This window comes from Chlorocebus sabaeus, chromosome 29 (genome assembly GCF_047675955.1).
Source record: "Chlorocebus sabaeus isolate Y175 chromosome 29, mChlSab1.0.hap1, whole genome shotgun sequence".
Lineage (NCBI taxonomy): Eukaryota > Metazoa > Chordata > Mammalia > Primates > Cercopithecidae > Chlorocebus > Chlorocebus sabaeus.
Window position 1 is genome coordinate 16,265,641 of NC_132932.1, and position 141,576 is coordinate 16,407,216.

The 141,576-nt window shown below is 49.4% G+C and overlaps 2 protein-coding genes and 1 non-coding gene across 8 annotated transcripts; 1 reads left to right on the forward strand and 2 right to left on the reverse strand.

Annotated features, from left to right (window-relative positions):
* Positions 1–6,154: 6,154 nt before the first annotated feature.
* Positions 6,155–23,517, forward strand: IDH2 (isocitrate dehydrogenase (NADP(+)) 2). Of its 2 annotated transcripts, XM_007990395.3 has the most exons (11): positions 6,155–6,387; positions 15,970–16,061; positions 16,958–17,123; positions 18,822–18,982; positions 19,067–19,210; positions 19,957–20,093; positions 20,271–20,422; positions 22,139–22,251; positions 22,421–22,518; positions 22,612–22,704; positions 23,144–23,517. In XM_007990395.3, exons 1-11 carry the CDS (start codon positions 6,273–6,275, stop codon positions 23,229–23,231), a joined length of 1,359 nt encoding a protein of 452 aa, XP_007988586.1. In that variant the 5' UTR covers positions 6,155–6,272; the 3' UTR covers positions 23,232–23,517. The 2 variants fall into 2 exon arrangements, with proteins under 2 accessions (XP_007988586.1, XP_007988587.1); XM_007990396.3 differs by lacking the exons at positions 15,970–16,061; positions 16,958–17,123 and having other exon boundaries at positions 6,160–6,387.
* Positions 23,518–25,246: 1,729 nt separating this feature from the next.
* On the reverse strand, positions 25,247–105,682 carry ZNF710 (zinc finger protein 710). 5 transcript variants are annotated; one of them, XM_007990389.3, is made up of 5 exons: positions 104,885–105,682; positions 38,183–39,668; positions 33,497–33,688; positions 32,497–32,671; positions 25,247–27,779 (listed from the first exon to the last, which is right to left on the reverse strand). In XM_007990389.3, the coding sequence occupies exons 2-5, from the start codon at positions 39,638–39,640 to the stop codon at positions 27,610–27,612; spliced, it is 1,995 nt and encodes a 664-aa protein (XP_007988580.1). In that variant the 5' UTR covers positions 39,641–39,668; positions 104,885–105,682; the 3' UTR covers positions 25,247–27,609. The 5 variants fall into 5 exon arrangements, with proteins under 5 accessions (XP_007988580.1, XP_007988581.1, XP_007988582.1 ...); XM_007990390.3 differs by lacking the exon at positions 104,885–105,682 and adding an exon at positions 103,805–104,060; XM_007990391.3 differs by lacking the exon at positions 104,885–105,682 and adding an exon at positions 102,969–103,784.
* LOC119620436 (U7 small nuclear RNA) lies at positions 30,291–30,353 on the reverse strand. The gene has a single exon (XR_005236959.1). It is a non-coding gene; the product is annotated as a U7 small nuclear RNA (small nuclear RNA).
* Positions 105,683–141,576: the final 35,894 nt, after the last annotated feature.

The window sequence follows — 141,576 nt, forward strand, 5'->3', positions numbered from 1 at the left end:
CTGCAATATGATAATGTTGCAACTGGTTCTTTTTTTTTTTTTTTTTGAGATGGAGTCTTGCTCCGTCGACAGGCTGGATGGAGTGCAGTGAAGCAATCTCAGCTCACTGCAACCTCCGCCTCCCAGGTTCAAGTGATTCTCCTGCCTTAGCCTCCCAAGTAGCTGGGACTATAGGCACTCACCACCACACCCGGCTAATTTTTTTTTTTTTTTAAGTACAGATAGGGTTTTACCATGTTGGCCAGGATGGTCTTGATCTCTTGACCTCGTGATCCACCCTTCTCGGCCTCCTAAAGTGCTGGGATTACAGGCATGAGCCACCACTCCTGGCCAGCACCTGGTTCTTTTTAATGGCTTTTAATCATTTCCTGTGGCCCCAACTCTGGCTCTCTGGTTTTTAACTCGATGAAGCTATGTTGCTTAGGCTGGCCTCAAACTCCCGGGCTCAAGCAATCCTCCTGCCTCAGCCTCCCCAGTAGCTGGGATTACAGGTGCATGCCACTGCAAATGGCTCATGGCTCCCTAGTTTTATTAATATTAGGAATTTTTAAGAATATTAGTATTTTTTAGGATTAATTTAAGTGATGAGAGAAAATTTCAAGAAATTAAATAGTATTTTAAAATCTTTCAGATTTGCTTCTCAACCCCATTGATGTCCACTTTCCAAAGCTAAAATCAGAATAGATTTTGTGCTCTTTTATTGGAGGGGTCTGGGGGGTTGGATACCCTACATGATGACTCAGGTAAATGAATGCTATTGTCCCTGCAGCACCCTACCCTCAGTGCAGGCTTGTGAAGGTGGGCTTGGACTTGGCCATTGTCTTAGTTCAGGATGCTATAACGAAAATATCACAGATTGGGTGGTTTAAAAAACAGAATTGACTGGGCACGGTGGCTCACGCCTGTAATCTCAGCACTTTGGGAGGTAGAGGCGGCCAGATCATCTGAGATCAGGAGTTCGAAACCAGCCTGATCAACATGGTGAAACCCCATCTCTACTAAAAATACAAAAATTAGCTGGGTGTGGTGGCAGGTGCCTGTAGTCCCAGCTACTCAGGAGGCTGAGGCAGGAGAATCACTTGAAGCTGGGGGTGGAGGTTGCAGTGAGTCGAGATCATGCCACTGCACTCCAACCTGGTGACAGAGCAAGACTCCATCTCAAAAAAACAAAAACAAAAACTACCTGGGCATGGTAGTGCACACCTGTAATCTCAGATACTCAGGAGGCTGAGGCAGGAGAATTGCTTGAACCTGGGAGGTGGAGGTCACAGTGAGCTGAGATCATGTCACTGCACTCCAGACTGGGTGACACAGACTCTATCTAAAAAAAAAAAAAAAAAAAAAAAAAGAGAAAAAAAAACTTCAGTCCATAGCAGCCACCAAGTGTGGGTTGGGTCCGGCTGTGGGCAGTAGAGAACCTGTTTGGTGGAGGGAGGGGACAACGCAAGGGTACAGAGGCAGTGACAATTCAGGAGAATGCTACATTTAGGGATCCTTGGGAGGGGGAAATAGCAGAAGAGAAGAGAGGAGAGGGAGGTGGAGGCCATGGACTGTTAGAAGCTGTTCAGAGTTGATTGTGTATGGCGTGGGAAGCTCCTGTGGGTATCTGAGCTGTGGAGTAGCTGCTCAGGATTGGGCTTTAGGAGGACAGTGCTGGAAGCAGCAGGTAGGGCAGATTGGGTGGGGGAGGGGACACAGACAGCTGGCAGGGAAATAAGTTTGGAGATGACCATAAATAGCTCTGCTGTCAACGCCTCTCCCACAACTCTCTCCTCCTCCTATTCTCCGATTTCTAATAATGGCTGTGCCATTCTTCCAGTCCCAGGGATGGAAGTCTGAGTCACTCTTGACTCCTCCCCCCGCCATGCCCCATGTCCAACCAGCTACAATTCCTGCTGATTCTCTCTCTTCTACGCCACCTCTGGAGTCCTGCCCCTCTTTGGGATTCTGCCAGCACCCTGTGTCAGGCCTGTCCCTGGCTCAGGAACTCTTGTCTCCCTTCCCCAGGCTCGATCCCAATACCCTCTCACCACTGTTGCCAGATGTTACCGTCTGCCTATTGCACACCCCAAAATGAATGCCCTGGAGTGTTGGCTGGATGAAATGTGAGCACCTGCGGGATTCATTCCTGTAATGCCAGCACTTTGGGAGGCCAAGGTGGGAGGATCACTTGAGCCTAGGAGTTCCAGAACAGCCTGGGAAACATGCTGAAACCCTATCTCTACATAAAATACAAAAATTAGCCAGGCATGCACCTGTAGTCCCAGCTACTCACGAAATTGAGGTGGGAGAATCACTTGAGCCCGGGAGGTCGAGGCTGCAGTGAGCTGAGATTGCACCACTGCACCATTGCATTCCAGCCTGGGCAACAGAGTGAGACCCTGTATCAAAAAAAAAAAAAAGAAAAGAAAGAAAGAAAAGAAAGAAAAAGGCTGGTGCAGTGGCTTGTGCCTGTAATTCCAGCTACTTGGGAGACTGAAGCAAGAGAATCACTTGAACCTGGGAGGCGGAGGTTGCAATAAGCTGAGATCATACTGCTGCACTCCAGCCTATCTCAAAAAAAAAAAAAAAAGGAGGCTGGGCACGGTGGCTCATGCCTGTAATCTCAGCACTTTGGGAGGTTGAAGCGGGCTGATCACCTGAAGTCAGGAGTTCAAGACCAGCCTGGCCAACATGGTGAAACCCCTGTCTCTACTCAAAATACAAAAATTAGCTGGGCATGGTGGCGCATACCTGTAATCCTAGCTACTTGAGAGGCTGAGACAGGAGAATTGCTTGAACCTGGGAGGCAGAGTTTGCAATGAGCCGAGATCCCGCCACTGCACGCCAGCCTGGGCAACAGAGCAAGACTCTGTCTCCAAAGAAAAAAGAAAAAGAAATGTGAGTCCCTGACCACTCCTAGCTGTCCTGTCCAGCCTCCCCCGAGACCTTAGAGCTCTTTGAAGAGGCAACTAGATGGATGCTCCTTCCCCAGGCTCTCCAGGGTCTCCTGCACCCGAGGTGCTTTTCTCCTTGCCAGATGCTTCAAGTGTCATCTACACTCCTCTTGGGACACCTTCTTTCTCTCTCTCTCTCTCTTTTTTTTTTTTTAATAGAGATTATGGTCTCACTCTGCTGCCCAAGCTGGTCTCAAACTCCTGAGCTCAAGGGATCCTCCTGCCTTGGCCTCCCAAAGTGCTGGGATTACAGGTGTGAACCACCACACCCAGCAGACACTTTCCTCTTGTGCCTGCGTTTATGGTGATTGTATACATGTGTGTCTGGCTCCCAGAGGGTAGGGACAGAGTAATACAAAATTTTGTGCCTCCACAGGGAACTTGCACGTGACCTAAATTCAATGACAAATTAGGGTTTGATTGAAAATGTGGAGGGGTGGAAATTTTCAATTCCACTGACCCCAAACGGGAGGATCTGAGCCCCTTTCCTTTAAACACCATCTTTCTCTGGAGCAGCTCTCAGGGCCAATAGTTACCATCACCAGGAATTCCAGACCAGCACAATAAATAGGGGCTGTGGTTTCTCCCTCTTTCTCCTTAAAAAAGTAATAGAAAAAAAATTAGCCAGGCATGGTGGCATGTTCTTGTAGTCCAAGCTACTCAGGAGGCTAAGGTAGGAGGATCACTTGAACCTGGGAGGTTGAGGCTGCAGGGAGCCGTGATCATGCCATCGCACTCCTGCCCAGGCAACAGAGTAAGACCCTGTCTTGGAAACAACAACAACAACAACAACAACAGGATTGGAATTGATTTGAACTGGAGTTTTACTACTTCCCAGCAGTACGCCATTGAGCAAGTGTGGAAACCTCTACGAGCCTATGGAGCTGGCATCAGCTGCCTCACCAAACAGGGATTGTATGGGAAAGGCTGGCATGGAGCTGGGGGCTTGGGAGGCAGGCAGTTAGAGGCAGTTTAAAGATTTTGCTTCAATTGCCTCCAGCTGCTGCTGTGCTTACAAGGAACACAAGTGCTCCCTCTCTGATCCCTCAGCAGGCAAAGGCCAGACTCTGGAACACACCTACAGTGCTGCCTCTGGCCAGGCCTCTGAGATACCAGTCCACCATGCAGAGGAAGGGGCGAGTCCTTGGTAGGGGGAGGGGGGCAGCAATTTCATTACCACCATTTCAGAGGTGGTGGTGTGGGTGGTTGACATACATAAGTCTCATTGTTTGAGCCAGAAGGATCTTCAGGGGTCCAGTCTTCCAGTTTACAGGTGTGGACATTGAGATCCAGGCACCTGATAATACCAGGTTGGCAGGAAGGTCAAATGCCAGAGGCTTCCATGGTCTCTACTTGTGTTTGGAGCAACAGAATTCTGAACAGAGTCAAAGGGATAAGGGGTCTTTTCTGGCACAAGCTGGCCCAAGACCAGGCCTTTGACAGAGGTCTCAGACTCTGAGGGGCCCAAAAGCAGCCCTCCCTTGGGCTCAGCCTTCTGGATCCTAGGGCCAGAGCAGTAGCTCTGCCGGCTAGGACTCGGTGAGGGGAGCTTTGAAGTCACTAGTTGAAGGTCACCTTCCTGGCCTAGCTCCACCTGGCAATGTTGACTGTGAGGCAGTGGAGGGGAGGGCTGAGAACACAGCACATAGGTTGCTCCTATTTGGAGTGAATTAGTGTGACTGGGAAAGCGGAGAAGGGAAAGAGGTCAGGTTTTTCCAAAGAAAACCCAGCCCTCAGCTAGTGTCTTAGTTTAAGAAAACAGATGAAGAGAGAAACTTTGTTTGTGGCAGAACTAATTATAACCGTCTTTTGTGGCCAGATGCAATGGCTCACACCAGTAATCCCAGTGCTTTGGGAGGCCTAAGGCGGGAGGATCATTTGAGCTTAACAGCTGGAGACCAGCCTGGGCAACATAGTGAGACCCTCCCATCTCTATTTTTAATTAAAAAAAAAATCTTTTCTATGCAAACAGGAAAAAATGGAACTGTTTTCTACTGTGGCTGCTCGATTACTCTAGGGTCTCAGAAAACAATACCCCAAAAACGCAGGCCTCAGGAGCAGCTCTCTCTGACCCTCTCCCTCCCTCCTGTCTTCGGCCCCTCACTCTCCTCGGAGGCCAGCCATAGAAACTAGAATCCTTCTTCCTCAATGCAGGTCATAGAAACCAGAGCCCTTCTCCCCCAAAGCCAGACATCGAACCCCAAAATATTACTCTAACCTTCTCCCACACGTTTCTGGGTAAAAACTGGCCATAAATAAATTATCTGACCTACCTTGTTTGCTTGCAGGTCCTAAGACCTCTCCATCCCAGAGAGAGTCCTGCCCCATACTCAGAAGGAAGGACTGCTGCAGAGAGAGGCCAAGAAGAATCTACATGGACAGGCCTTGCTGGGTTTCCCCACTCAGGTTATGGGCCTTCTGGTCCAATCATATTTCTTTCTTCGGTTTTTTTTTTTTGTTTTTGTTTTTGTTTTGTTTTGTTTTTTTGAGACTGAGTCTCGCTCTGTTGCCCAGGCTGGAGTGCAGTGGCATGATCTCAGCTAACTGCAACCTCTGCCTCCCAGGTTCAAGTGATTCTCCTGCCTCAGCCTCCAGAGTAGCTGGGATTGCAGGCGCACCACCATGCCCGGCTAATTTTTGTATTTGTAGTAGAGACGGGGTTTTCATTATGTTAGCCAGGCTGGTCTCGAACTCCCGACCTCAAGTGATCCGCCTGCCTCGACCTCCCAAAAGTTCTAGGATTACAGCCTTGAGCCACCGCGCCCGTCCCAAAGTGGGATTTCAACTCTCTACACCAGCTGGACGCGACAGCGGACTCGCCGGTGGTCTTGGCTCAAGAATGCAGCAGCCGCGCTGGGCTAATGCGCCTTGGAGTTCCGCCCTGCAGGCGAGGGAAGCAAGGGTTCGCTCAGATTGACCTTTGGGTTTAAGCTAAAGCGCCAGTAACTGACATCCAGGTTTACATGGGGCATCCTGGAGAGGGTCAGCCTCGCAAGCGGCTCTGCTAATCACCCAGCCCCGATTCCGCTAGCGGGTGCCGGTAGGTCTCACGCCTGTAGCTCCTGCAGAGCTGGGCTTTCAGCAGCGCCCACAGAAGCACCGGCCGGGCCCGGCCTCTGGGTCCCGGCTCCCGCGGGACCCTGGAGGCGTCGGAGGCCCTGGCCCCGCCTCCTCCCCGGCAAGGCCCAATGGGGCGGCGGGCCCGGCAGCCCCGCCCCGGTGGTGTCCGCTCGGCCCGCGCCAGCCAGGCCCAGCGTTAGCCCGCGGCAAGGCAGCTGGGAGGAGCGGCGCGCGCTCTGACCTCTCCCGCCCTGCTCTTTCGCTCTCCTGCTTGGGATGGCCGGCTACCTGCGGGTCGTGCGCTCGCTCTGCAGAGCCTCAGGCTCGCGGCCGGCCTGGGCGCCGGCGGCCCTGACAGCCCCCACCTCGCAAGAGCAGACGCGGCGCCACTGTGAGTGCCGCGCGGAGGGTCCAGGCGGGCGCGCGCCCCCAGCTGCGACGTGGCGGCTTCCCAGGCTGGGGCCGGGGAGCGCGTCCAGCCAGCCCGCAGCCAGGGGACGGCGGGGCCGGGCGCACAAAGGGCCGGGGGGCAGCTTCGCTCCGCACTCCCCCGCCTGGAGCTTCCCGGCCGGGCCAGGCGGTGGGGTGGGGACTTGAGGGACGGTGGCAACTGGTGGCCCGGGCGATGGCCAGTTCTGCGCGGGCGGGGGCTCGGGGCTGCCGCGCGCCCCTAGGTATTTCGGGAGGGGGTCCTGAGAGTGTCCGGGACCCGAAGGGTGGCCTGCCCGCCCTGCGCACCTGGAACGAGACTAGCACCCGCTGGGGGCTGGAGCACCCCGCGCGCTCCCCTGGCGAGAAGGAGGGTCGTGGCGCGGCCCCTGCTCAGACAAAGGCTGGGAGGCGGGAGGCATGCACTTCCCCTTCCTTTTCAGCCAGGCGCACGCTGATACCAGGCCCACGTCAGCTATTTTTGGAGCCTTTTACACACAGCTGGAGGAGCGTCCTTTTTAATTTTCCCCTTTTGTTTGGCCGCCCCCACCCCCACCCCTTCGCCTTCATCGCTGCACTTGAGGCTCCATCCTAGGGCCTCTCCTTGACTTGACCTGCCTTGGCAGGCACATGCCCTCCCTGCCTGGCTCACTCGCCGCAGAGATCTGGCAGCCCGCGCAAAATGTCACTTTGCGGAATTGTTCCCACGGCTTCTGGGTGCCCTTAGCTCCCTGCTTAGGAGAGAAGACAGTAGTTGGGTCGTAATAAGCAAGACTTAACCCGAGCCTCCGTTACCAACGCAGGCTGCCTTGCCTGGCGTGTGGGCATCGGCCTGCCCCCTCACCCTGGCTACCCAACACAGCTACAAAAGGCAGGGAACAATGTAGGTCCCTTGGCCCTGTCTGATGCCTGTTGTCATGGAAACCCCTATCCTAATCTGGCCAGGAGCCCCCTGCAGTGAGCCAGGAGAGTGAGGAAGAGGGGGTGGGGCCCGCTGGCCCTGGCCTGGCCAGAGGAGGTAATGGTTAACCGGATTGTGGGAGCAGCTGACTAGAGCTGGGGGGTAGGGAGGCTTGGGCCCCAGTCCTGCCTCCCCTGCCAAGGAGAAAGGGGCATGTCTGCTTTTGTACCTCTGGGAATCTGTCTCAGGGATCAGCCCAGCAACTCCCAGGTTCCAAGTGCCCCAGGCCCCTAAGATTCCCATATAGCACACCACCTTTAGCAAAAATACGGTGGAAGTGAGCTACAATCTTTAATTCTCCCTTCTTTTCTGCCTTGATGGTAAAAAAAGAAACAAAACAACACAAAAAACACAAAACAGGAACACAAAGCCCCTTTTAAGGGTCCTGAATTTGGATGCAGAAAAAGCAGTCAGTTGCGGGTCCTTCTAGAAGTCCCCATGTGGGTTGGTTATGAATGGGGAAATTGCTTGGTTTTTGAGTTGGACATCAGACTATATACAGTTGCGACTCTGCCAACTTGTTACCTGGCAACGCAGCTGGAGACAGAATACTTGGCATTCCCCTTGATGACAAGGAAAGAGTATTTTTGGGCTAAAAGAGCCCCGTGTCTTTGCTGCCTGGTAATTCCTGCACGCATCTTTTCCTATTTTGCAACACCATAGGCTTAGCGACTGCTGGTGATGTTTCTGGTAAGTTAGAGCTTGGGGCAGTGGGGGCCAGTTCTGTGAACCGCCTGGTGGGAGAATTACTTATCTAACCTTCCTTTACTCCACTCCTAACCCAGAAATTTCTTAGTTCTTGCCCCTTAAGTGTGCAGATCTTTCTGCCATGTCAGATAAGGCCCTAGCTGCCCTGCCAGAGCTGATTTGGGTGGTTGTGTTTAGGCCTAGTAGGTACTGAGGAAAAGCCTCTTTGGAATGGCTGAGGCCTGCTCCCAGGTCTTCTGTGTGAAGTTGAGGGCTCTTGGGCTGGTTCCATTCAGGGTATGAGGTGCTGGAAACTGCTCTTGGATTACTGGAAGCTGGAGTCTATGGCCTTCTCTGGGGTTTATACTCTGTAAACCCATGTTAAAAATACCAGCAGATTACAAATATTAGTACACTGTAGGTTGTAAGCTTCTGCAGGGCATGGGGCCCAGCGCTGGTGAGAGATGCCACCTGTGTACATCTGGTGCAGGCTGCTGGTAAGAACTCACTGGCCCCTGTGTGGCAATGCATACCAGATGAGTGAGAGGGGAGGAAGCACATTCAGTGAAACAGAAGATGAGGGCAGGGAAGCCCTGACCACAGATGGCATTGACTTCAACTTGACCTTTATTTATGTCTTTGACAAAAGTAGTGTACTACTTTGTGCCAGACACCATGCCGGGTGCTGGGGATAGAGCTGGAAATGAAACCAGCAGAGACTCTTTCAAAATCCTTAGGAGCTCGAATTCTGATGTGGGAGGGGGCAGACAGTAAACAAGATAGATGTTGACTAGTGTGATATATGGGTACAAAAGCTAAGGAAGGCCAGGCACTGTGGCTCACACCTGTAATCCCAGCACTTTGGGAGGCTGAGGTGGGAGGATTGCTTGAGGCTGGGAACTCCAGACCAGCCTGGACAATATAGTGAGACCCTGTCTCTACAAAAATAAAAAATAAAATTAGCCAGGCACAATGGTGCGTGTCTGTAGTCTTAGCTACTCAGGAGGATCACTTGAGCCCAGGAGGTCAAGGCTGCAGTGAGGTATGATTGTGCCACTGCACTCTAACCTGGGTGACAAAGCAAGACCCTGCCTCCGCTCCCCGCAAAAAAGAGAAGAGCTAAGGAGAAAAAGACAAGAAAGGTGTGCACAAAAGTTTGGATAGGGCAGCCAGAAAAGTCCTCACTGAAGGAATCACTGAGGAGGGGAGGAAGCAGGCCATTTTCTGGAAGCAGGGGAAGAGGGACTTGCAGGTGTCAAGGGCATGATGGAGGAGCAGAGAGGATGGTGTGAAGGCTGGCTCAGCAGGCACCAGGTTGAGTGACGGGATGAGGTTTGGCAGTGGGGTCTGTAGAGGGCTCACAGGCCATTTTTGAGAACGTTGGCTTTTACTTTGCAGGGTTTTGAGAGAAGTGCCGTGATCTGATTTCCATCTTATCAGGAGCATTCTAGCTTCAGGACCTGGCAAGAAGCTAGGTCCTGGATGGTGGCACTGGGGATGGTGAAGAAGTGGTTGGATTCTGGATATATTTTAAAGGAAGTGCCAGTAGTGGGGAAAGGTTCCAGTTCAGGAGATTTTACATAACAATCTAGATACGCAGCAGGCACTCACTCATGGCAAGGATGGGCTTGTCTGAGGGTGGCTTCTGGTTTTGGTGGTTTGGATATGGATATGAGAGAAGGGAAGGAATGAAGGATGACACCAAGGAAACTACTAGAGTTTGTTCCAAAATGGCTGTTCTGGCCCGGTGGGGTGGCTCCCAGGACTTTGGGAGGCTGAGGCGGGCGGATCACTTGGGGCCAGCAGTTCGAGACCTTCTTGGCCACCATGGTGAAACCCCGTCTCTACTAAAGATACAAAAATTAGCTGGGTGTGGTGGCGGGTGCCTGTAATCCCAGCTACTCAGGAGGCTGAGGCAGGAGAATTGCTTGAACTCGGGAGGTGGAGGTTGCAGTGAGCCAAGATCACACCACTGCACTCCAGCGTGGGCGATGAGTGAGACTCTGTCTCAATAAATACATACATACATAAAATAAATTATACAAAATTGCTGTCCAGCCTTCTTGAGCCCCCAGGAATTGGAACCTTTCCCCACTCTCTGATCCTTTGCTGGGAGGTGCTGACTGAACAGCCTCTCTGCTGAGAGCATGGGTCGGAATGTGGAGGGAGCAGTTATGCCTGGGGCTGGCTACCTGTGACTGGACCTCTAGCCTCCTGCTGGGAGCAGCAGGAAGCTAGGGATGGGTTTTGAAATCCTTACTTGGTATTGGGTGCTAGGAGCCCCAGACTCGGCCTAAAGGGCCTCTGGTGAGTGGTGTAATTCCATCTTGCCCTCTCGCCAAGAGACCAGTGTTTGTGCAATGCATCAGCTGAAGATTCATGGTGGCTGTCACTTCGGAGGTTTTCAGGGAGGCCTAGCTGCTGCTCCATGCATTTCAGGTAGCTTGTCACCACTTGTCTCCCAGAGAAGGACAGACCATGGCTGTATCTCCACCATACAGGCTGAACAGCAGACAGGGGTCTCAAACTCCAGTGCCCTGGGCCACACTGGAGGGCACTTAGCGGTCATGGAATGAAGGGAGAGGCCCCCCTCAGCCCAGCCCGTCCTTGCCATGAGTGAGTGCCTGCTGCATATCTAGATTTTTATATAAAATCTCCTGATTTTATTTTGACTGCTTGAAATTTTTATTATTTTGGAAAAAAAGTATAAAACTTACCATGTTAATCATTTTTCAGTGTACAGTATTGTTGAGTACATTCACACTGTTGTGCGACCATTGCCACCATCCATCACCAGAACTTTGTCACCTTGCAAAACTGAAACTCTCTACCCATTAAACAGCACCTCCCTATTTCCGGCCCCCAGTCCCTGGCAACCACCATTTTACTTTCTGTTTCTATGAATTTGACTATTCTGGGTACCTCATGTAAGTAGAATCATATGGTATTTGACTTTTGTGACTGGTTTATTTTACGTAGCATAATGCCCCCCAGGTTCATCCACTTTGTAGCAGGTGTCAGAATCTCCCACCTTTTCAAGGCTGAATCATATTCCATTGTAGATACAGTAGTCCCCCTTATCCTTGGAGGATGCATTTCAAGACCCCCAGTGGATACCTGAAACTGCAGAGCCTGTAGATACTGTGTTTTTTCCTATGCATACAGATCTATGATAAAGTTTAATTTATGAATTAGGGACAGTAAGAGATTAGCAATAATACTAGTAATAAAATAGAACAATTATAACAATATACTATAATGAAAGTTACATGAATGTAGTCTCTCTTAAAATATCTTATTGTACTGTACTCACCTATTTTTGGACTATGGTTGACTGTGGGTAACTGGCACCACAGGTAACTGACGTCATGGAAATAAAACCTTGGATAAGGGGGGACTGTATCACATTGTCTTTATCCATTCATCTGTGATGGACACGTGGGTTGCTTCTCCCTTTTGCTATTGTGAACATTGCTGCTATGAATGTGGGCATACATGTATCTCTTTCAGACCCCGCTTTCAGTTTTTTTTGAATGTATATCCAGAAGCAGAATTGCTGGATCATAATAGTAATTCTTTTTCTTTTAGCTGAGGAACACCCATACTGTTTTCCACAGCAGCTGCACCATTTCACATTCCTACCAACAGGGCACAATATTTCCAATTTCTCCACATCCTTGCCAGCACTTTATTTTCTGTTTTTTTGTTTTTTTTTTTGTTTTTTTTCCCCCCAATAGTAGCTATTTTAGTGGTTGTGAGGGGATAGTGGGGTGGTATCTCATTATGGTTTTGATTTGCATTTCCCTAATGATTAGTGATGTTGAGCATCTTTTCATGTGCTTGTTGGCCATTTGTGTATCATCTTTGGACTTGAAATGTCTGTTTAAGTCTTTTGTCCATTATATTTATTTATTTCCTGTTACCCAGGCTAGAGTGCAGTGGCGTGATCTCTGTTCACTGCAACCTCCACCTCCTGGGTTCAAGCAGTTCTCCTGCCTCAGTCTCCCAAATAGCTGGGACTACGGATGTGTGTCACCACACCAGGCTAATTTTTTTTCTATTTTTAGTAGAGACAGAGTTTCACCATTGTGGCCAGGCTGGTCTTGAACTCCTGACCTCAAGTGATCTGCCCACCTCGGCCTCCCAAAGTGTTGGGATTACAGGAGCGAGCCACAGTGCCCAGCCAGTCTTTCGTCCATGTTAACAAGGAGTTATTTGTTTTATTGTTGAGATTTACTGATTTTTAAAACTTGGCCACCAGGTAAGATTTTTTTTTAAAAACCACTACCTGGAACAAGCAGAACAAGTCTCTGCTGGCCTCGGCTCGTGTGTTTTAGGCATTCAGTATCCCAGTGGGGTACTGGATAAGTGCTTAGTTAGCACTTACCGGTGAGTAAATAAGCAGGTCCCATGGTCCCTGAGGGTTGACACACCAGGTCTTTGATCTTGACCTTGAACTCTCCTAGCCATGCCTGCCTGAAGGCCAACCGTGGAGCCCAGGCTGAGGCTGAAACCTGTAAAACTGGCCCCAAGTGAGTCTCTTCTTAGGGCTCCAGATTATGATAGTTCATTTTTTTTTGTTTTAAAACAAATTTGATTAGCTGTCCTCAAATGAACTCATAGGAGATGCTCCCCAGAACTAAACTAGCTCTACAACAGCTCAGCGGAGTTTCTGCAGGTTCTGCAGCTCTTTCCACTCAAGCTTTAGAGAAAAGTGAAAGAATATTGTAGATTGGGTTCAAAATCCCCATCGCATCTTGGGAAAGGCGGCAGAGCCAGCAGCAGCCAGCCACCTTTTGTTCTCTAGGGAATGAAACAGTTCAAGGCTGTGTTTGTGTTCTGCTTCCCTACATCTGACCCACAGGTCTTCTAGAGACTGCATTTGGGTCAGGGACCTGGGTTCTATCTTGCCTCTGATGCAGACCACACTCTCTGAGTCTCATTATTCCCCCTAAATGATCTCTAAGATTATTTTTAGATTAAAAACAAAACAAAACAAAACACCTCTTTGCATGTCTTTGAAAAGTGAGTTGTTTGAGGTCTGTTAGGCTTTAGTCACTTTTGTTTTAAATGTGCCATGGTGGTTTCTAGGCCTGCTTTTCACAGGTATTCTGTCCCTTGTCAACTTAGCAGTTGTCAGTTCTTCCAACTTCTTTTCTTTCCTTTCCTTTACCTTCCCTTCCCTTCCCTTCCCTCCCCTTCTCCCCTCCCCTTCTCCCCTCCCCTTCTCCCCTCCCCTTCTCCCCTCCCCTTCTCCCCTCCCCTTCTCCCCTCCCCTTCTCCCCTCCCCTTCTCCCCTCCCCTTCTCCCCTTCCCTCCCCTTCTCTTCTCTTTCTTTTCTTTTTGATGGAATCTCGCTCTGTTGCCCAGGCTGGAGTGCAGTGGCGTGATCTCGGCTCACTGCAACCTCCGCCTCCCTGGTTCAAGCGATTCTCCTGCCTCAGCCTCCCCCGTAGCTGGGATTACAGGCACATGCCACCACGCCCGACTAATTTTTGTATTTTTAGTACAGATGGAGTTTCACCATGTTGGCCAGGCTGGTCTTGAACTCCTTACCTTCAGTGATCCACCTGCCTCAGCCTCCCAAAGTGCTAGGATTACAGGCGTGAGCCATTGCACCCAGCCCCAACGCAGTGTTTTCAGATAAGCATTCTCTTCCCTTCATCTGATTTGCTGTGTCTAATCTAGAGTGGAGCTGGAAGACACATCACTACGTTTCTAAGGACTGTGTGTAACACAAGAGTAAGCAGGTTGTAAGTGAGGCTGAGGAGTGCTGCTTTGGGGGAAGGGCACAGCTCTCAGCCATCCTGTTCCGAGCTGGTGAGATTTCCCTGTGACTGAAGTTTTAGTAGATCTTGTTCCCTGCTCTGCAGTTGCTGCTTCTTCCCAGGCTGTGGGCAGAGGAGCAGGCTGGTGCTCTGGTGCCCCTGTCTGCTGCAGGCTGAGGTTCAACAAACCTTGTCCAAGGCAGCTGTACTGATTCATTGTTAGGTGGCTAGTTCCTGAGCTTTCTTTGAAATGCACTTACCATTCTGTTGGGTTTTCCTGCAAGTCAGACTCTCCTTCAGTAGCATCTCCTGCTCCCTACCCTCCATTGTCTCCTTGGACCTCTGATCAGCCCCTCATTGAGTCCTTTGATGCTTCTCTGGTAGGACTGACTGACCTGCGTCGACTGGGATCAAGGGTTCAGAGTTCCATTCGCAGGTGCTGTAAGCCTGTCCTTCCTGTTGAATAAGATCAGAGTCCTCGTGGCTCTGCTGTTTTCAAGCTCTGTAACCTTGGGCAGTAAGCTATTAACCTCTCTGAGCCTCAGTTTCCCACATTTAAAATGGAGATAACGGCCAGGTGTGGTGGCTCATGCCTGTAATCCCAGCACTTTGGGAGGCCAAGGCAGGAGGATCACCTGAGGTTAGGAGTTCCAGACCAGCCTGGCCAACATGGCAAAACCCCGTCTCTACTAAAAATACAAAAATTAGCCAGAGCTGTTGGCATGTGCCTGTAATCCCAGCTACTCGGGAAGCTGAGACAGGAGAATCGCTTAAACGTGGGAGGCGGGCAGAGGTTGCAGTGAGCCGAGATCGCGCCATTGCATTCCAGCCTGGGCGACAGAGCAAAGACTCTGTCACAAAAAATAAAAATAAAAATAAAAAAATAAATAAAATGGAGGTAATGATATCTCCTTGGGGTTATTTTTGGGATTAAATGGAATCACATTATATACCATTGGTACCCTGTAAGGCACATAGTAGGCACTCAATACCTATCTATATACCATTTCCTTTATCACTACAAGTTAGTTAAGGGCTCTTGGGTTGCAAGCAACAGACAAAGTGACTGGTTAACTTGGAGAGGATTTTATTATGAGCTACACAGGGTAGCTCTTAGAATTGCAGGGAAAACTGTAAAGAACTAAGTCTTGGACAAAAGAAATATCTAGGCATGGGCGTGTAGCTCCAGCTGCTAGGGAGGCTGAGGTGCAAAAAATAGCTGGGTGTGGTGGCATGCGCCTGTAGTCCCAGCTATGTGGGAGGTTGTGGTCGGAGCATCACTTGAGGCCAGGAGGTCGCTGCTGCAGTAAGCTATGATGGCATCAGTGCATTCCAGCTGGATCAACAGAACAGGACCCTGCCAAGAAAGAGAGAGAGAGAGAGAGAAAGGGAGGACTGAAGGACAGGAAGGAAGGAAGGAAAGAAAGGAAAGGAAGTAAGTGAGGATGGATCCAGGTGCTCTAAACCAGCAGTTACCAAACTTTTTGGCACCAGGGGCCAGTTTCATGGAAGACAATTTTTCCATGGGTGGCAGGGTGGTGGGCAGCGGGGATGGTTTTGGGATGATGCAGGTGCATTACGTTTATTGTGCACTTTATTTCTATTATTATTACATTGTAATATATAATGAAAAAATTATATAGCTCACCATAATGTACAATCGGGGGGAGCCCTGAGCTTGTTTTCCTGCAACTAGACAGTCCCATCGGGAGGTGCTGGGAGACAGTGACATCATCACGCATTAGATTCTCATAAGGAGCACGCAACCTAGATCCCTTGTGTGCGCAGTTCCCAGGCATGAGCTCAGGTGGTAGTGCTCACTCGCCTGCTGCTCTCCTCCTGCTGTGTGGCCCAGTTCCTAACAGTCCATGTACCTGCATTAAAGGCTGTGGCCTGGTCTGCTGACCTCTCTCCAGAGCCCACGGTACTAGTCCATGGCCTGGGAGTTGGGGGCCCCTGCTCTAAGCAGTCAGGGAGCTGATTTGCAGACGGGGGAGTGGACGCTGGGCCATTGGAGCCCTGGCTTTCTGCCACCGTCTCCTGGTGAAGGGCGGGCCTGGCCGGGAGGAGAGGGCGCCCCACTCCAGCCTCCCCAGGGGCATGATGCACTGTGTGTCCCCACTTCTAGATGCTGACAAAAGGATCAAGGTGGCAAAGCCTGTGGTGGAGATGGATGGTGATGAGATGACCCGTATTATTTGGCAGTTCATCAAGGAGAAGGTAGTGCCCCGTCCCGAAGTGGGTGGCTCTCCAGGCGGGCTGGCCAGGGAGTGTTCTGTCCCACAGGGTCTCCTGGACTGCAGGTCCCTAGGACTCCCCCGTTGTCCTGGTTGGGCAGCAGCAGCAGTTTCTCCCCCTCTGTCTACCCTTCTTTCACATCTGTTCCGCTAATTGTTCGGAAGTCGTCAGGCGGGGGCCTGTCCCCAGCAGTCTTGTGTTGTGCTGGTGCCAAATCCCACACGTTGTGTCAACTTTGAGCAGCTTCAAGGTTAATCCTGTATCATTTCCGTCTTGATCCCCTGCATTTTACCTCACTTCTTGAAAAGGAGTGAAAGGGAAAGAGGGCTGGTGTGCAGGGCAGTGCCCGGCCTGCAGCTGTGGTGAGCCGCCCTGGCAAAGGGGTCCCAGTGTGGCTACTTGGCGTCTCCAAAGTTGCCGTGGTCTGTGTATGTCCAGGAGAGCATGCAGTCCTTATGAAGGCGCCACACTGTGCATTCATGGGACACAGGTTGAGAACGGCCACTTCTGATTGTCAGATCTCAAAGCACTTGAGGAGAGGAGGAGACCAGTTGTATGGAGAAATCTAGATGTACTTGGGGTTGGGGTTTGGCTGAGTTGGTGGGCTGTGTGAGGTGGGCGGGCAGATAGGCACAATGGGGGAAGAACCCTCCAAAAGGCTGCGGCCTGGCCTGCCGACCTCTGTCCAGAGCCCCAGCCTCTGCCAGCTCTGGCCAGGCCCCACTGAGAAATGGCTGGCTCCAGCTTTCTGCTGCGCCCCTCCACTCATCCCTGTTCTGACTGTCTCCTGCTGTGGCCTGCAGACTTCCTGTGCTGCCCTTTGTTGTCGTGTCCCTGAATCGCTGGGGTGACGCCTTGCTCTGGCCCTCTGTCCCCAGCTCATCCTGCCCCACGTGGACATCCAGCTAAAGTATTTTGACCTCGGGCTCCCAAACCGTGACCAGACCGATGACCAGGTCACCATTGACTCTGCATTGGCCACCCAGAAGTACAGTGTGGCTGTCAAGTGTGCCACCATCACCCCTGATGAGGCCCGTGTGGAAGGTGCGAGGGTGTGGAGGTGGGCGGGCCGGGGAGGGTCACAGGCTTCTCCCACCTGCCTCTCCAGACTTGGGGTGGGGCAGTTGGCCATGTCACTCATCTCGGGACTGGGAGGTTGGGAGGCTCCGGAGCTGGGGCTTTCCTGAGGCCAACTGCACCTGAGGCTAGTCTCCCTGTGTGTGCCTGGTGGACAGTGGGGCCTCAGAGGTCACTGTTGATGAGGCTGGGGCAGGCATGGGAAAGGGGCTGGCCTCAGGTTCCACAGTTAGGGCACAGCAGAGCTGAGGACAGAATCCACGTCTTCCATCTCCCAGGACAGTGGTGTTTCTGTTGCACTCTATGGCTCTGACAGTGGTAGGTGTCATTGGTGACAGGGCTGAGGAGGAGGAAGGTAATGCTGATGTGGTCACAGTAATGATGGCTTCTTTGGGCAGCAGTCCATTCTGGCGTGGACAATCTTGCAGGCAGGTTTGCAGAGAGATTGTGCAGAGGAGGTCTGTGTGTAAGGCCTGTGTCCTTCAGAGCCTCAGCAGCCTCTGGGGCATCGCTATTGCCCTCCTGCCGCTGGCTTGGCCTTGCAGGTCTGCCCCTGTCCCCATGGTCATGCAGGATCACTGAGAGGTGCCCCCACCAGGCCTGGACTGGCTTCTGGTCCTTGGCTGTTGTGGCCGCTCTCAAGGGTTCCATGAAGTGACAGCAGTGTGTGGGCAGAGAGGCCAGGTTTGGATAATTCGAGAAAGGATGGTTGAGGAGTTTTCTGAGCTCTCTCTTCCCACTTTCCACAGTCGGAGGGAGCGGGCGGGAAGCACTCAAGATACATCTGCAAACTCCCCAGGCCTGCCCCTGTCCTGCAGCTCATGCCTGACCCACAGCACTGGGATCATTTGAGTGCTGAGCTCTTCATTTCACCTGAACCCTGGGAGTTATGCATCCCTGTTTATGGACAAGGCAGGAGAGGGTCACAGCCTTAGGAACTGGGGCGGCGTTGGGGCCAGGACCGGAGCATGTGGGGTGGGCAGTGTGTTGTCAGGCTTCGTCAGACAAGCCCTTCTCCCGGACTGTACTCCCTCCATGTGTGACGTGGGAATCATAATGGCCAACAGAGCACTTAGCATGGACTGGGCACCGTTCTAGGCCCTTTACACACGAGCTCATTTAGTCCTTACGACAACACTTAGGGTAGGTATTTTTCCAGTAATTTTCTTTTACAGCTTCAGTTGAATCACTTTTGTAAACCTCACCATTAAAATTGGCAGACTTGGCTCACGCCCGTAATCCCAGCACTTTGGGAGGCTGAGGCAGGCAGATCACCTGAGGTTGGGAGGTCGAGACCAGCCTGACCAACGTGGAGAAACCCCGTCTCCACTAAAAATACAAAATTAGCTGGGTGTGGTGGCTCATGCCTGTAATCCCAGCTACTCGGGAGGCTGAGGCAGGAGAACTGCTTGAACCCGGGAGGCGAAGGTTGTGTTTTGAGCCGAGATCGCGCCATTGCGCTCCAGCGTGGGCAATAAGAGCAAAACTCCGTCTTAAAAAAAAAAAATTGGCAGACTCCAGAGCCCACACATTTGCACTCTAGACTCCACTGCCTCCCTCGTGAAGAATTTTAGGACCACCGTCTGGCTGTGTTGTTGCTTGGGGTTCAAATTCTGGTTGAAAGGTGGTGGCTGCAGTGGGACCACTTTATCTCTGTCCTCACAGAGTTCAAGCTGAAGAAGATGTGGAAAAGTCCCAATGGAACTATCCGGAACATCCTGGGGGGGACTGTCTTCCGGGAGCCCATCATCTGCAAAAACATCCCACGCCTCGTCCCTGGCTGGACCAAGCCCATCACCATTGGCAGGCACGCCCATGGCGACCAGGTAGGCCAGGGTGGGAGAGGGGATCCACTGACCTAGGTACCCCCGACTGGAGCTCCTGGCCTAGCCATTCTCTTGTCTCTGCAGTACAAGGCCACAGACTTTGTGGCAGACCGGGCTGGCACGTTCAAAATGGTCTTCACCCCGAAAGATGGCAGCGGTGTCAAGGAGTGGGAAGTGTACAACTTCCCCGCAGGCGGTGTGGGCATGGGCATGTACAACACCGATGAGGTGAGGCTGGCTCCAGCATCCTGGGCCCCTCCTCTCCCAGCTTGTCTCTTCATCTCTGTCTCGTGGTTTTCCTTTCTTCTGTGATGGCCTCATTCTTAGGCCACAAAGAGGCAGAAATGGCCAACAGGGCTGGGCATGGTGGCTCACACTTGTAATCCCAGCACTTTGGGAGGCCGAGGCAGGAGGATTGCTTGAGGCCAGAAGCTTGAGACCAGCCTGGGCAACAGTGAGACCCCATCTCTTGGGAAAAAAAAAAAAAAAGAAGAAAGAAAAGAAGTGGCCACAAACAGCTCCAGGCGTACTCCTGCCTGCTTGGCTACCCTATCAGAAGAGAATGCCTCTTTACCCTCAGTTCCAGCTCAAATGCCAGGTTGAGTCACATGACCACCTCTGAGCCAATCCAGAGGCCCGGGGGAGAAGGGCTTCTGATTGGATAAGCCAGGGACACACTGTCAACCCCAGCGCTAGGCCTGGGAATTAGCCCTGCCCAACCACTAGTCTAAGAACTGGGGAAAAGGCGGTGCTTTCCAAAGCAAAGTTGAGGGACCTCTTGCTCCTGGGAAGTTGAGAGGGAGAGGCTGGGCCAGCAGAAACATCCTGTTCACTGCACGGAGGCTGGTGTTAAACAGTTGTGTGGGCCACAGGGCACCGTTCCTGGAGGTCTGGGCCTTGCCCTGGGAGGTGGGAGGTTGCTGGCAATCTCCAGGCTAGGGCACCACGCCAGGGCCTTGTCTCTCCCACTGCAGTCCATCTCGGGTTTCGCGCACAGCTGCTTCCAGTATGCTATCCAGAAGAAATGGCCGCTGTACATGAGCACCAAGAACACCATACTGAAAGCCTACGATGGGCGTTTCAAGGACATCTTCCAGGAGATCTTTGACAAGTAAAGCCTCATCCATGTACTCCGTGGCCTTTCTTCCCTTCACCCCATGCTGTTCCCATCCTATACCCTGGGGAGGTCACTATTAGAATGCATTTGGCTCAGCTCCGAGGCTCAGGGAGGGATCCCCAGCCTGTCAGCCTTCTGCCCTCTCCCCATAACAGACCTTTTTACTCCCAGGCACTATAAGACCGACTTCGACAAGAATAAGATCTGGTATGAGCACCGGCTCATTGATGACATGGTGGCTCAGGTCCTCAAGTCTTCGGGCGGCTTTGTGTGGGCCTGCAAGAACTATGACGGAGATGTGCAGTCAGACATCCTGGCCCAGGGTATGCTGGGAGGATGCTGCTCTCTGTGGGGGTGGACTGTTGGTCTTCTCTGGCTGGAGGGATTTTCAGACCCTTTTGGTAGAAAACTCTAGTGGAGCAGCAGGACTCATTGCAGGGTCCTCTGTGGACAGCAGGGGGCAAGAGCTCCCTGGCATCTGAGTGAGAGAGGATCACAAATTAGGTTTGGACTGGTGTATTACTGAGGCTGCTCTTAGAGAGAAAAGAGGGCACAGGAATTCCAGGGCTAGGTTGTCAGCCCTAGGTTGCTCCAGTCCATGATGGAGCCTCATGACTCTGATTCCAGTGGGAAAATGGGATCAAGCAGGACTGGAGGTTCTTTAAACTACAGCGAATGCTTTTTGCATAGTGAACCTAATGGATGGAAGAGAATGTCGGGGAAGCCTGCAAACCCCCAAGCCCTAGGGTGTCCTAAAAGACAAATCAGATTGCACTAAAAAGTATAGGTGATGAGGTCAGGAGTTTGAGACCAGCGTGGCCAACATGGCGAAACCCCGTCTCTACTAAAAATGCAAAAAAGTCAGCCAGGTGTGGAGGTGGGCGTGGTGGCAGGCACCTGTAATCCCAGCTACTTGAGAGGCTGAGGCAGGAGAATCTCTTGAATCCCAGAGGCAGAGGTTGCAGTGAGCCGAGATTGCGCCATTGCACTCCAGCCTGGGCAACAAGGGTGAAACTCCGTCTTCAAAAAAAAAAAAAAAAAAAAAATAGGTGAGACCGTTAGAGAAGAACAGCGAGAAATGGGCCAATTGTGTTGGGAACAAGAGCAGGAAAGGTGGTAGGCATGGGAAACAGGCACGACAGAGAGAGTGAAAGAGAAACCTAAGTTTGCCAGGGCAGCTCCTGGTAAGGGGAAAAGGGAAGCCCAGGACGGTTCTGATGAAAAGCAGAGTCTTGTTACTTTGTGTAAACCTTTAGCTTTACTTTGGAAAGTTCAGTGGGGATCCTCTCACCAGCACAATTCCCATGTAGGATAGAAGGATGAAACACCGTGACAGATGAGGCAGAGGCGTGAAAATTAACCTTAAGTGTCTAAGGAATGGTGTGAAGGTGCAGGTAAAATGGAGAAGGGATTGCACACAGCCAAAATTCTTAGAATTCATAGACAAAGCATTTTCCTGTAGATGTTGTCCATGTTTTCTTTCTTCAATCCTTATTTTGGTGTCATGGGGGTGCCTTTGAAGCCCTGGAGCCCTTGACAATAGAAAAGTTTGCTGGAGTTGACATGTGGATTTGGGAACATTCGGAAATTAATCAAAAAGCTTGAAAGTGGCCTAAGAGAGCAGCTGCAAAAGTGATTGTCGGGAAATAGCTAACCACAGCTTTATTGTTTTGCTTGAATGTGCCTCCAGGTCACGAGCCAGGCTGGATGGCAGGCTGTGGGGGACCACAGGACTCTGTGGGGTCTTGGGCCCTATGGGCCACAGGCTGTGGGGTGCCTGGAGCTGGTGACACAGATGGATGTTAATGTGCTGCTGATAGCCACCCTCTAGTGCCCTTCAGCCCTGTGCTGGGCCCTGGAGACCCACAGCAGGGTGGAGAGGCCTGGAACAGTCCTTGTCCTCCCAGTTGCAGTTGGGGGAGGCTGAGTAGAGCCACAAACTGTGCCAGCTACAATATTGGGTTATAGAGGGCAGCAGGGCTCAGCTGGGTGGCCCCAGGAGAGGCAAGGCCCTGAGAGAAAGGCTTTCTACCCTCCAGGCTTTGGCTCTCTTGGCCTGATGACGTCTGTCCTGGTCTGCCCTGATGGGAAGACGATTGAGGCTGAGGCTGCTCATGGGACTGTCACCCGCCACTATCGGGAGCACCAGAAGGTGAGTGCAGGGCATGGGGCCTCACAATGCCCCTCTACCTCTAGCCCACTGGGCTAAGGGCTGGAAGGACGAGCCTGACCCGCCAGTCCCCAGGGGTGGGCAGCTGTATCTGGGCAGCCTCCTTGATAGCTGGCTCGGCTCTTGATCCCCCTGCGACCCCCGTCCCCAGGGCCGGCCCACCAGCACCAACCCCATCGCCAGCATCTTTGCCTGGACACGTGGCCTGGAGCACCGAGGGAAACTGGATGGGAACCAGGACCTCATCAGGTGAGCATGGAGGGAAAGGCCGGAGCTGCTCAGGACAGGCTCTGGGTCCTGCCCTTGCACAGATGGGGTCTCATTCTGCCCCATCCCCCGTAGGTTTGCCCAGACGCTGGAGAAGGTGTGCGTGGAGACGGTGGAGAGCGGAGCCATGACCAAGGACCTGGCGGGCTGCATTCATGGCCTCAGCAAGTGCGTGGCCTGGGGTGGTAGGCAGACCCTGGGGCCAGATGGGAGGAAGCCAGGGAACCCTTCCTAAAGTTCCCCTCATGAGTCAGCTTAGCTGCCACGGGGCCTGGGGCAGGACATATCCATAGCCCCAAGAGATTGCTCAGGCCAGCCTCTGCAGACCCGGCCTAGTGAGTTCCTCCCCATCCCTGAGGCTGGCTGTTCAGAGCTCCTTCTGACCCTGCCCACGCCCCTCTCCCAGCTTCTCTCAGGAGAGCAGTTACCTGGAAAGACAGACCCTACTGGTGCCTGCCAAATCGCTGTGGCCTCATGGCAGTGGCCTATAGCTGGCCTCTGGCCTATAGCCTGGGTGGCAGGAGATGGCTGTTCTGATGCCCAAGCTCAGGCTGTTCCCTGGAAGAGCCTGGAGCCGCCCCTGATGTGAGTGGTGCTCTCTCTGCAGTGTGAAGCTGAACGAGCACTTCCTGAACACCACGGACTTCCTCGACACCATCAAGAGCAACCTGGACAGAGCCCTGGGCAGGCAGTAGAGGGAGGCGCCACCCATGGCTGCAGTGGATGGGCCAGGGCCGAGCCAGCGGGTCCTCCTGAGCACGGCAGAGGGTGAGCCTCACAGCCCCTCTCTGGAGGCCTTTCTAGGGGATTTTTTTGTAAGCGAGATGTTTTTAAAAGCATATGTGTGTTTCCCCTCATGGTGACGTGAGGCAGGAGCAGTGTGTTTTACCTCAGCCAGTCAGTATGTTTTGCATACTGTAATTTATATTGCCCTTGGAACACATGGTGCCATATTTAGCTACTAAAAAGCTCTTCACAAAACTGTCTGCTGTGTTTGTCCCTGAGGGGAGGAGGTAGTGGGACCCTGAGGCAGAGGCCCTGCTAGAGCTGGCAGGTTCCCCTGGGGCAGACCAGAGCACCTCAGGAAGGGGCTGCCACTGCGGGGAGGGGGCAAGGCAGCCCTGGGATCCCGCATTCCACAGGGGCCCCCTGCGGAGCTCTCGGACACTCAGGGCACAGGCCTGTGGGTTCCCTGGAAATTTCTAGCATGATCCAGTTTCCGTGTCCAGTTCTGCATTCTGAGAGTCAATCAGTCCCTGATAGGTTGTCATTGTTTTCTTCGTTGGTTTTAACCTTCTAAACATCTCCAGACCACTTTCTTAGCCTTTCTCTAGGTACTAAAAACAGGTCCTACCCACACCTGCCTCACACTTCTCCTTTCCAAGGCTGGCTGAGTTTGGCGGGGCTTGGGTGTGGGTGAACGAGGGCCCCGCATTGTCTAGGCCAGCGGTTCCCAGGCTTGGGGTCACTTCACCATGCATTGGCAAAACTAGAAAAGTAAGCTTGTGAAAAATTGCTCTCAGCCAGGCATAGTGGTGCACGCCTATAATCCCAGTACTTTGGGAGACTGAGGTGAGTGGATCACTTGAGGCCAGGAGTTCGAGACCAGCCTGGCCAACATGGTGAAACCCCATCTCTACTCAAAATACAAAAATTAGCTGGGCATGGTGATGCGCACCTGTAGTCCCAGCTACTCGGGAGGCTGAGGCAGGAAAATGGCTTGAACCTGGGAGGCAGAAGTTGCAGTGAGGCGAGATTGCACCACTGCACTCCAGCCTGGGTGACAGAGCAAGACTGTCTCAAAAAGAAACAAAAATTGCTCTATGTGCAAGTTCTTTAGCCCCATGTAAAAAGGAAAAATAAAAGTTGCTCTGAAGCTACATATAATTAAAAGGACTGTCTGCTACATAGTAAGTTCTGCAAAGCTTCTACTTTTTGGTGTTAAAATGTCCTGGAGAAGAGTTGTATAATCTTTATAAAGTCCTGGCCAGGTGTGGTGGCTCATGCCTACAGTCCCAGCACTTTGGGAGGCCGGGAGTTTGAGGCTGTAGTGAGCTATGATTGCACCTGAGTAATAGAGTGAGACCCCATCTCTCAAAATCCCATCTTACAAAGTCCCTTTCCTAAATACTGGGGGGACTCCTATGGCTCCTGAAACCTGACCATTGCTGTAGACTGAGTGGCCTTGGAAGGGCTCTAGCCCTCCACCCACACTGGTGACCCCCCGCTTCCTCTTCCTGAGTAATGCCCTGAAACTCTCAGGGCTGTAAGAAGAAATGTGGACTGCTGGCTCCAGCAGGCCCAGCCCCTGGGAAGACGCTCAAGGTTCCCTGCCTCTTCTTGCCTGTCATCAGCACAGGGCTGGCAGCTCTGCTGAATGCAGCCTCGGAAGCCCAGCCTGGCATGGGGAGCTGGCTTCTTTCCTGAAGCCATGTGGGTGGGTAGGGAGGGGAAGCAGCTTTTCTCTGCAAGTGCTGGGAATGCAGGGGCCTTGGCCGGCTTGACTCTTTTGGGCCTGGAGCAGTGGCTGTAGGCGCCTGGCCCTGCAGGTGGCCATTCCAGTGCAGAGGATGGTCTCAGCCTCCCCTGGGCCGCCCCTGGAGAGTGCAGCCCTGCTGTGTGGGGCTGGGAAGTTTTGCTGAGAGTTCCTACTAGGGGTGAGGGCCAGGTCCCCAAGAGCTGGGGAAAGAAGCATTTGCAGTCACCTCACTAAAGAATATTCATTTATTTATAATTATTGCTAAGTAAACTTCTCTTTTAAACAGGAACATAAAAACACAGTAGGGCTTTGCACAAGTGGAATCTCTAAACAGTTGGTTTGTATACATGTCAAAATAAGTTAGAATGGAATTTGTCCAGGAGTTTCCAAGTCACCCGAGAGGCTGTGCACCTCTTTTGAGAAGTGTAGGGAGGGGTGCAGACAGGAGCCTTGCCGAGACCACCCCCCAGCTCAAACTGTGAGTTGTGCTGTTTCCTCCTCCTAGCTTTGCCCAGGTCCAAGGCACAGGGCAGGGGGCGTTCAAGTATCGAACCTCACAGAGGGCCAGTGCTGACAGTGGGGCTGGGGGAGGGAAAGGAGAGCCCCACCCCGGGGGCCAGACCTTCTCCCTTCAGTTTCCAAGACCAAGGCCACTGCACTGGCAGGTGGGAGGAGGAGGAGGAGGTACAGGGTTCTTTTTGGTACCAGGGGAGAAAGACGTTGTAGGAAGAGGTAGTTGCAGGGGGTGATGCCTTCTGCTCAGCAGGAGAAAATGTCTTGTGCAGTGACGGGGTCACTGCCACCTGAGGGTCATCATGGCGGGCACCTGGGAGGTCGTGGGGCCTTGGGGTCTGGGAGCCACACTTGGGCCACCTTGTCCATCCTCAGTCCTGATCACAGTCACCCTGAGGCCTGGCTTGGTCCTTCACTTAAGGATCCAGCCTTGGGGGTGGCTGCGCTGCAGATTGGTTCCTCCCACCCCAGGCTGTTCCCCTCTCCGGGTTTCTAGGCTGAAGTTAGTGGCTTCATCTGTGCCTTTGGGGACGACTCCTGCTTGCCACTCCCCACTGAGGCCTCAGGAGGCAAGTGGGTGGGGGTCCGGGTGCCCTAGAGTTCCTGAATGTGATATTTCACTGCCCTGGGCCTGTTATCTCTGGTTCCAGGGGCAGGAGCTGGCGTGGGAACAGAGGGGAAGAGAGCAAGCGAGCGAGAGAGCTAGCTCTTGGCTGAGCGGAGTCAGCAGCCCCGACAGCCGAGGATGGGACATGGGATGGAGCAAATCAGCAACTGCAGGAGCCAGGCAGGGGTGGAGGGCTTTCCAGCTCTGCTTTCTCCTGCCTCCCACCCCAGCCTGCTGAGGCTGCTGCCAGCGGCTGCACCTCCAGGGCCAGTGTGACAGTCCCCATGGAGCCCCGGTCCTGCCCGGCCAGGCTGCTCGGGGTGGGTGGGTAGGAAGGAAGCACGCACAGCACACGAGGAAGCTTATGCTTGGAAAAAGAAAATGCATCTCCATCAGAAAAGGTCATAGGTGACACACAGTTGGAAAGAAAAAAATAAGTTACCTTCAGAAGACCCCCTTTGCTCAAAAAAACCCTTGATTTCCCTCTGTGGGCTTCACTTTCCTTTTGTAAATACGTTGCTCTTTCCGGGGAGCTGCTGACTTGTGGTTATCCCCGTCGCAAGGTGGACACTGAGGAATAAGAAATGACTGTGGTCCCCCTCCCCCGCAGGTGGTCCTGGGCCTTCCCCAAGGACAACCCTTCTTGGTCCCCCGTGGTGCCCTCATTCCGCCCTGCTCTGCCCCATGCTTCTGGTTTTTGTTAGTGTGTGCCCGACGCAGGGCCTGTCCCGGCTTTGTTCCCAGTGGGGGCCCCCTGGTGAGGCGTTCTAGCTAGGGCCGAAGTGGATGACGTGTTGCAATCCACTTTAGGGACACCCGCTTCCAGGAAGGGATGTAGGACAGGGGTCTTCTGGGGGCTGGGCTCCCCCCAGCTGTCCTGCAGGCCAGGGCCAGGGCCACGTGCATGCCTGGCTTGAAGAGCACGTGGGAGACCCCGGGAGGTAGAAGGCAGAGTGCCCTGCCTGGCAGAGTCCGTCGACAGGGCAGGGAAGGGGGCCTGGACAAGGGAGGGGTGGGCAGTACTGGCCAGAAGGGAGCTCAGACATCTTTAGAGGCAGGAGTTGGCCGTGAAAAAGACATGGCTCAAGTGGTCTCTTCTTCCAGTGTCAGGACCCCTGAAGAGCTCTGCTGGGCCTGGAGAGACCCCGAGGGCCTGTGCCCTTGTGACCTGTCCCCAGTGGCCCCACTTCTCCCACCCCCCATGGAAGCAGGCCAGGGAGACTCAGATCTGGGCCTCGTGTTCTCCTTCCCTTGCTGGGATGCCTGGGCCTGTGCTGGCTCACAGCCGGGGCCAGTAGTACAGTCTCCATTTGGTCTAAAGGTCCCTAGTGGTGCAAATGACTTGGGGAGGGAGGGCTCAGAACAGTGGGGCAGTAGCTTGTTTCTTGGCTGCAGGAGGTGCAGCCTGCAGCCCATGGGTCTCACCCCCATTCCCTGGCCCCCCTGGTCCCCGCTGGGGGTGGCCCAGCTTGTGCTATAGCACATTGTAGTAGGCCATCTCTTTCATGGCCTGTTCAGTGAGGACACTGGCCTCGGCGCTGCTGTCCACGCTCGCATAGCTGTAGGCGTTCTCCTCAAAGTCTTCCATCTCCTGCTGGCCGTCGAGCTCAGAAGGGTCAGTGCCTGTCAGCTCCATCATGGGGTCTGTAAGAGAGGGGCACAGTCAGACCTGGCTACTGTCTCATGGGAGGAGCCAGTCACCCCCATGCAGGAAGCTGATGGCCTTTCTAAAGAGAGGGCTTCCCAGTCACAGCCTCCAGGAGCCTCAGCTGCCTCTCAGCCTTCCCACCCTCGGACGCCTCAGGGTCCTGTGGCTTCTAGCTGGGTCACCAGACCTAGGCCGTAAAGCTGAGTGTGGGGGAGTGGGTGCTATCAGTGAGGGCCCTTGTGAGAACTGCAGGCCTGGCCTTGAAGTCTTCTTTGGGTCATTCCTCTATTGATCCGTCAGAGTCACTAAGCCCTACTTATTCCTTCTCTGCAATGTTTCTCGTTGGCCATGGGAAGCTGCCTGCACATCACCTTTGCAACACTTATTAGCACCTGCTGCATGCCAGCCACTTCACAGGCCTCGCCTCATCCAACAGTCACAACAACCCCATTTAGCAGCTCAACAGGCTGAGGTTTAGAGAGGTGAATCAACTTGCCAAAGGTCAGCCAGCACATGCTGTTGTTCTGAGCCACTGTGCTGCTCTGCCTCAAAATGCTGGAGGGTGCTGTTCCTCCTTTTGCCTCCTGCCAGCATCTGTGCTTTTCTATCGGTTCTAGCCATTGGTATCCTTGGGCCTGGCTCTCCAAGGGACAGACAAACACTCAGGGTAGGTACATAAAGATATGTCAGGCAAAAACTCTGAAGAGGCCCCTTGTAATTTTGTAATTATAAAGCTCTTACAGGGGAAGCCCAGGGTACGATCTGGGGGAACTGGGAGGCTGGCAGGGGCTGTGGCTGGCCCCCAAAGTACATCTGGCCCTGTCTGCTGAGATGTGTGTGTGTGTGGGAAACAGACCCCAGGCTGGGGGCAGCCCTAGCAGGTCTAAGGCAGGCTTTATCAGCCTTGGCACTTAGGGCCATAATTCTTTGTTGTGGGGATGTCCTGTGCGTTGTAGGATGTTTAACAGCATCCCTGGCCTCTACCCATGAGGTGCCAGTAGCATCACCCCAGTTGTGACAACCATAAATGTCTCCAAACACGGCCAGATGTCACCTGGAAGACATACTCATGCTCAGTTGAGAACCACTGGTCTAAGGGCAATCCCATCCCTTGCCAATTAGTGGTTCAGGAATAGGCATGTGACCCAATCCTGGTGAGCAGGTCATGAGGAAAGGTCTGCTAGTAAGTTCTTAGCACCTTCTCATTGATGTCAGAGAGCTAAGGGGAGCAGGCTGTTACTCTTCCACTGGATGTGAACAAGGAAGCACACACCCTGACAGCCACTGGCAGCCATCTTGTGACCATGAGGATATTTGCAGCTAATGCTATGGACAGAGGAAGCCTTACCCTGCTGTCACTGTTGGCGAGCTGAATCAGCCAGCTCTGAAGAGGGCCTAGACTTTGAGACATTTCTTTCTACTTTTGACAAGGTCTTGCTCTTTTGCCAAGGCTGGAGTGTGGTGGTGCAATCACAGCTCACTGCAGCCTCACCTCAAAGCAATCCTCCCAACTCAGCCTTCCAAGTAGCTGGGATGATAGGTGTGTGCTACCACACCTGGCCTTGAGCCATTTCTTATTTCCTTATTGTTTAGGCCAGTCTGACGGGGCATCTGTTATGTGTGCCTGTAGCATCTAACGCACTGTGAGTCTGCCGGACTTTACAAAACATGGTCACCTGTCCCATATCTTATAGATTTGGGCTGTTTCTTCCCTCAGTCCTAGTGCCACACCCTCATGTTACATAGCTGGTTTTAAAAACAAGCTAAATAAAGCACCTTGGGAAAATTTCTACCTGTGGGTCTCTGTACGCCATCCCCATTTTGTTTATCAAGTCTATTGGTCCTGTCCTGTGGGCCCCAGAGAATAGTCTGTAGCATTTTTTATAAGGACATTGATCCACCTCCCCAAATGACAGCCCCATAGTTATGAGATTGTTCTGTCTAGAATGTATGCTGCCTGCCTTCTGCATACGCATCAAGCCTGGGCTTCCCAGACCAAGGCTGTATGTGGGAGGTGGGGACCTGGAGGCCAGTCGTTCCAGGGCCAATTGCTTCATTCTGTCATCTGGTACAGCCAGGGAATAGAGCAATTCTAAGCATCCCTGGTGACTGAGCTCATATAGAAAGAGGTTGTACCTTCACCACCCCTAGGAACAAGGTGTACAGGGATAGTCTTTTTTAAAAATCTTGTTTACAGGGGGCGGGGTTTCTGGTAAAAACTGGAAAACCTGCTAAACAAATTCTTTTTTTTTTTTTTTTTTGAGTCAAAGTCTCACTCTGTCATCCAGGCTGGAGTGCAGTGGCACAATCTCAGCTCACTGCAACCTCCGCCTCCCAGGTTCAAGCGATTCTCCTGCCTCAGCCTCCCGAGTAGCTGGGATTAGGCATGCGCCAACATACCCAGCTAATTTTTGTATTTTTAGTAGAGATGGGGTTTCATCATGTTAGCCAGGCTGGTCTCGAACTCCCAACCTCAGGTGATCTGCCCACCTTGGCCTCCCAAAGTGTTGGGATTACAGGCGTGAGCCAGTACACCCAGCCTAACAAATTCTAAAAGAGCTGTAACATTGACAGTCTCTTCATGGTCCCAGTTATTTCCAAAAGGGCATGGTCTGCTCTGCTTCCTTCTGGTGGGTTCGCAACAGGGCAGACCCCCGGGAACACAGCTGTCAAAATCTACTGCACATGGAATCACCCAGAGTGCTTTACAAAAATCCTGAACCCAGGCCACATTCCAGATCACTTACATTTGAACCTCAGGTCCAAAGTCAGGCATCAGCATTTAAAACATTCCTCAGGTGACTCCCAACATGCAGCTGATTTGCCAGCCAGCCCTCTGGAGTCTGGATCAAAGGTTCTCAATGTGAGGTCCCTGAACCAGCAGCCCTTTTGCTAAGAACTGGGAACTTGTGGGAAAGGCAGTGTCTCACACCCCACCCCAGACCTACTGAATCAGAAACTCTGGGGGTGGGGCCAGCACTTTGTTTCAACAAGCCCTCCAGGAGACTCTGAGGCACTAGTCTGGTCCAGTGTGTCTCAAGCTTGACTGTGCAACATATGGTCCAGAGATCTTTTCGAAGTGCAGAGTCTGATTCAGCAGGTGTGGGTGGCGCTGAGAGGCCAGCAAGATCCCAGGTGGGGCCGACGCTGCTCATCCTCCTACCACATTTTGAGTAGCAAGGAACTACCAAGAGCAGCCGACGGGGTTTCATTCTCATCTACTGGAAGCAACCTTAATAGACAACTGAAAAACAAAACAAAATAACTGAGATACCTGTTTCTGCCAGAAAACCCAGGTCATTCACTGGTCAGCTGCTCCAAAACCAGAGTTAAGGCTACTGCAGCTGTCCCCTGCGTGCCTGACTGCGTTCCAGTAAATAATCCCACATGGCAAGTCAGCTCACCTGGTTACTGCCACGGCATGTTCCCAGCTGGTGTGACTCAGAGGCACACCAGAATTTATTATTATTATTTTTTGGCGATAGGGTCTTGCTTTGTCACCCAGGCTGGAGTGCCGTGGTCCGATCACAGTTCACTGCAGCCTTGAACTCCCAGGCTCAAGTGATCTTCCTGCCTTAGACTCCCAAGTAGCTGAGACTATAGACACACGCCACCACACCCAGCTAATTTTAAAATAGTTTTGTAGAGACCAGGTCTCATTATGTTGCCCGGTTTGGTATCAAACTCCTGGCCTTAAGTGATCCTGCTGCCTCGGCCTCCTAAAGTGCCAGGATTATAGGTGTGAGCCATCATGCCCAGCCAGAGCACCAGAAATAGCTCCAAACTGTAGAAGGAGCCTCCCTGTGGTACTGTCGGCTCCCTCCTTCCTGTGGAGTCTCCACAGCAGTCCCTCCCCACCATGAGGCCAGAGAGGCTAACTAACAGCTTTGCTGTCACCCAACAGAAATGCCTTTAGTACTGACCACTGCTGGAGGGAAAGGCTCCCGCTAATACTTGGCATGTTTTCTGACAGCCTCTGAAACGTCTATGAACTGCTGAGGTGCAGGGTCCTCTCCCAAAATTTCTCCCAGATCTTAACGTCAGGCCCGTCTGGCCGTTTCATGAGTACGTGGCTTATCGTTTGTGGCAGGCACTTGTGAAGAGTGTGACTGATTGACACTTTTTTGCCTTGGTTGCTGGGAAGCTCAGATCTCCCCTCTGCATGTCCCTTCCCTAGGACCTCCCATGGTGTACTTGGGAGTTGGGACCTCACCTGGCTCTCCCTTATCTTTCCAGCTGCCATTTTTTCCCCTTTTTAACTTTCTTTCCCATCCACTTATTTGAAATATTATCTTGCGGTAACGAAATAAAGTGTCTGTCACCTCCTGCTGTGTTGTCATCTTGCATGAGCTACCTAACTTCACTGTTCTTCAGTTTCTACATCTGTAAAATGACGATAATAACAGAGCCAACCTCGCTCTGAGGATCACGAGTTAATAAAGGCCTGGCACACAGTTAGCACTCAATAAATGTTAGTTATGATTTTTATTATATTGTTTACGTGAGCTCATTTAAGTCCTTTGAAGAAGACATAAATATCCCATCGTTATTGTCATCATGGCCCTCCAGGGTCCCCCCCTCTCCAGACCTGAGCCCATCCCAATGAAGTCTCAGCCTTGGCCAGCCTCCCCACTCCTCTAACTGGGCAGGAGGCTCCTGAGTGTGCCATGTTGGTATCATTCCTGCTCTGTCCATTGTGCTTGGCCCACCCACCTTGGCTGTCCAGGCCGATGTCCATGACGCCATGCTTGACCTTCATGTGCCGACTCAGGTTGCCCTTGAGATTAAACTTGCTGGAGCAGTAGGGGCACTTGAAGGGCTTGCTGCCCGCGTGCAGGTGCATGTGACCCAGCAGGTTGTACATGCGGTTGAAGGACTTCCCGCACACCTAGAACACATCAACCCGGTGTCCTGAGCCTGTGGGGAACCTGCTTTCCCTGGACCCCAGCCCACTCCCACCTCTATGGCCGGGCCAGAATCCTATTCTTTTTTTTTTTTTTTTTTTTGAGACAGACTCTCACTGTCGCAGTGGCGTGATCTTGGCTCACTGCAACTTCTGCCTCCTGGGTTCAAGTGATTCTCCTGCCTTAGCCTCCTGAGTAGCTGGTTTTACAGGCATGTGCCACCATGCCCAGCTAATTTTTTGTATTTTTAGTAGAGAAGGGGATTCACTACGTTGGCCAGGCTGGTCTCGAACTCCGTACCTCGAATGATCCACCCACCTCAGCCTCCCAAAATGCTGAGATTACAGGCATGCGCCACCATGCCTGGCCCAGAATCCTGTTCTTTATGGACAGTTCTCTATGCTTTTCCATGTGACCCCAGACACCCGAGAGACAGGGACACAAGCCATCCATTGCGGGTCACTGCTCCTGTGGGTCTGCCCCACTTTCTCTGAGCCGGAGTTATCAGAAACCCAGGGCTTGGATCTCTAGCAGCACTAAGCCCCCAGGATGGGGTCCTTTCTCTGTGGCTGCACCATGACCTTCACCCCCTCCCCAGCTCTCATAAAAACCCAACTTCAGCAGCTTTCAGGATCTGAATGCCTACCTGCCCTCCCAACCCCCAAAGCCCAGGCTAAGTTTCACCGAGCCGGGGCTCCTCTTGCCCACACTGGCCAGGCCAGCGCTTGGTGGGCCACAGCTGCTGCAGGCATGCTGATTCTAAGCCACCCTTGGGGAGGTCCCAGCCCTGGGGCCTGACGGCCTGGTACCTTGCATTTGAATGGCTTCACAGGTGAGTGTACAATCATGTGGGTCTTGAGGGTCTGCTTCTGCACAAAGGTCTTGAAGCAGATGTGGCACTGGTAGGGCCGGACGCTGGTGTGGATCAGCATGTGCCGCTTCATGTTTGCCTGTAGGGTGAACTCCCGGCCACACACCTCGCACTTGAACTCCTTCACGCCCTGTGGGGTGGGGGGTGATGGTCAGGGCCACCCAATGGCCACAACCTCTGGCAGTGACCCTTGGTGGGGAGCCGGGTAGGTGCAGGGCCATAGCATCACAAAGGCACAGTTTCTGGGAAATGTCTCTTTTTGAGGGTATTCCAAAATAGGTAACACTTGTTTAAAACCACCAAAGAATGTTGGGGCAGAGCCACTTACTCCAGGAAGCCTTTCAGTAATAGACAGAAATAGGCTGTGCCTTACTGTACGATCCAGATACCTGCTGTCTCCTGCCCCCAGGGTGGATGTGTACATAAGGTCTGTACTAGTGCACTAAGGCAAATGCGTGCTCATTCATTCATTCATTCAACAACCATTTACCGGGCACCTGCCCCAAGCCAGTACCACACTAGGCGGCAGGGGCCTGTGGTCAAGAAGACACAGGGTCTGCCTGCTGTCTGTGGACTGTTTCATCAGATCAAGGACATGTGTATGTGTTTTTATCTTCCGTGCTGTCTCTTGGTGGCCTTTTTGGTTCACAGACCCTTTTGATAATATGATTGAAGCTATGGACACCCCCCCAAAAATGGCACTTAGGCCTGTGTAGAATTTTAAAGGGTCTTAAACTCCTAGAGCCTATCCACTGACCTCTTGAAAGTGTTTTCCTAACTTCCATGGTGATAACAGCCACCTGTAGTTCTGTCCAACATACAGCCTTACAGGCTGCTCCCTGGAGGGTCTAATTTGTGGGGCCTGGGATGGGCCTAGGAATTTTTATTCTCAACAGGGCCCCCAGATGATTCTTATCATTGATGGACTTTGGGCTATTCACCCCCAGAAGACATGGATTCCAGGGGAAAACCCACTGGTTTGGACTGTGAACATGCTTTTCTATGGTTTGGAGGTCACTCCCAGAGCAGGACAGGGTGTTGTGTGCAAAGGGGTCCAATTTATTATTCATGAAGGAAAGTTAGGATAAAAGCTGGGAGCTGGGCTGGGCACGGTAGCTCACACCTGTAATCCCAGCATTTTGGGAGGCTGAGGCAAGAGGGTCACCTGAGGCCAGGAATTCAAGACCAGTGTGGATAACACGGCAAGACCCTATCTCTAAAATTTGAAAAAGGCCAAGTATGGTGGCTCATGCCTGTAATCCTAGCACTTTGGGAGGCTGAGGCGGGCAGATCACAAGGTCAGGAGTTCGAGACCAGGCTGGCCAACATGGTGAAACCCCATCTCTACTAAAAATACAAAAATTAGCCGAGTGTAGTATACACCTGTAATCCCAGCGACTCAGGAGGCTGAGGCAGAAGAATTGCTTAAACCCAGGAGGCAGAGGTTGCAGTGAGCCGAGACCACGCCACTGCACTCCAGCTTGGGTGACAGAGTAAGACTGTCTCAAAAAAAAAAAAAAAAAAAAAAAAAGTAAAAATAAATAAATAAAAATTTATGGGAGTGTATTTCTTTTTGATGAGTAAGTAATTTAGTAGGAACCCAATGGGACATGTGTCTGTGGTCACAGCTGCTGTCTTAACTGCTTGTTTGGTATAAAACTTTGTATTATAACTTAACAGTTCCCGTGTCTATGTCTCGTAGCAGCAGGGACTTGTGTTGTATACCCTCTTGGCACACCGCAGATGTGTATGACCACCAGGGGGCCCTGCCATTCAGGAGTTTATTTTATAAAACACATGATGTGCACATTGTACAAATTTAGGCTGATAATAGGGACATTTTCAGTTTTATTAGCCTTTGGATTTTGCTTTCAGCTTTTCTTCACAGTATTAACACTCTATGGACTTGGGTTTTTTTTTTTTTTTTTTTTTTTTGAGACAGAGTCTTGCTTTTGTTGCCCAGGCTAGAGTGCAGTGGCATGATCTTGGCTCCCTGCAACCTCTGCCCCCTGGGTTCAAGCAATTGTCCTGCCTCAGCCTCCCGTGTAGCTGGGACTACAGGCGCCCACCACCACGCCCGGCTAATTTTTGTATTTTTAGTAGAGATGGGGTTTTGCCATGTTGGCCAGGCTGGTCTCCAACTCCCGACCTTGTGATCTGCCCACCTCGGCCTCCTAAAGTGCTGAGATTAAAGGCGTGAGTCACTGCGCCAGGCCCTAGGCTTGGGATTTTTAAGTCCCCTAATAGAGGAGAAAGATGGCAAATGTATAGCACATGTGCTGTCACCCTGCACAATCACTCCTTGTAGACATTAACAATCAATCATAAGGTTTTATTGCCAGGCCTAGATTCAGTTTCAGAGTCCTTTTCTCTTTTTGGAGACAGCCTTGCTGTTGCCCAGGCTGGAGTGCAGTGGTACAATCACAGCTCACTGCAGCCTTGACCTCCTGGACTCAAGCGATCCTCCTGCTTCAGTCTCATGTGTAGCTGGACCACAGGTGTGCGCCACCATGCCTGGCTAATTTATTTATTTATTATTACTTTTTTTTTTTGAATAGAGTCTCACTGTGTCACCTGGGCTGGAGCACAGGGGTACAATCTCAACTCACTGGAATCTCTGCCTCCTGGGTTCAAGCAATTATTGTGCCTCAGCCTCCCTAGTAGCTGGGACTACAGGTGCACACCACCACACCCAGCTATTTTTTAAAAAATATTTTTAGTAGAGCCAGGGTTTCACTATGTTGGCCAGGCTGGTCTCAAACTCCCGGGCTCAAGTGATTCTCCTGCCTCAGCCTCCCAAAGTGTTGGGATTACAGGTGTGAGCCATTGCATTCGGCCCAGAATCCTCCTTTTTTTTTCTTTTAAAGTCTTGCTATGTTGTCCAGGCTAGAGAGCAGTGGCTATTAATAGGAACAATCATAGCCTCAAACTCCCAGGTTTGAGCAAACCTCCCACCCCAGCCTCCTGAGTAGCTGGGACTACAGGTGTGCAGCACCATGCCTGGCTAGACTCCTTCTTGACATCACATTTTAGGCAGCTACTACCAGTTGACTGGAGGAGCCTCTGCAATGAAATCTACAAATTGCTGGTTTCTAGGCCTGGCCGGGTGTTAATAGCTCCCCGACTTCCTGTAGTGTCTACTGTGAGAGACGGGGTCACATATTTGACCTGGAGTATCACTCATAGGCCACTGTTATGGGGAGAGGAAGCTCTATGTACATTCAGCTTTGAAGGGTAAAGTTGGTGGGATTTTGGTGGAAACCATGGGGCAGCCAAGTACCAGAGTGGGATTGTGGGACCCGAGGGGCCTCATTCCACCTACCTGGATATGAGGGCCTCTCAGAGGAGGTGATGTTGGCTGAAAAGTGGGGAGACTAGTGCCTGAAGGCAGGGAATGGAGGGCAGGGGAGTATGGGTTAAGGCTGGGTTTAGGGACATGGTAGATTAGAAAGTGCTGCTCAATTTTCTGCCCTCCCGAGCCACTGTTTATAGTTTAGCCATATTCTAGAACGACTTGTACTTTTCCGTAACAAATATTTTTCCTTACATCTTCTCTGCTTTGAAAATTAAATATATTTAGCCTGTTCCTAAAGGGAAGTCACAGGTTTTGATTCGCTTTTGTAATGACAAGGAACAAAGGACACCCTCTGTACTTCTGACCACTCAGCTAGGACGCCTCCCTGTTGCATCCTGGCCTTTCTCTGGCCTCTGTCCTCCCATCTAGAAGATAGGGAGGGTAGGCTATTTCAGTGATTTTCAAACTGTGTTCCTTGGGTCTTGCAGGGGTTCCATAAACATTTCATTTAAAAACTTTTTTTTTTTTTTTTTTGAGACAAGGTCTCAGTCTGGTTGCCCAGGCTGAAGTGCAGTGTCGTGATTTCAGCTCACTGCAACCTCAGCCTCTCAGGCTCAGGTGATCCTCCCACCTTAGCCTCCCAAGTCGCTGGGACTACAGGTAGTGGCACATAACGTTTAAATTATTATTATTATTATTATTTTTTGAGATGGAGTTTCACTCCTATTGCCCAGGCTGGAGTGCAATGGTGCGATCTCGGCTGACTGCAACCTCCGCCTCCTGGGTTCAAGTGATTCTCCTGCCTCAGCCTCCCAAGTAGCTGGGATTATAGGCATCCGCCACCACACCCAGCTAATTTTTGTATTTTTAGTAGAGAGAGGGTTTCACCACATCGGCCAGGCTGGTCTTGAACTTCTGACCTCAGGTGATCTGCCCGCCTTGGCCTCCCAAAGTGCTGGGATTATAGGCATGAGCCATCATGCCCGGCCATGTTTAAATTTTTTTGTAGCAATGGGGTCTCATTATTTTGCCCAGGCTCGTCTCAAACTCCAAGACTAAGCAATCTGCCTGCCTCGGCCTCCCAAAGTGCTGGGATTACAGGCATGAGCCACTGTGCCCGGCCAAATACGTTTTTGAATGCGTAAAGCTTTACTACTTAAAAAATTAATTTCAATTATATAGCATTTCTTTCTAATACTCATCAAAATAAGTATGTAATGATAAAACGAGGAGACCACCTAAATGGTCCCATCTGGGACTCCGGAAAGTATTGGATGAAAAATTGGCAGGAGGGGCAGGCAGATCCCCAGGCCCTGGGGATGGCCTTACCTTATGGGTGAGGGAGTGCTGCTTGAGGTGGTGGATCTGGCTGAACTCCATGCCGCATTCAGTGCACACGAAGGGCCGCACGTTCTGGTGCTTGAGCATGTGGTTCTGCAACTGGCTGCGATAGTGGAAGGACTTGTCGCACTCGAGGCACTGGTAGAGGGTGGGGCCCTGATGAGAGGCCAGGTGGCGCTTGAGCTGGGTCAGGGTGGAGAAGTCCAGGCCGCACTCGACGCAGACGTGGCAGCGGCCACTCTCGTGCTTCACTTCGTGGGCCTTGAGCTCGCTGGGGTAGGCGAAACCGCGGCCACAGAAGTGGCAGCTGTAGGGCTTGACCTCCGAGTGCAGCAGCATGTGGCGCTTGAGGTGGCTGGTCTGCGTGAAGGCCTTGTGGCATACCTGGCACTTGTGGGGCCGGGTGCCCTGGTGCGTCAGCAGGTGCGTCTGCAGGTGGCTGGGCTGCTTGAAGAGCTTGCTGCAGTGTGGGCACGAGTGTGGCTTGATGCCGTTGTGGCCCAGGATGTGCGTCACCAGGTTGTACTTGGACGTGTAGGACTTCTCGCACATGCGGCACTGCCAGCGCTTCTGGCGGTCGCCCGCCTCCACCAGGTAGGAGTCGTCGATCTGCACGTTGATGTCCAGCCGATCCAGCTGGGCCTTCTTGTGGCGTTCCACGGTCGAACCCGCCACGTCAGCCTCGAACTCACCGGCCTCCTGCCACACGAAGCCCTGTTCCGGCTTGACAGGCTCCGGGGACTCCATGCTGGGGGCCTCGGGGTCACTCAGTGGGGCCAGGTGGGGTGGCTCGAATCCACACTCTGTGGGCAAGGCCTCTGGCCCAGGCAGCGCCATGCTGGGCTCGGGGAAGCCATCCCGGGCCGGGGCCGGGAAGTGAGGGTCATACGGGGCCACGTCCAGTTCTGGTCTCGGGGTTCGGGGCAGATGCCGGAGCGTCCGGGGCTTGCGGCTGAAGGTGCTGAGGTCAATCATCTTGACGGCGCTGCTTTGCACCAGGGCCTCGCAGCCGCCACTGGCTGCCTCGGCGGGGGCTTCTGCTGGCCCTGCTTCCTTGTCGTCACCTGGCACAGAAACCTCATAGACCTCCTGCTCCTCCTCCTCCACCTTCTCAAACTTGACCTTGGGCACCAGCCGCACAGGTGGCCGCGTCTTCCGCCGGGTGTGCTTCTCGAAGGCTGCCTCCACCTCCAGCACCTCCTCCTCTGCCGGCTCCTCCAAGGCCCTCCCGTTGCAGGCCAGCTGGTAGACCTCGGGGCCTGGTGGCCCGGGCTCTCCCATGGCTCCTCCAGAAAGCTCGGGCCCCAGGTCCGGGTAGAAGGCCTCAGCGCTTATGGTAGCTCCAAAGAGCTCATTTTCGGAGACCAGGCCAAGCACGGCAGCCTGAGCCAAGGACAGCACCACCACAGCGTCCGTCTGTGTCCCTGAGTCCATGAAGCCCTCCATCCCGCGACGGCTAGCTAGGAGGGCATCGCTGTGGGTGGAGAAGGGAAAGTTAATATTGCTGGCTCACTGCTGCACCGACAGACAACAGACACAGCACAGACTAGAGCTTGGCTGATTTTGGGTGTGTCTGACCCTGATGTGTTTTCTACTCCTGCCTTGGGAACAGTGCACACTTGTAATTACAGGGAGCAATGATTCCCGCTGTGTATCTGACCATCTCCTCCAGCTCCCTGGGGGATCCTGGGTAAGCTCTGCCCCTTTGCTGGCCTCAGTCTTCCCATCTGTACAACAGGGAGGTGGGATTTCCTCAGTGGTTCTCAAATTGTGTTCTACAGGTCCTTCAAGAATTCCTTAAAAAGGCCGGGCATGGTGGCTCACATCTGTAATCTCAGCACTTTGGGAGGCTGAGGTGGGCGGATCAGGTCAGGAGTTCGAGACCAGCCTGGCCAACATGGTGAAATCCCGTCTCTACTAAAACTACAAAATTAGCTGGGCGTGGTGGCGGGCGCCTGTAATCCCAGCTATAGGAGGCTGAGGCAGGAGAATCGTGTGAACCTGGAAGGTGGAGGTTGCAAGTCAGCCGAGATTGCGCCACTGCACTCCAACCTGGGCAGGAAAGTAAGACTCTTTGTCTCAAAAGAAAAAAAAAAAATCCTTAAAAATTGTATTCAAAAATGCAAAAAATAAAGATTCTACTATTTAAAAACTGATTTTAAAAGGCCCACCTACTCAAATGTAGTATGCGCCACATTCTAACACATTCAGTAGCCCCACTGGCTTTGTTGCCAAAGTAATTAATTTGCACAGACCTTGGGACTGTGCGGTGAGGTGTTAACTGTCATTATTTGTAATGACTCGGCTGTATGAATGAGAATGTATGACAAAAAGACACAACATAAAAAAAAAATTAGGTGCTGAGGCCGATCTCAAACACTGGCTATCACTTGTCAGCCCCGATGCTAAACATATGCATCTATCACAACTGGTTGTTGTTTTTCTTCATTAACTAAATGTTGTACATTTAAATATCTAAATTTATACTGATAAAAATATCACTTTTATCTGATTTATACATTGGAGTTTCATGTCAGATCTGATTTGAAAGAAGGGCTCCTTGACAGCTAACATGTTTGAGACCACTATCCGAATTGAATGCTCAAACAGGCTCCCAGGTTCACATTCATAGTCTCTCATCTAACAGGTTTTTTTTTTTCTTTTTGATTAGAGATAGGGTCTTGCTCTGTTGCCCAGGCTACTGTGACACAATCATGGTTCACTGCAGCCTCAACCTCCAGCACTGAAATGATCCTCCTGCCTCAGCCCCTCGAAATGCTAGGATTACAGACATGAGCCACTGTACCTGCCCCTAACATGATCTTCTGAATAGTGCCAATGTGCCCACCTGCCCAGGTACAAACCCCCAGCACAGCAGCCTCTTCCCTTGCTAGAGGCTCCAGCCACATATGGAGGCACCTGCTCCGTGAGCCCTCTGTGGAGCCCGGTCTTTGCACCCATGGGTCTTCCCACCTGGGGCAGCCTTTTCCCAACCCCATTGACCCCTGCTCCTCCCACCAGCCTCCGAGGCATGGCTCGAGGTCCACCTCCTCCTGGGGCCTTCCTGGCTCTCCCGGCCTGCCCTCGTGCCCTCTCCAGGCTTCCAAGGACTGCAGCACGCCAGGCAGTGTGCCCATAGGGGGTGGCGGCCTCCTCCTGGGTCTATACCCCTTGCCCTGGTTCAACACCTGGCACATCAGAGGAGGGGGGATGGCATTACTGGGGTGACTGTCGCCTGCTCTGCTCTCAGGGCTCCCAACCGACCAACTACCAGCTTCTCCCAGGGCTAACGGTCAGGCACACGGTCAGCAGCCCTTCCTTAGGAAACCGGCTCCGGGCAAGGCGTCCCCCTCCCCCCAGCGCCCAGCGGAGCTTCCCTTTCCTGAGGACGGCTAAAAATACCCCAGACAGGAATTTGGCCTTCTTGAAACGGACACCAAAGATTAAACTATTAAGCTTAGAGTGAGGCTCTCGTGGAAGGGATCAGATAGAAGGAAACCTTGGCCTAGGGGTCAGGGTGCATCTGAAATAGGCTGGAGGGGCTAACCCTGCTTCCAAACCACCACACCCCACCCCAATATCCAGCTGCTGGGAAATGCAGTCAGCGAGGACCTGGAGTCCCAGCTCAGTCACTTGAAAGTGACTAAGCAAAGTCACACCAGTGGCTCAGTTTCCCCATCTGAAAAACAGGGATGAAAACACTCACCCATGGAAAGGTTGTGAGAGCCCAGGGTCCTAACACAAGTGAAGCAGCTTGGTTCATTATAAAGCCCTAACCAACTGTAAAGAATCACTATTGGCCGGAGCATGGTGGCTCACACCTGTAATCCCAGCACTTTGGGAGACTGAGGCGGACGGATCACTTGAGGTCAGGAGTTCGAGACCAGCCTGGCCAATATGGTGAAACCCCATCTCTACTAAAAATACAAAAATTAGCCGGGCGTGGTGGCAAGTGCCTATAATCCCAGCTGCTTGGGAGTCTGAGGCAGGAGAATCACTTGAACCCAGGAGGCGGAGGTTGGAGCGAGCAGAGATCACGCCATTGCATTCCAGCCTGGGCGTCACAGCAAGACTCTGTCTCAAAGGAAAAAAACAAAACAAAACAAAAAAAAAAAAACCATTATTATCTGCCCAGATCTCTGGGAAAAGCCTTTTCTGAAAAAAGTCACAGAGCCAAGAGATGTTTCCATTCTTGGGCCCCAAATTCAGCAAAGCTTAAGTGATTCTGAGGACAACCGCTAGAGAATGAGAACTCACTCATTCATTTGTACAATAAATAGCTGCTAAATCCCTGCTATGGGTTAGGGCTTGTGCTTGGAGACAGCAAGGTGAATGAGGTAGGGTCCTGCCCCTCGGGGCCCACCACAGCCACCCCCAGTGCCCTCCAGCCACTGTCAGGTTTGTAGAGCACGCTGAGGAATGTGGCTGCCACCTGTCACTGCGGTCTGTCTGACACAGCACCCAGCGGCAACCCTCCTGTCTGTTGTGGGGTTTGGGCAAATGATGTGTTCAGCAGTTTTTGTAAACTTCCCCAAAGGCAGGACCAGCAAGGAGGAACTGAGCATCAATGGCCAAGCCAGTGCTTCCCCCTTGGCCCTGGATGCTGAGTTCAATCTAGGCCCTGCTGTCTACTAGCCGTGTGACATCAGGTGATTCTCATCTCTATGGGGGGGAAAAGGCTCCTGACTCATGGGACAGTGAGATGAGAATGGCAGTGTCGTTAGTTCCCTTTCCTCTCCTTTCCCATGCAGCCTAATACCAGGCATCAGCCCCCTCCTGCCAACCTCAAGGGCGCGGGCACAAGGAAACAGTTAACACTGCTTTAGAGGCGAGGAGAGGGCAAAAACGTCAGCCAACGAACTGCCCATGGGAGCTGAACTGTGGTTCCCTACAGCAAGGGTAACCATGGAGCTGACCGTCCACACCGGGACCTCTTCTACAAGGAGCCATTCCTTATAGTCACACCAGGACACCAGAAGCAAACCCCTTCCCATATGAACAGGTAGTTTGGACTTGAGAAGGTGCGTCTGTCTCAGGAGCCTGTGCTTGGCTGTAGAAAGGGACTAACCCGGAGTCCTTGCTCTTGAGGGTTTGTGCCTAAGTGGGGGCAGGAGAGCGGCACAGAGAGCTGCCAACAACTGACGACGAACACCACGGAAGAGCTACAGCTTCTCATTACAGAGACTCACCAGGTCCCCAGTGAGTCATTTAATACTAGAAACAACCCGGGGGGCAGGGGTAGGGTAGTGCGCTCCCCACCTCATGCCCCAGGAAACCCAGGCTTGAGTAACATACTCCCGAGTGCCTCATCAATGAAGGGAGAGCTGGGTCTGCAGCCAGGCCCGTCTAGCCCCACAGCGGGTCCCATCTGTGCTCCTGCAGCTATGCACCTGCGGAGGTCACATCTGAGCCCGGCTCCTCAGTTCTCAGGAGCTGTCCTGGGTCACTACGGGCCAGCAGGGCCACATAGGCAAGACCTGGGCAAACTACAACATGAAGCCTCGGGCTCCTTCCTGGCTGGCTGGTCCAGGGCCTCAGCCGGTTGGGGGAACTGGGGTCTCTCCTTCTACTAGAAGTCTTCATTGAGCCACCGCCCACCTGGGCAGTTGGCCCCATGCTTTCTTTTACACTGGCCTGGACACTTGGTTGAGTAGCACACCTACCACCCTGTAATGCTCACTTTGTGGGGCTTATGGGGGCAGGCCCTGTGTCCATGTTGTCTTGTTCACTGGGGACGCCAGGCAGGCTCTGTGTGCGTGCGTGCGTGCGTGTATGCAGAAGGGGCTCTGCTGAGGAGGGAATCTAATTTACCTGTGTTTCGCATGTGTGTTCTGCCTGCCTATCACACACGGAAATGAGGAGTGGGGAGCCCCGGTATCGCTCTGTTCTTCCTCCTCCTGGGCCAGCATTGTGGCTCGTGTCTCCTCACCTGCTCTGGTTCCATCTCCCGGGCTAAACCCTTCTGTTTATGTCCTGGCACGGGGCCATCCATGGCAGGAAGAGAGCCTGCCAGGTGTGTGTCACCTGTGTGCCAGGGCTGCCTCCCCACCCACCCCAAGGCCCCTGTCATCTGCCTGGGGCCCTACTGTGGCCCCTCCCTTCTTAGAGCAGGGCCTCTTCCACCACTTGTGCTGAGGACTCAGAACAAAAGCTCCCCCCAGGTCCAGGAGAAAGGGGAGCTCAGACTGCCCCAGGCTGGCGAGATGAGGGGCGTCCACTGGCTGGGATGTGGCGTGGCCTCCCACCAGGATGCCCTTGGTCCCCAGGGTGGGGAGAAAGTCAATGTGAAAGGCGGGGAAATAGAGACGCAGATGAGCTGCCTGATTGTAGTTGTGCTGGGAGTGGGGGAAGGGAGGCCATATCAGAGAGAGAGAGAGAGAGAAAGGGAGAGGGAGAGAAGAAATGAAGAGACAGGGAAGGGGGAGCAGGGGAGGAGCCTGAGTGAGGGGGAGGGAGAGAGAATGAGGCTGTGGAGGCCAAGAAACAAAGGCGGGAGGAGGAGGGGCGTGCAGTGACACCGGAAGCCCAGGACTGCCCTATTTCCCAGGGCTCGGCACCTCCACCTCCCAGGCCTGAGGGCCAGGCCAGCCCCTGGGGAGGGAACAAACACTCATCGTCTGGGGGCCGGCAGGGGACCTTCCACCCAAGCAGGGACACAGGCTCCTCAGAGCTCTGGAATCTCTCACTGTGACTTCTATGGCTTTGCCCCATGGGTTCTGTAAAGGCTGGGCAAGTCACCTGGCTCCTCCACGTGTCTGTTTCCTGATCTGTAGAATGGGCACAAGAGCCTACTTGGAACGCGGAGGCGGGCAAACTACTGACCTACTTGCCGGTTGCCAGGGTCCCTTCCTCAAGCTGTGACAGCACCTCATCTCATCCCACACTGCTTACAACAGTGCTCCTTTCCTCTCATGGGGACCCCATCACACCCCTGCTCTAGGAGCAGGGGAGGATCGGGTGGGATCAGGGTGGCTGGTGTCCCTTAGGACACAGATCTCAGGGCAGAGAGTAGGTGAAGACACCCAAAACCTGGTCTGGCACGACAGGAGCCATTTTGAAGGAAGAACCAACAGGACCTTGTGGCCACCTGGATACTCTGGCTAATTCCCACCACTAGGGAGATCTCAAACACCAACTGAAGGGTGGGTGCAGCGGCTCACACCTGTAATCCCAGCACTTTGGGAGGCCAAGGCAGGCGGACCACTTGAGCTCAGGAGTTTGTGACCAGCCTGGGTAACATGATGAGCTCTCGTCTCTACAAAAAAAAAAAAAAAAAAAAAAAAAGCAAAAATTAGCTAAGCATGGTGGCATGCCTGTAGCCCTAGATATTCAGGAGGCTGAGGCAGGAGAATCGCTTGAGCCCGGGAGGCGGAGGTTGCAGTGGGCTGAGATCGTGCCACTGCACTCCAGCCTAGGTGACTGGAGTGAAACCCTGTCTCAAAAAACAAAACAAAAAAAAGTATAGAAATAAAGAAAAAACAAACAAACATAACAACCAACAGACAGAGGTCTGGGGCTTCTGCCAGGCCAGGCTTGGGACATCACCAAGCACCCCTGATCAATGTAATTTGATGACTATTTCCTGAGGACCCAGTGAGCCCATACTCCCTGACACAGCCTCAGCAGTGCCTCGAACTTATGCTGGAAGGACAGGTTTGCCTGTTGGCTCCCTCATCTTGGCCTTGAATTACCAGGTTGCTCAGAGACTGCAGTCTCCAGCCCTGCAGCTGACCCTCTGACTATTTATTTATTTATTTATTTATTTATTTATTTATTTATTTGAGACAGAGTCTCACTCTGTTGCCTAGGCTGGAGTGCAGTGGCGTGATATTGGATCGCTGCAACCTCTGCCTCCTGGGTTCAAGCAATTCTCCTGCCTCAGCCTCCAAAGTAGCAGGGATTACAGGTGCCCACCACCATGCCCGGCTAATTTTTTTATATTTTTAATAGAGACAAGGTTTTGCCATGTTGGCCAGGCTGGTCTCGAACTCCTGACCTCAGGTGATCCACCCGCCTCGGCCTCCCAAAGTGCTGGGATTACAGGCGTGAGCTACCACGCCCGGCCTGACTTTTTATTTTTTTAAGAGATGGGTCTTCCTCTGTTGTCCAGGCTGGAGTGCAGTGGTGCCATCATAGCTCACTGCAGCCTCAAACTTCTGGGATCAGGCAATCCTCCCGCCTCAGCCTCCCAAGTAGGTGGGACTAAAGGCATATGATACCACACCTGTCTAATTTTACATTGTTTTTGTAGAGGTGGAGTCTTGCTAAGTTGCCCAGGCTGGTCTTGAACTTCTGGGGTCAAGTGATCTTCTCACCTCGGCCTCCCAAAGTGCTGGGGATGACAGGCATAAGCCACTGTGCCAGGCTTGAGCCACTGATTTAATGCACATTTACTAAGCACCTATTAGGTGCTTGCTTGTGGGTACATAGAAGGGGCAAATTAAAGTTCTCACCCTTGGGGAGTTGACTTGTATGAGATCAGTCCACATGAAGCACCAGGATCTCTGGGAGGTGGGGGCTGCAGTATGGGGGTGGAGTGGGGACAGGACTGAGGGCTGGGTCCCATGGAGGCAGTTCAGGACCCAACAGAGCAAGAGCAGGGAGGGGACTCCTGACCCTGGGTCTGGCATTCAAGTCCTCCAGGATGTGACTCTGGGCTTTGAGTGACTCTCGGATGTGAGTCCAGGGCCCTGGGGCTGAAGAGGCTGAAGCTGGAGTGGGTGGGACAGGTAACCAGGTGGGAGGAGAAAAGGAAGTTCCAGGCCTGTACACAGCTGTGAAAAACATGCATGGGATTTCACCGCCTAAGGAAACCAGCCTCTTGGTTTCCCCTGTTGTCCTCCTCGCAGGAGGCTTCAAGGGAAACTCTGCTCGCATGCGCAGAAGGGAAGAGGAAGCGAGAGCTGGGAGGCCTGTGCACACCTCGGGGCCCCTTGCCACAGTCTCACTTCTGCCCAGCCCACAGGCCTCAGGAGCCAGGGGCCCAGGGAGCTGCTGCCCGCATGGGGGAGGGGCAGAGGAAGCTCCAGAGTCTCTTCCTCCTGGGATCCTGTCTCTGCCTTGCTTCCCCTTTCTCTATGGACAGATTCACTGAGCCCCGCCTCTGGTGGCTGGGCCACCAACCCACAAACCACCGTGATGCGCACTGTGCCCAGCCCTGTTAACAGATAAGGAAACTGAGACCCAGGGAGGGGAAGGGAATGGTCCAAAGTCACACAGTGAGACAGTGAGGGAGCAAGGACTAGAATGCTCGTCTCCAGCCCTGCAGCCCCCACAGCCTTTTGGTAGGTGGGATGCACTGCCCATGCCTTCATTTGCTGCCCAAGATGGCTCCCAGGCAGGCTCCATGGCCCCTCTGCCCCCAACTCACCGATGTTCCCTACCTCGGGGCCTCTGCACAGGCTGATTGCCCTGCCAGGACTGCCCTTCCCTTGAACTGGGTGAATTTCCCATCATCTTTGAGGATTTAGTGCAGGCAGTGCCTCCCTTGAAGTACACGAGGGCAGGATGAGGACCCTTCTCCCAGCCTGAGATCATCACTGTGATGGTAAATCTTATGCGTCATCTTAGCTAAGCTATGGTGCCCGGCTGTGTGCTTGGCTAAGCTAGATGTTGCTATGAAGGTATCTTGTAGATGTGACCCACATTTACAATTGGTTGACTTTAAGAAAAGCAGGTGACCCTCCATAATGTGGGTGGGCATCAAAAAATCAGTTGAAGGCCTTAAGGGCAAACACTGAGGTTTCCCAGAGAAAGAATTCTGCCTTGACATATGAATCTTGCCTGAGTTTCCAGCCCCCGGGTATGCCCTGCAGATTTTGGACTTGCCAGCCCCCACAATCACAGGAGCCAATTCCTTAAAAGAGACCTCTCTCTGTGTGTGTGTGTGTGTATATATATATATATAGATATATAGATAGATAGATAGATATAGTATCTCCTACTGGTCCTATTTCTCTCTAGAACCCTGACTGATACGATCACACTGTGGATCATCTCCCCCCACAGCCAGGCCACCCCTATAGGACAGTGACTGCAGAGGAACAGAGGGGGCCCAGCGGGGGAGTGTCTCTAGAGAAAGACACCAGGGTACAGAAAAGGGAAGAGAAGGAAGCTGACAGTCACCAAGGGACCAAGATTGAATGCCGTAAGTGAAATGGAGAGGGAAATCCTTGCCTGAGAGTTCTACCAAGGCTTTGCTCTTCTCTGTGCACCTCACTCCCAGGACAGTCCTGCCTCCTCATGGGGGTGGTCTCCAGGCAGCATAGGGAAGGGCCTCTCCAAATTAATTAGCAAGAACAGACACACTCTCAGTGACCTGACCTTGTCTGGTGAATCAAGCCGGAAGGCCCTCCCCACCCCAGGTACCTTCTTCCTTGCCTTCCCCTAATGGCAGAGTCTCCAGGAGCTCAGGCCCAGGAGCTCTGAGTGCTTTCTCACCTGACGCCCTCCCAGGAGAGAGAGCCCCTCCTACAGGGCCTGCTCTGACAATGGTAGCTCTCTTGATCCATCCCCCAGGCCCAGGTGCACCTACACCTGACCTGGGAGCCACGCCTCTGCTTCTATAAGCTGAGGGCTGAGGTGGGCCTGACTGCCACAGGGTGGCCCCTGAGTGAGGATCTCCCTCCTCTAAGAAGTCAGAGTGACCCTAAAACCCAAGGAAATGAGGAGTGGGGCCCCCATGGCAAGGCCTGAACTATTTTGATGTGACTTCTCAGACACAAACTCTTGTGAAGACAGAGACCCTGGGTCCACAGAGTTCCAGAACTGGTATTGTTTGATTAGAACGCCAATACCGGGGTCTCACTCTAGACCAGTTAAACCAGAATCTCTGGGTTCAGGGCCTGGACACAGGATTTTCTAGAGGCTTCTCAAGTGATTCTGATTCTCCAAATCATTATTATTATTATTTAGTCTTGCTCTGTCACCCAGGCTGGAGTGCAGTGGCATGATCTCAGCTCACCGCAACCTCCACCTTCTGGGTTCAAGTGATTCTCATGCCTCAGCCTCCCGAGTAGCTGGGACTACAGGAGTGCGCCACCACGCCTGGCTAATTTTTGGATTTTTTAATAGAGACGGTGTTTCGCCATGTTACCCAGGCTGGTCTCAAACTCCTGGGCTCAAGTGATCCACCCAGCTTGGCCTCCCAAAGTGCTGGGATTACAGGCGTGAGCCACCATGCCCGGCCTCTTGAAATTAATTAGCAAGAGTTGACGCATACTCTCAGTGACCTGGCCTTGCCTGGTGAATCAAGCAGGAGGCCCCTCCCCACACCAGGTGCCTTCTTCCTCACCTTCCCCTGATGGCAGCTGCCCCACTTCCACCCCTGGCATAGCATAGCATACCTCCAAAGCATAGCATACCCCCACCATCTAGGGCAGTTCATACAGAAGTTGGGCCCAGACCTATGGCCTGGCCCTCCCCATCCCCTGAAAGAACTTGAGCCAAACTTTCCTCTCTTGGAAACATGGCTCTGCATTAAGCCTCAGTCGTCCATCAGCCACAGGAGCAGATGGGCAAAGAACACACAAAGGAGCGCCATGCGGTCGAGTGAGGCCAAAACGCGAAGGGGCAGAGAGCCTGGGCAAGTGGTGTGGCGGAGTGGGTGTCTGAGGAGAGCCCAAGGGAACGCTGATCCCAGAAGGCACCTGGATTCCAGATGGTGCCCGGCCCCTGCTCCTAGCCTGGGGGACCCTCGCTGGAAATCAACCCCCGTTAGCCCTGAGGTGCGTTGGGTGGGCCTCTGGTTCTTATAGAAATGAGCCTGCCTAAACTAACAGGGCGTCTGCTGCACAAATTACTGTGGGCAAATGCTGAGCTGCCTGCAGAGCTGCATAAAAAGCCCATGGTAGCTTTTCTTTGATGCTAAGTACAGGAGTAATGCGCCGCCTGTGATCTGAAGACACCAGGATCCCAGAAGCCATGGGCCTGATCCTCCCACCTCGAAGCTCACATGCCCAGTAAATGCATGCGTGTTTCTTTACTGCAAGGGAGGGACACTTGGCTCTCCCATGGCAGGATGGTGGCCTTGCTGAAGACCCTTTGCTTCAGCCACTTTGGCTGTGGGTCTTAGAATCTTCGCCGGCAGGGCTGAAAGGAACTTTGGGGACTCTCCTGTCCAATGCCATCATTTTACAGATATGGAAACAAAGACCCCAAGGCCCCTACCCCTCAGTGAGGACTAATCTGGAGCTCTTGATTTTTTTTTTTTTTTTTTTGAGACTGAGCTTTGCTCTCATTGCCTGGGCTGGAGTGCAGTGGTGTGATCTCGGCTCACCGCAACCTCTGCCTTCCGGATTCAATTGATTCTTCTGCCTCAGCCTCCAGAGTAGCTGGGATTACAGGCATGAGCCACCACGGCCAGCTAATTTTTTTTGTATTTTTCGTAGAGACAGGGTTTCTCCATGTTGGTCAGGCTGGTCTCAAACTCCCGACCTCCAGAGATCCACCCGCCTCGGCCTCCCAAAGTGCTGGGATTATAGGCGTGAGCCACTGTGCCTGGCCGTTTTTTTTTTTTTTTTTTAGACGGAGCCTTGCTCTGTTGCCCAGGCTGGAATGTAGTGGTGTGATCTTGGCCCACTGCAACCTCCAGTAGCAGAGCGATTCTCCTGCCTCAGCCTCCCAAGTAGCTAGGATTACAGGTGTGCACCACCATGCCTGGCTAATTTTTGTATTTTTTTAGTAGAGATGGGGTTTCACCGTGTTTCCCAGGCTGGTCTTGAACTTCTGACCTACGGTGATCTGCCTGCCTCGGCCTCCCAAAGTGCTGGGATTTCAGGCATGAGCCACCATGCCTCTGGAGCTCTTGACTCCTTGTGTTTCCTTCCATCCATGTCAAACATGAGGGTCACCCCCCAACTCGGGCTCTCCCACCAGGGTGTTTACCTTCTACTGTCTGGAGGCCGTGAAGGTGTGCACAGGAGATTGTATGGGGCAAGGAATTTCCACCATTCGACCCACCTGAAGGAAATGTTTTGAGCTCTCAAGAGTTCTGCGACGTAGCTGTCTCTTGCCCTAGGATGCTAATAGTCAGTCAAAAGAGAGAAGACTGAAGCCAGCCTTGTGCTTGTACCAATCAGTCACGACATCCCACCTGCTCTACATCCCAGTCACCTCCCATTGCTCTTGCAATCAAGCCAAACATCTCACCAAAGGCCTCCAGAACTTGCCTGGTTGGTCCCTGCCTCCATGACAAGTCCACAGCGTGCTGTCCCCTCCCTCCATGTGAAGCCACATGGACTTCATCCATGTTCTTTAATAGACCTCGCCTGCACACGACCTCTTCACACACGCTGTACCCTACCTGGAATGCTCTTCCTCATTCTTCTCCCTTCAGCTTTCAGCCCAGGTATCACTTCTCAGGAAGCTTGCCCTGACCCCATGCCCCACCCTGACCAGGTCTAGACCCCAGGTCCTGAGCAGTCTCAAGTTTCATACTTTTCCTTCCTGGACCTTATTGTAACTTTTAATCATTTGTTAATGATTTATTTATTTATAGAATTACCAGTTAGATTCTGACATCCCAGTTAGATTACACTCTCCAAGGGCAGAGACCTTGCCTGTTTGCGCACTACTGCATCCCTAGCAGAGTACACAGATAGAATAAATTGTTGCCCTTTTGAGAACACCCATATTCAAGGGCAAAGAAAAAAGAGGCCCCTTGCTAAGCCCAGCTTTGGACAGCAGCCAGATAGACCCTGCCCCCCTCTTTTCCCTGAGCTTTAGGGCCAGTTCCTGTGCCGAGGGGGAGGGACAGCAGGCCTCATGTTTCCAGAGGGCTCCACATCTTTCCTCCAAGTCCGGAAGCAAAGAAGCACATCTGTTCCCCAAACAAGTACACTATCCTGGACCCAGAGACCACCAGCTTTATGTAACGGGAAAAACAGACACAACTTCAGCTCACAAGTTCAAGGGGACAAAGATCAGGATCAAAGGAAGTAACAATAGGACCATTCACTGGGCTTGAACTTCATCAGGGCCTGGGATGAAAGCACACCATTTCTCGCCCTCGGGGCAGTCCTCTGCGATGGGGCGTACCATTTCCACTACACAGACGTGGAAACTGAGGCAGTCCCCCGCAGGCAGGATAGAGCAGGCCCAGGGCTGGGACCCAGCCCTCTCTACCTCAACTGTCAGGGATGGACTTTCGGGGTCTTGTCTTCCTCCCCTGCCAACCTGTTTTCCCACACCGGGGCCTAATTCACATCTGGGAGCCCCTCATGGCTTCCCTTCCTCCTCACCAAGCCTTGCCTCAGACCCCTCCTGCACCAAACCCTCTGCCTTCTCCATCCCATCTTCCTCTCCCTCCATTCCTCCCCTCCTTCGGTTTCCGTGGCAACCCCATCCTCCGCTCCGCCACTCGGTCCTGCCTTCCCATCTCATCTCTTTCTTCCCTCTTTCATCTCTCCCCTCATCGCAGTGTACAGTCCAAATCCCCCTCTGTCCTCTGCCTCTGCTCTCTCGCTCCCTTTTACTCTCCTTTTATCTCCTTCAATGTTCTCTTGTCATCTCAGGGTGACATTTATTTATCTCTTGCTTAAAAATAAAAAAGAAAAGAAGGAAGAAAGGAAGGAAAAAGAAACCCCATTCCATCAGCCAGGGCTTCTCCAGATCAGTCCTGGCCTTCTCTCTCTCGGTCATCTCTAAGGGTCAGACTCCCCACGGGGGCCAGGAGAAGGGAGACAAACCCCAGAATGGACCCCTGCCTGCCACAGGGAAGCTTCTCTATTGACCTCACCTAGGGAGGGGAGGAAGAAAACACATGGGTGGGAAGTATGTGTTGGGGAAGCTCCCTGGTAAGAGGCATCCCAGAGAGTCTGGCCCTGCTTCCCTGAGTTCAGGATAGGGGAGAAGCCAGCACCCCCTCAGGATGAAGCAAGGGCAGGATCTAGAACAGGGGGTGGCCAGGTGCAGAAATCCCCCATGACCAGCCCCAGGCAGGAATTCACTGCTGACTGGCGCAGTGGCTCACAACTATAATCCCAGCACTTTGGGAGGCCAAGGCGGGAGGATCACTTGAGCTCAGGAGTTCGAGACCACCCTGGGCAACATTGTGAAACCCCATTTCTACAAAATATTAACAGGCCATATGGCACGTGCTTGTAGTAACAGCTACTCGGGGGGCTGACTGGGAGGATGGCTTGAGTCTGGGAGGTCAAGGTTGCAGTGAGCCATGATCACACCACTGCACTCCAGCCCGGGTGACAGAGTTAGACTAGGTCTCAAAAAAAAAAAAAAAAAAGGAGTTCACTGCTGTCCAGGGAAACCCAACCATTCACCGCCCCATGCTGCCTCTTTAGGCCCTACCTTGCATTGTGTGAATGAGACACAGGGCCTGGCCCCAGGGTGAGGCACCCAACAAATGCTCAGGGTGCGCAGCTCCCTCACTGCAAACAGGATGGTGAGGTTCACCAATTCTCCACAATTTATTCTTCTATGTTCCTAAATTGCCTCTGAGTAAAGGAAGCAAAATTCACGGGCTTTCCCACCCATGTCTCTGTGCCCCAAGTTGAAGGCAGAATGAAAGGTCGCCAGCTCTTTCTCATTTCTTTTCAGTCATCATTTACTGAGCTCATATGATGGACCAGGCACAAGAGACAGGCTGTCCCAGGGAGATGGACTTTTTATTTTATTTTATTTTTATGATTATTGTCTTTAAAGGCAGAGTCTCTCTCTGTTGCCCAGGCTGGAGTGCAGTGGCACGATCTCAGCTCACTGCAACCTCCGCCTCCCTGGTTCAAGTGATTCCCCTGCCTCAGCCTCCTGAGTAGCTGGAATTACAGGCATGCGCCACCACACCTGGCTAGTTTTTTTGTATTTTTAGTAGAGATGGGGTTTCACCATGTTGGCCAGGCTGGTCTCGAACTCCTGACCTCAGATGATCTGCCCACCTCAGCCTCCCAAAGTGCTGGGATTACAAGTGTGAGCCACTGAACCCAGCCCAAGATAGACATTTTAGTTTTCATTTTACAGATGAGCAAACTGAGGCTTAGAGAAGCTATGATTTGTCTAAGTCACAGAGCCAGTAAAAGATAAAGGCAGGATTGGAGCCGATTATAATCACATTCTTCCCCATTTACTCCTCTTCTTCCTGTGTTCTTGGGAGGAGTGAGGTCACATCACTCCGAGTCCTCCTTAGCTCAGCCTCCTCCTGGCTTCTCTATTGCTGTGTTTAATCTCGAGTGATCAGAAATGACAGGAGAAACAAAGATCCGGGAATGGAGACTGACTGCAGAAAATGAAGCAGACCGATTATGGTTGTGGCTCCAGCATCTCAAAATGACCAAGAGAAGAGATCCCCTGCGAAAAAAAAAATGTCACATGGGGATAAAGAAAGGGGCCCTAGGTCTTCAGGAGCCCTCGAGCTGTGTGAGTGTCTGGCTGCAGGTGAGAAGTATTGCTGCGCCAGGGATCAGGCCAGGGAGGAGGGTATGGTATTGGTAGTCCTCCACTAAAAGGCTGGCTCAGCACCTCCTGGACCCCAGGAGCAGGGTCTGAGGAGGGGGAGATGAGAAGCAGCAGAGGTGAGGAGGAAACGGGGAAGGACGGCCCCTTCCTCTGCAGGTGGTAGGAGGGAGGGGTACATGGTTCTCAGCCCAGCAGACCTGTCCTCCACCCCCAGCTCTGCCACTTAGGAGCTGTACACCCTCAGGCAAGTGTCTCAACCTCCTCCCTGGGATTTGGTTTCCTTGTCTGTATAGTGACAGGAGAAGGATCTAATCACTGCGCCCTTCCTTTCAGCCTGGAGTTGTGCCTATTGAGATCATTTTTATACAGCACGTAATATTGACAACAAAACCTATTTACAGAGGAGGAAACCAGGGCACAGGAGTTGAGCGATTCACCCACGGTCACTGGGTACACCAGAGAATAAGTGGAGTTGGGTCTAACTTAAATGCCTCTGCTTTTATTTATTTATTAATTATTATTATTATTATTATTTTGAGACGAAGTCTCACTCTGTTGCCAAGGCTGGAGTGCAGTGGTGTCATCTCAGCTCACTGCAACCTCTGCCTCCCTGGTTCAAGCGATTCTCCTGCTTCAGCCTCCCAAATAATTGGGATTACAGGCACGCATCACCACACCCAGCTAATTTTTGTATTTTTAGTAGAGGCGGGGTTTTGCCATGTTGGCCAGGCTGGTCTTGAACTCCTGACCTCAGGTGATCCGCCCACCTCAGCCTCTCAAAGTGCTGGGATTACAGGTGTGAACCACCACTACTAGTCTGCCTGTGCTTTTAAGATAAAGGACATAAGGGAAATGACGTGTTTCATAAGGGCTGGTGTATAGTAAGGACCCAGTTACTGGGAGTGACTGCTAATTTTTTTTTTTTTTTGAGACGGAGTCTGGCTGAGTCGCCCAGGCTGGAGTGCAGTGGTGCCATCTTGGCTCACTGCAACCTCTGCCTCCGAGGTTCAAGAGATTCTCCTGCTTCAGCCTCCCAAGTAGCTGGGACTACAGGTGTGTATCACCACACCCGGCTAATTTTTGTATTTTTAGTAGAGATGGGGTTTCAACCATGTTGGCCAGGTTGGTCTCCAACTCCTGACCTCAAGTGATCTCCCCACCTCGGCCTCCCAAAGTGCTGGGATTACAGGCATGAGCCACGGTGCCCTGGCCTGTGCGACTGCTATTATTATTGTTCCTATCATCCAGCCAGGCTGGTGCTGGGTGCTGGTGAGGCACAAAGATCCCCAGTCTCAGGACCTCACAATTTGGCTAGAGGCAAGATTAAGAACCACAAAGTAGTAGTGGAAAGTATCAGATAGGAAATAGCAGTAAATAAATGTGCTTAAAAAAAAAAAAAACAAATTTAAGGGATCAGGAATGTTCTTCCATATAAATGGGCACGTTAGGAGGCGATAAACTCAGGGCATGGGCCACAGAGTCAGAATGCAGTTTGGCCCCATCACTCACACCTTGGTCTGTGTGTGCCTTAGTCTCCTCATCTGTGGCATGAGATAATGGTTCTCACTTCCTGGAGTTGTTAGGGGGTTTAACTGAGCCCATTAGACAAATGAGTATGATCTGTGGTGTTTATTACCCAAAGGTTGGGTGGAGGGGTACGGAGAGGTCTAGAGAAGGGAGAAGAAGCTGGTTACGAAGACCCCTTCCCCCGTAGACCCAGCCAGAGAGGAGAGCCTGCCCAGGCTGGAAGCACGGGATGGAGAAAGGAAGGGAAAGCGGACAGAAGCGCAGGAGGTAGGGAAGGTGCTGAGGTCTGAGGGCAGGCGAAGAGTATGGCCTGGGCACAAGCCCTCTCCATTCTCACAGCAGCGTTATGACTCCTCCCTGGGCCTCCATGCCAGCAGAGCCCCTGGCAGTGGCTGCCTCCCGAAGCCACTACTGTAATCAACATTTATTTTGCAGTCACCCACACACCCAGCTCGAGTACGGATTTATGCCAGGAGGAGTAAAGAATGCCTCTCTCATTCACGTAATGCCTTCGTGTATCTCCTGGGGGGAGGGATGGCTGGTGCAGCATATCAGCTGATAGTGTACACACGCAGACATCAGACATGCGGCTGTCCACACAGGCTCTCACTAGAGGCAGGCAGGAGTGGCGCGCAAAGCCATGCCTTCCTCAGTCACCTGACAACGATACTTTCATGCAGTGAGCCGAGGGGTAGGACCTATGCAAGGGGCGGAAGCTCGGGTACCCACACTTGACCCTGCAGTCGAGCTGGAGGGAGATGCATACCTCAGATAAGAGGTTCAGAGAAGGCAGGAGCTGCATGATGGGCATCCCAGCCAGGAGCTCCTGGGTCTGCACATTACCAGGAGCTCACAGAGGAGGCGGCCAAGGCAGCCTGTTGGCTGCAGGGTAGAGGAGAGGCGGGAGGAAAACCAGAGGACAGTGGGGTCTGGGAAGGAGAGACAGAAGAGGGTCTTGAGGGCAGGACCATGGATGTCAGCGGGGAGGGTACCCAACGTGGTCGGCTCAGCCCAGAGCAGGAACTAGTTTCCTCTCCAATCTGGATCACAGAGGATGACCTGTAGGAGCTTGGAAGCCCTATCTGCAGGGTGGTGGGCTCTGGGCCATGTGTCCCAGATGCTGGAATTCAAACGCATGTGTGACCCAAGGGCGAAAGTGACTTTAGCAGAGGGGATGATAATAAAACTAGCAAATGCCTGGCCGTGACTAGTAGTGTGAGGGTTTCCGTCCCCTCTGCCTGGGGTGCGACTACCTGTGGGGTTGAGGCCTCTTGGGGCAGGCCATGGAGGCAGGGTGGGGCCCCTCAGCAATGGGAAGCTCTAGAATTGGCATGGCCACCTCTTTGCTGTACTGTGTTGGGCAAGTTGCTTCATCTCTCAGGGCCTCTGTTTTCTCAACTGTAAAATGGGGGTAACAGCTGCCTTCCCCACAGGATGGGGAAGAAGATTCAATAAGATAATGCAAGGGGATACACCTGGAGCTGGGGGCTGGCTTCTGATAAATGGTCAGTTTTAGCTTTTACACCACAATATATGTACACATACAATATGAGTCACCCAGGGCCCCTCAATATGTGGCATGTTCTCACTATCACTAAAAATATCTAAACCCCTTGAAGGAGTTGGGAAAGGATGAACACTTGGAGAAAGTAATGAAATCAGGTGTGAGGAAGGACAGAGATGCTGGGAATGGACCCGGTCCCATGGAAGGTTCTAGCTGAAGTCCTTTGTCCACATGGGAGCCCCTGGATTGCCAGGAAATGGGCAGTCTCAACCCCAGTGCCTGTGGGGCTGTGAGGGTCCCTTGGGCCCCAGGACCTGAGGAGGACGCTGGAGAGGTGGGAAGGCATCTTCTGTGGGCCTCTAGAAGTCTCATCACAGACGCTACCTCTTTTCTGAAATTTTACAACTCATCCAGGTAGCTCAGAAGACCGCATTCCTAAATGAAGTACAAGATCCAACTCTCCTCATCAGAGTGTAGATAACCTCTTTCTGGGATCACACTCCTGCCAGCTGGAATGATCTACTCCTCAGCAAACAAATGCAGCTCAGATGGGTCACAGAGGAAGGGCCAGGTCCAAGAATGGGACCCCCACACCGCCCCGTGCTAGCCCCGACCCCTGAAACCAAAATGCCCAGAAGCTTCTTGTGTGAAGCCCACACACACTCATGTGTGTACAGCCAGGAGACAAGAGTCACCCTCCTCCCTGTGCTGACGCAAGGACGGGCTGGGCTGTGTCCTGGCTCTGAAGTACTCAGGGCCTGCCCCTGGGAGCCTTGGTGGGTTCCCTCCTTCAAATGCCCCCAGCTCTGGGTGCCAAAGTGAAGAAGGAAACACAAGATCTTCTGGGACTCCGAAAGACAGGCTGGGCAAGAGAATGAGCAGGCCTGCTCACACAGCCACAGCCCTCTACAGTTTACAAAGCCCTTCCCAGGCATGAGGTCATGGGACACTCCCTGCCAGGTTCTGCACTGGCATCTGAATGGGCAGCACCTGCGTGGGCTCTTATTCCTGATGGCAAAACCTGACGTTCACAGACTGGCTGGCTGCCCTGAGAGTGACAGTGCCAGCCTGGCCAACTTTCAGTACAGTGTGTCATTTAATTCTGACTGCAGTCTATGGTTGGTACTGGTGCCATCACCCTGTTTTACAAATATGGAAACTGAGGAACAGAAAGGTTACTAGCTTTAGAACATTGCTCCTTGCAGCATGGCCCTCAAGCTCTGGCACTGCTTCCAAATAGATAAGGGAAGCCTTAGAAACTTGGCTGGGCGCGGCAGCTCACGCCTGTAATCCCAGCATTTTGGGAGGCCGAAATGGGTGGATCATTTGAAGTCAGGGATTCAAGACCAGCCTGGCCAACGTGGTGAAACGCCGCCTCTACTAGAAAAAACAAAAATTAGCCGGGCGCGGTGGTGCACCCCTGTACTCCCAGCTACTCAGAGGCTGAGGCAGGAGAATCATTTGAACCCGGGAGATGGAGGTTGCAGTGAGCTGAGATGGCGCCACTACACCCCAGCCGGATGACAGAGCAAGACTCTGTCAAAAAAAGGATGGAAGGAAGGAAGGAAGGGAGGGAGGGAGGGAGGGAGGGAGGGAGGGAGGGAGGGAAGGAGGGAAAGAAAGAAAAGAAACTTGTATAGCAATGTGACAATGCTGTGACATCTGAGCCAGGTTGATAAAGTATTAGTCTGTGAGGCTTAGAAATGGACTTAAAAAAAAAAACCACCAGGTTTCGAAGCACCGGTTTAGATCCAGACTCTAGAGTTGAAGGCCTGAGTTTGCATCCTCTGCTACTTCCCAATGGCATGACTCTTTCTCCTTACTAAAGTGGGGTGGTACCAAGAGCACCTGCCTTACCAGTTAAAATATGTAAAGTGCTGAAAGCAGAACCTGGCACGCCTATGGTGTTTACTGCTATTATTAGCATTCAGCAGCTCGCTTGGGGCCACACAGTAGCTACTGGAGGAGCTGGACTCCTTGATGCCAGTTCTCAGTGGGGAATTGACTGCTACGTCCCCTGCCACCTGGGAAACTGGGGCCCCAGAAACGTGCCTGCCACTAAAGCCTGTTCACAAACTCAGACCCTTGTCCTGTCCCCACCCACCTCCAACCCCCCTTCCATCTCTAGGCAAGCTCGGCTGTGGGTGGGCGTCTTAATGGGTGTAAGGAGATGTTCTTGCCCAAACCGGAAAAACCTGATGGTCAGGCAGGCCCGCCCTGGCAGCTTCCGGGTTGCTAGTAGTATCCTGAGAAGCAGGTGGGGCCAGGAAGAGCAGTGGTGGCCTCCTCCCCTGGGCCCAGGCTCAAATCTCTATGGTGCCTGCCCCAAAGCCATTCTGATCCCTCTCTTGGAACATAAATCCCAAATGTCCCTAGATAAGCAGACTCCCTGCTACCTTTACCCACAGTTCATCTTGTCTTGGTCACCCAGACCCAAAGGGAGGACAGCTTTTTCCCCAACCCTTTTGGAGCCCCAGACCCTCCTCCTGGGAAGTGGGTGTTAGCACCCAACTTGCACATAGTAGGGACTCAGCACCATCTGGGACTTCAGATCCACCTCCATCATTTCCACATCCGACTGACATTCTTCCTCTACCTGGGTCTGGTCACTACTGATGAGTGGGCTCATTGTCCCCACCCGTCTGGGTGTCTGGCTTGGTCACTAGCCCTTCCTTCTCCTGCTGCCCTCCGTACCTGGCACTGACTTATCCCTCCGCCCTCCTCCAGTCTTCCCTGGGGAGGATATGGCCCCTTCCCTGAGGCCCTGTGCTCTGCAGGGGCCGGGGGTGGGGTGGAAGCGATAGGACTCCCATTTGCATGAGGCTTTACAATTTACACAGCACTTGGCTGTGAGCTGTACTGTTTCCACTCTACATCTGTTAACGACACATGCAATTCACACTTCAGCAAACATTCATGAAGCACCTACTATGGGCCAGGCACTGAGCTGGGTGCGCAGGAGGAAGGGCACACAGGGTTCTGCCTTGGGAGGGTCCTGCCGGCCACACCTCCAGGCCTGATGGCTTGTGCCAGCACACCTGGGCCTGAAGCCCTCATCTCACATAGCCCAGGCCACTCACATCTCAGGGCTCCCTCCCAGAGGGAGCTTCCTCCTGCAGAGAGCCCTGTGCCCCCCTAGAGACCATGGTTTTTCCTGGGGCCCCTGGGAACCCTGGCTGGACGGGAGCCCCACAAGCTTTCTCTGTGGCCCTGGGGGACCCAGAGTGTGACCAGGTCCCTTCTTCTGTGCTCTGAGGAGGTAGCCAGGGTCTTCCAGGCCCACTGCCTGAAGTGCCCCTTCTGCAGGGCAGAAATGTGCCCAGACATGCAGGTAGGTCCTCCCTAAGAGACCTGGCCCCTGCTCCCTCGTGTCTCTTCCCTCTCTGGCCTTCAGCTCAAAGCTTTCATGCACACTTAGTCTCCTTGCCTGCACCACAGCCCGCTGCAACCCTGGCAATGTCCAATTTCTTGTTTTCTCTCCACCCGCTGAACTGGGGCCAGATCTATGTCCTCCATCACCTCCTCAAGCTCTACTCTATGATATCTGTCCCCTCCACCAGAGTTCAACTGTCCTCTGGAACGTGGCAGCCCTTTGCCAAACACAGGAGCTTTGAGCTGGGCCTCCTCCTCAGCTGGCAGCAGCCACACAACCCTCTCTGGGCTCCCAGGCCACGCACCACCACCCTCTACCTCAGCCTACTCCTTGGCCTCCTGCATCCCAGCGGCCCCTGGGCTCAGGCCTTGGCCTGAGTGGGCTCCCTCAGAGAAACCATCTCTCATGGCTTCGGCGCTCACCTCAGTGTTGACCTCACTAGAGCTGCACCCTTACCCAGGTCCGCAACGGTTCCTAGACGGCAAACCTGTCAGCCGTCACTGTCTAACCTCTCCATGGCTCGTGTCCTTGAAGCCATCTGCCATTTCCAGCTTCCTTTTTTCTGCTGTTCCAGTTGACCAGGCTCAAGCTCTGAGGTCACTGTAGAGTGACTGAGGTTTTGCAAGGCTTTTCTGCCTGGCAAACACGGACAGCACGCCATTCTCCTAGGAGCTAGAGAGATGAAGACAACAGTCTCCACCCTCCAGCAGCCACAGTAAATGGATGATTACCTTGGTGAGTTGATAGCTATGACATACAACTCCCAGAAGGTGGATAAAGGGAGATGTAATTAAGTCTATGTGGGGGAGTCAAAGGGGGAGGTGGCACCTGAGCAAGGTTTTGTAGGTTGTGTAGGAGTTCAGCAGGCGGATTAACAGAAGAAAGGCACTCCGGGGGAGGGAGCAGTGATTGTAATGTGGAAGTGTGACACAGTGCAGGGGTTTGGTCTACACAGGTATAAACACACCTCAAGAGTAGGCAGGGCCACCTTTACTCCTCAGACCACAGCGACTGGTGGCCCCTGGGGATGTAGAAAGTGGAGGCCTTGCTGCGGTCCTATCCACTCACCCAGGCACACAGGAGAGGAGCCACTGCTTAGCAGGTAAAGTTAACGTGCTAACCAGGCATATGCACACGCCTGATTGACAAGTGTATGTCGGCTCTCAGAAGAGGTTCGTTTCCACAGGTTTAAAGAAAAATAAAGAGGCCTACAGGGAAAGAATCAAACTGTTCTGTTTGGATAATTTAGGAAAACCTGAGTGAATATTCTCTGTAGCTCCCAAGTGACATTTTAAAATCCCTCTGATGCGTGGGACACATGCGTCCCTGCCACAAAGGATGTGTCAACACAGGCTGCCAAACCCAAGGTGGCAGGCCCCTTATTTGGTGAAGGCTATCCAGCTCAGCCATTGGTCCAGCTGGTGTAGTGTGGACTGGCCCCCTTCCTCACATTCAGCCCCTGCGTCATGTTCACACGGACGCCACTTAGCCCTCCTCGGCAGGGAATGGTGACACCAGGCTCTGCCAGAGTGGGGAGGCCCATGGGACCACATCCACCTCTGCCTTCACCCTCACCTCGAGCCCCATATTGGGCCAGGCAGAAGGGAGGGATCCCAAGGCCATGTCTAGATCCTGCCAGTCTCACCCCAGGCCTTCAGTCACCTATCCCTGCTGACCCACTCAGGACTCCTCCTGTGTGACAAACAGGTCCCTCCAGCTGGTGGAGACCCCCAAACACTCTTCCCTCTTTAAAGCAGGAGCCTAAAAGAAAACAGTGCCTTCAACAGGTTTTTTTTTGTTGTTGTTGTTGTTGTTTTACACATTTAGAACAATGGAGAAAAAAACTATTCTCCCTTCCTCAAATAAACCCACTTCTCTACTGGTCTCTTCCCTTGAAAACAGAAGCACTATTCAAAAGGAAAAAGAAAAAAGAAATTTAAAAGAGAGAGGCAAGAGGGAAAAAAAGGAACTGAATAGAAGAAGAAGAAAAAGGGGAAAAAAGAGAGGGAGAAGAGAGTGAACCCCGAGGGAGGTGGTGAGGGCTCGGAATGAAAGGCAAAAGTGAAGGGAAGGAAGGCAGAGACACAAAAGGCGGGGGAGAGAAAGACAGAAGCTTTGAAAGAAAGAATGTTCTAGCGTGAATGCAGCGTGCAGGGGAGAAAGGCGTGCTTGAAAAGGAGCAGCCTGAAGCAGTGACCCCTCATTCACAGGCGGTGCCAATCACGGTGACAATGCAAACCCTTTCTTCTTTTCTCCTTCTCTCCTTTCTGGGGAGGGAGCGGCTGAGCACTGCAAGTTAATTCCTAAAAGTACAAAAAATAAATTCAGTTCCACTGGAGAAACATCAAAGAGCTGCTGTAAAGGCTTCCCCCAAACAGGCTACACCCCCAAGGGGAGTGCTCCCTCTCCAGGGACGCCACAGGCCAGTGCCCATCAGCTTTATTACAGGGTCGGCTGCTCCCTGCCCTGGCCGCCCGGCTGTGGCCTCCTCCCATAGGGTCCTGGGTGAGCCAAGGGAGACAGCCTGTGATGCTGTGCACAAGGCTCGGTCTCCAAAGGCAGCTCGGACCTCTGGGTGCCCGCAGGTCTCCTCTCTCAGAGCCCTTGGGCCCTTAACCAGGTAGCCGGGGGCAGATGAGGGGGGTCTCAGTGAGACAGCTCCTCTGGCTGGAGGTGAAAGCCATGGCAACTCACCCTGCCTGGGCCATGTCCACCTGGTTCTCCGGCTGCCTGCACACAGGAGGTGCTCGGTCCCCGGTGGATATGTGGGGTGAAGGACATTCTGAGTCAGCCCTGGGATGGGCTGTCCCCTCAAGGGACTGCTCCAAGGAAGCCTGCCACCTGCTCAGGCTGGGCCCTCACTCCAGGAGGGTGAGCGGGTGGGTTGGCTCTTTTTACAGGCCACCAGCTGTTGGGTCTATGTCACTCACAAGGGAGGGCCTCTGTGGACGTTGAGGTGTGTTCTCACATCAAGGGTCACTGCAGACCAGCACCTTCCTGAGTTAGCCAAGACCCAAAGACTACGTGCAATATACATGCCCTGACCTGGATTTAGATTTCCTGTCCTTCCTGGTTGGGCCTCAGTTACACACCAGACAGTGCCAGCAAATGCCCACACACAGCCCTCAGTCTAGTGACTGAGTGTCTCCCAAAATGTGCCTCTGTGCTCACAGGTGAGTGTTCCCCGTCCCCCTTCTTTGTCTTCCCTTCTCCTGCTATCTCTCAGTACCTATCGAGTCATGAGGAAACCTGAAATGGGGTCACCTTTACGCAAAGGCTCCTTTTTCCTTCTGATCATCCAAACGCTAGATAATGAGAAATGCCTGGGAGCAGAGAGGCTGAGTGGAGGAAGACTGATTGGTTTATTGACTGATTGATTGAGCGAGTCTCAACCTTACTCATCTATTGAGCACTCGGTCTGTGACGAGCTCAGTGGTGTGGGCTGGGATTATAAAGCGACGAGGACCAGTCCAGAGCCCTGAAGTGCTTGGGGCCAACCTAATGCTGCCTGGAGGGGATGCGGGGAGACACATGGATCAGGGAAAGAAAACGCTTCCTTTGCTATCTTTATCTGGAAAAGGCTGTTATTTCTTGGAACAGGCCCCAGGAGGGCCTCAGAACCCAACAAGCAGGCTGGAGAGAAGAGGGGCATGGAAAATACAAAGAGGCATAGGGGCCGGGCGCGGTGGCTCACGCCTGTAATCCCAGCACTTTGGAAGGCTGAGGCGGGTAGATCACCTGAGGTCGGGAGTTCGAGCCCGCCTGGCCAACATGGTGAAACCCTGTCTCTACTAAAAATACAAAAATAAGCCAGACATAGTAGTGGGCGCCTGTAATCCTAGCTACCTGGGAGGCTGAGGCAAAAGAATCACTTGAACCTGGGATGTAGCGGTTGCAGTGAGCTGAGATCATGCCACTGCACTCAAGCCTGGGTAACAGAGCAAAACTCCGTCAAAAAAAAAAAATAAAAATAAAAAAATAAAAAACAAAGAGGCATGGGGCAGATATTTAACCTAGCCACCAGCAGCCTATAAAATCACCCTTGCGCTTCCATTTGACAAAGGCAAATCCCACAAATACGTTTTGAGCACCTACCATGTGCCAGCCAGCTCCTGTGCGTTCCTAGGGAGATAGCAGTGCACAAGACTCAGTCCTGCCCTTAAGAACTTACGGTGTTGTGAGAGCAACAGGCAATTTTAATTTGGTGTGTAAGAACAGAGGAGGGGCAGCCTTAGAGAGGCTGGGGGGTCAGGGAAGCTCTTTCAGAGGAAGTGGCATGGAGTTATTTTAATATATTAAAGTGAACAAAATTTTCATTTGTTTTGAAAAAGATTTAAAGAATTTCACTGGTGGCCAGGCCCAGTGGCTCACACCTACAATCCCAGCACTTTTGAGAGCCCAAGGCTGGAGGATCGCTTAAGCCTGGGAGTTTGAGACCAGCATAAGCAATATAGTGAGACCCAACCTCTACAAAAAATTTAAAAATTAGCCAGGCATGATTGTGCATGCTGGTAGTCTTAGCTACTCTGGAGGCTGAGGTGGGAAGATCACTTGAGCCCAGATGTTGGAGCTGTGATCACACTGCTGCATTCTAGCTTGGGTGACAGAGTGGGACCCTGTCTCTAAAAACCAAACAAAGAAACAAACAAAAAGAAAAGAAAAGAATTTCACTGGCAAGATACCTAGGTGTCTAGAAAAAAAAAATAGAATTGATCAGTGAACCAACAGATAAATATCCAATGATGTTTTCCTTATCTGTTGGTATATTAGGAGGAATCAGAAGCACAGAGAAAAGTAATGCGGTGAGAACAACAGAAACAATAATTAATTCTTTTTTTCAAAGAAGTAATAGTAGTTCAGTGCCATGTTTAGCAGTGAATAGTATTTACACTGTGGGCTTAACCCAAAATTGCGACCTAATGATAATACTAAGAGAGGAGGAGGAGGAGGAATGATAGGGTGGTGGAGAGATGAGTCCTCACTTACAAGAATATGGAGGCAAAAGATAATGTCCAAAATTGATAAATCAAGAAGTCATCGGAGTAACATATTATTTCAGAACATGGAGGTAAACAACAGGAAGGAGGAAGTAAGCAGTTTGCAAATGGTTAACTAGCTGGAGGGCTGGAGTCGGGAGTGAGGTGGGGCGGGGCCTACTGTGTTAGCACTAGAAGCCCATCAGTATTGTTTGATGTAAAAAAAGATGCATATATTACTCTGATAAAAAACAAAATTAAAAGCAAGCAAACAAGCACAAAAGGCTTGGTAAAGGAGTCACTGTTAAGTCAAATTGAGATCACTGTGAACTCCCCAGAGCATTCAGCCAAGAAATAGAAGGGGCACTGTGCTTACGAATTGATGGGAACAGAAATTCCTTCAAGAAAGAACAGAATTCAGGGAGGTGCTGCCCATGGTGACACATTTGGGTGGAAGAGGCTGGAGGGCTTGTACCTCGCAGGGAAAATCTGCAGAGTGTTCACATGTGGCTTTAACAACCGCATCCGGAGCACTAAGGGACACCTCCCTGGAGACTGGGGGATCTGGGTACCAGGGTTCCTGCTGTTGCCTACAGCTGGGAACCAGATCCTCAGATACGACTTCCTCAACTAAGGCGGCATGATCTACATGCATAGGAGGCAGTGGCCACAGTGCACAGGCCTGAGGCCTGGGTTCCTCATCAAGCCACAGCCCAAGCTGGCATGGTCATCCAGCAGCATGGCTACCACAAAGTGCCCCCAGGCTCTGGCTCTCACCGCGAGCTGACTGTTTCTTTATCAGGCACCTCTGTTGTACATTATGGTCTTTCCTAATATGTGACAGCAAGATTACACTTGTCCAGAGATCTCTTCTCTGGCCACCTCAAATTTCCCCCAAAAGACTAGAGAATTGCAGAGCATATCAAAAAGCTGAGAGTCCAGAATGAAACAGATGTGGGTGACTTGAAGAGGGGCCTTTGGAGTCCTAGGCACTTTTCTCTTTATGGGACAGTGCCCCTTGCTTGGAGGCTTTGGACTCAGTTCTACCAAGCATGGTTATCCAGCTTCCCAGACCATGGCAGATGCAGAGGGAACCCAAGGAAGTGAAAGGGGTGCCACTCGCTGCTGGAGGCTACAATGGTGGCTGGCCAGGATGCAGGCTGAAAATGACCCAGTGACAGTTTGGGGCCATTAGGGATGGGGCAAGCAGCTCGGACACCTCCATACCGAGGGCTCAGCACCGAGGGCTCCTACTCATGACTTGTAGTCATCAAGATGGATTGGACTGTATTAGATTACATTCAATACTTGGCTGAGCACTCAGCCAAGCACGTGCTGGATCCAGGAGTGAAATGAGGTGAGACCACCTGTCATACAGTTGTGGGGCAAGACTCCCAGCTGTCACTGCAGAGAGCCCCACGCTGGGTCACAAGGCAGGGCTCTAGTCCACTTTTGCCTAAGATAGTGGACCTGGCCATAGCCTCGACCTCTCAGAATCCCACCCACTAAATGAAGAGAATATCTGCCCTGCCAGTGAAATCTTTACACATCAGAAGCACTTTTTTTTTTTTTTTTTTTTTTTTTTTTGAGACAGTCTCACTCTGCCACCCAGGCTGGAGTGCAGTGGCACGATCTCAGCTCACTGCAACCTCCATCTCCTGGGTTCAAGCGATTCTTCTGCCTCAATCTCCCGAGTAGTTGGGGTTACAGGCGCCCACCACCACACCTGGCTAATTTTTGTATTTTTAATAGAGATGGGGTTTCACTTTGTTGGCCAGGCTGGTCTCGAACTCCTGGCCTCAAGTGATCCACCCGCCTTGGCCTCCCAAAGTGCTGGGATTATAGGCGTGAGCCACCTCACCTGGCAGGAAGCATTTTATACATAACATGTCATGTTACCAAAGCCATCGCTTTTTCTAGGTGGCTGGACAGGATACCCCACGACTCACATAGGGACAGAGAGCCAAAGAGATAGCCTCTCTGCGTTAGGATTTTCCTGGACACAATGAAGCAACTATCAGGCAAGTTTTGAAACTATGCAAACTTAACCTGAACATATTCGATTACATGAATCTATTGTGTAACACAGCTGGCCTTCCTGGACTCTTCAAAGCCAATCTCTCTCTCTCTCTCTCTCTCTCTCTCTCTCTCACACACACACACACACACACACACACACACACAGCAGGGAGGCTGTTCTAGATTAAAAGAAGGTAAAGAAACACAACACCCAAATGTAATGCATGAAGCTTTCTGGATCAGGAAAACAGCCATACAAAACACATTTTTGGAGTTCAACTGGGGAAATATGAATGGGATGTAGACTGGATATTATTGGACAGTGGTAATTTCTTAGGTGGGATGATGGCACCGTGGTTGCAAACGGGGAAGTCCACACTCCTGAAATATACCTGCTGACATACTCAACAGTGGGCTGTCTGCAACTCACTTTCAAATGACTCACCAAAACCACGTGACAGAGAGTGTGATAAAGAAAAGGTGGCAAAATGGCAACAATGAGTGAATCTGGACGAAGGTTCTTAACGTTTCTGTCAAGTCTGAAAATTCCAACTAAGGAGTTAGGAGGAAACACACCATGAGGGTGAGTTGTGACTTATTCTTTGCGTCTGTGGGGCCAGCCTTTGGCTTGTTCCCCAACCTGCTCCACAATGAAAGTGATGCACTGGTGATAGAGAAAGGGGCCTGCGACAGTGCTCCTGATCTGCATGGCACATCTAGAAAATAATATTTGGACCATACACTGGGGTAATTGGGCAAGGCTGGTCCAAACCATCCACAGACCCACCTAGCTCAGCTGACTGAGGGTCAAGAGGAAATCAGTGCCTGGGCACCACTCAGCGGCCCCAGCATTCACTTTGGTACAGCACCCTGGCTGGAAGGCCAGGCCTGTGGTTAAAAGGGGGTAGCCACCAGACCCTCACTTGTCTCTTCACCTCCTCATCAAGGCTTCCCTCGGGGAATTCGTCTCTGCCTGCTCAAGCCTGTCTCTTATAGCTCTGGAAGCCTAGGGACCGTATTAGAATATTCTATGCTTAGGCCCACTGCCCCCTCGAGATCCAGAGTTCTTCGAGGGCAGAAACCTGGCCTCCCTCATCTTTAAGCACAGATTCTGGCACGCCACATCCGAAGGTCAGAGAAAGGGATCCAGCCTGCGATGCTTATGAGTGCTGAAGATGCTCTCATAATCGTGGCGTGCTCGGGTCAGAGATCATTTCCTCAGAAGTGTTCCAGCTCAGCCCTCACTCCATCCTAGCCAGTGGTGTCCAAAGCTGAAAAGCCCAAGCTCTGCTACCTGGTGGTGGTACTCGCTGGTGACTGAGACTCACTTTCCTCTTCTGAACTAGGTCCCTTCCAGCAGACTCTCTAGGGACATCTGTGCTTAGTGCTCCCCTAGTTCCTTCTGTCCAGGGGCCTGGGGCTGACTGAGCACGGCAGCCTTCCCATCACTGGAGAAAAGCCCCAGTGCACAGAGCAGTTCCTGACACCTTCTAAAGCCCTCCTGGGGATTCCCAGTCCCGGTGGCCCTGGGAGGGCAAATGCCAACACCAACACCCAGGCTGGACCTAGCCCCAGGGACTTTCTTCCAAGGGGAGGGGAGGACCAGGAAGAAGGGTTGGAGAGCTAAACTTAAAAACAGTGTGTGGCCCACCCAGGGAATGAACCTGGAACAACTCTGATAATTTTTAAAAGCCCTTTGAATGACTCCATTGTGCACCAGGATTGAGATGCTCCACCCCCACCCCGAGCCCCTGCCAGGTCCTCCAAGCTGAGCCAGGCTTCGAACCCAGTCCCACTTCCCCTCCTCCCCACCATGCCTGACCTCCCATCTCTAGCCTGACCCTGAAGGCGGCCCTTGCTTGTGCTGCTCTCCTCCTCCCCACCTCTCCAGAATTATTGCATTCTTTGAGATGTGCTTGAAGTGCCTCTTTAGCAACCTGGGCTGCCTCTCCAGGAGGGCAGGAGAATTTCCTGACGTGGAACTGGGAACAGTGGCGGGAGATGGGGCAGACAGAGCCTTGAAGGCCATGTCTGGATGCCATTCTCAGGCATGGGAAGCCAGGAAGTAACATGATCCCATGCATGTTGCTGAAGACCCTTCTGGTTCCTGTGTGAAGAGGACGAGGGGGGCCAGGACTGTGTCTTGAGCTTATCTATTTAACCCTTTCCCATGCCCTGCCCCACCCCCAGCTCGAGGCCTGCATGGGAGCCACAGACCTTGGGAATGATGGCCAGGTCTGTCACTAGAAATAATGGAGCTGGCTTTCTTTCCACTGCGGCCAGTAGGACTGACAGCTGAATGTGGGGAGGAGGTGGTTAGTGATGAATGCTCACAATGAGAATTCATTCCAGGCTCCCAATGGAGAGAGACCATCTGGACAGAGCCAGAGGCCACTGAAGGGACGTCCCTCGGTGGGGAAGACGCTGGCTCCAGCCACTTCAGAGAGAGGCTTTGGAAACCCAAGGAGCACTTGCCTGGTGTCATTCAAAGGAACATTAAAATTGAACGGCGCCAAGTGAAAGGAAGAGAAATGTTATACAGCAAACCTGTGAAGGGGTTCCCCCAGATAAAAGCAAGGGAAAGAGGAAGAGAGAAACAGAGGCGGATGGGGGTGGGGGGCGGGCGGCAAGAGTGAAGGGGAAGAAAGGAGGAACGGGAGGGGAGTCTCAAAGCTTTCTGAGTTCACAAAGAAAGAAGGAAACAGGGTAGAGAAGAACAAAAAGGAGAAGGTGAAGTGCTTGCGCTTCGAAGTGGAAGTCACTCCAGCCCTTGAGAAAGCTGCTTGTGGGGCCGGGTGGGGCGAGTGCGTCTCAGGATCTTCTACCAAGCGGCTCTTCTACCAAAGAGGACCCAATCCCTCCACCCTCGGAAGCATCAGGACTTCACAAGGCTGGGAAATGCTGACTCCAGGCTGCCTTGGGGATGTGCAATGGTGCCACTGCCCGGGGCCCTTGCCCAGGGCCCCACGTGTAGAAGGGCCTGCACTTGGTTTCATGCTCTGCTGTTCTTTAAATTTTACTAATTTTTAAACATGGGGCCTGCATTTTCATTTTGCACCTGGCCCTGAAAATTATGTAGCCAGTCCTGGCTGACCTTTCCAGAGGACATTTTTGCTAGAAGGCGGGTGCAGGAAGGCAGTGGGCTGGCTCTGCTGCTGATCGCTGTTTGCTATCCAAATACACGTCCCCGTGTTGTTGACTCAGCCACCAGGTATTAGGAAGTGCAGGGCTTCCCACCCCAGCTAGAGAGCCCAGTCTAACTCAGATGAGATATGTGAGTGCTGGAAAGCGTTATCATTTAAGAAGCTACCAGGGTCTGCCGGATGCTAGGCACAACATGGTCCTGACCCTGTCCCAGAACATAAGAAGCACGATGGTGCTGAGGCCCGAAAGCCAGCCTGCTAACACCCTCCCAGCCCTGGGAGTCCTGCCGTCTGCAGCCAGCTCATTACAGAGGCAGCAGGGGCAACTGTGCAAACCTGTCCACACCCAGGAGCTGATGGGCTCATGGGTCCAGAGTGGAGATGTCACTGCTGCAGGAGCCGGATAGCCAATGCTGAGCCAGGGCAGGAAGCCACAGCAAGTCACTGGCACCCGGCAGCCGGAAGTGGGGGTGTTTGAGACCAAGACCACTGCCTCATGTCTCAGCCCCCACACCGTGCCCCAGGGCCACTGTGTGGTTGCCAAGTCCCCACGTGAAGTGAGGCAGATGTGGCCAATCACCATGGCCACGGGCCTGTGCCCAGCTCCCCACATCCCCCAGCAGTGCTCCCCTTCTCTGCCTGGTCCTTCACTCAAGGGATCCAAAATTCCAGTACTGTACAGGCCTCTTTCCCTTGCCAGAACCTCCTTCTGATGACTGAAGGCAGAGGCCCTCCAGATACCCCTTCTACCAGCAGGGAAGCCCTGGGGCCCCTGCCATCAAGCCTCCTTCTCTGAGTGAACAGAGGGCTGTAACAGCATCACAGCATCGTTTCTAAGGGCTTGCAACTCAAAAGATCCAAATCTCTTAAGCCCGACCTGGGGGCAACGTGGAAGAGGTCTAAGTCCCCGACAGGTGCCAGGTGTGCAAAGGAAATGCACCTGCAGGCAAAACCTGAGGCAGGTGGGGCCGGGTGCCCCACCTATGGCCAGAACAAAGAAGGCTCAGAAGGCCTGCAAGGGTGTCCTGGGCCCTAGGGTAGCAGGAGGGCAGGCGGGCCTCTTGGAAGGGGCGAGAAGAGCAGGCGGGTGAGGCAGAGGCCTGAGGAGGCCCAGCCAAGCTGCCAGGCTTCCCCTGCTGCCAGGGAGGGCCCTTCAGGAACTGAGTTAATCAGCAGGAAACCGATGGTTGTTTCCTGACAACCCTGCTGCTGCCGACACCATGGCCACCACCACCACAGGCACAGAACACACACACACGCGCGCACATACACACACACACACTCACACACACACAGGAATTTGGAAACAGGAAGGACAGCTGGCAACTTCCTGAGGACCCACAATGCAATCCACTTTTTCAAATAACACAGACAAAACAACACAAAGAATTCCTCCCTTTCCTGAGTGCAGACTGTGTGTGGAGCCTCTTGTATGTGATATCTTGTTTATATCTGGCAGAAGAACCCATCCAGGAATGACTGTCATTCACCTGTTTTCTTTTTCTTTTCTTTTTTTTTTTGTTTTTTTGAGACAGTCTCACTCTGTCACCCAGGCTGGAGTACAATGGTGCGATCTCGGCTCACTGCAACCTTTGCCTCCTGGGTTCAAGCGATTCTCTCACCTCAGCCTCCTGAGTAGCTAGGACTACAGGTGCTACCACGCCCAGCTAATTTTTGTACTTTTAGTAAAGACAGGGTTTCACCATGTTGGCCAGGCTGGTCTTGAACTCCTGACCTCAAGTGATCTGCCTGCCTCGGTCTCCCAAAGTGCTGGGATTACAGGTTTGAGTCACCGTGTCCAGCCATTTCTGTTTTCTAAACTCTGAAGGGCAAAGAAAGACAGTGGGCCAAGCTTGCACAGCTGGTAGTGCCCACGTTTCCATACCCAGGCCAGGCAGGACTCAGAAGGCCATCTCTTAAACCACTTTGCTCTGCCTTGAATCAAGGAATTTCTCCCCAGGCTCTTTGACCAGAGTCAAAGTCTATGGGACAAGCTGGGCATGGTAACAAATGCCTAAAGTCCCAGCTACTTGGGAGGCTGAGCTGGGAAGATCGTTCAGGCCCAGGAGGTCAAGGCTGCAGTCAGCTATGGTCATGCCTGTGAACAAACACTGCACTCCAGCCTGGGCAACAGAGCGAGAACCTGTCTCTAAAAAACAGGAAAAAGGAACCTATGGGATAAGGCTCAACGTGGAGTAGCCGGCTAGTCTAGGAGCCAACCGCTTTCTGCCTGAACTGGTCTGTTGGGATCTCCAGGGTGAAGTGGGAGTGAGAAGTCTTTTGCCTGTCCAACTCTTCTCCCACTTTCCACTTCCTAAGCTTAAAGGCACACCTCCCGCTGCAAACTTTCCCAACCTTTAACATCCCCAGTGATTCTCAAACTCTGTAGTGAAAGGTCAGTTTGATTCATTTTAATCCTTAATCCCTCTCAGATCTAACATCGACAGGCAGTTTAGTCCTGAGTCCTGCCACGTGGGGTCAACGGTGCCCACCCTGGCCCACACCCTGTTCGAGATGAAGCCACCAATCGCCCATTTGGATGTCATCCTGCCAATGTCAAACTACAGAAATTTCTAAACACTAATCCCATTTTCTGTGTTTAGCTCCTCCTCTTGGTTGGTTAACATTGTGCAGAACAGCACTGGTGCATGGCCCGTACTTTTGTGGGGCACTAGCCTAAGAATACACAAGAATGTTTATAAATTAAACAAGTTTAAATACAGATATATATTTCCTCTTAAATGAAAATTCTAGTCACAGAGCCTCAAATTTCAAACACATACTTTTTTTTTTCTTTTTTTTTAGACACAAGTTCTTGCTATGTTGTCCACGCTGGCCTTGAACTCCTGGACTCAAGGAATCCTCTTGCTTTAGCCTCCCGAGTAGCTAAGACTATACAGGCCAAACACACATTCTTTTTTTTTTTTTTTTTTTTGAGATGGAATCTTACTCTGTTGCCCAGGCTGAAGTACAGTAGCACAATCTCAGCTCACTGCAACCTCTGCCTCCTGGGTTCAAGCGATTCTCCTGCCTCAGCCTCCCAAGTACCTGGGATTACAGGTGCCCACCACCATGTCTGGCTAATTTTTGTATTTTTAGTACAGATGGGGTTTCGCCATGTTGGCCAGGCTGGTCTTGAACTCCTGACCTCAAGCGATCCTCCTGCCTAGACCTCCCAAACTGCTGGGATTGCAGGCATGAGCCACCATGCCTGGCCCCAAACACACATTCTTGTTACTTTTTGGAGGCCATTTAATTTTCCAAGTTCATCCAGTCTGCCTCTCCTCTCTCTTAAAAATAGAAAATAATACATTTAAGTGTCCTGGAATTTACAATCAACCACATGTGATCTGCTGAGTTCCACGGAGCTGAGGTTTAAAGAGAACGTTCTGTTAATGAGAAATTCACAGTGGCTGGACACAGTGGCTCACGCCTATAATCCCAGCACTTTGGGAGGCCGAGGCGTGAGGATCACCTGAGGTTGGGAGTTTGAGACCAGCCTGGCCAATATGGCAAAACTCTGTCTATACTAAAAATATAAAAACTAGCTGGGTGTGGTGGCAGGCGCCTGTAATCCCAGCTACTCGGGAGGCCGAGGGCAAGAGAATTGCTTGAACCTGGGAGTCGAAGGTTGCAGTGAGCTGAGATCGTGCCACTGCACTCCAGCCTGGGCAACAGAGCGAGACTCCGTCTCAAAAAAAAAAAAAAAGAAATTCACAGTCAATACTCAGTACACAATATAATGTTCGTAACTGGACGGCTTCCTTCAGATGAAAATGGGCTTTAGTTTTTACTAGCCCAAGCATCTGCAGGTTTAATTTCAGAATAAAAGGCCACTGTAACAGTTCATAGTTGGCCCAAGCTGGCCGTAACAACACTAGCACCTAGGAATATCTGAGGGTATTTTAAGATGCAGGCACTTGGTTCCCATCTACCCAGATCCAGTGCATTTGGGACTGGACCCAGGCAACTACATTTAACAAGCTCCCCAGCAGAGAGTAAGAGAGGCCGTGGCCACTGAAGATGCTCCCACTGCATGAAAACAAGAGAGATGGGCTATGACCAGTGGCTCACAAGAATTGGTCTTCGGAATGCAAAACAAGCAAAAACAAAACCAACTGGGTTTCTCCCATGGGGCAAGTGCTGTGCAAAGACCTGGCATCGAAAGACCAGAGTTACGGTATTTTAGAACTTCCTGTGTGTCCTCACTTAACCTCTCTAGTCTTCCGATTTCCTCAAAGGAGACAGGACAAATGAGAGCACTGCTTCTCAAATGTGCTGAGGAATCACCCGGGGATCTTGCTAAAATGCAGATTCTGGTTCAGCAGGTCTAGGGTGCTGTGAGAGATACTTCATTTCTATTAATAATAAGCTTCCCGGTGATGCTGCATCCTGGATCCCCCCAGGGTACATTTCAATCCCTAGAGTCTATGATTACTCACTATATTCACGCAGCTTATGTGTTCTTTTTCATTCATTTCAATGTGTTGGATTAAACTCACGACCATCATTCTCATTTATGAACAAAACCCATCACCACTAACTGTCGGGTCCACAACCTCTTGAGATGAGCCTAAGCTTCCAATTCAAATGTTTATTTAAAGAAAGAAAAAGAAAAGTAGATTTCGTGTTTGTTGGTATCCGTCTGTTACCAAACAATCCATTAAGCAATTTTTTTTTTTTTTTGAGACAGTGTCTTGCTCTGTCACTCAGGCTGGAATGCAGTGATGCAATCTCCGCTTACTGCAAGCTCTGCCTCCCAGGTTCACGCCATTCTCCTGCCTCAGCCTCCTGAGTAGCTGGGACTACAGGTGCCTGCCACCACGCCCGGCTAATTTTTTGTATTTTTTTTAGTAGAGACGGGGTTTCACCATGTTAGCCAGGATGGTCTCAATCTCCTGACCTCATGATCCGCCCGCTTCAGCCTCCCAAAGTGCTGGGATTACAGGCGTGAGCCACTGCGCCCAGTCAATTTTTTTTTTTTTTTAAATCTGAAATGACCCTCTTTGCAGCACAGATACGGCCCTTTCCTGCTGGGCATGTGTGACTGCCCCATTGGAAGGTGGTCTCATATTCTCACCCAGCTGGGCCTGCTTGGTGCCCCCCTCCCCCACTGGTTAACACACACTCTGTGCACACGTGTTCAGAGTGTTCGGCCAGGGCCTGGCACATGATAAGCACTCAACTCCTGCCAGCTGTTTCGTTCAGAGACAAGGAAATGAAAGCCCAGAAGGCTTATGATTTGCTGAAAGTCCAGTTCTTGGCAAAACCAAGACTGGCCCTGAAACCCATCCCTCCTTCCTCTGTACCTCAGTTTCCTCATCTATAAAATGGAGCTAATAGCTATTTCTTTCTTTCTTTCTTTCCTTCCTTCCTTCCTTCCTTCCTTCCTTCCTTCCTTCCTTCCTTCCTTCCTTCCTTCCTTCCTTCCTTCCTTCCTTCCTTCCTTCCTTCCTTCCTTCCTTCCTTCCTTCCTTCCTTCCTTCCTTCCTTCCTTCCTTCCTTCTTTTCTTTTTTCTTTTCTTTTCTTTTTTGAGATGGAGTTTCGCTCTTGTTGCCCAGGCTAGAGTGCAATGGCGTGATATCGGCTCACTGCAATCTCTGCCTCCCAGGTTCCAGTGATTTTCCTGCCTCAGCCTCCCAAATAGCTGGGATCACAGGCATGTGCCACCACATTTGGCTAATTTTGTATTTTTAGTAGCGATGGGGTTTTACCCTGTTGGCCAGGGTGGTCTCGAACTCCTGACCCCAGGCGATCCATCCACCTCGGCCTCCCAAAGTGCTGGGATTACGAGTGTGAGCCACTGTGCCTGGCCGATAGCTAATTCTAATGGTTGTTGTGAAAATTAAATGAGGAATGTCTGTAAATGCACTTACACTGGCACTTAATAACTGCTCATATGATCTTGATTGTCAAGTTTGATCTTTTTAATTACTAAAAAATTTTTTGGCCAGGCACGGTGGCTCACACCCGTAATCCCAGCACTTTGGGAGGCCGAGGTGGGTGGATCACCTAGGGTCAGGAGTTCGAGACCAGACTGGCCAACAAGGTGAAACTCCATCTCTACTAAAAACAGAAAAATTAGCCAGGCATGGTGGCGTGTGCCTGTAATCCCAGCTACTTGGGAGGCTGAGGCAGGAGAATCACTGGAACCCAGGAGGTGGAGGTTGCAGTGAGGCAAGATCACACCACTGCACTCCAGCCTGGATGACAGAGTTGAGACTCTGTCTCAAAAACAAAACAAAAAATTTTTTTTGTAGAGACTGGGTCTTGCTTCCTTGCCCAGGCTGGTCTCAATCTCCTGACTGTAAGCAATCCTCCCACCTTGGCCTCCCAAAGTGCTAGGATTACATGTGTGAGCCACCATGCTTGGTCTATTATCAAGTCTGAAAATCCCAGAATGACATAAAATCCATTCTGATTTGACTTGGAGTTTGTTCATTCTCTGTGGTTCGTATCAGCATTAACTGCCCTGGTGATGCCAAATGGCCAGAATGGTCCCTACTCCTTGCTGGGGCCTTTTTGATTGGACCAGGAGAGTTCACCACCCTGTAAATATACCCCATGACAGACACCTGGCTGGTGCTCTCCCGGGGAAACCTTCCCCTGCTGAGGGAAACCCTGTGCAAATATGTTCCTGGGTCAAAGTCCTCTGAGAGGTTTCCCTGTGGGCACTTGTTCCACACCCACATTTACTATCTCCATAATTGCCAGGCATGGGAGTAGGTGTTAGGAAAAAGTAACAGGAATAAACAGAGCACAGCCTTTCCCTGCCATGAGCTTACTAAACTGGAACTAAACTGCTTTTAAATTAACATTTTCCATTATAAAATTAATAAAACCACCCGTTACAAAAGGTTTGAGAAAGAAAGATGGAAGAGAAAAACATGAATACTCCTTCTCACCCTAATGCAACCACTTCTTGTGTATTTCTTCCTGGTCCTCTTCATGCATGTGTTTTTCACATGGTTTTGATCAGTGTATACAATCTGGTGTCCCACTTGTTTTCCCTTACCTGGATGCCACAAGCGATTTTCCATCTTGCATGTTTGTAATCGATCACCCATGTTCATAGACCATTCACACAGATCCCCATCTGCCTGCCAATTCTTGCACTGGAGGACATTCAAATTTCTTCCAGTCTGTCCACACTGCCCAACAAATCACCTCCATGCATTCATGCACAGAGAAGATAAAGGGAAGAGGCAAATATCATATAATTTGATGGTGTCAGAAGGGACTCGATGAATAATGACACTGTGTCAACTGGGGCAAGTTACTTAACCTCTCTGAACCTCAATTTCCCATAATATGGGTAGAATTGTAAAAAGGATTTAAATAGGAGACCATTGGTAAACTCCCAGCACAGGGCATGATACACAATAAATGCATGTTTTCTTTTCTCTTACACATCAGAAGGTCATGTCTATGACTCCTAAATATCCTCTCAAGGACTGGGACAATCTGCAGAGACACCCTTGGAGCACAGTGCAGCAGCTTCCCATACCCTGCATTCAGATTGCTAAGTTCTGGGTGATTGAGGATTTGTATGCCAACGTATTGAAGGGAGAAATGATGTGTGCTCTGTAACTTTCTCCAAAATGGTTCAGGAAAAAAAATATATACCTGTGCAGATGAAGCAAATATGGCAAACATTAACATCTATTACATCTCAGTCATTGGTGTAAGGGTATTTACTGTAATATTCTTTCAGTTTTTCTCAATAGTTGAAATTCTTTCATAATAAAATCTTCCAAAAACTCTTCTAATTTAAAAAGTTAAAAATGGTATACTTTCAAAACTTGTACTGAATTCATTAATTTCTTCAAGAAATATTAATTCAGGGCCGGGCGTGGTGGCTCAAGCCTGTAATCCCAGCACTTTGGGAGGCCAAGACGGGCGGATCACGAGGTCAGGAGATCGAGACCATCCTGGCTAACACAGTGAAACCCCGTCTCTACTAAAAAAATGCAAAAAACTAGCCGGGCAAGGTGGCGGGCGCCTGTAGTCCCAGCTACTCGGGAGGCTGAGGCAGGAGAATGGCGTAAACCCGGGAGGCGGAGATTGTAGTGAGCTGAGATCCGGCCACTGCACTCCAGCCTGGGCGACAGAGTGAGACTCTGTCTCAAAAAAAAAAAAAAAAAGAAATATCAATTCAATAGAATCAACAAATATTAACTCAATATAGTATCCGTTATGCAGAACTGACCTGGTTCCTAGCCTCATGGAGCTTACCATTCGGCATTTTCTTTAGGTCAGGCATTTGTTTGCTAATTATATTGTCTGTGCATATTGTCTTCAAGTTTAAATCTTTTGTTTTTTTTTTCGAGACAGTGTCTCACTCCGTCACCAAGGCTAGAGTACAGTGGCACAATCTCGGCTCACTGCAACCTCTGCCTCCCAGGTTCAAGTGATTCTCATGCCTCAGCCTCCTGAGCAGCTGGGACTACAGGCATGCACCACCATGTCCAGCTAATTTTTGTATTTTTAGTAGAGACAGGGTTTTGTCATGTTGGCCAGGCTGGTTTTGAACTCCTGGCCTCAAATGATCAGCCTGCTTGGCCTCCCAAAGTGCTAGTATTACAGGCATGAGCAAGGCCTTCAAGTTTAAATCTTGATTTTTAAAAACTAATCTATATAGGATCTTGGTAGAATTAAAATATCAATGGCTGGGCACATGGCTCATATCTATAATCCCAGCACTATGGGAGGCAGAGGCAGGTGGATCATTTAAGGTTAGGAGATTGACACAAGCCTGACCAATACGAAATACAATAATTAGCCAGGTTGGTGGTACATGTCTGTAATCCCAGCTACTTGGGAGGCTGAGGCAGGAGAATTGCTTGAACCTGGGAGGTGGAGGTTGCAGTGAGCTGAGATCTCGCCACTGCACTCCAGCCTGGGTGACAGAGCAAGACTCTGTCTCCAAAAAAAAAAAGAAGAAGAAAAAGAAGTTACAATTTTTTAAGGTAGTCAAATCTGTTGAATTTTTTGATGATTTCTGCTATTGGTTCTAAACTTTGGAAATCAACCTCTAGCCTACAATTTGGTAGAGGGTAAATTGTACTTATTGTTATTTAATACTTTTACTCCTTTATAATATTTACATGTTTCTGTTTCAGTATTATGATGTTGACTAGAGTGTTAAAAAGCAATGTTAAATAGTGATGGTGATGGCAGGCCTCCTTATTTTGTTACTGGTTTCTACAAGAATGCCTCTAGTGTTTAAGTTAATTATAGAATTGGTTATTGGTTTGAAATAGATATTTTTGATTACGCTAAGAATGCACGCTTCTGTTCCTTTTTTTGCTGTATTGATTAGGTAGACATGGTTTTTCAATTTAATCATTTTTCCCCAGCACATATTGGAAACAATACGGTTTTACTTTTTTAATGCATTAGCATGACGTAGTCACTATATTAAGCTTTCCTAATATTGACTATTCTTTCCTCCTGCCCCACTGGGTTATGGTGGATGACTTGTTTAATATATTATTGAATTCTATTTCCTACCCAGCATTTTTATGCTTCAAAATAGTCTCCTTGCCATGTTTAATATCAGGCTTATTTTGCTTTGTAGAATGAATTGGAGAGCTCGCCATCTTTTGCTAAGCTATGGAACAGCTTAGCGTTATCAGTATTATCAAATTTGAAATAATTAACTAGCAAAAACACTTGGGACCAGTGTCTTTGGTGGGTAGAGGGGCAGTGCTTTGATAAGGATTGAAAATTTTTCTCTATTAGCAACATATAAATTTTCAGAAAAGCATGCATTTAATTGAGATTTTGAAATTATGCCTATGATTTGCATAAATTTCTCTTATTTTAAAATCTCCTCTGTATCTATTGCAATGTCCCCTTTCTCATTGCCTTGTTTTTGTCTGTCTTTTTTTCATTTCTCCCTTATAGTTCTCAAATAGAATTGCCAGGAGTTAGTCTACTTTACTGTTTGTTTAAAAACAGAATCAGCTCTTGGATATGTTTGCTAATTTCACTGTGTTACTGTTTCCTAATTCATTTATTTCTGCCTTTATCTTTACTATTTTTTTTTCCCTCCCGTTTTCCTTAGGGGCTGTTTTTATTCTTTTTTTTCCTAAGCACTCAGGCTGAATGCTTAGTTTATTTGCTTTTTCTCTCTCCCTTTTTAATAATAAAAGCATTTAAGGCTATGAGAATAGTGCCAGCTGTCTCCCATAGGTTTGGGTATGTGGCATTCTAGTTCTCAATGCTTTCTAAATATTTGTCAGTACATTCTTTATTTCTTCCTTGAACCAACAGCAATTTAAGTGCTTTAAATTTTTTCAAGTGGTTGGGTTTTAGTTTTAGTTTGTTTAAATTTACAATATTTTGGCGAGGTTTACTGCATGGTGATCAAAGGACTCTCCGACTGGCACAATTTCTGTTTTGGGTAGAATGTGAGTTTTTGCAGTTGGTTACTGGTAGCTGACAGAAATGTTTGCAAAGCATATGCTCACTTGTAAAGCCCATGTGCTTTTTTAAAGTTTTTGTTTGCCATAATGTTATGTCAAATGAAAAAGAAAAAGGATATAAAGTTCAACGTGCTTGCAACCATGTTTAAAATACAGTGTATTTACATATATGCAATGAAAAAGGCTGTGAGGAAATACACAAAAGTACTAAATGGTGTTGGTAATTTCCAGCTTGTGAGATTATGGGGCAATTTGTACTGTCTTTACCGTTGTCTGTATTTATCAAATTTTCTACATAAGCCATAAGGTTGACTATTCTAATAATAAGATTTCTTTAAATATGTATTTGCTCAAGGTCTCGTCACAGACATGCTCTGCTGTTGGAATAGTATTTCTGCAAAGCTTCCCCTGGCCAGAGAGTGAAGGAAGCCACCAAGAAGAACGTGAGGAATAATTGGATTTAGACCCAAAAGAGTGTTGATGCCTGAAGACGGTGGCCCTGTGAGGGACTTGGTCACCCTGGCTCTGGAGGAGGAAATTCATTCTCAGGGGCACCCTGGAGAACTGCCCTCATCCCTCCACGTCCCCCACTCTCAAATGAGCTTCCCCCGCTTACTGTCATGGCTGAGTTTTCTCTCACAGGGAAAAGACAGGTATATGAAAAATAGCCAGTGAAATCCAACCACAGCAACATATTCATGCAGACTATTTTCTTTCTTCCTCAACATGATCTCTAAAGCCCACTCAAAAAACTGCATTTTCAACCCAAGGTCAACTGCCAGAGAATAAGTGAATTCAGAGGAACTCTGGCCAAATCCCCGGTGCAGGCCCTTGCTAATGGAAAGGGTGGCTGATGTTCATCTTGGATGTTCTATTGGTTCCTGCCACCCACCCCAACACCGGCAGCTCTGGAGAGGAGGTGGCCAAAAACTCCAGGGAGATGTAGCAGCCTGATCTAGCAGGGAGATCTACCTGCCCACCCTCAGAAGAAAGCAAGGATGGAGGTGGAGGGAGAGGCAGCAGAGATGATAAAGTATGAGAGGAAGAGGGGGCGTGGCAAGGAAGCCACAGACAGAGTAGTTCCTGGGAACCCATCATTTCACAAGCAGGCAACGGGCAAATGCACTGCCCAGGCGCCACGGCCTTGCAGCCACCTGCGCTCCCTTCCCCACACATCTACTGCCATTACTGGGAGTCGTCTTGCAATGGGGTCTTCCTCCTCTGTTTCTCTGCCGCCCATCCTCATGGATCTGAATCCTCTGGACCAGATGGGAAGAAGGAGCACAGGTGGGGGGCCATCAGCTGTCTCAGCTGGCATCCAGTGACCCTCCCACCCCCAACACAGTCTGATGGGGTCTGGGTCCGTAGGAGTCAGAGGGAGGAAGACACTCCTAGAAAGTCAGGGGAAGAGCATCCTGACCGAGGTGCCCTTTTCTGAGGGGGATGTGTTAAGATGGCCAATGAAATATGGCATGGACCAAAAGAACTGCAGTGATGGGCAGAGATGCTGGGATGCCCAGTGCCCCAGTGAAGCATCTTGTTTTCTGGGAACGCTCGCTGCTTGGGCATGGCTTAGGTAAGGGGTGGGAAGGAGGGTTGCATCATGTGGCCAGGGAAAAGAGCCACAGACATCCTTTCTCTATAAATCTGGCCCTTACCCCCTCCCTACTCCATGGCTGGGTGTTCTGGGTTGTCACCTTCAAGCATGCCTTTTGTTTTTTGAAGGTCTCACTCTGTCCCCCAGGCTGCAGTGCAGTGGCACAATCTTGGCTCACTGCAACCTCCACTTCCCAGGCTCAAGTGATCCGCCCATCTCAGCCTCCCGAGTAGCTGGAACTACAGGTCTGTGCCACCATGCTGAGCTAATTTTTTGTATTTTTGGTAGAGACCGGGTTTTGCCATGTTGCCTAGGCTGGTCTCGAACTCCTGAGCTCAGATGATCCACCTGCCTTGGCCTCCCAAAGTGCTGGGATTACAGGCATGAGCCACCATGCCCAGCCAAGCATAGTTTTGTTTTATTTTGCTTTTAATAGAGTTGGGGTCTCACTCTGTCACCCAGGCTGGTGTGCAGTGGTATGATCATGGTTCACTGCAGCCTTGAACTCTTGGGCTCAGGGGATCTTCCTGTCTCAGCCACCTGAGTCATAGGGATTACAGGCATGAGCCACCATGCCTAGTTCTCCTGCAAGTGTGTTTATGTTCAATTTGATGCCACCTACAGGTACCAACTTCCTACCTGCTGCTCCATGCAGTGGGCTGAACCTCCAACTCAGAATGTAGCCAAGAGCTTGCAGTCATCACTCTTTGGAAGAGTGCTACCCAGAGAACGGCTGGCTTCCAGTTTGTCAGTCAGCAGAAGAACTTGTGCAGGGAGAATGGAAATGAGCCAGTGTTTTAGCTCTGATTTTTATCTAGACACCACCAGGCTCTCCAGTGGCTCAACCACCTCTGTAGCTCCTGCTTTACTTTTCTGGCAGGTCTTAGGAGCTGGGTGGCAGAGTCGTTCAATGGATGGAGTGTGAGCTTTGGACTCATCGCTCTGGGTTCAAATCCCACTACCACCCCTTATAGGTGTGAGGCCTTGGGAAAGCAGCCACCTTCATAAGCCTCAGTTTCCCTGTCTGTAAAATGGGGACAGGAATGCTATTTCTCAGTGGGTCACTGAATTCAAAGAATCTAGATCAGTGTCTGGCCTATAGTAGCTTCTTGACAGACATTAATTCTCCTTCTCTTCCCCTTGCCAGTACTGGGGAAAACCCAACCTGAAGATGTCATGTACTCCTGCAACATTTCAAAAGAGCTTTCTACATTCTCAAATGGATTCAGTAACTATAAATATGTATTAAGAACATGCCCCAGTGGAAAAATTTTACTTGGGGTTACTTCTCAGTGAGTTTTAAGAAACACAATCAAGCCTATTAATGTACTTTTGTAAATTATCTGTAAACAGCTGGTGCAAAGCAGAAATTCTAGGCGAAATGAAAAGGAATTCAAGCAAAAGTGCCGTATGTATTCCAAGGGGTTTCTCATCTCTCAGGTCAACATTTCCAAATGGAGTTCCCCATAGGGATTTAACAACACAAGCCCCAAGTCTCCCAGCTTATGCCAGAGTGATCCGCCATATTGTTTCTTTGCTCAGAGCCCACTGGTGGCCTCCCAGGCCTCGGGATGAAGCCCGAGCCTTTTGATACATTCTCAGTTGGTCCCCACCTATACCTGCAGCCTCATCTTATGCCATCTCATCCACAATCCCCCTCTGACTCCTCAAACGTGTCCCCTGCTGCCTTTGCATGTTTGAGTCCCCCATGCCTCCTTTTTGTTTTGTTTTGTCTTTTTTGAGACGGAGTCTCACTCTGCCCCCAGGCTGGAGTGCAGTGGTGCAATCTCGGCTCACTGCAACCTCTGCCTCCTGGGTTCAAGTGATTCTCCTGCCTCAGCCTCCGAGTAGATGTGATTACAGGCATGCACCACCACGCCCAGCTAATTTTTCTATTTTTAGTAGAGAAGGGGTTTCACCATATTGGTCAGGCTGGTCTTGAACTCCTGACCTGGTGATTCGCCCGCCTCGGCCTCCCAAAGTACTGGGATTACAGGCATGAGCCACTGTGCCCGGCCTTGTTTTGCTTTTTGAGACAGAGTCTCACTCTGTCACCCAGCCTGGAGTACAGTGGCTCCATCTCGGCTCACTGCAACCTCTGCCTCCCTGGTTCAAGCGATTCTCCTGCCTCAGCCTCCCAAGTAGCTGGGACTTACAGGCATGCACTACAATGGCCGGCTAATTTTTGTATTTTTAGTAGAGACGGGGTTTTGCCATGTTCACCAGGCTAGTCTTGAACTTCTGACCTCAGGTGATCCGCCCGCCTAGGCCTCCCAAAGTGCTGGGATTACAGGTGTGAGCCACCACACCTGGTCCCCCATCCCTCCTTTGTCTGCTAGGATGCAGCTAGACACCACCTCCACCAAGCAGTCTTCCCTACAGCCCCCTCCCCCCAGCACATTTGAAGAGCTAACTTCCTGTGCTTTTGTGTCTATATCCAATATCTAGTACCCCTTCTGGATTGGGGGCTCATTGGGGAGAGAGACCATGCCATTCACCTTAATATGACAGAGTTTAGCACAGGGGTGGGCAGTTGGTAAATGTTTGCTGATTGAATGAAGTAAGAGATGACAAAGGGAGATTTTTCAGAGAACAGAGGATTCAGGATAGTACAGGCCTTTCTCCTGACTTCATAGCCCCACGGTCTGCAGGTAATAGTGATAACCATGGGTTATATACAAATACACGGCATAGCTATGAAAAGTAGGCTCATGAACCCACTTCACAGGCTGTGAAACCAAGGCTCGGAGAGGCTGTGGGTCATCAGGGCTAGGAGATGGCGAGCCGAGGCTGAAAGCCATGGGTCCTCTAATCCTGAGCCCCGTGACTTAAGGATGAGGTCCTCCCCTTGCCTCTAAGCCGCATCTGCGGGGATCTTTCAGATCTGCACCTACTCGTGGGGAAAAGAGCAGCTCTGTGTTTCTGCATCTAATGCAGTTTCCATTCAACAAAGGACACAGTTGAGAGAGCTCCCCAAGGCTGAGGCGGGGCCAGGTCAGAAGTCTGAACACACACTGGAGCAAACATTTGACTCCATCGCAAGGAACCCAGGGCTGAAACCCTCACCCTTGGAGCTGATGCCCCCCAGGCTGCTAAGGGTGGGGTGCCACACCCTCTCTCACAGGACACCAAAGTTGCCCACTATTCGTGCCCTTGGTGGGTCCAACACTATCACAAATGGACCCCCGCTCTCCCCAAATCTTAGTCGACTAAAGAAGCAAAGTGACAAGTTTCATCTGAATCTAAGGTTGCAGAACGGGATCTGCAACACTGTCACAAGTTGCGGGGAGGCGGTGGGGGACCCACCATTCAGGGAGGAGGGGAGGACCGGGCAGATAAGAGATCTCATCCACTAGACAGATAACGGGGCTAAAATGACAAAGGAGCTGGGAGCCGTTGCTGGCACTTTGAGAAAAAGGAAGAGCATATTAAAATTTAAACAAAGCCCATCCCAGGGGAAACATGCAGCCTCCCTCTCCCAACCTGTGCCTCTCATTTCCAACATACATGAGTCGTCAGGTTCACAGAAACCGAAACGTCCCTCATCTCAAGGGGCTGGAGTTTGTGTTTTTGTTTTTTGTAACCCATCCCGGCAGCAGCTGGCATGCTGTGTCTCCCGGTGGGGAGGCAGCTCGGGCCTCCACCAGCCCCCATGGCCTTCTTGGCAGAACTGAGAAAAAAGGGTGGGCTGGGCTTGGGCCTCAGCTGGGACAGCCCTGCCTGGATGGAAGGGTGCGGGGTGGTTGGGAGCAGAGCTGGAGGAGGGAAGGGGCAGTGAGGTGCTTGGATGTGCCCAGTCCTGAAGGTGGGCACCAGTCTAGGTCCTAGCAGGAGAGAAAAGGGAAGAAAGCAGCTCAGCAGACAGGAAGGGCCCCAGAGGCGCCATGAAAAATGCGCTGTCACGCAGGAGGAAGAGAGCGGAAAAGGAGGAAGAGCCGGTCAGGAGTGGGAACAGGAAGGTCCGATTTAGACCACGTAAATGCTACTTCCTCAGTAATTCCATCAAACTTCCCTCTGTTCCCCCCACCAAGTGATGACGAAGAACTGGGCTTCAAGGGGCTGAAAGTCTGGGCAGAGGCACTTCCTTGGCCTGGACTCCTGGGCCAGAGTCTGAGGCCTGCACAGGAAATCCTCAGCTCCCTCAGTTACCGCCCCCCCAGAAGCACCAACCTAGTCTCTGGATTAGGGCAGGATGTTTGTTTAGGAGCATTGTCTTGGAAGAAAGACCAGCCTAAGTTCTCTGACAGACTCTAGAATCCTCAAAGCCAGCTCTCTGCCCTGGGCACCCTAACGGCTGGCACCAGAGAAGGTTTCCCTGGGGAACCACAGGCCTGCAGCTTCCTGGGGTCACGGGAGGCAAGACAGGGTCTCTGGGCCCAGCCCTTGCACTCCCATGGTAAAGTGAGGGGCCAGGATGATAGACTCCCTTTCCTAGGTCAGCTATGCCCAGAGTCTCTCAGGCCCTTCCTTGCCATTTACTCTCAGCCAACCTGTATGGCCTGTGAGAAACATTAGGAAACAGAGGTCTGAAAGACTCACAACCATGCTTAAAAGAATAGGAGTTCGTATTTGGTTAAACAGAATCCAAATATGACACAATGTGTGCAGGGGGCAATTTACCCATCTAGATCAACAGCCTTTAGAATGTGTCCTTGGCCCAGTGATTCTCTTCTGGAGATGTATCCCAAGGAAATAATCAAGTCTCTGGGCAAATATACCCAAGGATGTTCACCACAGCATTCTTTACAAGACAGAAACAGAGGAAACAAGCTACATGTAGGAGATTGCTTAAATAAATGATAGTCCATCTGTTCAAAAGAACTATACAACCCTTTAAAGTGACTTGACGGAGGCTGCTTAACTTGATGGAAATTTTAATCACATATTGTAAAGTAAAAGCAAAAAAAAAAAAAAAGAAAGAAAAATGTAATAAGATGGTACAAACAGTATGATCTCATCTTTTTAAACTGAAAAATATTCTGGGGGGGCTACACAATATACTAAAATATTAATAATTATAGGTAGTTTTTATCTTCTCTTTGCCTAGTTTGAGTCCCTAAATTTTCTGCAATAATCATCAACCTCTTTGTAGCAAGAAAAAAAATCAATAAAAGCTATTTTCTAAAAAACAAAAGGAAGAGATACAAAATCCAAGAGACTGTTCATTCCTTGGGCTTTCAAATCTTAGCTGGATTTGAAAACAAACAAACAAACAAACAAAAACACTAGACAGAGACATCTTAAATCCACCTAAAAATATTTAAGAATATTTTCAAGGTGGTTTCCAGGACAGGGGAATTAGAATCTTCCATAAGGCCCTACTGAGCACAGGAAGAGTGAGAGCCACCAGCAGGGAGACACATCCTCCAGCAACGTCCATGAATATCCAGGGCCCAGCTTTCCTGTGCGGGCCCTTCCAGTCACTGTAGCTGGAGCGGGGAGGTAAGGGGCAGGCAGGAGCCAAGGTGCAAAAAGGCAAAGCAGACATGACCTCCGTCCTGGTTTAGGGAAAGGGCAGTGGCTGTTTCTTTAGACAGTGAATTCAAAGAGAAGGGGAAAAAAGGCCAGTTCCTAACCTGAGATTTGTTCATCTAGGTGGCGACAGGAAATTAATTTTTACAACCAAGGTAGAAAAACCCCAGCTGGGTGCGGTGGCTCACACCTGTAATCTCAGCACTCCTGAGGTCAGGAGTTGAAGACCAGCCTGCCAACATGGTGAAACCCCGGTTCTACTAAAAATACAAAAAGGAGCTGGGTGTGGTGGCACACGCCTGCGATCCCAGCTATTCGGGAGGCTGAGGCAGGAGAACCGCTTGAACCCGGGAGGCGGAGGTTGCAGTGAGTCGAGATCACGCCACTGTCCTCCAATCTGGGCAAGAGCAAGACTCCATTTCAAAAAAAAAAAAAAAGCCCAAAACAGGGATTTGGAAGAGAAATTCCAACAAGCTCTGTAATTGAAGCAAAAGAACACAGCTGATGTTACACAGAAGTTTTTCTGGACAGTGAGACAGAACACAAGGTGATGATGGAACAGAATGCTGGGGAGGGCGTCCAGAGCACTCACAGCGCACTGAGTGAGAAGCTAGCCTTTGCTCAGACAGATGCCCTGGAGCCCAAGGGAGGAGATTCCACAGGGCATGGCCTTAATTATTCAAGTACCAGGAAAACCTGAGGAGGAGTGGGAAGGTGTCTCAATGTTTCCGGTCACTTTATGACCAAAAGCCAAAAGCTTTACAGTCTATCTCAAATATCAAAATGCATCCATTTGGGAACCATTTCCTGGATGCTTCCCATCCATTCTCGAATTCTGCAAACAACTGGGCACTGATGGGTATAAACTTTACAGGGGAACAGCACCATGCTGTTCAAGACACTCCCACCTTCACCAAGCAACCAAACAAAAGTGGACAGGGTGGGTCATTAGGACACATCCCTTGTAAGATGCCAAGCAGTATAGTGACAGGATGTTGGACATGCCAGCTCAGGCCCACAGATCCCGAAAACTTCCTACTCCTGAGAGCATTCCTCAGCCCAAAAGGACCCTGCCTCTTTCTTAAAAGAATGATGACTCCAAGTTAGAAAATAAATGTGGCACCACACACAAGGACAGCTGGAGCTGGATGATTTTGTATCTCTTAGAGACATCAAATTCTTCCCCTGGTGAAGCTATAGCCTATAAATTACAGCCTCGTATTATATATGGCCAACACTTTCAGCTTTGTTCTCCATATAGCATTTCTCATCAGCAAGGAGGAAGCAGTCACCACCCTACTTTGAAAAACAGCACAGGTAGTTCTGGGAAACAAATAATAAAAATGCACCTCTCCGTCCCTTTAATTAAAGAGATGCCATCCAATGGCACTTCTGAATAGAAACATATTTTTAAAAAGTTATTCTCCCAGAATCTTCCAAGTACCAATGCCTTTACCCCTAAAAAGTTTCCTGCCATAAAACAAAGTGAAGACACCAGCTTAGGGAGCCAGGAAATGCTGCCTTGGCACCTGGCAACAGCTGGCACCTACCTGAGGCCAGTTTATAGACAGAAATAAAAGCTCCCTTGAAATAACACTAAGGTTCAGACATTCTGATAAAAGCTGGGAACTTCAAAGGCAGGACTGCAGAGCCCATCCCTAATCCTCCTCGATGTGTCTGATGTGGCTGGCTGGGCTCTGGGCTTGCCTTCACCATCTACTGCCTGAGCTTTTGCCTCGTAGGCACAAGCCAGTTGCAGAGGCGGGAGTGAGTTTCTTTACAGTCACTCCCTTTGCAGAGATGGGTCTAGGCCATGGTGTATGGCCATTTGTCCTTGACCAATGAAATGTTGGTTAAAAAAAAGAAGAGGCCAGGCACAGTGGCTCACGCCTATAATCCCAGCACTTTGGGAAGCCAAGGTGGAAGAATTACTGAGGTCATTAGTTTGAGACCAGCACAGACCCCACCTCTACAACAAATTTAAAAATGAGCCAGGCATGGTGGTATATGCCTGTAGTCCCAGCTACTTGGGAGGCCAAGGCAGGATGATCACTTGAGCCCAGGAGTTTGAGGCTGCAGTTAGCTATGATTGTACCACTGCACTCTAGCGTGGGTGACAGAGTAAGACTCTGCCTCAAAGAAGTAAAATAAATATAAGAAGAGAGCAAGAAAAGAAAACTGACAGAGATGAGCCCAATGGCTCTGGAGTCAGGACTGAATTCCATGCCAGGTTCCAAAGCTAACTCTCTCCATGAACTTGGGCAAGTCATTTCAGACTTCTGAGCTTCAGTTTCTTGGTCTAAAAACCATAACCTTGCACCAGTTTCTGGAGAGTATAAACTGAAACCGTCTATGTGAAAACGCAGAGCAAAGGTGAAAGCCTTCTTCTCCCCCTCCGCCTACCCTCCTTTCTTTCTACCCATCCTTTTTTCCTTCTTTTAAAAAAAATTATTAGGTAGTATGTGCACAATGTACAAGATTCAAAATACAGAAAAAGATACACAGTAAAAAATTTGCCCCCACTGTGGGAAACCACTGTTACCAGCCTCCTAGGTATCTTTGCAGAGCTACTGCATAACCAGGCATTCTATCCCTCACTTTCTCACTTAAAATGTCTTAGTTGGTACGTAGTGTACATTGGTACACAGGGCATGTCCATTCTTACAACTGCACAGAATTGCATTGTATGGCATTGGGCCCAGTGACTCACGCCTGTAATCCTAACACTTTGGGAGGCTGAAGGGGGAGGACTGTTTGAGTCCAGGAGTTTGAGACCACCCTGGGCAATACAGTGAGACCTCGTCTCTACAAAATATTTAAAAATTAGCTGGGTGTGGTGGCATGCGCCTGTGTTCCCAGCTACTTGGGAAGCTGAGGTGGGAGGATCGCTTAAGCCTGGGAGGTTGAGGCTGCAGCGGGCTGTGACTGCGCCACTGCACTCCAGCCTGGATGACAGAGCAAGACCCCGTCTCAAAACAAAAAAATAAATAATAATAATAATAATAATAAAGAATTGCATTGTATGGTGGCAGGATAATTTATTTACCAGTTATCTAGTGATGGACATTCTGGTTGTTTCCTTTCTCTTTTCCTTTTACAAGCAATGATGCAATTAACTAACTTGAAAAAATGCATCATTTCACACGTGTACAATTTATCTGTAAAGAGAAATTTCCAATAGTGGAATTGCTCATGCACTTTTAATTTTAATAAATATTGCCAGAATTCCCTCCATAAAAGTTGTACTGTTTTACACTTCTATCAACAACTATGAGAGTATCTGTTCCCCACCGTCACATCTCCACAGAAAACTTGTGTTTCTCTTATTGCTGGTGGGCTCAACACATTCTCATATGGTTCAGAACCTTTTCTGTGAACTATCCGTGTTTTTAGCCTGCTTTAAAAATTCGGTTGATGGTCTTTTTCTTACTGATTTGTAGGAACCCTTTAGATATTAAGGAAATGAGCTCTATGATATATGTTGCAAAAATGTTTTCCCAATTTTGAGAACTGGGAGACTCCTTTGATTTTATGATGGATTCTGCCATGAAGAAATTCTCTACACGCATAGGGTCAAATATATTAATTTTTTCTCTTATGACTTCTGGGTTTTAAGTCATTCTTAGAAAGTACTTTCTCTTTTTTTTTTTTTTTTTGAGACGGAGTCTGGCTCAGTCGCCCAGGCTGGAGTGCAGTGGCGCGATCTCGGCTCACTGCAAGCTCCGCCTCCCGGGTTCACGCCATTCTCCTGCCTCAGCCTCCGAGTAGCTGGGACTACAGGCGCCCGCCACCTCGCCCGGCTAATTTTTTGCATTTTTAGTAGAGACGGGGTTTCACCGTGTTAGCCAGGATGGTCTCGATCTCCTGACCTCGTGATCCGCCCGCCTCGGCCTCCCAAAGTGCTGGGATTACAGGCGTGAGCCACCGCGCCCGGCCAGAAAGTACTTTCTCCAAGTTCATTTTAAAAAATATTTATCATCTATAACCCAACTGAAATTTATTTTGTTTTAATGTGTTAATTTTTTAGATAGCCACCTAGTTAAATCAAGTCATAATTTCTTAAATGCCATTTTTTTTTAAAGAGATAGGATCTCACTATGTTTCCCAGACTGGATTCAAATTCCCGGGTACAACTGACCCTCCCACCTCAGCCTGTAGTGTAGCTGGGATTACAGGGACACACCATCATGCCTGGTTCTGCCATCTTTATTTTATATTAACCCATCTTGAAGTCCTTTCTTCTTCCTCTCTTCCAACTTATGCCCAGTTACCTCAGAATTACACCCTTTCTCACCACAGCCCTCCCATCCCTTCATTCAATTTGTGAGTCAAGAGTTGATCCATGGTATTGTGACTGACAGCCACACAGCTGCACTGGATCTCAGTGTCTTAGAACAAGTAGAGACCTCAGAGCATCCTTTCATTTTACAGCTAAGGATACTGAGATCCAAAGAGGTGAACTGGCTTTGTCTAAGACCAGGGAGCAGGTTAGTGCTTGTGATTTTTTTTTTTTAATTACTATTCAAAAAGAAGAGAAGTACTGGTTTTGCCATAAATTCGATTTGATCAATAAATATCTATGGAACAACTACTCTGTGCAACAGTGAGCCAGGGACTGGGGCTCCAGAAATAAATGATATAGCTCTGTGCTTTCAAAAAGCTCAGAATCCACCATGGGGTCCGAACGCATATACTCACAGACTAATAGGTAATGCAACAGTGGCCTGTGAATGTGGAAAGATAATTTTGCAACATATGGTGTGGGGAAGGCTCAGGAGATACCGAGTTTTTAATTGGGCCTGAAATGATTAGGACTTTGACCAAAAATTGAGAGAAGGCATTTGGCAATAAAGTGACAATGGGACAAAGGAGAGCGTCTGGTGATATATATCCAGGAAGGAGGTAATCTTAGTGTTAGCTGTGGGTGGAGTTTAAAAAAAAAAGGTTCCTCTGAGAATCTGTGGTCATTGGCAGGCTCTTATGTGGGTTTAGGTTCTGGTTGTCAAAACTGCAAGCTAAGAATCATAGAGAAATGAATCCATCTGTAGGGCCTTCAGGTACCTAGCAGAAGGAAACACACATCCTCCCTGGAAGAAGGTACTCTCATCCTATACCGCAAAGAACGCTCACAGATAGAATCCTAACAAACATAAGCTTGCAATCAAAAATCACACACCTGTATAATTACAGTGGTTACACCTGTAATCCCATCACTTTGAGAGGCCAAGGTGGGCAGATCACGTGAGGTCAGAAGTCCAAGACCAGCCGGCCAACATGGTAAAACCCTGTCTCTACTAAAAATACAAAACTTAGCCAGGCATGGTGGTAGACACCTGTAACCCCAGTTCCTTGGGAGGCTGAGCCAGGAGAATCACTTGAACCCAGGAGGCAGAGGTTGCAGTGAGCCGAGATTGTGTAACTGCACTCTAGCCTGGGTGACAGAGCGAGACTTTGTCTCAAACAAACAAATAAAAGAATAGATGATAGCCACCAATTCTTGCTTTCAGGAAGCCCAGTGAATCTTCAGCCAAATAAAATAAAATCCACTCCTCAGTACATTACAGTGAATTGCACAGTACAAAACATAAGCATACAAATACACACACAACCTCAGAGAAGAATTTACCTAAGGGAACAATAATTGGGCTATCAACTTTCTTTTTTTTTTTTTCTTTGAGACGGAGTCTCCCTCTGTTGCCAGGCTGGAGTGCAGTGGCGCCATCTCGGCTCACTGTAACTCCACCTCCCAGGTTCAAGCGATTCTCCTGCCTTAGCCTCCCGAGTAGCTGGGACTATAGGCACACGCCACTACACTCAGCTAATTTTTGTATTTTTAGTAGAAACAGGGTTTCACCATGTTGGCCAGGATGGTGCCGATCTCTTGACCTCGTGATCCGCCTGACTTGGCCTCCCAAAGTGCTAGGGTCACAGGTGTGAGCCACCACGACCGGCCCCCAGCTCCTTAATATCAACAATGAAAGTCTGAAGACAGTGGAATGATGCCCGTAAATACTGAGAAAATAATGGTCAGTCTAATGTTTTATACCCAGCAAAACTATCTTTTAAGAGTAAGGATAAAGCCATTATTATATATATTCTAGGCTAAAAAAGATGAAGAAGAAAAAAAAAAAGAATAAGGATGATATAATATTTCAGCCAAACAGAAACTGAAAGCTTATGACTAAAAGATCTTTGCCACGTGATGTTCTGATCCCAGAAAGAAGACCTGAGATGAAAGGAAAAATGTGAGTAAAAGGTAAATATGTGAAAAATAAAAACAAAGGATTAAGTGTATACAACATTAAAATTAGAGTCCAATTTGTGGGATTAAAGACAGAAACATAAACTACTGTATGACAATGGAATGTGGGGAGGGACAGTGGTGACTTTATATAAAGCATTCTAAGGTCTTTACATTGTTCGAAAAAAATATATAGACACCAACCAAACATCACGCAGTCCGTGTTTCAGGCCGGGCACGGTGGCTCACGCCTGTAATCCCAACACTTTGGGAGGCCAAGGCAGGAGCATGGCTTGAAGCCGGGAGTTCAAGACCAGCCTGGGCAACATGGCCAGACCCTGCCTCTAAAAAATAAAACAGCCAGGAGTGGTGATTCCGTGCCTGTACTCAGGAGGCTAGGCCGGGCGCAGTGGCTCACACCTGTAATCCCAGCACTTTGGGCGGCCGAGGCAGGTGGATCACGTGAGGTCAGGAGTTCAAGACCAGCCTGGGCAACATGGTGAAACCCTGTCTCTACTAAAATACAAAGATTATCCAGGCATGGTGGCACACGCCTGTAATTGCAGCTATTCGGGAGGCTGAGGCAGGAGAATCACTTGAACCCAGGAGGCACAGGTTGCAGTGAGCCAAGATTGTACCACTGCACTCCAGCCTGGGCAACAGAGTAAGACTCCATCTCAAAACAAAACAAAACAAAAAACAATAAAAAATAGAAGTTCAAGAACATAAGTTCAAATTCAAGACCAACTACTTAGGAGGCTGAGGCGGGAGAATTACTTGAGCCCAGTAAATCAAGGTTATAGTCGGCTATGATCCTACCACCACACTCCCATCTGGATGACAGAGCAAAATCCTGCCTCTAAAAATAAAAAAATTTAAAAAATAGTATATACGTTTCAAAGCAGTAGAGAAAAAATGGAGTGAAGGAAAGAAAAAAAAACTTTCAATCAATTCGAAAGAATGAACAGAAGAATCAGAAAAAGCACACACAGCAAACACCAAACACGATGGTAGAAGGAAATCTGCATCCTGTTTTGGCCAGGTGTGGTGGCTCACACTGTAATCCCAGCATTTTGTAGGCTGAGGCAGGTGGATAGCCTGAGCTCAGGGTTCAAGACCAGCCTGGGCAACATGGAAAAACCCCATCTCTACAAAAAACAACAAAAAAAAACCCCATAAAAATTAGCCAGCTGTGGTGGTGCATGCCTGTGGTCCCAGTTACTTGGGAAGCTGAGGTGGATCACTTGAGCGTGGGAGGCAGAGGTTGCAGTGAGCTGAGATCTGCCACTGCACTTCAGCCTGGGTGACAAGAGTGAGACCCTGTCTCAAAAAAAAAAAGAAGAAGAAGAAGAAAAAAAAAAGAAATCCATCTATTTCCAAAACCATAACAAATGCAAATGGCTTGAACTCTCCGGTTAAAGAGCACAGATATCAGACTAGATTAAAAACAAAAGGAAATCCAGCCCTAGGCTGTCTACGGGAGACATGAGGACAGGGATTACAGGCCAAGAGGCCTATACAGGCTGAAACCACAGTCATGGTAGGTAAGTAAGTAGCAATGAACCATGACCAAGGCATCAAAGCATAGCAAGAGGAAAGAATGGCACAAAAAGCAGATGAAAGGTAGGAAAAGGACCCAGAGTGATGAGCCAGACCCAAAGTGCAGAAGACTGTTTATGATAGTAACTGCTATGGAGAAGTCAGGTAAGAGGAAGTCACAAGATGGGCCACCAGGCAGTCACGTAAAAGGAATTCACAAGATGGGCCACCGGGCATGATTAGGTGGCCAGGGACCTCTAGGAGAGCCAGCTGGAGTGAGAGTGGGCTGGGGTGAAATGCTTCACTGTTGTTGAGCTGGCAAGGAGGAGAGGGGGAGAGAGGAAGTGGGGATGGAGTGGACGCTTCGTGAAATCCTAGGGTAAAGAGAAGTGACACAGGTTGGGGTTGGGGACGGGGAGAGAGGTGTGACTGTAGCTGTAGGTGGAGAATTAAGGCATAGGAGGATGTGGGGTGCCCAGACCTAGGGAGGAAGCCAGGGCAGGACACAGAGGAACAAGCAGTGGGGTTGACGGTGGGCACATGGGGAATGGACCAGGGAAGTGGGCACAGATTTCCCAGGTTGGGGCAGGGATGGTCAGGGCTGCTTCAAGGAGTGCTGTGTAGTGGGAAGACAGGAAGAGTTCTGAATTTCAGAGGTGACCTGCTTCTGGGTACGGGCAAGTCTACAAACGATCTTGTGATTTGCAGCTAGAGAATGGAGCCATGATGGGAAGCGATGGCTTGTGAGCCCAGGGCCCGAGGATCAGACATCAAAGAGTGAGATTAAACTGACCAGCACTACCAGTTTCCAAAGGGTACCTGATGCTTCTCAAGGGGCCAGCTTGGACTTGGTCCCTGTGAGGACATTCTGATGTACCCCAAGTTTAGCCATTGTCTTTTACCAAACACATGCAGGACAGCCTTCCCAGTCTGGAAGCCCGTATCCTTGCTGTCCCACCCAGAATGGGATGGGGCCCAGGATGTCATTCCAGGTACCATCCAGAAGACAAAACCACACATAACCAAGAGTTACCACAAAAGTTATAGTTTCCCTTTTAAATGTGGAGGGTAGACATTCCTGCTTTCTGTAGTGACCACTCTAATTTCATTTCGATTCCATATATATAACATGCTGGCGGCAGGGAAAGAAGAAAGGGAAAATGGTTGGGTCGCAATGTGATCACTTATTCTCAGCTTCCCACTACACTAAAAATCCTCACATTTCCAACAGTTTTCTTAGTTCTCCCAGAAATAAACACACAATAGAGCATATGTATTTAAGATCAGAAAATCCTTTACAATGGTGATTACAAAAGAGACCAACCCACTTCTTTTTTTTTTTTTTTGAGACAGGGTTTTCAGGCTGGAGTACACTGACGCCATCACAGTTCACTGCAGCCTCAACCTCCTGGGCTCAAGCGATCCTCCCACCTTAGTCTCCCAAGTAGCTGGGACTACAGCTACACGTGCCACCGGCTGATTTTAATAATTTTTTTTGTAGAGACAGGGTCTCACTATGTTGCCCAGGCTGTTCTCAAACTCCTGGGCTCAAGCAATCCTCCAGCCTGGGCCTCCCAAAGTCCTGTGATTATAAGCATGAGCCACTGTGTCTGGCCTCCAACCCACTTCTAATAGTTCTTTTACTTCACTTACATATATATATATACACACACACATATATATTATATATAAAATAAAGATAATACATACTGGATAAAAATTCAAATAATACAAAATGAATGAGAGAAAAGACAAAAGGCCTGTGTACTTGGGGTAGGCACTAGGGATGGGGGAAGGGTCAGGTCTGTGAACTATACACATTAATTAGCAGGTAATAAAAAACAGCTATTTTACCTTTTGAAGCTGCTGATTCGACATATATTTGGCTGTGCTTTGGCTGTAACATCCTTTAATCCTTCCCTTTCAGAATCAACCCCAGTTTCCTGTTGCCACCTTACTTCCCTGATTTAAGGGTGCAATTCTTCAAGTGCCTTCTTTCCAATTCTAGAAGTTTTAATTTAGCCTTTAGTGCAGCAGCAGTTTTATTTTCTAATTACTTTCTTTGCAAACAAGCATGAGTTGGGCTCAATAGTGATACAGGCTTTCATGGGCTAGCCTGGCAACCTGGAGCTATTCACAACGTGCTTCCTTGGGAAAATCCTTTCTATGTTTTACATGAACAACTGGGGAGATGCTTACTTGTAAAGTGGGGGTGGGGGTAAGCCTCTTCATCTGTGCTACCAAAAAGAGCTCAGCCCTAGTCCTGCTTGCCCTGTTAATAGGGTAGGCTTTGCAACCAGCGACTCTGGGACCCCAGAGCCTGGGTTCTAACCCTGGCTCTGAGGCTTACTAGATTTGTGACCTCCAGAAAGGTATTCAATCTAAATGAGCTAACAGTATGTGTAGAGTGCTTACAATTATGCCTGGCATATAGTATGTGCTGTATAACAAAAGAGCTGGGTGAGGTTAGTTAAGTAAGACATTTGACTAATTCTTAGAGCTGGTCAGTGAAAGCTATGGGTCCTCTTCCCAGAAAAGTGCACACATGTAACCTTCTGCACAGTTTCAAGTATCCCTGACCCTCGAAGCCCACCCACACACTGCAAGAGTTCAGGACCCCCGATTTCAACCCTCGGGTCTTCTCTACAGTAATGTGAAGGTCTCAAGGATAAAACTCTGAGGCAATTCTTAAAAGTATTATGTTCCCATGCATGGAACTATTGAGCAGGTGCCTCTCTCTCCCCGTTTTAGGTTCCACTTTTGGCAGAAACATTACACCTTTCTTCCCCAAAGCCCTTTTGACCCTTGCCAGTTTTTCTCTTGCTTCAGGCCAAATCCTCCCAGGGTCACCTTAAGACAATCTCTGTGTGCAGCTCCACACACTTTTAGGGAATTATTCTGATCCTTATCAAAAGCTCTGATGGTTCAGCCCATTTTCAGTGCTTACAGAAGTCAGACCAGGGCATGGACTAGTGTCTGCAGGGTCTCCACCAACAGCAACACAGGGGTGGGTCACCCTCAACAAGCAGGGAGACAGCACAAACTGGAAAAAGCCAAAGATCAAAGAAGTCACCCTGGGTGACTTTCCCTGGGTCACCCAATGAGCTCCCAGCGAAGCTGAGAACTCATTGAGAGCATTTCAGTACTTTTGAGTCCATCAGTGCTTTACAGACATTACCATGCATGTGAATTAAAATGCAGATCCAGTAGGTTTGCTGAGAAGCCCGAGACTCTGCATTTCTAACTCACTACCAGGTAATGCTGATGCTGGTCCATGGACCACATATGGAGTTGCAAGGTTCACATCAAGGTTAATGAACTGTACCACCCTGGTTAAAGCCTCTTCATCCACACTGCAGGTGGCTATTTAAATGCCCTTTCTTCAGGAAAGCTTCCCTTCCCCCTCTCCATGATTACTGGCTTCTATGCCTCCGTACTTTTTCCTTTGAAGCATTTATAACAACTGTAATTAAAGAGTATTTGTGTAATTATTAGTTTAATGCCTGCCTCCCAGGGAGACTGCAAGCTTCACGAGGACAGGACCTGCACAATGTCTAGTACATCACAGACTGCCAATGAACGAGGAGCTGCTGTGGTCTGGAACAGGCTGGGCCAGCATCCTGGAGTAGGCAGGTAACATTTACACATGTGGGAAACAGCCTCTGATGGTATCAAGGCCAACAAGGACATTTCTTAGCTTTAAAATTCCCACTAGTTTCAAATATATGCCAACTAAACTTTAAGCTGAAAAGCAATCTTTGCCCATAAAAAGATCTCCTACATCTTTATCAAGTGCAAAATAGCCCTGATCTCACAATAGCCACTCTGCTTGAGGAATAGTTAGGCCCCTAAAATAAGCATTCCCTTATAGGCCTCACTGGGTGAACCCTCTTCGGGCACACTCCCTGACCAGCCTCCCTCTGCTGCAGACTCACAATATCTTTAGGTTTTCAGCTGCTGTCCTTTCAAGGAACCCCGGAGTGCTGAATACCCAACTCTTTGGCATGGGCAGAGATATATGACCACATTGTTGTTCCTGGGAGGCAAAGTTTGAAGTTAGACAGCCTGGATTTAGATACCAGCTCTGTGCCCTTGGACAAGTTATTTAACTCCTCTGCCAAATGAGAATAAGAATGCAAAAGCCAGCACCTGCAAGGACTAACAGAGACAAATACACAAAGCACGTAGCATAATTCTGGCCTAAGACACATGATTATTATTATTCTCCCTATATCCTGAGTCCAATTCAAAACCTATTGTTTTAGGCTGGGCACAGTGGCTCACGCCTGTAATCCCAGCACTTTGGGAGGCTGAGGCGGGCAGATCACGAGGTCAAGAGATCGAGACCATCCTGGCCAACATGGTGAAACCCCATCTCTACTAAAAATACAAAAATTAGCTGGGTGTAGTGGTGCACGCCTGTAGTCCCAGCTACTCAGGAGGCTGAGGCAGGAGAATCACTTGAACCTGGGAGGCGAAGGTTGCAGTGAGCCGAGATTGCACCACTGCACTCCAGCCTGGTGAAAGAGCGAGACTCCGTTCCAAAAAAAAAAAAAAAGTCTAAAAAAACCTATTGTTTTGCACAAGTCTCCACCCAGGGGCTCCACCCCATTCAGGATCCTCTCTTCCCAGCCCCCTCCTGCCTCACCTGTCTGGAGCTTGTTTGAAGCAATGACTCACAGCACAACTCTGCAGCTCCCATCAATCACCTCCCTGTCCCTGCCTGTGTCATTCATGGGTTCCTTCTGGGAGGTAAATCCTTTCCTAATGTCCAGTACATTCATTCAGCAAGTATCTACTGAGGGCCCACTATGGATGAGACCCTATTCTAGGCACAGGGACTCAGCAATGAACAAAGCAAAGACGTCTACCCTCACGAACGTTGTAGTACATTTAACCCACAGATGGAGATCAGTTCAGGTCTTGGGTCCTTACATTCCTTCTCTTCTCTCCTGACCAATCCTAAATAAATCACATACAAGTCAAAGTACGAAGAAAGCATTCCAGATCAAAAAATGGTGTGATGTGAGAAAATCCCAATGACTAAACTGCTTCTCTGATTGTTGGACTTTGAAGAAGTCAGTGTTGAAACAGCCTGAATCACCCAGTTCCCCCTAGTTGTCTCACTGGCCAGTCACATCCTCCAGCATAGTTTGTGTAACACATCTGGAAAATGAGGCGCTCCATTTACCTGTTTCATGTGTGCAGCACGAGCCCACGGTTTAATGCTCTCATAGCTACATTCTTTGAAGTGAGCTTGATTCGGGATCCCCAGCAGTAGCAGAGACAGTGGCCTTGTAGAAACAGCACTGGGAGCAGGCTCTGAAAGCTCAGGTTTGAGTGCTGGCTCTGCCACTTACTGTGTAATCCTGGGTACAGAGCTTTCTTCCTGCCTCAGTTGCTTTCAGACAATCTCTAAGGCCTTCTTCCAGCTTTGAAGTCAAAGGGCTGGGATCAACCACCATTAACACCAGACCCAGCACATTCACAGATCCTTTATTTCAACACAATGAGTCCTGCCCTGGGCTAGGCCCTGGCTAGGCCTGAGGAATGGGGGTATGGGATGGGTCAGCAAGCCAGATGATAAGCCTGCGCCAAGCATTAGCACTGGTGGGGACAGAGAGCCTTCACCTGTCTCCTCCAAGATGCGCTGGACTCCTCCTTTTATTTATTTATTTACTCCCTTCTAGAAAGAAGTTGTGCCTCTTTCCAAATACAACTCTGCTAGAAATATCTCTGGGCCACAAGGCAAACCTAAAATAGAAGTGCAAAATCTCTGGTGGTCCCATTAGTCTCCCTTCCTCCAACTCAAAAACCATTCCAGACCTTGTCTGTCTCCTTGTCTCTAGACAGTGAGCCTAAAATAAGTCTCCCTGGTAGGAAATGCCTGGTTGGAATGGAAATGACCCAAGCCCTGAAAAAATGGCCCGCTGACCACACACCGTGGGCTGAAGACTCACCCAGGTATCAGCTCTGAGGAGAAGACAAGCAAGTGAGCCTGGGTCCCCAACTCCCTGCAGCCCCCTCCACCGAGACACAGGCAACCAGGCCAGGCTGAAGAAAGAAAATGTGACCCAAACATCCAATTCCCCCTACCCAAAAGAAAGCAGCTCTATCCCCACGGCTCTCATGCAGGAAAGCCAGCTCCAGAAGATCACTGGGGCACCAGGTGGGCACCTCTCTGGAGCTATAGATGACCAATCAGAGGTTCTGCTCCAAGACTGGCATGGAGTACCCGGCATGGAGTTACCCTGTCCTGAGGGTCAGCTGATAAAACCACCAAGAAAGTATAGAAAATAACATTCTGCTTAAAACAAACAAGAAAGGAATGGCCACTCTAGGTTTCCAAAGTCAAAACCAGAGAGCCCCATCGGCTTTGATCACATTAGGAATACATTCTCTCTTATCTAATGAGTTAAGAACAGTTTTCTTCTTCCCTTCTCCCATGTGGCCCCATTGATTCTCTAGGCCCCCTGGAGAAGATGCAATAGGGACACAGACCCCCAGTACTCTACTTGGCAAAAATGAACTTTGGTTTTACTTACACGTGTACAAAGGCAGGACTGAGAGGGCAGCTTCAAAGCTGGATGAGTGACCCCCAAGAGCACAAAGTCCTTCTCCGCACACCTGTCGGGGAGTTTTGTGAATTTCCCAGGCACTCACAGGGACTAGTTATGTACCCTGCAGGTCGATACCAGCCGGGAGTTCCCATTTTGCACAGCAAGAAAGGTGCTCAGGGTGCCCTTTGCAGGTGGGCACTCGGTCTGCAGCTCAAGGGTGGGCCAATGACGTTGCTCCCTCACTGGATTGCCCAGCAGGCCCCCCCTCAGACCCGGTAGGATGAGCACCTCGAGGTGTCCCTGTGATCCCAGCACTTTGGGAGGCCAGAGCGGGCGGATCACGAGGTCAGGAGTTTGAGACCAGCCTGGCCAATATGGTGAAACCCCGTCTCTCCTAAAAATACAAAAATTAAACGGGCGTGGTGGCGTGCACCTGTAGTCCCAGCTACTGGGGAGGTTGAGGCAGGAGAATCGCTTGAACCCGGGAGGCGGAGGTTGCAGCGCCACTGCACTCCAGCCTGGGTGACAGAGCAAGACTCTGTATCCAAAAAAAAAAAAAAAAAGAAAGAAAGAAAAGAAAAGAAAGAAAGAAAGAAAGAAAGAAAAAAGAAAAGGCACCCAGGATACTGCTACGACTTGCCCTAACCGTCTCGCAAAGCCTAGATATACATGAATGACCCTTTCGGGTTAGTTAAAATCCACACAAGCACCTCCCTGGCCTCTTAAATGTTTCCAAACTACAGCTCAGACTGGAGGGAAGCAGTTGCAGCGCCCATAAAAGTCATCTTAAAAGGCAAGTTGGAAAAAAACCCGATACGCACTAGTTAGCAAGTCCGCGGTGAAGGGGGCGGTGGCCCAAGGGCCGGATCTGCGGGATGTGCGCCCCTAGGGTGGGGAGACTGGGGCGGCCCCGTCGGTCCCCGAGCCCGCGCGCCCACCTGGTAGCCTGAGGGCCCCGATCTGACGCCGGTGATCACGCCCCACAGCTCCATCCAATTAGGAAAATGACCGCGAGAAGACGGAGAGAAGGCGACGAGGAGGAAGAGGGGGCTGAGCCGCGGGAGGCTCAAGACGGGCGGTGGGGACCCAGCCCGCCACCGCCACCCCTACCCCCACCCCCACGCCCCCAGCCAGCGAGCGCTGGTCCTGAGTCCCCGGCCCGCGGCGCCCCGACGCCATCCGGGCGGGGGTCCCGAGGCGCCCAGCTTGCGGCGGCCGGTGGCCCCTCGGGGACGCCCCCAGCCCCCCCAGCGGCGCGCTCAGCTTTCCCCCACCCCCGGCCGGCTGGGACGCGCAGCAACCCCACCCGCTCCGAGAATAAAGTTTGTGGGCAGCCGTAGGGGCGGGGCGGCGAGGGGGTGAAACTTTGAGTCCCGGGCCGGGTGTAGGGGGGAGCGCACCCAGCACCGGGACACCCACGTGCGGGCCCGAGAGCCGCCGCCACCACCGTCGCCTCCCGGGCCTCCCGCGCCGCCGCCGCCGCGACGCTTTCCTTTCATTTTTGCTTCTCTCTCTCTCTCTCTCTCTCTCTCTCTCTCTCTCTCTCTCTCATTCGCGCGCTCTCCTCCCTCTCGCCCTCTTTCGCTCGCTCCCTCCCTCTCCCTTCCCCCTCCCCCTCCTCTCCCTCCCCCCCACCCCCAGACGCCATCTCTCCCTCTTTCCCCGGCTCTCCCTCTCTCCCTCCAGCTCTCCGGCATGAGGGAATGTGGAAGTGAAAGGAAAAGACGACATGTTTGCAGCGCGGCGCGGGCCTGCGCGCGGCCGTCCCCAGGGAGAGGCGGGGGGCGGGTCGGCAGCGGCCGCAGCGACCCACCCCCGCGCCCCCCGCGCCCCAGCCGGCCGGCCGGCCGCCCGGGGCTGCGGGGCTGGGGCTGGGGCCGGGGGCCGCGCGGGACACTCACCCTGGGTCCGGGCGCGGCTCCTGCGCTGGGGCCCTCGGCGGGCCGGGCCGGGCCGGGCCGGGGGCTCCTGACTGCCCACCGCCCGGGCTGCTGCTGTGCGCCCGCCGCCCGCCTCCACGCGCGCCCGCCGCCTGCTCCTGCCGCCCTCCCTCCGGCTCCTCTCTTTCTCTCTCTCTCCCCCCTCCTCTCGCTCGCTCTCTCCCTCGCGCTCTCTCCCTCCCTGGAAGAAGGGAATGAGGCAGGGCTGACGTGAAGGGATGCAAAACAGCTCCTCCTAAGCCAGCTCGCAGAGGAAGAGAGAAACAGAAAAGCAGCCCTTTTATCTCTCTTTTGTTTTCTCACTTCCTTCCACCCCCAACACCCCCCTCTTGTCAGCCCAAGTTTTCTTTTCTCTTTCTACCGCAGAGGATTTTTCTTCCTTTCTTTCTCTTTCTTTCGGTTCAACTCTCCCACTCGAATTGAGAGCCTGAAGGGTTTTCTTTCTCCTGTTTTTTTCTTCCCTCTTTTCTTCCTTCTTCCTCCTTTCTTATTTCTCTAAAAGGGTTTTGTTTGCTGTGGGAGTTTCGTTTGAAAATCAAGTCACGCCTTTTTTCCTTCTTTTCTTTCTTTCTCTTTTTTTTCTCCTCTCAGCAGAAAAGGGGAACAAAGATTAACTGAAGCGGGGAAGAGGGGAGAGGCAGAACCTCGCTTGGAAACTGGGGGCCCGGCCCTGTCCGGTACAAAGGGGGCCCGGGGGCCCTGCGCCCCGCCCCCCTCCCCAGGGAAGCCAGGGGCGTCCTCTGGAGAGGAGAGCCGGTGGGGGTGTGGGGCACGGGTGCGGCTCATGGGTGCCGGTTCCTTCCGAAGTGCGAGCGAGGGCCGCCGAGCCCGCCCCCTCCCCAGCCAGAGGTGGCAAGCTGGGTGTGTGCTTCACTTATGTATTTTTAAAGTAGGCAGATGGGCTTGGAACAAACATCCCCGCAGAGCACTGAACAGCAAAAGCCTTTAAACAGCTGTTAGCAGAGCCCTGGACGGCCTGACTCGAGGGAGCGGCGCGGGCTCCGAGCGCCAGGGCCTGGGTGGGGAAGGGGCTCAGGGCAGCTGCTCGGATCGGCGGGCTGGCGGGGTCCCCGAGCCCAGGGCCTGGGCCTAGGTCCCGGGGCGCAGTGTTGGGGGGCGCCGAGGCGTGGCCGCTGGCAGCGCGGCCGTCAGGCCCCTCTCTGCTCCCTGAGGGGCCGCGGGGTTTGGTACAGCCTCGCCTCCCTCCAGCTCCGGCGCAGGCCGGACACCAGGCCTCCAACCTTCGGAATACCCGCCACCCCGAGCCATTTCTCCACTCCGACGCAGGGCGGGTCCGGAGCCCTCGGACAGAGCCGGGCAGTGCCGCCAGGAAGGGTCAATTATTCATGGGGCGCCCGGGCGTGCTCCCAAGACCTGCTCTGTCCTCGGGTTCTCCGGAGGACTGGGGAGAAGACGGGGGAAAGTTCCCTGAGCAAAGTTGGTCACATTTCTCATTTTCCCAAGTAAGTACTGAGCACCTGCTGGATGCCGGGCCCTCGGACTGGGGCTACAGTAGGGGAAGAAACCCACAAGAGCAAACGCAGGGAACAATGCAGGGGAAGCTGCGGCTCAGGACCAGGTCACCGGGAGGAAGGAAAGCCTGGATCCTCTACCCTCCCTCTTCCCTTCCTTCCCTTCCCTTCCTTCCTCCCGGCTGCATCTCCTTGGCTCCACCCCTTCTCCTCATCAATTCCTCCCACACTTCCCTGCTCTCCCTGGCTTTTCACTGAAGGGTCCCTTCTCCCAGGGAGGAGCAGATGCTGAGCCCCATTGTCTCTCCCCCAGTGACTGCAGCCTCCCGGGGACAGGACCTGCCACTCCTCCCCCCTCCCCCCAGCCCTGAGCCCTGGGCTTTTAGAAATGAGAGCCCCAAGGCCACGGCCCCTCACCCCACCCTAAACCAGCTCCTGGTGCTCTGAGCTATGACTCCAGTCACTCAGAACACATTTGTCTCTGACTAGGAGTGAGAAAACAGTAGCCTGAGAGTTTGGTTCAACAAGAAGGACACCATGGTTTTTTTAACAGCAGCACCCTGAGCCCCCAATGACCCCAGAGCCTTTGCCCAGGTCCTGCAGGAAGCCACATTTCCGTCATCACCTGCATCCTCCCACTTAGTACACTCAAGTTGTATCCTCCAAAAAAGCAGAATGCAGCTCTTAGAGCCAAGCATTCATTTAACAAATGCTTACTGAGTACCTACCCTGTGCCAGCTAAGGTGCTGCCTGCTAACAGCAAGATGCAGTCCTTGCTTTGGCCTTTGGCTTCGCAGGCGAAGGAGCAAGAAAAGAAGACAGGCAACCGCAATGCCATGCAATACAGGCAATAGTGAACCAAGGAAGCTCCTAAGAGGGTGCTTAGACTACGGTGGTCAGGTGTGGCTTCCTGGAGGAGGTTGTGTCTAGATTAGGCTGTGCTAGCCAAATGCATGGGAGAGAACAGTCTGTCCAAAGGCCCCGGGGCAAGACAGCACATTATTACAGGTTCTTAGAACTGTCAAGAGTTGAAGTGTTCACTGCAGCTTAGAATACAAGTGGGTGGGGGGGAGAGTAAGGATAGAGTACAAGTGGGAAAAAGGAGAGGGTGTCAGGGAAATGTTCAGATTTTAGCCCCTCCCACTTGCTAACTTCATAAATGTCAATGAATAACATAACTTCAGTGAATAAGTTAGACTTAATTTTGGGACACAGAAAATGCAGGTAAGGGCCGGGCGCGGTGGCTCACACCTGTAATCCCAGCACTTTAGGAGGCCGAGGCGGGCGGATTACGAGGTCAGGAGATCAAGACCATTCTGGCTAACACAGTGAAACCCCATCTCTACTAAAGAATACAAAAAATTAGCCAGGCATAGTGGCGAGCGCCTATAGTCCCAGCTACTTGGGAGGCTGAGGCAGGAGAATGGCGTGAACCCAGGAGGCGGAGGTTGCAGTGAACCAAGATTGCGCCACTGCACTCCAGCCTGGGCGACAGAGCAAGACTCCGTCTCAAAAAAAAAAAAAAAAAGAAAACGCAGGTAAGAAGACCTGTGGATTGCAGAGACAGTGTCTTAGTTTAAGGGCCCAGGCTTACCTGCTGCATATTCCTGGGCAAGTCAACCTCTCTAACTTTTCTGTAAAATAGGGATAAAAATACTTGCTTCACAGTTTGTTGTGAGGCTTAAACACCACACCTAGCATGGTGTTCAGTACATAAGCACCAATCCTTGGTAGCTTTTATTTACTATTACTACAAATCAGGGAGTGACTGGGTAGTGCCCCGACAACCTGGAAATAAGATTATGTTCAGGGTTGAAACCAGAGTGACTCACCACACCAGAAACACAATGAGCTGGCTGAGGGGGAAGCATTCCTTCAAAGATGACCAGTGTCCCAGTGGGTGGCTGGGACTGGTGACCACCCACATCTGATCAAGATGGACAGGTGGCTTCTCAGGAACATGACCAGAGCTTGATGACTGGTTACCAAGGCCCAGCCTGATCAGCAGAGTTGTAGCCTGCCTGAGGAACAAATAGGAATCAGGAGAGGATGGGCCTCATGAAATCCAGGAAGGCCCCTGGGAGCAGGCACCTGGCTATGTTTGCTCAGAAGAGAGAAGTAATCACAGAAGTTCGCACTGGAGGAGCAGGGGAGGGGTAGGGGGTGATTACTGACTTCTCCACAACCTTATTTAAAGCTCCCAAAACCTCTTAGTCCTTTGGTTGGATTATTGGTTCTCCAAGTGACCTGCACATGAACTTGGAACCAGTTAAATGCCCTCAAGGATCCAGGCAGATACCACAGCTCTAGTTCCTGCTTTGTAAACATTTAACTTCTATTATTTCTTTTGTGAGTGGGAGTCTTGCTCTGTCACCCGTGCTGGAGTGCAGTGGCACGATCTTGGCTCATTGCAACCTCCGCCTCCTGGGTTCAAGCAATTCTCCTGCCTCGGCCTCTCAAGTAGCTGGGATTACAGGCATGTGCCACCACACCCAGCTAAATTTTTTGTATTTTTAGTAGAGACGGGGTTTCGCCCTGTTGACCAGGCTGGTCTCGAACTCCTGACCTCAGGGGATCTGCCTGCCTCGCCCTCCCAAAGTGCTAGGATTACAGGCGTGAGCCACCGCGCCCGGCCCTCTGTTATTTCTTTACAACACAAGTTCATTGTGAAAGAATTTGAAAATCAACTAAGCGAAAGTGAGAATGAACCCTATCTAGAGACATATTTCGGTATATATCCTTGGACATTTTATATCCCAGTAGCTACATTTAAGTGCACATAATAATAAAACTACAAAGTCAATATCATTAAATGATTACTATATGTATAAGTATGTTACTTTTACAAAATTAACAAAAATGGCATAACACTACACCTACTGAATTGCAACTACTTTCACCCAGTATATGTGACAAATTATCTCCTGGTCTGTAAACACCCACATTCTTTGGATGCAGGGTCTTGCTCTGTCACCCAGGTTGGATTACAGTGGCATGATCATACCTCATTGCAGCCTCGAGCTTCTGGGCTCAAGCCATCCTCCCACCTCAGCCTCCCGAGTAGCTAGGGTTACATTGTGTGCCACCATGCTCGGCTGTATCTTTTACTTTTATTTTTTGATACAGACTGGGTCTTGCTATGTTGCCCAGGCTGGTCTCGAACTTCTAGGTTCAAGCAATCCTCCTGCCTCAGGCTCCCAAAGTGTTGGGATTACCAGCATGAACCACCTCACCCAGCCTATATTATCATTCTTAGTGAATGATATTATTCCATGGTATATGTATCTTAATTTGTTTAAACAAATTGTTAGACTCATGGGATGTTTGCAGGTTTTTTGCTTTTATGAACCTGCTTTAATAAACATACCTGTACAGCCACCTTAGTGCTAGGCCGGGCTAAGCACTTTATTTGAGGTAGGTGTCATTATTATTTTACAGATGAGGAGGCCGAGGTACAGAAAAGCTTAAAAACTTCCTGAGGTCACTACCTTGGAGAGTCTGAGCCAGAATGTGTAGCTAGGGTTTCCCTTTGGGAGTTCTCTTTCAGCATCTGTTTTCCCCTCTTTAGAGTCCCCTCCACTTTCCCCACCAATTTCCTCTCTTCCAGATTACCTCCCTGTGAGAACCTGTCTGGACAGGTGACCCACTTCCTTCTGTGACACCTTTTTAACTTAAATAGTGTTGGGAGGGGTGGAAGCTGATAATAAATGATGTGTAATATATGATACAGTATTTTGTAAATTTCAAAACCCGTGTGAATGTTAGAAGGTCCCAGTGAGGCCCTAAGCTTACAGACATCACCATTTAGCCAAATCTCCTGACTTGCCCAAACCCAGCAAGGAATCCTCCAGATTCACACCAGAGAGAAAGAAATCACCTTTTGATACAGAAGTAGTAAATGGAGGCCTCCCCTGGGCATTTCAGAAGCCCCAAAGCTGCCTCCCTAGAGCTGAAATTCAAAGGTAGGTTTATAATTATAAGGTTTATTAATCCTGATTTCCCTGATGGAGGATACATTCCTGCTGCAGACCTTTCCAGGATGTTCTAGCCATCTCTGAAAATTCCAGGAATCTTGTAAGCTGAGAAAAGGGATGAAACACAGCTTTTCAATGTTTCAGTCGACGTGTTCACTAGAGTAACTCGCTGGGAGATTAGCAGGTGATGATTAATATCTGCTTCTTTCATTGCCAGAACCAACCAAACATTTTAAAAGATATTATTGGCTTTGCAATATCTAATATTCGACTTTTAATATCCAGATTCCCAACAGGAATCCAGCCAATGAAAGGCGAGGACTCCAGGGTTCAACTAGACAGGCACTGCCGAAAGCAGAGGTGGACCTAGGGCTCCTAAAAGGCTGGTCTTAGCAGAAATGTCATGGGGGTTGGGAACTGGTAGAGAGTCACTGAGAGCTAAGCTCTAAGTGCCCAGAGAAGATGCACTGGGCTGCAATTCAAAATCCTCAGAAGGACCAGGTGCAGTGGTTCACGCCTGTAATCCCAGCACTTGGGGAGGGCGAGGTGGGCGGATAACTTCAGGTCAGGAGTTCGAGACCAGCCTGGCCAACATGAAACCCTGTCTCTACTAAAGATATAAAAATTAGCCAGATATGGTGGCACGTGCCTGTAGTCCCAGCTACTCAGGAGGCTGAGGCAAGAGAATTGCTTGAGCCTGGGAGGCAGAGGTTGAAGTGAGCCAAGATCACACCACTGCACTCCAGCCTGGGTGACCAAGCAAGATCGTCTCAAAAAAGCAAAACAAAACAAAAAAATTAAATTTAAATTAAAATTAAAAAATAAATGATAAAAAACAAAATCCTCAGAAGTATAGTAACAATTTAGGAATACTCAGAGTTTTCAGGGAAAACCCAAGGAAAGCGTAAGTTTGTGTGGGTAGATGGGATGAACATGTGACTTATAAATTATTAGTCCAGGAGTAAAGAAAGGGTGCATGAAATAATCCAGCTCCTCTGACCTTCCCTTGTGATCGAGGGTGCACAATTGCATGGCTTTATTCCCATCATGGCTTGAACCAATTAGTTAATTCATCCTATACACATAAATTTAAGAATAAAAATGTGCCAAAAGAAACATGGGTCATCACAACTGCCAGTTTCACCGAAGAGTTAAAAATAAATTAAATTTAAAAGCCACATTGATACTTATGGCTACAGGAGGGCAAATTGGTACAAAGCCTGGAAAATAATTGGATAGTAAAGATCAAGAGAAGCTTAAAAGTTTCTACCCTTTGATTCAGTAACTCGAATTCTAGAAATCTGTTTTTGAGAGAAATAATCAGCAGTGTGAACAAAGATGTGTTAAGCATGTTTATGAAAGTATTATTTATATTGGCAAAAGTTAAAAATAGGAAAAAAGAAGGAAAGAAAGAAGAAAATAATCTAAATATCCAAAAATGATGGAACTGTTTAAAGAAGTTATGGCATGCACATTTGATGTAATACTATATTAGCTATTAAAAATCATGTTTTTGAAGACTAATGACTTGGGAAGTGTTTGTAATATGCTGAGTGAAATATAAAATTGCATATGCATCAGAAGTATATGTTTTTAAAATTTGGTATATACACATATACTTATCCGGAAAAACACATGTAAAATGCCTGGAAGAAAATATACAAGTTAAAAAGTTATTTCTGGCTGGGCGCAGTGGCTTACACCTATAATCCCAGCACTTCGGGATGCCAAGGTGAGCAGATCACTTGAGGTCAGGAGTTCGAAACCAGCCTGGCCGACATGGTGAAACCTCATCTCTACTAAAAATATAAAAAATTAGCCAGGTATGGTGGTGCATGCTTGTAATCCCAGCTACTCAGGAGGCTGAGGCAGGACAATCACTTGAACCTGGGAGGCAGAGGTTGTGGTGAGCCGAGATCGCGCCATTACACTCCAGCCTAGGTGACAGAGTGAGACTCCATCTAAAAAAAAAAAAAAAAGTTATTTCTGTTTGTTGAAATTATCGGTGATTTTAATTAATTTTCTTCTTTATCCCTTAGTGTACTTGCCCAACTTCTTTTTTGTTTCTTTTCCTTCCTTCCTTCTTTTTTCTTTCCTTCCTTCCTTCCTTTCTTTTGTTTTTAAAGACAGGGTATCGCTCTGTCACCCAGGCTATAGTGCAGTGACACAATTCTGGCTTACTGCAGCCTTGAACTCCTGGGCTCCAGCAGTCCTCCTGCCTTGGCCTCCCAAAGTGCTGGGATCATAGGCATGAGCCATCACGCTGGCCCTATTTGCTAAATTTCTATAATGATTATATATTTTTTCTCTTCCTTGAGCAAGCTGTATTTATTTTTCTTTTTCTCCTCTCCTGGATTATTAAGGTATAAATGGTATACAAAAAATACACATAATTAATATATACAATCTGTGAGTTTGGACATATGTATATATTCCTGTGACAATAACTACAGTCAGTATATCCATCACCTCCAAAAGTTTCCTTGAACCCCTTTGTTGTTTGTTTTGTTTGTTTCTGTGGTAAGAATGATTATGTTAATTTTGAACAACAAAATATATATTTAGAAAACAAGGTCTAGGCTTCTGGTTCACTTCATAGTCAATGATGAGAAGACCTAGGCCAGGCCTTCAAGGAGCTTCCAATCTTCAGGAGAAACAGCCATGGAAACAGAAGTGATGGACAGAATGCAATTATTTCTCCTCCCTTGGAAATGTTTGAAACCTAGGAGGAAAGAGGAACAGCGTTTTGGTTGCTGATGATTTGGGCTCTGGGTTGAATAGACTATCTGTTGTGAAAGTGTATTGTGCAAAAAGAGAATAGAGCTTTTTGTGAAGGGAGATAAAGAGGGTATAGGGTGGGAATGAGGAGGATGGGGAAGGAGGGGGCAGGGCCAGGCAGATTCCTGAGAGGCCTGGAAGCACTTATCCTGTGGGTGAACCTCAGGACTGCTGTAAGGTCCCTCCAAGTTGTCCTCCCCACACTGCACATGGGTCTTGGTGTCCAGGGCCAGCCTGGTAGCTGGCATTACATTCATGACAGTTCAGTAAATGTTTATTACCCATAAGAATACATGAATGTGGCTCACACCTGTGATCCCAGCACTTTGGGAGGCCGAGGCGGGCGGATCATGAGGTCAGGAGATCAAGACCATCCTAGCTAACACGGTGGAATCCCATCTCTACTAAAAATACAAACAATTAGCCAGACGTAGTGGCGGGCGCCTGTAGTCCTGGTTACTCGGGAGGCTGAGGCAGGAGAATTGCTTGAACCTGGAAGGTGGAGGTTGCAGTAAACTGAGATTGCGCCGCTGCACTCCAGCCTGTCACGAGGTGTGACAGAGTGAGACTCCATCACTCCATCTCAAAACAAAACAAAACAAAAAAAGAGGTGATGTTTAAACCAAGTCTTGAAAGAAAAGTGGGAGGCTGCTCAGCAAAGCAATAAGGACAAGATGTGGAGCAGGGGGAATGGATTTTGGAAACATGTAACCTCTCTGAGCCCCCATTTGCTGCTCTGAAGAATCCTACCACACCACTGAATGAGATAATATATGCAAGGTACCTAGCATGGGGCCTGGCCGATAGTAGGTACTGAAGAATTCAGTTCTTTGTTCCTTCAGTATCAAAATCAGTTCCTCTTTGAAGTTTACTTTCCATTCACATTTTGTTCTTTTCCCCAGTTCCTCTAGATATCTTGACGGTTGGCTTGGGCCCTTAAAGTTACTCAGATGATTTTCCAAGATCTGAAAAATAATTTAAAACACCTATCATATTTTCCATCACAAAGAAAATCCCAATAAAATTGAAAATACGGGTGTCATATAGATCACATTCCCTGTTCACATATGCTAAAATTAGAAATTAATGTTAGAGTCTGTGTGAAATTTGTGATGGTGAAATTTGTGGCAGTGAAAACAATTTAAAAATAAAAATAGGCCGGGCGCGGTGGCTCAAGCCTGTAATCCCAGCGCTTTGGGAGGCCGAGACGGGCGGATCACGAGGTCAGGAGATCAAGACCATCCTGGCTAACCCGGTGAAACCCCGTCTCTAGTAAAAAATACAAAAAAATAGCCGGGCGAGGTGGCGAGCGTCTGTAGTCCCAGCTACTCGGGAGGCTGAGGGAGGAGAATGGCGTAAACCTGGGAGGCGGAGCTTGCAGTGAGCTGAGATCCGGCCACTGCACTCCAGCCTGGGCAACAGAGCGAGACTCCGTCAAAAAAAAAAAATAAAATAAAATAAAAATAATTAACTTTAGAAATCAGCTATTAAACATTCTCTAGACCAGGCACGGTGGCTCACACCTGTAATCCCAACATTTTGGGAAGCCAAAGCAAGTGGATCGCTTGAGTCCAGGAGTTTAAGACCAACCTGGGCAACATGGTGAGACCCCATCTCTCTAAAAAAAACAAAAACAAAAAACAAAAATTAGCTGGGTGTAGTGGTGCACACCTGTAGTCCCAGCTACTTGGGAGGCTGAGGTGGGAGCATGGCTTGAACCTGGGAGGCAGAGGTTGCACAGTGAGCTGAGATTGTACCGCTGCACTTCAGCCTGGGTGATAGAGTCCCTGTCTCAAAAAAAAAAAAAAATCTCCAAAATTGCTTTTGGATAAAGTAAGAACTCAAGAATAAAGTGGTTTTGTTTGTTTGTTTGTTTGTTTTGTTGTGTTTGTTTTTGTTTTGCTTTTATTTTGGAGACGGAGTCTTGCTCTGTCACCCAGGCGGGAGTGCAGTGGCAGGATCTCTGCTCACTGCAAGCTCCGCCTCCCAGGTTCACACCATTCTCCTGTGTCAGCCTCCCGAGTAGCTGGGACTACTGGTGCCACCACGCCTGGCTAATTTTTTGTGTGTGTGTTTTTAGTAGAGACGGGGTTTCACCGTGTTAGCCAGGATGGTCTTGATCTCCTGATCTGGTGATCCGCCCGCCTCCACCTCCCAAAGTGCTGGGATTACAGGTGTGAGCCACCACGCCCAGCCAATAAAGTGTTAATTTAGAAAATAACACAGGCTGGGCACAATGGCTCACGCCTGTAATCCCAGCACTTTGGGAGGCCAAGATGGGAAGACTGTGTGAGGTCAGGATTTCCAGACTAGCCGGGCCAACCTAGCAAGACCCCATCTCAACAACAACAAAAAAGAGAAAATAACACAAACAAGAATTGTACCTGTGAATGGAATATTGTTGACAATAAAAAGAAGGACTGGGCTGGGTGCAGTGACTCATGCCTGTAATTCCAGCACTTTGGGAAGTCAAGGCGGGAGGATCACTCGAGCCCAGGAGTTCTAGAACAGACTGGGCAACATGGCAAAACTCTGTCTCTACTAAAATTTCAAAAATTAGCCAGGTGTGGTGGTGCATGCCTGTAATCCCAGCTACTTGGAAGGCCGAGGCACAAGAATTGCTTGAACCCAAGAACAGGTTGCAATGAGCCAAGATTAAGCCATTGCCCTCCAGCCTGCACAACAGAGTGAGACTTTGTCTCAGAAAAATAAAACAAGAAAAAGTAAAATATGCCCCTATTTAATGATTATTGGGAATGTTGCAAATTGTATAAATACAGTTAAGAATGTTCAAATAAATTAAAAATAAAGAATTTTTTTAAAAAAAGAATTGCACCTGGCCGGGCACAGTGGCTCATGCCTATAATCCCAACACTTTGGGAGGCTGAGGCGGGTGGATTACCAGGTCAGGAGATCGAGACCATCCTGGCTAACATGGTGAAACCCTGTCTCTACTAAAAATACAAAAAATTAGCCAGATATGGTGGTGGGCGCCTGTAGTCCCAGCTACTCGGGAGGCTGAGGCAGGAGAATGGCGTGAACCTGGGAGGCGGAGCTTGCAGTGAGCCAAGATTGAGCCACTGCACTCCAGCCTGGGCAATTAAAAAAAAAAAAAAAAAAAAAAAAAAGAATTGCACCCATGAAAACCAAAAGTATACATGCATTACTCAAAAATGTATTTAGCCGGGCACGGTGGCTCACACCTGTAATCCCAACACTTTGGGAGGATGAGGCAGGTGGATCACTTGAGGCCAGGAGTTCAAGACCAGCCTGACCAATATGGTGAAACCCCATTTCTACTAAAAATACAAAAATTGGCCAGGCGAGGTGGCATGTGCCCGTAGTCCCAGCTACTCGGGAGGTTGAGACAGGAGAATCGCTTGAACCCCGGAGGCAGAGACTGCAGTGAGCCGAGATGCACCACTGTACTCTAGGCTAAGCAACAGAGTGGGAGTTCATCTCAATTTTAAAAGTATTTAGATTTTAAAATAATTTTATTATTATACCCAGAAAAAGTTAAATAAACAAAATAATCATTGATGTAACAATCTAAAATATTAAATCTAAAAATATTAAAAAACAAAATCCTAAAATGAGGAAGGAGGATGTGAATAAATTAGAAAATGGAAAAACAGAATTAACACATATGTCTTTCAGCTGGTTATTTTTTTTTTTTTAAGAGACAGGTCTTGCTCTGTGGCTCAGGCTGAAGGACGGTGATGAGATTGGAGCTCACTTGCAGCCTCGAGCTCTTTACCTGCTTTACCTCACTATCCTATTAGGTAGATACTATCACTTCCAATTTCCTGGGACCACCAACAAGTTAGTTAATTAATTAATTAATTAAGTAATTATTGTTTAGAGACAAGGTCTCGCTCTGTTGCCCAGATTGGTCTCAAACTCCTGAGCTCAAGTAAGCCTCTCACCTTGGCTTCCCAGAGTGCTGGGATTACAGACGTAGCCCAGCAAGTGTTTTGTTTTGTTTTGTTTTGTTATTGCACCCCGGCTGGAGTGCAATAGCATGATCTCAGCTCACTGCAACCTCCACTTCCCAGGTTCCATCGATTCTCCTGCTTCAGCCTCCCAAGTAGCTGGGGTTACAGGCATACCCACCACACCCAGCTAATTTTTCTATTTTTAGTAGAGATGGGGTTTCAACATGTTGGCCAGGCTGGTCTTGAACTCCTGACCTTAGGTAATCCACCCACCTCAGCCTCCCAAAGTGCGGGATTACAGGTGTGAGCCACTGTGCCCAACCAACAAGTGGATTTTTAAAGGAAAATATGAGACAGTTCCTAAGTTGTTTATCAAGAATTTACATTAAAATAACATTATTGATTGGCTGTACATTTTTTTTTTATCACAAGTTCCAGCAACATAGATATGATGGTTAAGGCAGGTACTCAGGAAACTACAGAGAAGAAAAGAAAGAACAAAATGCCAGACTGCTCTAAGCTGTTTTTCTTCTCTCATTTCTCCCTTCTGACAGATATCTTTCTCTTCCGAAGGCACTGAGAATCAACATTGTAGGTTTAAGTTCATCCCACATCGTTGGGAAGGCTCATTCCCAGGTGATATTGACCCACATAGGAGGGAAAAAGGAGAGATACTATTGCTTAAGAATTTAGTGAATTCCAGGTGTGGTGACTCACACCTGTAATCCCCACACTTTGGGAGGCCGAGGCAGGCGGATCACCTGAGATCAGGAGTTCGAGACCAGCCTGACGAACATGGAGAAACCCCGTCTCTACTAAAAATACAAAATTAGCCAGGTGTGGTGGTGCATACCTGTAATCCCAGCTACTTGGGAGGCTGAGGAAGGAGAATCACTTGAACCAGGGAGGCTGAAGTTGCAGTGAGCCGAGATGGCACCAGCCTGGGCAACAAGAACGAAACTCTGTCTCAAAAAAAAAAAAAAAAAAAAGAAAAGAAAAGAAAAGAAAAGAAAAGAAGAATTTAGTGAATTCTCAAGGCCTAACTGATTAGCAGCACAAAGGGACATAGCAATGGGCTCTCAGGCCAGTCACCATCCACCTACAAGGGAGCCAAGGCATGTTGGTTGGATCCTTTCTTTCTTTCTTTCTTTCTTTCTTTCTTTCTTTCTTTCTTTCTTTCTTTCTTTCTTTCTTTCTTTCTTTCTTTCTTTCTTTCTTTCTTTTCTTTCTTTCTTCCTTTCTTTCTTTCTTTCTCTTCTCTTTCTTTCTTTCTTTCTTTCTTTCTTTCTTTCTTTCTTTCTTTCTTTCTCTCTCTCTCTCTCTCTCCTCTCCCCCCCTCCCTCCCTCCCTCCCTCTCTCTCTCTCTCTCTCTTTCTTTCTTTCTTTCTTTCTTTCTTTCTTTCTTTCTTTCTTTCTTTCTTTCTTTATCTTTCTTCCTCCCTCCCTCCCTCCCTCTCTCTCTCTCTCTCTCTCTCTCTCTCTCTCTTTCTTTCTTTCTTTCCTGAGACAAGATCTTGCTCTGTCACCCAGGCTGGAGTGCAGAGTGAGATCATAGGTCACTGCCACTTTGACCTGGGCTCAAGTGATCCCCCTGTCTCAGCTTCCCAAGTAGCTGGCACTACAGGGGCATACCACCATGCCTGGCTTATTTTTAAATTTTTTGTAGAGATGGGGGTCCCACTGTGTTGCCCAGGCTGGTCTCAGACTCCTGGGCCCAAACCATCTCCCACCTCAGCCTTCCAAAGTTCTGGGATTGCAGGCATGTGCTGCAAGTGGCACAGCTGAATCATTTCTAAGTGTCTAGCTATCACGATATCATGACTAGTTCTTTCCATTGTTGACTTTAGATATCTAGAAATACAAAGCATTGTCAATTTAAGAGTAAAAAATATGATGAAATAAGGACAATTTTTTTTTTTTTTTTTTTTGAGACAGAATCTCGCTTTGTTGCCCAGGCTGGAGTGCAGTGGCACGATCTCGGCTCACTGCAAGCTCCACCTCCCGGATTCACGCCATTCTCCTGCCTCAGCCTCCTGAGTAGCTGGGACTACAGGCGCCCGCCACCTCACCTGGCTAATTTTTTTGTATTTTTTTAGTAGAGACGGGGTTTCACCGGGTTAGCCAGGATAGTCTCGATCTCCTGACCTCGTGATCCACCCGTCTCGGCCTCCCAAAGTGCAGGGATTACAGGCTTGAGCCACCGTGCCCGGCCTAAGGACAATTATTAACAAAACAATTTGAAATCCAGATTTGAGTAATGTTCCTATTCCTGAAGGTAACCAAATAAATATTTCATCTACTTCTTGTCCTGGTCTGAAGAACAAGGCATTAAAGACCTCCAGTGATAAAGATGTCCACTCAGGTTCAGCTGCCTGATACGGTGCCTTCCAGTGTGGTTGGAAGTTCCTTATTCGAAGTCGTTTTCTAATAAACAAAATCTCCAGGTTGGAGACGGTAATGTTTGATGTCTTCATCTCCCAGGAGCTTGCTGTTACAAGAATCCTTCATTAATTTAAAATTTTTAATGAGAAGCTTATAAGGCCTTGGCAATGAAGAAGAATATCACCTTTAAGGAGAGCTGGTCAGTAGACTCCTTCATCCAGATGCATGGGCCTTCCTGTTTTTATTTCAAAGGAAGAGAGTTGATGTTTTCCCGAGTAGAATATAAGTTAAGCAAATGGAGGAGCCTTAGGCCAGGGAAGGTTAAAAGTTTCTGTAAGCTCTGCCAATGGATTATTGTGGGGTTTTTTTGGTCTTTTTTTTTTTTTTTTTTTTTTTTTTTTTTTGAGACAGTGTCTTGCTCTGTCACCCTGCAATCTCTGCTAACTGCTGCCTCAAACTTCCAGGCTCAAGCGATTCTCCCTCCTCAGCCTCCCAAGTAGCTGGGACTACAGGCATGCACCACCATACCCGGTTAATTTTTTAAAAATTTTTGGTAGAGATGGGGTCTCACCATGTTGCCCAGGCTGGTCTCAAACTCCTGGGTCAAGTGATGTCTTACCTCTGCCTCCCACAGTGCTGGGATTACAGGCATGAGCCACCATGCCCAGCCTGCCAATTGATTTTTTATGATGTGTGTTTCACCAGTCTAATAGACTGGGGGTGGTATGCACAATGGAAATGCTGATCCATCCAATCTTAATCAGTTTTGTCCACACAAGATAAGAATTTCCACAAACCTTTTATAGTGTCACAAGTTTCCCCCCATTATCTCTTTCCCCAAGTTTCTATATCCAATCAGTTTTATCTGTCGTTCTTTTTTAAAAAAATCTCTTCTACTTAAAACATCCTTTAAAAACCTCTAGATAAGGTTGGTGTGATGCCTGCCACTTGTAATTCCAGCATTTTGGGAGGCTGAGATGGGAGGATTGCTTGAGGCCAGGAGTTTGAGACCAGCCTAGGCAACGTAGTGAGACCCTATCTCTACAAAAAAAAAAAAAAAAAAAAATTAGCTGGGTACAGTGGCACATGCCTGTAGTTGTAACTGCTCAGAAGGCTCAGACAGGAAGCTTATTTGAGCTCAGGAGTTTGAGGCTGTAGTGAGCTATTGATGGTGCCACTGCACTTCAGCCTGGGTAACAAAGCAAGATCCTGTCCCTAAAAAAAAAAAAAAGAAAAAAGAATTTAGACGAAATTACATTTCTTTGAACAAAAACCACACTGTCATGCCTTCTTTACAATCTTCTTTGCCAAAAAAAATCCTATTTTCTGATATGCTCTGTATAAATAATTGCTTCTCTTAGAACTAGTAGTTTTAGTTCCACATATTAACTACAATTTTAACTCTCAGTAACCTTAGTTTCTAGTGAAAAACCTAGAAGTGATTTTGAACTATTTTATATCAGTATTTGTAGACGAAAACCATTTCATAACTTTTTAGGAAGATGTTTCCTCATTTTCTTTTGTTTATTAACAGATCTAAATATATTTTAGCTTTTCTATACCATATGAAAATGAGGTGCTGGCCAGGCATGGTGGTTCAGGCCTGTAATCCTAGCACTTTGGGAGGCAAGGCAGAGGATCACTTGAACTCAGGAGTTCAAGACCAGACTGGGCAACATAGTGAAATCCCATCTCTACAAAAAATTTAAAAAATTAGCTGGGCATGGTGGTGCATGCCTGTAGTCTCAGCCACTTGCAAGGCTGAGGTGGGAGGATCGCTTCAGTCAGGGAAGTGGAGGTTGCAGTAAGTCGAGATTATGCCACTGCACTCCAGCCTGGGTGACACAGCAAGACTCTGTCTAAAAAAAAGGAAAAGAAAAGAAAGAAATAAGATGCTCCAGTATATAAACTTAAGGTTATGTTTAATATTTCAGTATTTTAACTTACTTAGAAATGACTTAGAAAACTTAAGGTTATGTTTAATATTTCAGTATTTTAACTTACTTAGAAATGACTTAGACATTTTATGCTTATGTATTCCTTAATTTAAGATAAGATGATTTATAATATACAAGTACCATCCCCACTGTCTTCCTCAGTCATCTTGGGTCCTAAGTACCCATGTGGCACCAAGGACGGTGATGAAGGGCAGAGCCCATCTTGATCCTGAATTTACATGCTAGGTGTAGAGCTTAGGACAGAGCTATGAAGACAATGCCTGGAGGCTCTGACCCTTTCCCACGTGGGTAGGAAACACAACTGGGCCAGGGAGGACATACTGGGTTTGTCCCTGCCCTGTTACTGGTGGCTTAGGTGCTGTAGACATACATATGTCTTTAGGGCTTACTATGGCCACCTGTGTAGAATCCAGACTCTAAAGGCACAGAACCAAAGATATAAGCTCACAGCAAGATGTGTGCAATGCTTCAGGGAAGCCTAGCAGACACTCACACAGCTTTACCTCACAAATAAATCAAGAAAGTATAAAAAAATTACAGAAGCAACAGCTTTATGACCTTAAAATATCTAGCAAAGACAGTAAAACCTGTCCGACCCATAGACCCAGGTAAAAATGTCTTAATTATATTTAATATCGACAATTCTGAAAACATTCTAATTTCATATTACCAATGATTTTAAAACTAGTTTTATTTATAAAAGATGACTAAAGTCACATGAACTTAAAAAGCATTTGGTAGCCAGGCATGGTGGCATGCACCTGTAGTCCTAGCTACCCAGGAGGCTGAAACAGGAGGATCACTTGAGCCCAGAAGTTCAAAGTTGCAGCAAGTTATGATCACATCACTGCATACCAGCATGCGTGACAGAGTGAGATCCTGTCTCAAGAAAAGAAAGAACGAAAGAAAGAAGGAAAGAAGGAAGGAAGGAAGGAGAGTGAGAAAGAAAAAAAAGAAAGAAAGAAAGAAAGAAAGAGAAAGAAAGAAAGAAAGAGAGAAAGAAAAAAAGAAAGAAAGAGAAAGAGAAAGAAAGAGAAAGAGAAAGAGGAAAGAGGAAAGAAAGAGAAAGAAAGGCATTTGGGTTTACTCATTTAATTTATGAACTCATTTATTACAAGTCAACTTGGAACCACGTAGACAGGATACAAACAAAGACATGTATGCTGTATACATAAAAAATACAGACAGGCCAGGTGGGTGTCTCATGCTTGTAATCACAGCACTTTGGGAGGCTGGGGCTGGAGGATCACTTGAGCCCAAAATTTGAGGCCAGCCTGGGCAACATAGGGAGATCCCATCTCTACAAAAATAATTTTTAAAAATATTAGCTGGGTGTGGGTGGTGCTCATCTATGATCCCAGCCACTTGGGAGGCTTAGGGTGGGAGGATTGCCTGAGCCCAGAAGGTCAAGGCACTTCAGCCTGGGTGACACAGTGAGACTTTGTCTCAAAAAACAAACAAAAAACTTACGCAGACACAAAAATAATGATGTTAATGCTTTTACTTAAAAATTGTAGCCATAAAACTGGTAAAACTCACTAGTTTAAAAGGACAGTTGGATTAAATTGTGCCTCGGTAAATGGAATAAGTTAAAGCTTATTCAAGCCCTTATCAAGTTTTTGAGAAAACAGAGTAGCAAATTTGCATCTCAAACCACAGAGAGAATTTAAACATTTTCAGGGAGTTTGGGTGTGTTAGAAGAAGATTAAAAATGGATGCCAAAGCCAGTTGTGGTGGCTCACACCTGTAATCCCAGCACTATGGGAGGCCAAAGTGGGCAGATCACCTGAGGTCAGGAGTTCCAGACCAGCCTGGCCAACATGGTGAAACCCCACCTCTATCAAAAATACAAAAATTAGGCTGGTGTGGTGGCGGGCGCCTGTAATCCCAGCTATTTGGGAGGCTGAGATAGGAGGATCACCGGAACCGTGGGGGGCAGAGGTTGCAGTGAGTCGAGATCACACCACTACACTCCAGCTGGGCGACAGAGCAAGACTCCGTCTCAAATAAATAAATAAACCCACAAAGACAACTTACGTTCATGCACCTATCAGTTTGGAAAGGGAATTAGTCAAAAATGCAAAGACAAGTCTGAATTACAATCAACAGGAGGCAGCTGCAATTTGAAAAGCAATGCTACATTATTTTCCGCCAAGAGAGGTGAAACCACTAGCACCTGACAGCCCATAACTGGATCCTTTTGCCCTGAGGCAGAGGTGGAGAAGGCAGAAGTCCTCAGCAGAGCTCTTTTCCTGAATCTTCTGTGTAGAGACAGAGACCAAAGCCCTGATTCTTAAATGAAAGAGAGGGTTTGAAACCACTGGAGTCAAAGGAACACAATAGAGTGAGGCTGGCACCCAGCACTGAGTCTCAGAGGGAACACTGGGTAGTCAGTGGCGGTCACTCTGAATCCTCTGGATCTGTGCCAGATACGTTAACCTACAGAAAGAAACTGAGGCAAATTAATACAAGTAGAGAACTTATTTGGGGCTAGTTTGGGAACTGCAACCTGGGAGCATAGATTCAAGTTGCCCTGAATGTACACTCTGATTAGCAGAAGGTACAAGTGGGTGTTGTTGTTGTTGTTGTGTGTTTATTTGTTTTAGTACTCAGTGGTTATAGCAACGAGTGGATTTTTAAATGAAAAATAAAGATACAGTTCCTAAATTGTTTACCAAGAATTTGCATGAAAATAATGGCAGCCCTGGTGGCTCACACCTGTAATCCCAAGCACCTTGGGAGGCCGAGGAGGGTGGATTACAAGAGGCCAGGAGTTCAAGAGCAGCCTTGGCAACAAAGTGAAACCCCGTGTCTACTAAAAATACAAAAATTAGCCTGGTGTGGTGGCACATATCTGTGGATATCTGTGGTCCCAGCTACTCAGAGGCTGAGGCAGGAGAACTGCTTGAACCTGGGAGATAGAGGTTGCAGTGAGCCGAGGATGGTGCCACTGTACTCCAGCCTGGGCGACAGAGTGAGACTCTGTCTCAAAAAAAAAGAAAAGAAAAGAAAGGAAAAAAGAAGAACTTAGCTATTAATTGGCTATACATTGCTCTTTGTATCACAAATATCAGGAACGTGAAGATAATGGGTGAGGTGGCTAGTCAGGAAATTACAAGAGAGAAAAGAAAGAACAAAATGTCACTGAAGAATTGCCCCTGGGGATGGGTGACCCCATCCCATGGGCATGGGATGCAGGACTAAAGTTCCATAGTCTGTCTCTCTGGATCTGATAAATTTTGCATACCTCACATAGCTCAGAATGACTGCTCTGAGCTATTTTTCTTTTTCTCACTGGTAAGCCCCTACCGTAGCTCCCCAAACTTCATGGCAGCATTTTGTGCACTAGTAACTATTTAATTGTTTGTAACACTGTGTGTCCTGCTCCTCTCATCCTGGTTTGTGGTTCCAAGAGGATAGGGATCATGTCTTCCTTCAAACCTCCGAGTCCCAGTGCTCAATCAATACTTGTAAAATGAATGAATGAACAGACATGCAGGTGTCAATCACCCAGTCAAATAGAGACTGCAAAGTTGTTTTCTAATAATGAAGGAACTGGTGAGGGGTGGGGGCAGGGATTTGATTGGACATCCAAGCCAGGAAGAAGATGTGGAGGAAGCAGGGATTCATTGATACGGAGGCTGTGGGGGCCAAGTGGAAGGGAGTATCAGAGTGTAGCAAGCCCCAGATTCATTGTTGGTGTCTTGCGCCCGCTCTGAGGCTAGGCTGCCTAAGTGGAGAAAGCTGACGGTGGCAGGTAGTAAGTGCTTGGTAAATGTTGGTCATTATAATTAATGCAATAGACCAGTTGTGGTGGCTCACACCTGTAATCCCAGCTACTCGGGAGGCTGAGGCAGGTCAATGTTGGGAGGCTGAGGCAGGTGAATCACCTGAGGCCAGGAGTTCGAGACCAGCCTGGCCAACATGGCTGTATTAGTCCGTTCACACGCTGCTAATGAAGACATACCGGAGACTGGGGAATTTATGAAGGAAAGAGGTTTAATCGACTCACAGTTCAGCATGGCTGGGGAGGCCTCAGAAAAATTGCAATTATGGCAGAAGGGGAAGCAACACATCCTTCTTCACATGGCAGCAACAAGGAGAAGTGCCAAGCAAAAGGGAGAAAAGCCCCTTATAAAGCCATTAGATCTCATCAGAGTTCACTCACTGTCACAAGAAAAGCATGAGGGTAACCGGCCCCATGATGGAATTACCTCTTACTGGGTCCCTCCCATGACACATGGGGATTATGGGAACTACAATTCAAGATGAGATTTGAGTTGGGACACAAAGTTTAACCATGTCAATGGTGAAAACCCATCTATACTAAAAATACAAAAGTTAGCTGGACATGGTGGCGGGCACCTGTAATCCCAGCTACTCCGGAGGCTGAGGCAAGAGAATCGCTTGAGTCTGGGAGGCGGAGGTTGCAGTGAGTCGAGATTGAGCCACTGTACTCCAGCTTGGGCTACAGAGCAAGATCCTGTCTCAAAACAAAACAAAAAAATAAAACAAAAGAAAACAAACAAAAAAAACCCCATAAAATTAATGCAATAACCATATGGATGGAGCTCCTGGGAAAAGCTGTTTCATTTGCTGAAAAAGGGAAGGATGGAAGAAAAATCTAAACAGAAACCTAGAGAAATGAAAGTGTAGGCCAGATGCGTTGCCTCATGCCTGTAATCCCAGCACTTTGGAAGGCTGAGGTGGGTGGATCACTTGAGGTCAGGAGTTCGAGACCAGCCTGAACATGGTGAAACTCTGTCTCTACTAAAAATACAAAAATTAGCCAGGCGTGGTGGCACATGCCTATAGTCCCAGCTACTTGGGAGGCTGAGGCAGGAGAATCACTTGAACCTGGGAGGCAGAGGTTGCAGTGAGCTGAGATCATGCCACCGCACCCTAGCCTGGGCGACAGATTGACACTCTGTCTCAAAAAACAAAACAAAACAACAGGAAAGATTTGTGATTTAGGCAAAGAAATGTGGCCTTATTGTGGGTGAGAGAAGAAGCACAAGGAAAAGGAGAAGGAGGCAGATATACAATCTGCTTGCTTCAGCTGAGCATGGTGGCTCACACCTGTAATCCTAGCAATTTGGGAGGCTGAGGCGGGTGGATCACCTGAGGTCAGGGGTTTGAGACCAGCCTGGCCAACACATTAAAACCCTGTCTCTACTAAAACTACAAAAATTAGCCAGGCATGGTAGTGCTAGCTACTTGGGAGGCTGAGGCAGGAGAATCGCTTGAACCCGGGAGGCAGAGGTTTCAATGAGCCGAGATTGCCACTCCAGCCTGGACCACGGAGCGAGACTCCATCTGAAAAAAAAAAAAAAAAAATCTGCTTGCTTCATGGGAGTGGAAACTGCATACAGGTATGTCAGAGAATTGTCCTTAGCAACCAGTGTGGCGGACGGGACAGCTATTCCTAGGGATTGCTTGGTGGCTGCCCCCATACTTCCAGAAAGTCTGAGAGAGGAAATGCTGAGTATTGGGAAGCATGAGTTTTTTTTTTTTATTGTTTTGTTTGAGACAGAGTCTTGCTCTGTTGCCCAGTCTGGAGTGCAGTGGCTTGATCCCAGCCCACAGCAAACTCTACCTCCTGGGTTCAAGCGATTCTTCTGCCTCGGCCTCCAGAGTAGCTAGGATTACAGGCATGGGCCACCATGCCCAGTTTATTTATTTATTTATTTATTTATTTATTTATTTTGAGACAAAGTTTTGCTCTTGTTGCCCAGCTGGAGTGCAATGGCGCGATCTCGGCTCCCTGCAACCTCCACCTCCTGGGTTCAAGCGATTCTCCTGCCTCAGCCTCCCGAGTAGCTGGGATTACAGGTGCCCACTACCATGCCTGGCTAATTTTTTGTACTTTTAGTAAAGGTGGGATTTCACCATGTTAGCCAGGCTGGTCTTGAACTGCTGACCTCAGGTGATACACCAGCCTCAGCCTCCCAAGGTGCTGGGATTACAGGCATGAGCCACTGTGCTGACCTTTTTGTTTTATTGTTTTTTTTGTTTTTGTATTTTTAGTAGAAATGGGGTTTCACCATGTTGACCAGGCTGGTCTTGAATTCCTGACTTCAGGTGATCCACCCGCCTTACCTCCCAAAGTGCTGGTATTATAGGCATGAGTCACTGCGCCCGACTGGGAAACATGAGTTTGAATACATCTCATCACAGTGATAGAGAAGGCGGGGACACCTTGCAGCAGGTGCAGGTCATTCCTCTGCAGACCCAGCCCCTTACGTTAGCTTCATGCTGGTCTCCTTCTCAGCCCCTCTCCTGCCTTCCTTTTGCCACCTCTTGCCCAGGTGCTGTGAGACAACCTCCTACTCTCCTCTCCCTCCTGTGGAGTCCATTTGTGAGTAAAAACAAAAATGGCTGGAATCATGGTGGGGTTGCAAAGATTCACGTTTTCTTTGTATACCTGTAAAAAGAAAATATGTGAGGTGTGTTCTCCTGGATACACCTATATTATGAAAGAAGAAAACTGTACCACATGAAGGAAAATTAAGCATCACAAAGAGCCCCGCCATCAACCCCCTGAGCCCTTGGACATGCTCAGAAGCCCCTTTCAGATCCCCTCTGGAGCCTCCATCTGCCAGTTTATTCTCATTAATTAAACGTGCTTTTCTCTAGCATCAGCACTCATAACAAATGATGACAGGGTTTCAGATCCCAAATCTTTTTAATTTATCATCCATGGTTATAAGTCTTACTTTCTGTTTTTTTCATTTCAAAAATTCAGCATTTCCACTATATTACACATAAAAATAAAAATATCTTAGCCTGGGAATTTGACAACTGAAAATTCCCCCACCCTTTTCTCCACATGGGTAAAAAAATGTGCTAAGTTCTAAACTGATTTACAAGTGAATTTTTGGACCATAACCTGTCTGTAAGCTATTTGGCGTATCTGTGTGTAACCACGTATTTGTATGTGAATTTGCTTACCCCAAATGGGGTTTTTCCCTCTCTTTCTTTTTCTTTCCTTCCATCCTTCCATCCGTCCTCTTTCCTCCCTCCCTACCTCTCTTCCTCCCTCCCTCCCTTCCTCAGCATCCGCTCATCTTGCTTTTTTTTTTTTTTTTTTTTTTTTTGAGACGGAGTCTTGCTTTGTCGCCCAGGCTGGAGTGCAGTGGCTGGATCTCAGCTCACTGCAAGCTCCGCCTCCCGGGTTTACGCCATTCTCCTGCCTCAGCCTCCCGAGTAGCTGGGACTACAGGCGCCCGCCACCTCGCCCGGCTAGTTTTTTGTATTTTTTGGTAGAGACGGTGTTTCACCGAGTTAGCCAGGATGGTCTCGATCTCCTGACCTCGTGATCCGCCCGTCTCGGCCTCCCAAAGTGCTGGGATTACAGGCTTGAGCCACCGCGCCCGGCCCTGCTTTTTTTTTTTTTTTTTTTTTTAATTTTTGAGACAGAGTTTCACTCTTATTGACCAGGCCGGAGTGCAGTGGTGCAATCTCAGCTCACTGCAACCTCCACCTCCTGGGTTCAAGCGATTCTTTCCTGCCTCAGCTTCCCGAGTAGCTAGGATTACAGGCATGTGCCACCACACTTGGCTAATTTTGTATTTTTAGTAGAGATGGGGTTTCTCCATATTGGTCAGGCTGGTCTTGAACTCCCGACATCAGGTGATCTGCCTGCCTCGGCCTCCCAAAGTGCTGAGATTACAGGCATGAACCACCACGCCTGGCTCATCTTGCTTCTTCCTTCTTCTTCTTCTTCTTTTTTTTTTTTTGAGATGGAGTTATTGCCCAGGCTGGGGTACAATGGCATGATCTCGGCTCACTGCAACCTCTGCCTCCCAGGTTCAAGCGATTCTCCTGCCTTAGCCTCCTGAGTAGCTGGGATTACAGGCGCACGCCACCATGCCTGGCTAATTTTTTTTGTATTTTTAATAGAGACAGGGTTTCACCATGTTGGTCAGGCTGGTTTCGAACTCCTGACCTCAGGTGATCGGCCTCCCAAAGTGCTGGGATCACAGGCATGAGCCACCGTGCCCAGTCTCATCTCGCTTCTTATAATGCATCCCAAATTTGGTCTGAGGGCACTATCCATTCCCTACTCAAAGTCCATGCAGTTGGGTGGTGTTGATCCAGTCACAAGGGTGGCATGGGCCCAGGTCCAGCCCATCAATGCATCACATTTCTTCATGTCACTTTTGAGCCAAGTCAGGCCAGCTAGGGGCAGTATAACTCAATTCGTTGTTAGACTTATTGTACTTACCTTTTCCCTTTTCCTGAGAGAGTGTAGTAAGGTTTGGAGCTATGGCCACCATCTTGCAGTGACAGGAAAGTGAAACCAGTGTGGAGTAGAACAGAGAGGGGAAGCAGAGACTTGCTTCTTTATGAAGCTGCCCCTGAAGATTGACTTTACGCTTAGGCTTGTCTGCTTTATGAGCGAATAAGTCCACTTTTTGCTTTAACCAAAAAAGTTTGGGTTGGATTTTCTGTCACTTGCAACCAAAAGAGCTCTCACTGGTTCTCTCTCTACTCCTGCATTAGTGAGTCCCATGGCAGACTCATGGATCCCCTGCTGTTGACCTAAATACCCTGCTCTTCTCCTCCTCTTTGGAAAATGAGCACTGCACACATGTCCTGCTGAAAGAAAAGGAACTGTTTTTAAACAGTCTGAGCTCCAGTCTTTTCTGTACCTCCAAATAGGCAAGTCACATATGTTCCCAGAGTTCTAGCAGACACTCTAGCTGTCATCTGGCACCATCCTGAAACTCAGAGCAGTTCTCCTGCGGGGAAACGCAGCCAGCCCCAGGTAGAACCAAAGTGACAGGGAATTCAGGGTGTTCCGAGTCTCCCAAGGCCAAACTGACCAAACCTCTCCTGGCCGATCTCCAGAGGCACAGAGAATTCATGTCATGTTTGAAAGAACAGTAAACCTGGCAGGCAAGGTGGGGAGAGAATTGGTTAAAGACAAGGGCAAAGGCATCAGCCAGACATGGGTCTAAATCCTCATCTCATCACTCATAAGCTGGGTCCTGGTGGCAAGTTAGTGAGCCTCCTGGGCCTCAGTTATCTCATCTGTAAAATGGGGATAGCAGCATCCACTTCACAAAGCATTTGCAAGGACTGACTGACATAATGAGGTGACAATGCCTGCAGTAAGTGCTCAAAATATGAGAAAAAATAACAATATTGTTATCATTCAATAGCTCCAAGCCTGGCCTAACTTAAAAGCATGCTAAAGCTTCTTGTTAACTGGAAGGATCCTAAAAAGGAGAGGGCAAAAGCTAGCTACGGCTTGGTTACCCCTCAGTCGGAACCATGGCATGAAGAACATGGGCATTAGCTTCAGGTAGACTTAGGTTCAAGTCTGGCTGTCACTTATAAGTTGTGTGACCTTGAACAAGCCATGAGAGACCTTCTGAGCCATTATTGCTCCATCTGTAAAGTAGGCAAATGAAAACTGACCTCAGAGACTTGTGGTGAGAATGTTATGTTGTTAAAAGCTCAGTAAGTGGGCAGGGCACAGTGGCTCACCCCTGTAATCCCAACAGTTTGGGAAGCTGAGGCGGGAGGATCACCTGAGGTCAGGAGTTCAAGATCAGCCTGGCCAACATGGTGAAACCCCATCTTTACTGAAAGTATTTTCTCTACTGAAAAATTAGCCAGGTGTGATGGGCGGTTTCTGAAATCCCAGCTACTCTGGAGGCTGAGGCAAGAGAGTCACTTGAACCCGAGAGGCAGAGGTTGCGGTGAGCCAAGATTGCACCACTGCACTCCAGTCTGGGCGACAGAGCAAGACTCTGTCTCAAAAATAAAAAAAAGCTCAGTAAGTGGTGGGTATGCCCTGGGCGTGTCCATGGCTGGCTGTGCAAGTGATGGCTCTCAGTTAGCTGAGTGCAGGGGTGAGGCTGCTGTTATCTTTATTTAAGCAGAATTAATGTATTCCTTAGGCAAGGGATATAGTTTATGGTGAGAGAAGAGGAAGAGGAAGAAAAAAGAGGAAGAATAATGAGCAAACAACATGTGCTACTGAGGAAGAGCTATGTGGAGTGACATTGTCTTGAGATCTTTATGCACAGATGGTTTGCCACTCTGGGAGCCTTGCAATATGAGGGCAGGGCATTGGCAGTGGCGTCAGAAGAGCTGGGTTCTCCCCGGGAGGTAGAGGTTGCAGTGAGCCAAGATCATGCCACTGCACTTCAGCCTGGGTGACAAAGCAAGACCCTGTCTTCAATAAAAAATAAAAATAAAAATAGGCCAGGCACGGTGGCTCATGCCTGTAATCCCAGCACTTTGGGAAGCTGAGGAAGGTGGATTACCTAGGGTTAGGAGTTTGAGACCAGCCTGGCCAACATGGTGAAACCCTGTCTCTACTAAAAATACAAAAAATTAGCCAGGCCTGGTGGCAAGCGCCTGTAATCCCAGCTACTTGGGAAGCTGAGGCAGGAGAATTGTTTGAACCCGGGAGGCAGAGGTTGTAGTGAGCCGAGATTGTGCCATTGCACTCCAGCCTTGGCAACAAGAACAAAACTCTGTCTCAAAATATATATATAAATAAATACAAATAAAAGTAAAAAGAAGAGCTGGGTTCTCATCAGTACCTCTGAGCCACCCAGAAACTCATGTCCCTTTAGTTCTGGCTGAGCTGCTTTCCTTACCTGTGTGACCTCGGACCTGTGACAGTTTCTCTGAACCTGTGTCCTATTTGTAAAGTGGAACTATTAACACTTATATTTTTCCAGGATGGATGTGGAGGTTAAATTAAACATGGAATGTGGAAACATTTTAAAAACTGTCTAGAATCGCCATGTACAGTGGCTTATGCCTGTAATCCCAGCACTTTGGGAGACCGAGGTGGGCGGATCACCTCGAGGTCAGGAGTTCGAGACCAACCTGGCTAACATGGTGAAACCCCGTCTCTACTAAAAATACAAAAAAAAAAAAAAAAAATTAGCCGGATGTGGTGGTGCATGCCTGTAACCCCAGCTACTCAGGAGACTGAGACAGGAGAATCACTTGAACCCGGGAGGCAGAGGCTGCAGTGAGCTGAGATTGCACCATTGTACTCCAGCGTGGGCAACAAGAGCAAGACTCAGTCTCAGAAAAAAACAAAAACAAAAACAAAAACAAAAAATAAAACACTGTCCAGAATCCTCTTCTGGCCCCAGATAGCCTTAAGGATCTATGGTTTGGGTCCTGCAACTTTACAATATACATGACATATTTCCTTTTGTAAACATTTAAAATATCATATCTTTTTAAAAATAAAATTTACAAAAATTAAAATAATTTTTAATTTAAGACTGGGTCTCACTGTGTTGCCCAGGCTGGTCTCAAACTCCTGGACTCAAATGATTCTCCCGCCTTAGCCTCCCAAAGTGCTGGGATTACAGGCATGAGCCACCGCACCTGGCCACATGACATATTTTCAATATACTTTTCCTGTGTCTGTTTTATGCCCTGAAGGATGGACAGGGTGGGGACAGAGCAAGGAGGGTAGCAACACAGAATTTGGCATGAGCTGGGCTCCCTGATGGAGGAGGTGGTTGGGGTGGGGCTGTTCAATGGGGCAGAAGTGAGGTGGCAGAAAGGCGGACAGCCTAGATGACCTGAACCTGAATTCTGGCCTCCAGCTGGGAGACCTTGGGTAGGTCACTTAGAAACTCTCCAGCCTCCCTTAACTCTTGAGAATGAGAATGTTATTGTGAGAATTAGAAAGAAACACGTTTAAAGCGCTTAGCATGGTCCCGAACATGTTTTCAATCCCCATGAGTTTTATTGAATTATTAAATAGGAGAAACAAATTAGAAACTCAGGAATACCTGAATACAGTCTGGGTTCATTCAGAAATGAACATTTGATCCACTAAGGGAGTGTCTGATTTTCAAACTTATCTTACTTCATTTAATCATATTTAATTGACTTAGAATGGCAGAGTACGGGCTCTCTTGGTTGGAAAGGACATTTAGGCAGGGCTTGCAGTGTGGCTGCAGGAATCCTAGGCTCAGTAGAGCTGCCTCAGTGCCAGGAAGGTCCAGTGAGCAGAGTTCCAGGGATTTGCCCCTGAAAGAAGTTTGTAAGCCCCACAGCTCAATGCATAAACCAATTCTGATGTTCCTGGTATGAGACTGAGGCCCTTCTTTGAACAATTCTGTAGCATTAGACATCACTATCTTTCTTTATCAGAAGAGGAATCTACTGCCCTGTCATGGCCATCTGTGTCCAGCTTCTAGACCTGATTTCTAGAATTCTCCATTTTTTTTTTTATTTTATTTTAACTTCCTTTTTTTCTTTTTTTTCTTTTTTTTTTTTTTTTTTTTTTTTTTTTTTTTTTTTTTGTAGCAATGGGGTCTTCCTATGTTGTCCAGGCTGGTCTCAAACTCCTGGGCTCAAGCACTCCTCCTGCCACAGCCTCCCAAATTGTTGGGATTACAGGCATGAGCCACTGCACTTGGCTGAATTCTTCATTCTTAAGGAACAACGTCCAGCATGACCCACAGGAACTGCAGGGTTCTGCCCCATGGGCCCTCCTGGGGAAGCTGGGGGACTGACAGCTCCTGCTGAGCCTCAGAAGAAGGAAGGAGCCCAGCATCCTTGATAATCCATTTTTAGGCTGAGGTGGGTGGATCACTGATGGCCAGGAATTCGAGACCAGCCTAGCCAACATGGTGAAACCCCATCTGTACTAAAAATACACAACTTAGCCAGGTGTGGTGGCACATGCCTGTAATCCCAGGTACTCTCAGGAGCCGGAGGCATGAGAATTGCTTGAACCCGGGAGACAGAGGGTGCAGTGAGCTCAGATCATGCCACTGCACTCCAGCCTGGGCAACAGAGGGAAACCCTGTCTCAAAAAAAACAGAAGTCAATTTTTTTGAGAAATTCATATTGAAGTCCAATAACTCAGGGGCCAGAGGCCTTTGAGACAGTGAGCTCTGTCCTCTGTGAAACCATAGCTTGTTATACAACAGGCTGTAATTAATATCACCAGGAGTCGAAAAGACTCCCCATCATTAATAAAAAATGAAAGCCATCTGGGCCCAGTGCCCAGAGCATGCAGACTCATGCCAGGCCGGGATCCTCCAGCAGAGAGCGCTCAGAGGGACAGGACACGTCAACCATGCCCCCACAGTCCCAGCCTCCAAATTGCAGAACACAGCCCTTCCCCATCTGGTTTTCTCAGCTAGAGCAGGGCAGGCAGCCTGAAGAAGCACCTGCTTCTTCAGGGTGTGAGCCACTCAGAGGAGAGACCTGGGCGTGTTGGGGTCAGGTAGGGGAGAGGGAGAATGGGGCATCCGCGTCAGGAGTGGATTTCCTTTGATTCTCAACTTGTACATCTGTTTGTTGCCCATTTTGCGTGGATTGGGCTTGCACTCTTGTGCAGGGCACATGGGTTCAGCCAGAACTTTCCTGCACACTGCTGCCAGATTCACTTGCTGAAAACACCTCTCAAATCACACCACTCTTTTGCTCAAGAACCTGTAACGACTCCCCACGTCCATGGTATCAGGTGGACTTTTCTGACTGGTGTCAAGGCCTTTGGTAAATTGCCCGCTCTGTTCCAATCTGCATAGTCTCTACATAGGCAGGCTGGTCTCCCTCTTTGGCTGCCCCAAACTGCTACCCAGTTTCTATTCCATAAAATGGCACCAGTTGTGCCCACCTCCTAGAGTTACCGTCGTGTGGCTTAAACAAGAGAACACATGTGAACCACACACCTGGTATATAATAGGCACTTATAGTATGTGAAATGTTTGTGATGTTGCTGCTGCTACTGAACTCATTCCTTCCTTTGCAACTTCCCCCTTCCCTTCCCCCAATCAAAACGTTTCTGCCCTTTACAGCTCAACTCAAAGCTCCTCTTCCTCTTGGAAGTCATCCAGGATCACCATGTAACTGTGTTTCCAAACCTGGGGCACTTCAGAATCACCTAGGTTTTCTTTTTTTTTTCTTCTTTTTAATTTCTTTCCTTTTTTTTTTTTTTTTTTTTTTTTTTTTGCATGGTTAAACATTTTTTTGGTGGTAACAATTTTTTATTTTTTTATTTTTTTACCATCATAACCATTTTTAATGTAAAATTTACCATCCTAACAACCTTTTTTTTTTTTTTTTTTTGCGGACAGAGTTTCACTCTTGTCACCCAGGCTGGAGTGCAATGGCATGGTGTCGGCTCACTGCAACCTGTACCTCCCAGGTTCAAGCGATTCTCCTGCCTCAGCCTCCTGAGTAGCTGGGATTACAGGTGCCCACCATCATGCCTGGCTAATTTTTATATTTTTAGTAGAGACAGGGTTTCACCATGTTGGCCAGGCTGGTCTCGAACTCCTGACCTCAGGTGATACATTCACCTTGGCCTCCCAAAGTGCTGGGATTACAGGTGTGAGCCACCGCGCCTGGCCTCTCATAGTAGTTTTGATTTTCACTTGCTGGATGATTAGTGATGTAAGCACTTTTTTATATACCCATTGGCCATTTTTATGTCTTCCTTGAGGAAATGTCTGTTCAAGTGCTTTGGCAAATAGAGTTACTTGTTTTTCTGAGTTGTAAGAGTTTGTTGTTATTGTTGTTTTGTTTTGTTTTGAGAGAGTCTCGCTCTGTCACCCAGCCTAGAGTGCAGTGGTGCAATCTCGGCTCACTGCAACCTCTGCCTCCTGGGTTCAAATGATTCTCCTGCCTCAGCCCTCCAAGTAGCTGGGATTACAAGTGCCTGCCACCACACCCGGATAATTTTTCTAGTTTTAGTAGAGATGGGGTTTCATGAAGTTTGGCCAGGCTGGTCTCAAACTCCTGACCTCAGGCGATCCACTTGTCTCGATCTCCCAAAGTGCTGAGATTACAGGCGTGAGCCACTGTGCCCAGCCATCTTTTTTCTTTTTTTTTCTTTTTTCTTGAGATGGAGTTTTTGCTCTCTTGCCTAGGCTGGAGTACAGTGGTGTGATCTTGGCTCACTGCAACCTCTGCCTGCTGGCTTCAAGGGATTCTCCTGCCTCAGCCTTCCAAGTAGGGATTACAGGCGCCCGCCACCACACCTGGCTAATTTTTGTATTTTTTGTAGAGACCCGGTTTTACCCTGTTGGCCAGGCTGGTCTCAAACTCCTGAAGTACTGGGATTACAGGAGTGAGCCACTGTGCCAGGCCGAGTTGTAACAGTTCTTTATACATTTTGGATACTAATTCCATATCAGGTATGTGGTTTGCAAATATTTTTCTCAGTCCATAGACTGCTTCCCATTTTGTCTTCTTTGCTGTGCAAAAGGTTTTTTTCTTTAATCTAGTCCCATTATTTATTTTTGCTTTTATAGCTTGACCTCTTGTTGTTATATTAAAAAGTAATTGCCAAGACCAATGTCAAGGAGCTTTTCCCCTGTGTTCTTATCTAGGAGATTTATGATTTCAAGTTTTACATTTAGGTCTTTTATCCATTTCAATTGATTGTTATATATGGTGTATGAAGGGTCCAATTTTGTTCTTCTGCATGTGAAAATAGTTTCCCCAGCACCATTTATTGTCCTCAGTTCTGATTTTATTTTATTTTTTGAGATAGGGTCTCACTCTGTTGCTCAGGCTGGAGTGCAATGAAGAAATCATGGCTCACTGCAGCCTCAACCTCCTGGGCTCAAGGGATCCTCCTGCCTCAGCCTTCTGATTAGATGAGACTCTATCTATCCGATTAGACAGAGACAGGGTCTCACCATGTTGCCCAGACTGGTCTCAAACTCTTGGGCTCAAGCAATCCTCCCACCTCAGCCTCCCAAACTGTTGAGATTGTAGATGTGAACTATTGCACCTAACCCATTTCTGATTTTAGTTGTTTGAATCTTCTCTTTTTTCTTTGTTAATGTAGCTAAGGGTTTGTCAATTTTGTTGATCTTTTCAACATATCAACTCTTAGTTTCATTGATTTTTTTCTATTGTTTTTCTATTCTCGATTCCATTTATCTCTGTTCTGAACTTTATTTCATTCCTTTTGCTAGCTTTGTGTTTACTTTGTTCTTTTTCTAGTTCCTTGAGGTGTAGAGTTAGGTTGTTGGTTTGTGATCTTTTTTCTTCTTTTAAAAAATATATACACATTTTTTATATACATATCTTTCATTTTCTTTTTTTTAAACAGAGACAGGGTTTTACCATATTGTCCAGGCTCTGGTCTCAAACTCCTGGGCTCAGGTAATTCTTCTGCCTCGTCCTCTCAAAGTGCTGGAATTAAAGGCATAAGCCACCATGCCTGGCTCTTTCTTCTTCTATTATTTATTTATTTATTTATTTATTTATTTATTTATTTAAAGACAGGGTCTCACTCTATCACCCAGTCTGAGTGCAGTGGTGCAATCATGGCTCACTGCAACCTCAGCCTCCCAGGCCCAAGTCATTCTCCTGCCTCAGCCTCCCAAGTAGCTGGAACTATAGGCCTGCTTCTCCATGCCCCCCCCCCTTTTTTTTTTTAAAGTGACGATGAGGTCTCACTATGTTGAGTGATTGCCCAGGGTGGTCTTGAACTCCTGGCCTCAAGCAATCCTCCCACCTCAGCCTACCAAAGTGCTGGGATTACAGGTGTGAGCCACCTCAAACGACCTCTCCTCCTCCTTCTTCTCTTCCTCCTCCTCCTCCTCCTACGTCTTCCCCTCCTCCTCCTCCCCCCATCTTCTTCTTTCTTCCTCTTCCTCTCCTCCTTCTCCTCCCCCTCCCCCTCCTTCCCCTTTCCCTTCTCTTTCTCCCCCCCCACTACCTCCTCCTCCTCCTTCTTCTCTCTTCCTCTCCCTCTTCTTTCTTCATCATCATTATCATCATCTTCTTCTTTTTTTTTTCTGTTGCGACAGTCTCGCTCCATTGCCCAGGCTGGAGTGCAATGACACAATCTCTCAGCTCATTGCAACCTCTCCCTCCTGGGTTCAGGTGATTTTTGTGCCTCAGCCTCCCAAGTAACTGGGATTACAGATGTGCACCACCATGCTAATTCTTGTATTTTTAGTAGAAATGGAGTTTTACCATGTTGGCCAGGCTGGTCTCGAACTCCTCGCTTCAAGTGATCCACCCGCCTTGGCTTCCCAAAGTGCTAGGATTACAGGAATGAGCCACCACACCTAATGCTTTCTTCTTCTTCTTCTTCTTCTTCTTCTTCTTCTTCTTCTTCTTCTTCTTCTTCTTCTTCTTCTTCTTCTTCTTCTTCTTCTTCTTCTTCTTCTTCTTCTTCTTCTTCTTCTTCTTCTTCTTCTTCCTCTTCTTCCTCTCCTTCCTCTCCTTCCTCTCCTTCCTCTCCTTCCTCTCCTTCCTCTCCTTCTTCTCCTTCTCCTTCTTCTCCTTCTTCTCCTTCTTCTTCTCTCCTCCTCCTCCTCCTTCTCCCTCTTCTTCTTCTTCTTCTTTTTGAGATGGAGTCTTGCTCTGTCGCCCAGGCTGGGGTGCAATGGTGAGATCTTGGCTCATTGTAACCTCCACCTCCTCCTCCCGGGTTCAAGCAATTCTCCCTGCCTCAGCCTCCTGAGTAGCTGGGATTATAGGCTCCTGCTACCATGTCCAGCTAATTTTTGTATTTTTAGTAGTGACGGGGTTTTGCCATGTTGTCCAGGCTGGTCTCAAAATCCTGACCTCAGGTGATTCATCTCTCTCAGTCTCCCAAAGTGCTGGGATTACAGGCGTGAGTCACCTCGCCTGGCCTCTTCTTTTTTAATGTAAGCATTTACAGCTATAAATTTCCCTTATCCCATAAGTTTTGGTATGTTGTGTTTTGTTTTCATTTGTTTCAATATATTTTCTAATTTCCCTCGTGATTTCTTATTTGACCCTTTGGTTATTTAAAAGTGTGTTGTTTTATTCCCACTAATTGATGGATTTTTCCAATTTTTCTTCTGCCTTTGATTTCTAGTTTCATTCCATTATTTTGAGATGGAGTCTTGCTCTGTCGCCCAGGCTAGAGTGCAGTGGTTTGATCTCGGCTCACTGCAACCTCCCCATCCCAGGTTCAAGCAATTCTCCTGCCTCAGCCTCCAGAGTAGCTGGGATCACAGGCATGCGCCACCACACCTGGCTAATTTCTTTGTATTTTTAGTAGAGACAGGGTTCCACCATATTGGCCAGACTAGTCTCAAATTCCTGACCTTGTGATCTGCCTGCCTCGACCTCCCAAAGTGTGGGATTACAGGCGTGAGCCACCGCGCCCAGGCTCGTTCCATTGTTATTAAAACAGATGCTTTCTTTTTTCTTTTGAGACGGAGTCTTGCTCTGTTACCCGGGCTGGAGTGCAGAGGCCGGATCTCAGCTCACTGCAAGCTCCACCTCCCGGGTTTACGCCATTCTCCTGCCTCAGCCTCCCGAGTAGCGGGGACTACAGGCGCCCGCCACCTCGCCCGGCTAGTTTTTTTTGTGTGTGTTTTTAGTAGAGACGGGGTTTCACTGTGTTAGCCAGGATGGTCTCGATCTCCTGACCTCGTGATCCGCCCGTCTCGGCCTCCCAAAGTGCTGGGATTACAGGCGTGAGCCACCGCGCCCGGCCCACAGATGCTTTCTATGATTTCAATCTTTTAAAATATATTAAGACTTGTTTTGTGGCCTAACATGTGGCATATCCTGGAGAATGTTCTGTGCACCTGGGAGGAAGATACATTCTGCTGTTGTTGGGTGAAGTTTTCTACAAATCAGTTAAGGTGAATTGCTCTACAGTGTTGATCAATTATTTCCTTATTGATCTTCCATCTGGTTGTTCTATTTTTTTCCTTTAAAAAATTATGCTATATATTAAAAGATAATACGCTGACATCAGCCGGCTGCGGTGGCTAATGGCTGCAATCCCAGCACTTTGAGGGGCCGAGTTATTCTCAGATCACTTGAGGTCAGGAGTTTGAGACCAGCCTGACCATAATGGTGAAACCCCATCTCTACTAAAAATACAAAAATTAAGGCCGGGCGCAGTGGTTCATGCCTGTAATCCCAGCACTTTGGGAGGCCGAGGCGGGCGGATCACCTGAGGTTGGGAGTTCGAGACCAGCCTGACCAACATGGAGAAACCCTGTCTCTACTGAAAAATACAAAATTAGCCAGGTGTGGTGGCAAATGCCTGTAATCCCAGCTACTCTGGAGGCTGAGGCAGGAGAATCGCTTGAACCCGGAGGTGGAGGTTACCGTGAGCCAAGATCACGCCATTGCACTCCAGCCTGGGCAACAAGAGCAAAATTCCGTCTCAAAAAAAAACCACAAAAAACAAAAAAGCCAGGAATGGTGGTGCGTGCCTGTAATCCTACTACTCAGGAGGCTGAGGTACGAGAATCACTTGAACCTGGGAGGCAGAGGTTGCAGTGGGCTGAGATCACACCACTGCACTCCAGCCTAAGCAACAGAGCAAGACTGTCTCAAAACAAACAAACAATCAAACAAAACAAAACAAGAAAATTCATTGACATAACTCAGTTTTTTTGTTTTTGTTTTTTTTTTTTGAGATGGAGTCTTACTCTGTCACCCAGGCTGGACTACAGTGGTGCCATCCTGGCTCACTGCAACCTCTGCCTCCTGGGTTCAAGCAGTTCTCCTGCCTCAGCCTTAAAAGTAGTGCCTGCCACTACGCCCAGCTAATTTTTTGTATTTTTAGTAGAGATAGGGTTTCGCCACGTTGGCCAGGCTGGTCTCAAACTCCTGACTTCATCATTCACCCACCTCGGCCTCCCAAAGTGCTGGGATTACAGGTGTGAGCCACTGTACCCGGCCGGCTCAGATTTTTAAAAATACAAAAGATCTTTTGATTTCTGTCGCCCAGCCACCATTTCTCCTTCCTAGAGGCGTCTAGTGTTACCTGCTTCTTAGGTCTATTCTTGAGCCCTTTAAACAAAATATATATATCTGGTGTCCTTCCTAGAGTTTTTGATGCAGTTAGGTCTGGGATGGGTTTGGAAAACTCTGTGTGTGTATATGTGTGTGTGTGTGTGTGTGTGTGTGTGTGGTGTATATATAAAAAATAGAGATGGGGTCTTGTTATGTTGCGTAGGCTGATCTTGAACTCCTGGACTCAAGCAATCCTCCTGCCTCAGCCTCCAAAATTGCTGGTATTACAGGTATGAACCAGTGCCCCCAGCTTCCTCTGTCATTTGTTTTTTTTTGAGACAGAGTCTCCCTTTGTTGTCCATGGTGATCGTGAAGTCCTGGGCTCAACTGATCCACCTGCCTTGGCCTCCCAAACTGTTGGGATTTCAGGTGTGAGCCACTGTGCCCAGC

Excerpts from the sequence above, each read along its gene's own strand:
- IDH2 (XM_007990395.3), top strand. The coding sequence starts at position 6,273 with ATGGCCGGCTACCTGCGGGTCGTGCGCTCGCTCTGCAGAGCCTCAGGC. Across the intron at positions 18,983-19,066 it reads GGCACGCCCATGGCGACCAG|TACAAGGCCACAGACTTTGT; the intron begins GTAGGCCAGGGT and ends TTGTCTCTGCAG. Across the intron at positions 22,519-22,611 it reads GGGAACCAGGACCTCATCAG|GTTTGCCCAGACGCTGGAGA; the intron begins GTGAGCATGGAG and ends CATCCCCCGTAG.
- ZNF710 (XM_007990389.3), bottom strand. The coding sequence starts at position 39,640 with ATGGAGGGCTTCATGGACTCAGGGACACAGACGGACGCTGTGGTGGTG. Across the intron at positions 33,689-38,182 it reads AGCACTCCCTCACCCATAAG|GGCGTGAAGGAGTTCAAGTG; the intron begins GTAAGGCCATCC and ends CCCACCCCACAG. Across the intron at positions 27,780-32,496 it reads CATCGGCCTGGACAGCCAAG|ACCCCATGATGGAGCTGACA; the intron begins GTGGGTGGGCCA and ends CCTCTCTTACAG.